The 144,179-nt window shown below is 35.2% G+C and overlaps 1 protein-coding gene across 5 annotated transcripts; it reads right to left on the bottom strand.

Annotated features, from left to right (window-relative positions):
* Window positions 1-36,385: 36,385 nt before the first annotated feature.
* Window positions 36,386-114,229, bottom strand: LOC149538298 (BTB/POZ domain-containing protein). 5 transcript variants are annotated; one of them, XR_016356031.1, is made up of 14 exons: window positions 113,443-114,229; window positions 86,675-86,992; window positions 86,010-86,240; window positions 85,559-85,636; window positions 85,309-85,470; window positions 84,879-85,091; window positions 84,701-84,748; window positions 84,525-84,583; window positions 84,200-84,383; window positions 83,926-84,000; window positions 83,762-83,842; window positions 45,416-47,747; window positions 36,984-37,052; window positions 36,386-36,882 (listed from the first exon to the last, which is right to left on the bottom strand). XR_016356031.1 is itself a non-coding variant. In XM_089799678.1 (13 exons), exons 1-13 carry the CDS (start codon window positions 114,211-114,213, stop codon window positions 36,854-36,856), a joined length of 2,379 nt encoding a protein of 792 aa, XP_089655804.1. In that variant the 5' UTR covers window positions 114,214-114,229; the 3' UTR covers window positions 36,386-36,853. The 5 variants fall into 5 exon arrangements, 3 of the variants coding, with proteins under 3 accessions (XP_089655804.1, XP_089655802.1, XP_089655803.1); XR_016356032.1 differs by lacking the exon at window positions 85,559-85,636; XM_089799678.1 differs by lacking the exon at window positions 45,416-47,747 and having other exon boundaries at window positions 36,984-37,113.
* Window positions 114,230-144,179: the final 29,950 nt, after the last annotated feature.

The raw sequence follows: 144,179 nt of genomic DNA, 5'->3' as shown, positions 1-144,179 counted from the left end.
ACAAAAATGGCTCACTTTGTCCCCTACAGGAGAATCCATGATGCATCTCAGATTCCAAAACTCTTCATCAAAGAAATAGTGATAATTCATGGACTCCCTATGACAATATTGACTGATAGGGACACCAAATTCATCAGACATTTTTCGAGAACCTTATGGAAGAAAATTGGCACACATTTGGCCTATTCATCAATTTACCACCCTTAGACTGATGTCCAAATTGAGGTAGTGAATAGTTCTTTAGGATATCTACTTAGTTGCCTAAAAAAAAAATATTGTATGGTTTGGGATCAAGTAATCAATCAGGCTTAATATACATATAATGACTTTGATAATACGTCAACAGGGAGGACACCTTTTGAGGTAGTATATGGGTTTCATCCAAGGGGACCCATGGAACTAAGGGATTTACAAGATATGATATCAAGAAGTGTCATGGGGGAGGCACTTGTAGAATTGATGAAGACACTCCATGATCAAGTAAAGGATCACTTGGAAAAGTCAGTAACCAAGTATAAAGATAGGGAAGATCAAAGGAAGAAAGAGATTCATTTAAAAATTGGTGACCTAGTGATGGCATTTCTAAACAAAGACAAGCAACCTAAAGGTCCAGGAAACAAACTACAAATGAAAAGGATTAGTCCTCACAAAATTTTACATAAATATGGAAAGAATGCATATGATCTATAACTACCATAGGGGATAGGTATATCACCTATTTCAATGTAGTAGACCACAAATTGTACACAGGGAATAACAATAGCATGAGCCCCAGTAGCAATAACAGGGCAGATTTTGAAGTAGAATGGGTGAAGGACCTACCACCCAACAAGCCATTATAGTTAAAGTATATACTAGACACTAAGATAGTCAAGAAGACAAGAAACAAAACCTACAAGGGGTACCTGGTGAAGTGGCAAGGCTTATAACCTGAGGCAGAAGCAATCTGGAGGATAGAGGAAGATATTGTGAGCATGGCACCACTCTTTAGCACCTAGCAACTCAAGGGACTTGAGTTTATCAAGCTATGGGAGTATAGTGCAGGGGCCCAAGGTCCTAAACAAGGTGATCAAATACAAATTTTGGATAGATTAGGTGGTTAATAAGTGTCCAAGTTGACACAAGGAAATAAGTCAATCTCAAGCATCCCTAGAATGTAGTTAGGAAAATTTCATGCATATTGTAATAAGGTATATGGGTAAGTTAGAGGTTAGAAAATGCTATGAGTTGACCAAAAATATTCAATTCTATGTTTTTAAGAGTTCTTTCATGTTTTGGTAGGCAATTTGAGACATTCGTTTGGAAATAGTGAAAAGTTGTAAAAAGTTGTCATACAATAAAAATTGTTGATGAGCAAATTTTCTTGTGAAATTGGGAAGTCAATAGTCAAAGTCATATTTTGATTGAGAAAGAAGGAATGAATATGTAATTTCAAGAGGCTTTTCCTATAAATAAATGTTCTTCAACCTAGGAAAGGGTTGGAGTTGATTTGTATGGATTTTGAATCAATAAAGCAAGTTTTGGTGGAAAAAAGATGTGCACACAACAAGTATAGTTTTGAGATTTCATTGTAGTATTATAGTGTGTACATGTGTTTATGGTAAAAATTTGTGTTTTTGATTCTTTATAAAGATATTAATTAGTTTTTTTTTGAAAAGGATTAGTTTGAAGTTGATTTGATTTATTTTGTGTCTGTTGGTTACCCTAATCTATGCTTAGAGTTTTAATTGTAATGGAGTCTCCTTCCTAATCCCCAAGGTGGAAATCCCTATTTTTTGTTTTACAGAAGGGTTATAATATGGAGATGATTTTTTTACTTCCTTTTTTACCACCACCCACCTGCTTGGAGTATTCTGACAGCATTTGTGCTAAGCATCTTCATGTCCTTAGTGTGCAGATAGTCAAAGATCATGTTGTAGAACAAATAAGGGAGGTCATGGATGCTTGAGGTTTCAAATATGATAATGTGGAAGGATGCCCTAGGTTTTGGTAGATATATTTTTGGTGTGGGTTTTCTATTTAATGGTATGTTAGCTCAAATAGTGGTGTTAGTCCTAATTAGCCCTAAACTAGGGCTCGAGGGTTAAGGGGTAAGGAGAGTCAACCCAGAACCCATCTTGTGGAGTTTGTTAGGATTTCATATGTCATAGATATTATATAATTTTTTTGGTGATTTATTTGGAATTTTTGGGAGTTTAATTGGTTGGATAGGGCAACCAAGAAAGAGCTCCTATTAGGCCTCCTAGAGCAACTTGCATTTTTGGCTTAGAAGGAAACCCAAAACCTATTAGATGGTTCTAAAACTTAGTTAAATGATGGAAAAGAGTACAAAAATGTGTAGTATAGTCTGAGATCCTGGAGGGTGCAAGGGAGTGAGGTGTGGAGAAGATTTGGTTTCCTTTTTGAAGGCTTGAGGATACTTTGAAGATAGAGATGGTATTGGGATGTGAAGTGGGAATGTTGAGGAAGCCATTCACCACCACTCTAGTGTGAGAAAGTCCTAAGGAAGGGTTTAGGAATTGGTTGAACTTAGAAGAAGTTCAAGGAAGGATATTGGGGATAACCTAGTGATTGACACCCATTGCTGCATCACTTAAGTCCTTGAAACCTTTCCCACAAGCACCAAATACTTTGGTACCAATTTTTAGAAATATAGAGTGTAAATAAGAGGGGAGGGGTGAATGAGTTTCCACAAAAATAATTCCATGCCCCTATAATTCAATTCAAACTTTCCATTGATCATGCAATAGTTTCCAACTTGGTTAACAAAGGAATATTACTATCACTTGGTTAACAAAGCAATCTTATGATTATTAAATTGTTTTTATATTTTAGTAACTTAGTTGTAGAAACATAAAGCATAAGAAAATAACATGAACACTGATGATGCCAAGATTTAACATGGAAACAAAATTTGGTAAAACCACCATGCAACAAGTTACTATTGCAATTCTTTAGAATAACTAAGAGGGGAGTGAATCAGTTATTCAAGGTTCAGATGTACAAATAAAACTTTTCAATTCTTAGTAGACCCATATCCATAAAAGTTTAACATGCATGCATCCATTAGATCATACAATACTTAAACTTTTTAGGTTACTTTCCTAGGTCAAAACAACTTTGTAGGAATGTAAACATGAAACACCATAAGAACATTCACACAATTTGACACAAGAATTTTACGTGGAAACCCAATTTTGGAAAAAACACCAGTAACATGCCACTAATTCTCTCTCTTCTAAATTGATGCCCTATGAAAGGCCAACCTTGTTAAAGGTTACAATACACACTATTAAATATGACCTAGTTAAAGGATTTTAATCACCTTGTTAGGAGTGAGCCTTGTTAGATAACTCTAGAACATTGCATTAGAATGTCACCCGATTAAAGGATTTACATATGACTGTTAGGTCAACCTTAATCCAAAGTATTTTATCCACACTGATATAGTTATTAGAAAGTAACAGTAGGACTTGATCTGATAAAAACTTACAACTCAATTGTAGATTATAGATCTCTATTTCAATCCTCCATTTTGCTTGGCATTTGTACTCTTTAGCTCTAATAGCTTATTCACCCTTTAATCAATCATCCCTTAAGCCTTCTTGATTTGTATGCCAACTGCAGTCTCTTCTATTAGGCCACTAGATGAAGCAATACCCTAGACTCCTTGTCTTCCTTAGGTTCTCACACATGACAACCTTTTCTTCTAACTAGCTATCTCTATAAATAGAGAATATTGATCTTATTCTACTTAACCACAATCATCCATTTTAGAGTTAGGTAGGATTAGGTAGGATTCAATGGATCAATCCACTTTTCCATTTGGTTCCTTTAGAAACTTCCTCTATAGTCTTCCTTGAATTTGCCTCAAAATTATTTACCTTGAATTCTGCACCACCAGCTCATCATAGTTATCTTCCACACGCTTCACATAATTCAATAAATCAAATTAGTTAGCTCAAATTTGTCAAATCTTCAATTTAACATTATTTGCTATCACTTGACATCTATACTATTATGTCACTCAGCCAACATTAGTTCACTCAGAAAACACTAAATTTTATTGATGCTCGGCACCAACTAAACTTTACTTGGCATATACTAACATTCACTCAACTTGCACTAATTTTCATTTTTGCTCAGCATTTCTTGATTTTTACTTGACTTCTACTGATTTCTGCTTGACTTACACTAACTGCTCAGCATGGCTTGGGAGACACTTTTCTTACTTGATCTTCTTCCAATCTTAACTTGAATAATCCTTCATTTCATACTTTAAGTAGATAAACAATACACTATAGTATCAATGTCTTGGTCTTAGTGCTTCTTTTACATACTAAATAACTCAACCTTTCTCTAGGTTCTCTTGTTATCTCCTCTTTTCAAATCCTCTTCATCAATCAACTAAATAATAGCTTTCAGACCAAAATGCAATTGTCTCACTAGCAGGTAGCAGGTTTGACATTATTGAAAAATAAATTATCATTCTATTACAAGTTCTTCACTCCAAAAGAATCTCATATCAACAGTTACAATATTTTTTACTCTTCTGAAGTGGGCCCTATTAGGATCCAAACATGTTAAATGTTACAAAACATATTGTTAATTATGACCTTGTTAGAGGATTCAAATCACCCTGTTAGGAGTGTCCTAGTTAGAGGTCTTCAAAAACTTCAATCTTTAAATGTCACCTTGTTAGAGGATTTACAATATGATTGTTAAGTCAACTCTATTAAGGGATTTGTTTACTATTACAATGGTTAGAAGGTAATAGCAATTTGACCTGATTTATGAAGAAACTATCTTTGCACATTTATGTCTTTATTCTGGTATGATCTTTGGATCCTTACTAATCATATGTTCTTTTCAGCTTATCTTTCATAGTTTTCCATTCTACCTTTTCCTTCACTCACATATACATCTTATTTCATATTCCACTTCTGCTTTCTATCCTCACAAGTTTACCTTTCTTATATATCACAAGATTGGACAAGTCAGTTGGCTAGCCTTCCAAATAATCAATAAACATCTAAATAGTTGGCCTCAATCAGTTAATTATTAGACAAATTCTTTATGTTGTCACTTGGTCAATACTAGGATTGAACACTCAGTTAACATTGCGAGTCCTTTGATGCTTGGCCACTTGGTTAATATTGCAAGCAAGCTACTCTTCATTAACCAACTACTCAATTAATACTAGAAGTTCTTCATTACCTAACTACTTGGTTGATACTTAGAAATAAAAGGTTAATACTATAAACTCTTCGTTTCTCAATTAATACTAACATTTTTGTAACATCAATGACAACATACAATTGAAGAATTGTTTCCAACAACTTCTATGTCACTAGTTTGCAACATGTCTTCACCAAAATATTTGTAACTCTCTTAGATTGACACATAGAACTCTATGACCATAGACATAGTGTCTACACCCACTTTGAAAAATAAATTCATGCTCACCTTCTCAAGAATGCTATATACCATTTGTTATTTCCTTCTCAATATCATGTAACACAAAATCATAATTTTTCTAACTCATTACAGAAACATATAAAAACATATGTCGATATCAATGACAAAACTTGTAAGTCTAAACTTCATATAGAAATAATTAAAGTAAACAAAAATAAAAATAAACAATATATCCAATATCCAACATATCTAGCAATCTCCTTCATAATCCAACATTCACCCCCTTTGGCATTAATGGCACTATATGTGTGAAAAATCATCAATCATAAAGTAGCATCTCAATACAAATTTCTAAATATTCTCAATAGTTATCCCCCATTGAGATAGCTCTCCTCCATTAGTAAATTATTCCATCAAATGGAGATTTTTCACATGTTCTCTCTCCCTTTGACATCAATGGTAAGGAGTACCAAATAATACCAAAATCTAAAACAATCTCTCTTACTGACAATTCCTCTTATCGCATATGCTTCTTAGATCATAAATCAGGTTTCTACCCAAAGGCAAATCAAATGCCACAAAAATATACAAGGTTATGTGATCACCAAATTTTCTTCCCTTAAACAAATCCAAAGAGCACTTCAGATTAGCTCTAACCACAAAAATTACTCTCCTAAGGAGAAGACATTTAGACTTGTGATAATGCTCTGATAACCTTTGGACTAATGAGTTCCTACATCATTAGCTCTGACAAGGCAAGGTTGTTACCTCAGGTATACCTCTAATAAATTCAAACATTTCTTTAGGTAAAGGCTTAGTAAAAATAATTACTATATGCTCCTTTATGCTTACATATTTCAACTTTACTTCTTTCTATGTGAATGTTTCTCACAGAAAGTAATACTTGATTGATATATGCTGATTTTTTTAATGCAATACTAGATTCTTTGACATGTTAATTATACTTTTATTATCACAATGGATAAAATTAGGCTTATCGATTATAATACCAATAGCATTCAACATTTACTTCATCCATATCAGATGAGTGAAATTAATTATAGAAGCAACATAGTATGATTTGGCAATAGACTAAAATATGCAACATTCCTTCTTGATTAACCAAGAAATTGACTTCCTTCCAAGAAAGAAGGGTCCTCCACTTGTACTCTTCTTTTCATCCAGAATCTATCCCCAATCATACTCAATAAAAGAATACAAATTAAATTCATCATATCTATCATACCAAAACCCATAATCTAACATTCCTTTCAAATATTTAAAGATTTTATTCATAGCTTCCAAATGAGTCCCTTTAAATTCTACTTGAAATGTTGCAAAAATTTCAATAGCATTAGATATATTTGGTCTTGTATGAGTTAGATATTGCACTCCACCAACCATTGATCTATATTGTGTCTTAAATATATACAGTGAGTCATCAGTAGAAGATAGTTTGCAACCTATAACCATAGGTGTTCCTATTGGCCTACAATTCTCCATTCCAAAATAAATCAATAAATCCTTATGTAGTTTGAGATATAAAGATTCTATCCTTATTCTAAATGATTTGAAAACCTAGGAAACACTCATTTCTCCTATCATTGGCATTTCAAATTTACCTATTATCTCATTAAAAAAATTGTTACTCATTCCATCATTTACACTAAATATGATATCATCAACAAAAACTCAAGGTACCATTAGAGTTAGTCCGTAAGTATAAAAAATTGTCTACATTATGCTTCTTAAAACTAAGATGTTAAAAATACCTATGCAATCTAGCAAACCAAGCCATATGTGATTGTTTCAATCCATACAATATTTTCTTTGATTTGTATACCATGTCTTCTTGATCACCCAATGGAGAACCATTTGGTTGTTCAATGTTAACTTTATTTTCAAGCTTTCCATTCAAGAGTGTAGATTTAACACCCATTTTGATAAATTTTAAAGCCCTTATGAGTTGTATAAGCAAAAAATAATTTGATTACTTCAAGTTTATCCACTATTGGAATGCTTAGGAAAGGCAGGATGTGTTAGAATAAATAATTATTTATTTATTATTTATTCTATTTACTTAAGCTTACTTAGGTTAATGTATTTATTTAATATTTAGTATTTAATAGTTGTAGTGGTTAGTTGTTGACAACATGGGAGTTTGTTTCCTTCTAGCATGTTCCACCTTTTTGTGGAAGTGTGCTTAGTTGTCAACCTTATCTTTTACCTCCTTCCAGCTTGTTCTACAAGCTTCCATGAGGCCTTTATATTTGGTCTTTCTCTCATTGTAAATTCATCCATTTAGATAGCAATTTCATTTTCCTATTGTGAAATATTTTCTCTTGCTTTGTTTCCCTCAAGCTCTTGCTCCTTAGGTTTCTCTTAGGAAAGCTATTTGCACTACAGGTGATCTTGGCGACTGTAGATTTGGATTTCATCAACTCCTACAGGATGTTGTGAGGGGGGGTAAATTAGTAACCTTAAAAAAATTATGCTCATTCAAATATGATTAACCCTTAAACTTTCTCAACTCAATAGACACGCATATTCATGAATTCTATACATGAAATGAAAGTAAACATAACTAATCTACCTCATCATAAACATGTGAGCATAAACCATAACATCATAATATATTGTACAAATAATTTGGTCTCCTAAAAATCTTTGGTTAGAGGGAAAACTATGGTGGTGATGACACCCATGAATCCTCCACTACTGTAGCAAGAGGTTTCCTTGTTAGGGCTACAATGTTTGTCACTTCTCATGACATACATCGTTAGGAGTAATATAAAAAGATCTATAAGGATCTACCTATCTCAAGGATTTAGAAAAACATGTGCAATGTGTGTACTCAGTTAAGAGATTTACAAACAAGCTATTAGATCTACCTTGTTATAGAATTTATCTACTACAATGGTAAGAAAATAGAAGTAAACTTGATCTTATTAAGTGCAACTTACTGTATTTTATAGATCCCTCTTTTGATCAATACCTTATCACCTCTAGTGACACATGTATCAAATTCTTCCTTTGATGTCGCATGATACTCTTCTCTATAGTAGATTCAACTTTTGGGATGATGGAATTAACTAGCACACAAGAATGTACCAATACATAAACCCCTTTTGGGATGATGGAATTACTTGGGTTTTTTGCTTTCCCTGGGAGAAGGAATCGAATAGTGTGACTATGAATTAAAATTTCTTTTAAATATATGCATCTTAAATGTAAAAAAAGTAGAAAACTTAAAATTTAATGTAAATGAAACTAAAAGAAAATTTGTGCTATGGATCATATCCAAAATGGAACAACAAGGAAATGAGAGAACATGAAATTAGAATGACTTACCTAGATCAAAAGAGGCAAAGTAAAATGTAATTGAGATAGAAGAGACATATACCAACCAAATATGAAAATTTGAAAATTTCTAAATCAAGTTGAACTTAGGAACAAGATGACCTTGGGACCAAGTCGACCTAGAGGAATTAAAGTCAACCTAAGTGCAAAAAAAACTAAGATCTGGAATGTTATGTGCATGTTCTATAATTTTTGTTCCAAAAATTAACTTTGGGACCAAGAATACCTAGAAGCCAAAACAACTTTTTTTGAATCTTGAAACAAAATTCAAATCTAGAATCTTCATTGAAATTGGTACACAAATTTGTGATGAAAACCTACATGCAAGAAAAGGGTTCTCGTGTTTTTTGGGTTGGGGAGGACTTTCCTTGGTTAAGCTCTAGATTGAGGAATCAACCATGAAATGAAAATGCATGAAAATGTATTTAAAATAAGATAAATGAAAATATTCACCTTGCTTTCCAAAAATGCTTGAATGTAGGATATCTTCAACTATGCAATAAATCTATAAAATCCAACTCATAGACCCATGGATGTAAACATGCTCAATGTAAGAAGGATGAATGAAATGATTATGAAATTTAGATCTTCTCAATGGCCAACTCCACTATCAACAAGGAAGGAAGCCAGATCTTGAAGAGGAAATGCATAAAAGAGGGCCTCCAAGGAATCCTTGCTTGAACTCCTTGAATTCCAAAATGAATTCTTGCAAAGATGTAGATTGATAATGATCTTGATTTCTTGATGTGTTATTTTATTCTTACTCGTAGATTTCAAAATGAAAGGATAAAGCTTTTTATATACCCAATTCCAAATGCAAACTCAAATAGGGAATCAACAAGAACCAAGTAGGAAACTAAAAATTTGAATTAATTTATGAAATTCAAAAATTTTGTTACCTAGAGGGAAAATTTGACCTTAAATTAGTTCTTGTGAGACAAATTTTACTTGGTCTCGTGCCTAATCAAGTTCCAAATTCAGACTTATCTTGAATCAATAGGTAATGAAAACCCATCATTAATCAAGCATAAATTAAGAAAAGAGTTGAAATTGAGAATGAGTGCATCCACGGTCTAGGAGATCACCTAAGAGGAGTTAAAATTTCTTAAGATCCCCAAAGACGATGGGTTCTTCCATTTTAAAATAGTACAACAAGAAATTTCAAGGACTAGCCAATTGCAAGAACATAAAGACTTTCTTTCTATTATCCACGATGAAAATAGAGTGCAATATTCAAAAAACTAATATGCTATAGTCACATGGGAATTTCCATTACAATAGCATACAAGGAAAATCCATCATATGCATCATTAAAACTACTCCATACAACCCTATTTGTCTTCTTTGTTAGGATTAAACCACGGACAAAAAATAACAATTACATGCAAATATAACCAATAATAGAAAATAATAGATCACACAAAAAAGAACACAAGGCACCACGATTTAACGTGATTCACCCAATCCTTGGGCTACATCCACCAAACAGCCAGTCCAATATTATTATGATCCAGTGAATATAACCTGATTACAATTTGTAATCCCTTACAGCTCAATACCGCCGCAAGAACTAATTTTGCATCACAACATAATGAAAATACCTAAACCTAAACCCTTTTATACAAGTATTTTATGTCATTTTAGGGTTACAATATGTCGGCCATATATCGGCTACAACGTTGACCACGGCCCAAAAAAAAAATTTGGGAACCCCAAAGAATTTATGAAGTATGTATAGTACTTTCCTGATCAGTCACCACAATATAACAATCTCTCACTTGGGGATTGATTAGGCTCCACACTAAACAAAAATCTCCCACTTAGAGATTGATCCTATAGCAATACCACTACCACATGGGGCTCCCACTGGATCAAACCACCCTGGACTCTACTGTTCTTTTATTAATATTCAGTCTAGAAGACCAACTGAAGCTGAAGAGGAGTTCAGCTTCTCCCTTGTTACTACCTTTGTCAACATATCTATTGGATTGTCATTTGTATGTATCTTCTCTAGCTTTAACTGTCCATCCTCAAAAAAATAACTCAATGAAATGGTACCACAACTGTATGTGTTTGGTCTTTGAATGCAGAGTTGAATTCTTTGCAAGATGAATGGCACTCTAACTATTTGTGAATAAATAATTATCCTTTTGAGGATGTCCTAATTCTTGCAAGAAGAACTAAAACCATATCATCTCCTTGGTTCCCTCTGTAGCAACTACATACTCTACCTCTGTAGTGGATAAAGCATTAACCTTTTGTAACCTAGAAACCCAACTCACGGCTGCCCCACCAATAGTAAAGATGTAACTTGTAGTACTCCACCTGGTATCAATATCCCCTGCCAAATTTGAGTCAACATAGCCCTATAAATTAGTAGTAGAGCCTCCAAAGTGTAAACACTTATTAGATGTTCCTCTCAAATATCTAAGAATCCATTTGATAGCATTCTAATGCTCAATTCCTGGATGACTTATATACCTACTAATGACTCCCACTGCATGTGCAATATCTGGCCTAGTACATACCATAGCATACATCAAGCTTCCTATAGCTAAAGAATAGGGTACCTTGGAGATCTTATCCTCCTCTTCCTATTTCTTAGGACGCATCTCCTTAGTCAATTTCAAATTACTAGGTAAAGGTGTGCTGACAGCTTTAGCATTCTCCATAGAAAAACATTGCAACACGTTCTCAACATAATTAGTCTGAGATAGCGTCAATGTTCTATTTTTCCTATCTCTACAAATCTTCATACCAAGGATTTGTTTTGCTGCCCCCAAATCCTTCATAGAAAATGCACGTGCTAATTGGCTTTTTAGCCCCTTAATGTGATCCATGTTAGACCCAGCTGCAAGCATATCATCAACATATAAACATAAGATAATGTAGCTATCATCATCCAACCTTTTAAAGTAGACACAATGATCTGAACGACACCTACTGTAACCATGCTCATGCATAAAAATATCAAATTTCAGATAACATTGTCGAGGTGCTTGCTTCAAGCCATATAAACTTTTCTTCAATTTGCACACTAAGTTCTCCTTACCTTTGACCAAAAATCCTTGTGGCTGAGCCATATATATCTCTTCATCCAAATCACCATGAAGGAAGGTTTTTTTAACATATAGCTACTCTAAATGCAAATCTTCAGTAGCCACTAGACTTAAAATAGTACGGATAGAAGTCATTTTAACAACAGGAGAAAATATCTCATCAAAATCAATTCCCTTTTTCTATGCAAATCCTTTTACAACTAACCTAGCTTTAAATCTTTTCTTACATCCATCCTCTTCTTTTAGCCTATATACCCACTTATTCTATAAAGCCTTTTTACCTGTAGGCAACTTGCATAAATCCCATGTCTTATTCTTCAGCAAAGAGTCCATTTCATCTTTCATTGTAGACTCCCACTGAATCTTAGTATCCACATGCACAGCTTCATCATAACTTTCAAGTTCACTAACATCAATAAGTAAAATAGAATACAAAGAGGGAGAAAATATTTGTGGAGGTCTAATTTTCCTTGTTGACCATCTAACATACACTAGTGTGTGTGGTATTTGTTGTTGTGGTTGTTGCACATCATGAGGAATGGCTGCAACATCAGCTTTTAGAGTATCATCCAGCACTACATAATCATCTTCTTTCTTCTCATGTTGCTGCAATAGATCTTTGTACAACACTTTCTCATTGAATATGACATCCCTGTTTCTTACAATTTTATGATTTTCAAAATCCCAAATCCTATAACCAAACTCATTAATCCCATATCCAAAAAATACAAATTTCTTTGACTTAGCTTCTAGCTTGGTTATATTTTCAGAATCTATGTGAGCAAATGCTTCACAACTGAAGGTTTTGAGAAAAGAATAACTCACCTTCTTACCAGTCCATGCCTCCTCTAGAAATACCACAGCCCAAAGGAGTAGAGGGACCTCTATTAATCAAATATACAGTAGCATTGATAGCCTCTTCCCACATGTATAAGGGCAACCCAGCATGCAACATCATGCTCCTTGCACTCTCCATTATAGTCCTGTTCATGCATTCAACCACTCCATTTTCTTGTGGAGTCCTTGGAACATTTTTCTATCTACAAATACCATTAGTGGAGCAATAATCTTCAAATTCATGACTGAAATACTCACCACCATTATCAAATCTGAGACATTTTAATTTCTTACCAGTCTCATTTTCAACCAAGCATTTCCATTTCTTAAAAGTTTGAAATACATCAGATTTCTGTCTAAGGAAATAAACCCATACTTTTCTAGTTGCGTCATCAATAAATGTAACATAGTAATGAGAGCCACCAAGGGAAGATACCTGAGCCAGTCCCCATACATCAGTATGCACAAGCTCTAATTTCTCCCTTTTATTTTCCTTCCCAGTATTTGTAAATCTCACTCTCTTTTGTTTTCCATACACAACTTTCACAGAAATCCATAGTAACACATTTCAAACCTGGTAAAACTTTCTTTGAATGAAGTACTTTCATACCTTTCTCACTCATGTGCCCAAGTCTGTTGTGCCACAGCGTTGTATCAAAATCTGTAGCAGCTATTTGTTCTCCCTGCTGAAATGCAACAATTGTTCCTGAACATTAATTTTTCTCTGAAACAATTAAAGTAGAAGGAACAATATGACTTGTACAAAGATATAAGGTGCCTACTTTCACACCTTTTTCTACAACAAGGGAACCTTTTGAAACCTTCCAAATTTTATCATTAAAAGTAACTACACAACCTTCATCACCAAGTTGCCCTGCTAAAATTAAATTCTTACTCAGCCTTGGAACATGTCTTACCTCATGTAGTAGCCAATGATTCCCATTTTGCAACTTAATCTTAATTTTTCCCTTTCCAACAATCTGATAGGGTTCATTATCCCCCAAATAAACAAGCCCAAAATCCCCTTGGACATAATCAATGAAATAACCTCTATGAGGTGTAGCATGAAATGAAGCACCAGATACTAATACCCATGAATCATCAACACTTTCTAAAGATAGAAGCAAAGCATCCTCTTCAAATTTTTTGCTTACCACATTTTCCTCCTTGTCTCCATCTAATTTATCTCCTTCATTTTTCTTTCGATTCCAGCAATCTTTCTTTTTGTGCCCTGGTTTCTCGTAGTACCAGCAGTCATTCGATCCTCTCAATTGAGACATCCTCCCCTTTGACTTTCCTCTTGATTTCTCAGGATTTCCAGAATTACTTCCTCTCTTAGTCATTCTGCCCCTACTTTGTGCATTCAAAGAACTTCTTGATGTAGATGCACCTGAGGTTTTCCTACAAGTTTCCTCACTTAAAATAACACCAATCACATCATCATATTTTAGGGTACTAGATCTAGGAATAGAATTACTCACAACCATTACCAAGCCATTCCAGCTTTCAGGCAAAGAACACAAAATCAAGAGCGCCCTAATTTCTTCTTCAAAATTGATACCCACAGAAGATAACTGACTAGTAATAGTATTAAACTCATTTAAATGATTTGTAATAGATCCACCTTCTGCCATTTTCATATTAAATAAACTCTTCATGAGGAATACCTCGTTTGAAGTGGAGGGCTTTTCATATACTGTTGTTAGTTTTTTCATCAATTCTTATGTCATCTTTTCTTTTGTAATATTAAATGGCACCGATGGTGCTAAGCATAATCGAATGCTTCCAAGTGCCTTTCTATCCAAAAGATCCCATTCATCATTTGACATAGTTCCTTAATTCTTGTCTTTGCCTTCCAACAGCTTTCATAAATCCTTCTGATATAGATAGTCTTCCATTTGCATCTTCCATAACTGGAAGTTCTACCCATTAAACCTATCAACCCTCAACTTTCCCTCATCTGCCATTGCTCCCACTCAATCGTGAGACTTTCCTACAGAGGATAACTGAAAAAATAACTAGGCTCTGATACCACTTGTTATGATTAAACCACAGACAAAAAATAGCAATTACATGCAAATATAACCGATAACAAAAAATAATAGATCACACAGAAAAGAACACAAGGCACCAAGATTTAACGTGATTCACCCAATCCTTGGGCTACATCCACCAAACAACTAGTCCGATATTATTACGATCAAGTGAATACAACCTGATTACAATTCGCAATCCCTTACAACTCAATAGCACCTCAAGAACTAAGTTTGCATCACAACATAATGAAAATACCTAACCCTAAACCCTTTTATACAAGTATTTTATGTCATTTTAGGGTTACAACATGTTGGCCATATGTCGGCTACAACATCGACCATGGCCCAAAAAAAAAATTCCAAGGCGATGCCCTAAACCCCAAAGAATTTATGAAGTATGTATAGTACTTTCCTGATCAGTCACCACAATCTAACATTCTTTGTATTGGGAAGTTTAATTTCCCTATAAGGTTATGGAGGTCGACAACTTTTACATTATTAGTTTTTTACATTGGATTATGTTGAGAATATCCCCCAAAAAGCTTTTGAACCTCGTTAGATTTTTGAAAGGATTTTACATTTTCTACTAAAGTAGCACAATTTTTGAAGGTCACCTAATGAACTATGGACCTAATTGGCTATTATTGCTCCTCTTTGTAAACCTCTCAAAATTCTCTATAGCCTTTATAGTTATGGAGTTCCACTTGATCAAATTTTGACACCCCCTCCTCCAAAACCTTTGGGAACCTCTAAGGCCTTCAAAACTAAGTTCAAATATTTTTTCGTGCCACAAACCAAAACCAAAATTTCAATATCCTCAAAACTAGACTTGATCTTGCCACAAATGTGTATTGGAGGGCTTATATACCCAAAGTGAACTTGCAATGAATAAATTGGAACCGTCAACATTTAATAAATAAACAAAATTTTAAAAATTGTAAATTTTCCAAAAATAGTAAACCTGCACAAAGATAGCCTTTTATTAAAAAAATTAGGCAATATTTTTTGTTGATGCAAGATTGTTGTTACACCCTAAATGCTCTCGCATCATATTTTCAAATTTCTAGTGCCCTTTTATAAGGAGAACTTTTAATATTATGACTATATGTATTCAACCTCAAGAAATTTTCTAAACATTTGTCTATTTTGTTTCTTATCTTTGATTTCAAGAAACCCAAAGCAACAAAAATCATCTGATCCTCCACCGAACCCAATATCATATTTGGCATAAACCAAAAAGTTTGAGAAATTTTAATATTCAACCATGTGAAATTTTGTACTGATTTACAATCATTCAAAGCTTTGTAATGATCTATCTTGGTGCATGCTCTCCATTTTTTGATAGTGTTCCCTCATTGTTATTGCAAAATGGGTTGACTAATCTCTAAGAATGGTTTCCTTTAAAACTATCTCTATATTTTGTCTATTGAGTTGTATAGATATGCAAAATTGACCTATCAAAGTCACTAGCTTCGTGTAATAGTCAATTTCACTATTGAGTTTCCAAAATCAAGGAAATATAATAGATATGGCTTCAACTACATCAACATGATGCAATCATTTTCTAATATATAAGGAAACAAAATTGACAATTTTATTCACAGAAACAATTAAAAACTCAACAATATTTCTAAAAGAATCATTTGCAACACTTACTTTGTGTTTCTTAGGGTGTTATCATATTCTTTTATCTATGGAAAGGTAGTGTGTTGGTATCTCAAATCCATGTACACTAACACATAACTCCACATTTTTATCTATCTATAAAAAAAATGATTAGATTTTACAAATTTGTTAATTTTTGCCACCTAAAGAGGTCATTTATGAATGTTAAGATTGATAGAGATTGTTTAGGGCCATGCATGTAAGTTTACATATCTTAGCATATTTTCCACACTAAATATCTCTTTATTGGTACTTTCTACTAGAAGGTTCATGTCCTCTAGCATGGGGAGAAGACTTTCTAAAGTTAAGATAGTCTCTATATCACATAATCTACAAATTAAGTCAGGAGCTTTGTCTAATATGTTTATGCTTGTACATTTTTCCAATCAAGGGCTAGTATTTTAAATAAGTTGGTGTGTTGGTACATCCAAAGAGATTCTTATGATGTAAAGATCCTTAAGAAGTGTGTTCCCATTAGTTGTTCCATCAACAAAATTTTGAAATTTCAAAAATCATGTGTGACTTTGACATAAGTATGAGTAGATCTCTATAGCTAAATCATCAAAGTTTGTAACTAAATTGGGATGCTTGCTCACAATTTCAAAAGCTAGACTCATTTTGTGGCTCACGCGATGAATGGAAGTCATGTAGGGTGAACAAGAAGTTTGTAGCCTTATGCAAAGACCATTGTTGTGACCTTGCATTCTTTAATTTTGAGTTTGCTCCACACCAACTTTTTAGAAATAGTCAAGTCATTCATGCCCCACTATTCAATTAAATAACTCTTAACTAGTTGAAATAGAGTTTTTTGTTGTTGCAATCTCCTTAATTTTAGTAACACATAGTAGATAATATTGATGAACATGATTATGTATAGTATTAAAATTTGTGCATACGTAAGACACATTATCTATTGGCATAACTTCATCCAAGGATAATACAATAAAGTTGTACTCTCTTATTTTCTTCTTTATATCTTGTTTTTCAACCATAACAAAACAACTTTCTAATTCCCATATACTACTTACAAACCAATGACTATCAAGAAATTTGGGAACTTTCAAAAAGTGTATTAAATTTATAACACTTAAGTAATTTTTTATAGGATACCCTCTTTTAAAATATAAAAAAATAGCACTTGACATTTTTTTTTTCAGTTGTTCTATTGTCATTGCCTTTCCAAAAATAACTTTGATAGACCTCCAACTTCAACAACATTTTCTTATCTTTTAAAATGTGCAACATATTCTAATGAAATCTTAACATGTTGACAATGCTTCTTTTTTCCATCTTATCACTAGTTTTTTAATTCCATCTATGATTTTATTTTGTAGACTTTACTTTACTTATATGCTTTTCTATGGTGTCGAGTTTGATTTATAACCTCTTGTCCCTTTTATGTATAACTACAAATATTGCACCTTCATTCTAGTATAGGCTTTCATTTCTTTGGATTCTCCACCACTTCAATGAAAGAATAATTTGACACCCAATCAATTTGAAAGTTGATCAACATATCCCACTTTGACCCATTTTTTATTTGAATTTGTTTTTCCTCTTTTGTGCATCATCATCATCTATGTCATTCTTACCCAAGTTGATTATCTCATTTTTGTTATCCCCGGTATCTACTAGAATATCTTCAAAATTGTCATCTAAGATATCAGGTTCATCTTGTAATTTTGATGATGTACCTTCATCATTTTGGCCAAAAACATTGACAAAGTACAATGTTAAGGCTTTGAATTTTGTTGGCCTCTTGTGGCCTATACCACATTTACAAGTCTTGCTCATCTTCCTATTTGACATCTCCAATGAAATAAAGGCTACAAAAAATATCTACTTGTTTAAGAAGTAATAATAGAATATAAGATTCATCTCTCTCTATTCAATAAGAATGAACTTAAAAATTCAAATAGATCGAGATGAATAATATTATAACACTTCAAAAAAATGATCACTTACCTTTAGATTCTTAGTAGTAGAAATAGTAAATGACAATGTAGAAATGTCAATTGTTGTTCTTCATGCGAAACTTGGCTATTGATCTAAATTGAGAGCTCAAAATTGACCAATTGTGTAGAAATAAATATGACCTTTAATTGTAATTATACCAATCAATATTTGGCTAATTTAGCAAGAAGTTTAAATGATGTACAATTGTTTGGCAAATCCGACTTATTTCTAACATGTCTAATATAAATAAGGGTGAATAAAACCTTGACAAAACATAGACATTACAATTTTCTAGGCAATTATGGATCATCCATTGGGGCGGTCTTATAAAAGAAATGGAAAAGTCAAATCTCCCATAAAATTGAATATTAATAGTTTTGGTGAATATGATGTTGACTTAAGGCACACTACCAAAAAATGTTAGGAATAGAACTACTGATGACTAATTGACGAATATAGCTATCAAATAAAGCACACTTCCAAAATGCAAGTGAATATATTAAATAGACAATTTGGAAAACGCATATTCAATTGGTTAAATAGTCATATGGATATAATTAAATAATAAAAATGACGATGAATTCAATTACATTGGACCAAAAATGTATTGAGTTAGGGAAATCTAGCCAACTTGTTTGATCCCACTTATTCGTCAATTGGCAAATATTGACCACTAAAGTTTTTCTTAGAGTGTGATGACTACATTACAAGAATCATTTGAAATTCATGATAGTAATGATAAAAAATAGAGAGAAATGGATATTAAACCTACTGACAAAATCTTAGGGTCAGACAAATAAGAGTAGTCCATTAGTTGATTAAAGCAAATAATCGAGTGGACAATGGAAAATGGAAAATGGAAAATAATAGTTAGATAGCAATAAAATAGCCTGGTTAAAACAGTGTAAACCATAAATCAACTATTGCATTGTTGTATATAGAGACTCATGTAACAATGAGAAAGTATTTTGAATTAAAAGGCCAACAATCATGTGCCTTATTTGGAGGGGAGAAATAAATGCACAAAGAAAAAGATAATCATAGGTCTGAGGATTTGTGGATATTCTTTGCAATATATTATAGTGAACAACCCAATCAAAGAAGTTCAATTATCTTATATGTGTGAACTAATTATACATGATAGGGATGCCAAAATCCTAGTTTTCCTTTTCATACATGACACCCTAAATTTTAAAAATAGTAAGTCATCCAAAGGGTTTAAGATGAAACTTGACGAGGATTTGATTGCTCAAATGATTACTTCTTTCCATAAAATCAAAAGAGCTAAAGGATCAAGAATTTTATCAGCTAATTTATTTGACTAGAACATTAATTGTGAAGATTGCATCCCCCTAACGAATTTTAGTCTTTTTAAATATGGATATAACAATGAAAATTTAAATGTCCCAAACTCAAATATCTAGAATTAAAATCTAATAAAATTGGTTATTCCCAAATGTTCTACAAATGTACATTTAATTAGAGCAACCACCCAAGACTATAATTGTAATATGGGTCATTTTTTACACAAAATCAAAAAAATCATAAAAAGTAATAGATATAATTTGTGCAACTTTCAAATTAATCCTAATGCTATGCTACGAAATTATTTTAGGGATCTAAGAAGAGAATATGATAGATTAAAATGGGGATATAGGATGAGTGAATTGCCTAGTTTGAGGATTGAAAAAAAAGCAAAGAAAGATTAAAACTCGCCAAGAAAATGACCCTGTATTATGAAATGTTTGACAGTTATTTCATCAAAGTGTATTTTCTTTGTGTCAAGTTTTAGGCTTAAATCATGAATATGTGATACAAAATTATTTGGTAGCACTTGTTGTTGATGTATTATCTTATGAGAAAAATAATCCCTTTGGTTGTGTTGCGTATATGGAAGAGAATATACACACGTCCTTTAGTTAATATTAAGTGAATCGTGCAACGATACACTTTGGCTAACTTCTCTTTTGTTTCACATCATTCTTTATCATACTTTGAAAAATTGGAACTCACGGCTCAAGGCTAGGCTACACGAAGATGATAAAATCCACGAGTCCATTAATTGACTTATTCTAGGTATATAGACAGTATGAGATAATAAACTATGCAATTTCTAAAGAATACGTTGTCAATAAATGTTATTTTAATTGAGAGAACCTATGGATTGGAGGTTTTTTGCTAGAGTTAAAAGATGTTTGAGGCCCTAAGACCTTGTATCTAACAAATAAAAGCTCACAATTAGTGTGATTGGTTTCTTTACAAGGATATCACAAGTACCAAGGTTTTTGGTTTGCTAGTAGCATTCCTATGCTACCAATATTTGTTCCTTATTAAATTTAATGAGGCTCACTAGAGGATCACTTTTTATGTCTTTAACACTTGTTTTCTTAGTATTCCAAGTATCAAACAAATAAGAGCCAATCAATATTTACAAATATTGATCCACCTAGACCATTTGATCTAGAGTTCTTTATACATGACATAAAGACATCACACAAAATATTTGGCTTTATGAACCAATTTTATGAAATAGAGGACCTCAACAAAAATTGTCAGACAGAACTGGAAGTGACAAAAAAATGAGAAAATTAGACCAAGATCAAATTTCAAGAGGCAAAGAGAAGGAAGAAAGACCCATTATATACAAGATCATGGGATGAAATTTAGGATTTTTTTTCTGAGAATAAAAATGATATTGACAACCTACAAACATCATTTGGACAAATATCAAAATGCCTACAAGAAATCCTCTTGCACACCCAACTTCATCAGCTCCTTCTACAACACAACACCATTAACATCCATGTCACCTTTATCAACACCTGCACTGATTCCTGAGAGTCTCATAGTCATGTCTCCTTTATAAACATTATCCCTTTGGAAAGGAATTGTGATTGAATTTCTAGCAATTGAACTTTGAGGCTATCATAAGTGATTAAGATGTGAGTAACTTTTATCCTAAGGGGGAAACTATGGTTAAACCTCTTCCTATGGATGGAGAATTGAATAGTTACAAACAAGGGGGAGAACTTGGCAGTGATTCGAGGGAAGTGACTCTCTCACAATTTATAAATAATGATGATTTTACTTAGCTACAAAAATAAATGAGAATAAAGGAAGAAATGTGGTGAAACAAAAGGGAAGTTTCAAATGAAGTTTTAGAGAGGGTGTGCAAGGAAACGACTAACATGACTCATTAGAAGAGACTATAAATAGTCGTGAAGAATGATATGTTTTTGTAACGCCCCGCCAGAGAACCCAAAAGAAATTAACCTAAAGTTTCTTTAAGTTTTCAACCATTTTTTTAAAGTTAATAACTTAACAACATCAAATACAATATAGCGGAAGTATTAACATACACATAACAATCATCATAAACATATTACATCTCTTAGGGTTTTGTGACGTTGAATCACATTTAAGTTTAATTAATACTAAAACCAATATCTAACACATCCATATTAAAGACTAACTACAAGTGTAGAAAGGAGCCGGTTGGTGAATTGGACAAATGGAGGAGTAGGGAAAAAGTTTGGGAGCAGCTGGATCAAGGCAGGATTACCAGATACATTGCGAAACTGCATGGTTTTGATCAGGAGGTAACTAATAGTATGGTGGGTTCATGGAAGTACGACAGAGTTAAGGTGAATGGGGTTTCTTTCATGATCACTAAGGAGGTGATATCGACCATCTCTGAAATCCCGATTGAGGGTTTTAAATTTTTTAGGGACAAGAAGCTCTCGGCTAATGTTGTGCAGGATTTTGTGAAGGATACGGAGGAACTGAAAGCCCTGAAGAAGATTGACACGTACTATGTTCCTGATACCATGAAGAAACTGTGGAGGTATGTTCTGAGAGCTTTAATCAAGTACATTACTCTGGACCCTAGGTTTGATCGGGCTTGTACCCACCATTTTGTTCTTTTGAATCATTTTCGGCACAGCTGTAAAATTTCTTTTCCTTTTTACTTGTTTAACTTCCATGAGCAAGGTCGTGTTTAGCTTCAAAAAGAAGCCCACCGATAACCCCGCTTTGCATGGGGGGCTCATGCTGCTCATTTATGAGCACTTTAAGGCTCAGACTATAAGCTATGCCCCCCCTCAGATAAAGAATGTGCCCTCTGGAAGCTCTAGCTTCTCTTCAAACTCGGATGATATTCAGAGCTTTAGCTCTAAGGATGGCAGGATTTCTTTCGCTGATAAAATTGTCACCCTTCAGGTCAAGAATTCGCCTTCTTCCATTACCCCAAGTAGGAAAAGCCCTAGGGCTCATGGGCAGAAGCAACCTATGAAGGATGTGAAGGTTGACAACGATGATGAGGAGGATTTGGAGATGAAAGAGGAGGAAAAGGAGATGCAGGAGGAAAATAAGGAAGATCAAGGAGGGAAGAAACGCAAGAGGGAGGGTCTGGAGGATGAGAGATTGCAGCAAGAACGAGATATGTCTTCGCTGCCTCTTTCTCCTATCTATACTCAAACCCAACTAGAGGAGCAAAAAATGGGTTATGAGACTGAGGGTGGGGAGGTGCAGGTTAAAGATAGGAGGAAAGCTTGGAAAAACTTTAATGTTAGGACCTTGAAAATGGGCATTTTTAGAGAGGCCATGAACCTGCAGGTCCTTGTGGAAAACCAAGAAGAGGAGGGGCTTGAAGAACTTATTGACCCAACGATTGTGGCTATTTCAAATAATGCAAGGGAATATAGGTTGAACCTCATGAACAATGCCCGCAACAGTATGATTGATAACTTCAGATTAATCAAGTGGCTTTTCCATGTGTTGGAGGGGGTCAAAGAGCAGGTGGGTCATATGGAGGATAACAGGAATGGAGCAGAATCTGATAATAGAGATGGCAACGGTGAGAGGCTCAGCTTGGCGGAGAGAAGGATTAACAACCTCGAAATCTACAATCATAATCTGTCAAACCAGATGATTTCACTACTAAGCTCCATTAACAACAACATTATGTCTTTAACTGGCTGGATCAAAGATAGAGTTATGAAGGAAGAAGAGGAAGGAAAAGACAAGGAAAAAGCCAAACTAGAGGTTGACACTACAAAGGACAACATCAACAATGGTCAGGACCAAGAGGATCAAAGGGCGCACCAGCAAGAGGCTGAGGAGAACCAGATGGCCTATGAGGCTGCTTAGGCCATGCAAGACTCGGAGAGAAAGAACGAAGACTAATCCACTGCCTATTCTTTTGTGTCAATCTATTTTTTGGCTTTTTGTCAAGGCTTTTGCCTTTGTCATTTCTATGTTGTTTCTGTTCTTGGTCTTTTCTTTGATCTTTGTATTTAAGCTGGGCCTTGGGCTTATTATCAGCCTTGTTATTGTTTTAACTCTTGGGTTTCAGGGTCCCTATAAAACCTGTTTATCTAATCAAAAACTACAAGTACAAATTTCATTTCAACAATATACAATTATCTTGAATGTCACTTGGCAATAACCAAAATGCACAATCATCCACTATACAGGTCATAGGGTATGAAAGCCTGAAATAATATACATCATGAAATAGATTACGTCATCTTGTACGATCTATGAAATTAAATACAATACACTTAAGAGTATAACCCTCCATCATATAAATACAGAAACAAATAGAAAGTAACATCTGCATAAGTACGACAGTTAGATCTCAATGGTATAAGAAAATGCACTACCACCCGACCTCATGAAACCCAAAAAAGGTCTACTCCCATTGCGCTGAGGAGATAAACTCAAGTCCCAAACAGGATAACAAATTCAAAATTCAAAACCAACATCTAAGTTCAAGGAATCACCCGGAAGAAAACTATCTCAAAGGGTACCAAGACACAAGTATCAACTAAACCCAGAGGCAATACAGACACATAGGAAATCTACTATGCAAGTGAGCAAGTGTCATCACATGAGCCAACTCTAAGGTTACCACAATAGTCTTTTAATACTTTGGACCCCCTAGTGCCCCTATGCGGCATCAATATCCTTTTGTATAAACAAGACATACTAACAAGTCAGCTCTAAGGTTACCATGATAGTCTTTTAATATTGCAGACCCCCTAGTGACTTTATGTGGTACCAATATCTTATTAATTCATTTTAAATCCATTTAATAAAATGTTATCACTTATTAAAATAACCTACAATGGGTTACCTGCCAACCTCTTTAGGACCTCAGCCTCCATTGCAAGCCACTTCCCAACATGACATACAGATAACCTACCCTAAGTTTAGCAAAAGCAAAAGATCTCAAATGATCGTAAACCACACGTCAGTTCTTAAACAAGCAACTCGAACTCACTAAAATATTACTAATCATAATCACAGATTTCACCAATACGATCATACTAACAGGGTTGATCCAAAATCAAATATACATATACCAAATCCATGACATCTCATGACATCACCAAAATAAATCACAATATCACCTCAGTCCTATACAAGCAACTGGAAAGAAATCCAAAGATATCTGATCAAAGACTCAAAAGGTTATACCAAAAAAATCACAACATTCAATACTAGAAAGCAATAACAACCATCTGAACAAATTCCTCATAGAATACACGACACATCACCATGGTCAGGTATAAAAGATCATATACAAAGCATCATCATGACATCACAGACAAACTCCCAAGCCTCTAGTAAACATTCATCAACCCTGAAACCCAACATCAATAAACCACACATCGCATACAGTACAAACAATGTAACTTTCTCAATACATTAAGTTTTGGAAAACACACAAGTTTGATAAACAATCAAGGTTTCAGTTTTCATTTTCATTTTTTCAAAACACAAGGTTTGATATACAATTAGAGTTTCATTTTTTGTTGATTCAAAGTATCAAGATTTATAGGGTTTCAGCTTCCATTTCTCTTGTTGCCAGATTCACTAAGGTTTCCAAGTTCACTAGAATCTCAAACGGTTGAACAATTCAAATAGAGTTTAAACATTGTTTCATAGTTCAATTCATTATCACAATATAAGAGTTCAGTAAACATACACATAACAGTTTTCATCTTTTTAAAATGTTATACTTGTCAAGCTTTTTGAATGATCAAAAGATATAATCAATCTCCCAAAATAATAGAAATCATTTCAGTAAAGACATCATCAAGTAAAATTTGAGTTTACTTTAAAATAATTATTTCCCAAAATTTCAATTATCAATTTACTTTTCAAATCTATTTTAATACTCATAAGTCATTTCCATATCTAAATTTAAATCGTTAAATAAAATCCGAGTTTACTAAAGATAATTGTTTGTCCCAATTTACAATTCGCAATAAACTTGCACACATACATTTTACTAATAAATTAATTAAAACCTTTAATAAATATTATTAAAATTTAAATCGATAATCATAACATTATTAATAGATAATAATTATTTATTTAACAATCAAATAAATAATATTAATTTATTAATAAAATAATTATTAATCTTAATAATAAACAATATTATTATTATTAAATAACATTTAATATTTAATAATAATAAATTTTAATATATTTAAAACATATATTAATTTATAAAAAATTTAATCAATTTAAAAAAATACTTTTAAAAAAAACTATACATTAAAAAAAAACTATTTAAAAAATATATTTAAAACAAAATACGTTAAGGGCTCGCCGGCCTATTTATACTGCTGCCACAACAAAGTACTATTGCGTTAGTAGTACCCGTTGTCATACATCGCCGCCAGTGGTGGGAGATGGAAGGGAGAAACGGGGGTGGGGGGTGGTGGCCCCTGCCCACCCAAATTTTTTATTATATAATTTTTAAAAAAACAAAACAACCACCCCCCATGCAATTTTTAATATATTTAATAATATAATTACTTAATAATTATAAAATAATGTGTGTGTGTGTGTGTGTGTGTGTGTGTGTGTGTGTGTGTGTGTGTGTGTGTTCCAACACAAATCTTGTATAGAAACCCAGATCAAATAGTCAAAATCGATAAAAAAGACTTGGTTTTTATTTCAAAACCCACATCCCAATTTTTAATTCAGTCAAACAAAGGTTTCAAACTAAATCCATCCACAGATATTCTCAAGAAACAAAGAGCAATAATTTCAACACAAGGGTTTAAAATTTCCAATTTACATACAGATGATCTCAAAATGAAAAACAATAATATCACGAACAAAGGTTTCATATTCAATTCATAAATAAAGGTTTCTCAAATGAAGAATGATAAAATCACATACAAGAGTTTCAAACTCAATTCAATTCTAAAAACAAATTACAAACATGTAGAAGACAAAGAAAAAAAAGAACAAGCATCTACAGCACAAACCCACAAGATCCTACCTAGATCTTATGTTAAAACAATGAATGCACAAAACTCGCAAACAATTCCATTTCCTTTTGAAATCCTCTTTTATGAAATTGCTCCTCTAAATTCCCTAGTTCCTGCAAAATGATCTCTAGATCTCTGATAAAGAGTTCTCCCCTAAATGTGGGGCTCTGATTCTGCAATCATTATCTTTTGATATTTTATTCTCTTTTACATTTTCATGCACAAACTTTTAGATATTTAATTACAAAATATCTTTATTTAAATAATTAGTTTTCTCTCTTTAATTACTTTATTATATTTTAATTTCATGCATAAGCTTTATGCAATTTGATTAAAATAAACTTTATTAAATTTATGTTTTATCTCTCTAGTTAATTATGAGACGTAATAATAATATATTTATTAATTCAACTAATAATATTATTTAGAGTTTATTATTAAAATAAAACTCCTAAAAAATTATTATTAATTTAAATAAATATAAATATGTCTAAATTATAATTTTAATAAAATCTTTTAAATATAATTCTTTAATTTAATTAATTCCTCAATTAATTAAATATTGAATTTCTTTATAAAATTTTATTTAACTAAATCATTAAATTATCGTTTAATTTGATTTAATTATAACAGGAAATCACAACAAACCCACAAAACCAAATACAACAACTCAACGGAAAACAAAGAATAGAATCAAACTCCAAGGTCAAAGTCACGAATTCAGACAGGTGAAACTAACTTAGATACTTATCCTATTTTCTAGGACAATTGGCTTGGGTTAGGATTTGGACTCAAAAGTTATCTCCCCACTTATACCATTGAGATACTACAATAGGGTATACTCATCCTGGCAATTCAGGGAAGTCAATACCCAGTACCTACAATCTGCATAAAATCCACGCATGTACAAACATATATATTCTAAACTAAATAGGCAATGGTAGGGAGTTGTACATCATGTAGATCCTGACTAGCAAGTGACTACGACTCCCTCCTTCAACCACATCAAGAATGTCAATCATAAAGTAAAACAAACAAGTACACCATACACATGCAAGTATGGGGTAACCATAGAAACACATAAATAATCCAACTATCATCATGAAATAACTAAAATCGATGTATGAAGATACATATATCATAATAGAAATACTCTTAAAATAACTAAAATCACTATATGAGCATATATGTATCATCATCAAAATAAGCATAAACACATTAAATAACTAGTAACTCATCACATATAAACAATTGAGTATAAAACACATCTAATCAAATTTGGTTACCATGTACCAATAATCATAAAACACAATCAGATTATTGGCCTAAAAGAATCTATCAATACAAAAAGAAAAGTTAACTAGGGGTAGGCATTATAGTTTTTTTGGAAGGTTAGGATATTTCCTATGTTATTTCATTTGATACTAACATAAAGTAATCGTGAATGATCCCATGACCACAAATGCGGAGGCCCGAGACTTATACTTTGGATCAATATCCAACCAAGGGCATGGTGTCTTGGAAATTCGGTCTTCCTCAATATCAACAAGCCTAAGTGGTGAAAGACCCAAGTAAACAATTTGGCCACTTGAATTTCAGTATGCCCAATGATACCACTTAGTCAAAATAATCACATCTGACAATGTACTCTTCTATGCTATTAAATTTGTAATCAATAGGTTAGAGACGGATGTTGATGGGTTAACTAAATAAAATAGAAGGTTAAGGTTAAGAGAAGATCTTTCAGTTCTAACAACATTAATCTTAATCCCTCAACAAGTTGGACAAATTTCTATTGTGAAGGAAGAAACAAATTTGAGGTAGGAAATGGAAATGATAAAATGGCCTAGTAGAAAGTAAGAAAGCAAAAGAAGATATAAGGAAAGGAGAAAAGAAATTAAGAATTAATACGGTTGACTCTTTGCTTGATAAAAATTTAGAATCTCCCTTGAGAAATACAAAAAAGGCATGGGAAAGCTATAATTTAATAAAGGGGATATTCTAAGACCATGCGAAGAGTTAAATTCATTTGGATCAGGTAGAATATTATTTGTGACCTAAAAAATACTTTGATTATTATTTTTTGGGATAATGCGAATGTGAACAATGAGGCATTTCATATTATGTGTGATCTTTTTATTAGATACAAGCATTTATTGTATTTTCTTTATAGATACAAAGATTTGCACAATGACAACTAAATTGTATAAAATTTGCCACCAAACAAATTTGCTAGAGCGTAAAATTCATATGCACCAAATTCTAATTTTTTGTCTTTCCTTTTCACCTTCAACTTTTCCACTCTCTTGCCCAATCATGAAATTGCAAACATGATGCATTTTCCATATACAACTTATTGTAACATGACTTTTTATGTGTAGCACCCTCTATTTCACTTTCTTGCACATCATCTTTCCTTTAGTTGTTTAGCCACACTACACAAAATTGCATCTCTAGATCTACGAATTAGTTTTCAAAAGGGAAAAATGGTTGCCACATTTTAAAACCCATCTATAATTCAAAATACCCAACAATGCCCTCCAATTTAACCCTTTTGATGCAATGTACTTCTTCTCTAAGGTTTTCTTCCTTTGTTTCTTATTATTTGGCCTCTTGTTGTCCTATGTTACATTATCCCACCCTACAATAACAAATTGCATCCTCAAATCCAGATAAGTATTCCATCAATATAAAAGCTCCACATTTTCCTAACCCTATGTACAATCAAACCCACCTGATTACCCTTATGTATTGGAGGTTTCAACCCTATTAAACACTAAGAATCTCTTAACCCTATAAACCAACAAAAATATTGGTAGAGTTGTTGATTTCATACACATGCTTTTATTTTCACCACCTTTCATATTCCTCTTCAAGCCACTCTACCTTCAAGCCTAGCCAAACCATATCAAACACAATGTGAAAAATTCTCTATTATGGTGTTTACCTTTATGTTCTCATCTTAGGTTTTTTCTTCTTAGATTTTGTGATTTCTTACTTGTTGTTTTCCTCGCCCTTATACTCAATTAATTCAATTAACTAAATTTCATGTTAACTTGTTAGGACATCCATTGTCATGTGGTTACTTTGACAAGGTCAAACTTGAACATGAATAAAAAATATTGGTTATTATATACAGCATGTGTCCACTAGGTTCAAACTTGAAAATGTATTAAAAAGTAATATATGAGTGTTCATTTCCATTTCACCAATGCCTATCACCTCTTCTTTAATTTATTGGCCATTTCAAAATCAATAGGAATGGTGATTTGGAAAGAACAAGTAGGAATAGAACAATTATATCTACAAAAACAAACTTCAATAAAACTTCATCAATAGACAATGTTTATGAGCTAGATAATATGGACAATTGATAGTGATATCTATGAAAACTTATATAAGAATGTTCAAAAATGGTACCATAATTGTAACAAAAAGTCATCACCATCCATCCTCATGTAAGTTCTTATGATTATAATGCATTTGGATGTTATTGCTCATCCTACCAAACCTTTTCCACCTCCTTAATCATGTTGGTAGCTACAACATCTTCATTATCTAACATGTTGAACCAAGCTTAGAGATTCATCATTTATCCAACTATAACCTTGTGAAGCTCAACCCACCTTGAGCTACTGCTAGATAAGTGTTCTCAACTTAGACAAGTGACACTCAAGCCAATCATTTCAATCTAATAGTCCAATGGCCTCAATTTTCTAACCAATCATTTCAATCTAGTAGTCCAATGTCCTCAACTTTAATGACTCTAGCCAATCATTCAATTTAAGAGTTTCACTTTATTTTCGTATCTCTTCTATGATAAAACACATAGTTGAAAAACTCTCACTTAGCAACAACTCACCAAGCCCCAAAAAAATCAAAAAAAACTTGGCCAATTTTTCACAAACACTCGGGAACCTAAAAATTGTTAGCGTAGTTTTTTACTTTTCCTATTTTGATAGGTTTTTCCTACACTTTTAATAATCTCGCTTAGGTTAATAAAGCATGTCTTATTAGGTGAATGGTTGTGAGATGTCACCTTCCTACATATGAGCATCCATTAGCTATCTCGGGAAGATACTTTGTTATCTTTAGTCCAATAGATGGTTGCTCCTCATTGGTTGGTGTTGCCACCTCCTCCTTCTTCCTAGCCTATATAAGCATGCTACCTGACTTGTATTTGCATCTCTTGTTTTTGCATCCTCTTAATGCTATTTTGCTTCCAGCATTTGCATTACTCTCTTCGAGACTAACTCTATGATGCTATTTTGATTTTGTATCATTTGCATTCATAGTTTAGATATTTATTCTTTGCACTAATTTTTTGGATTATCAATCTTATCAGATTCTAACATGGTATCAAAGTTTTTCTATGTGCAAGAGTAGATTTTAGTTTTCTTATTTGAGAGATTCGAGGGGGGCTAATAAACTTTATTGTAGTTTTTTGGAAAACGAAGTATGCTCTTCTCTTGCATCTTTGGATGATCTTGAGAATCAGAAAAGTTTTGACAAAAACGATTTTTCTCTGGGGTTTCAATCTCAAATCTGACAACCAACTTGCATATTTGGAGTTTTCAATCAGTTTTGCAGGTTCCAGCATGCCATTGATGGACTTAGGAAGTTGATCCAGCATTTGCATGTCATATTCTGGTTGTTGGGGTCGTTTTTTGATTTTTGAAGCCATTTTTTATTGTGAAAGGCGTCTAATTTACACTACAACATCATCTTCTGTACATCAACAAGAAAAACGTTTTCTGGATTTTGTTCACAACTCCGAAAAACTATCTGGGTATCTTTTAGATTTTGCATGCAAGCTATATATTTTGCAGAATCAAGCATGAAAGGCTACAGCCATACCCCTCTCCGTTGGCAGTCGCAGATTTGAATGCAGTTTTCAAATGTCTCGTTCTTGCTCATACAGACTCCAATTTTGATGATTCTTTTTATGAACTTGGCTATTTTTTTATGCTCTATCCACTAGTGGAATTGTTTTTTGATTTTCATGCATGAATTTTTCAGAAATTGCAAATTCTCAGTCGTGACTATGCACAGTTCTCATTTTGAAAACTTCAGAGGATCATAACTTTCTCATACGACCTCATATCAAGGCGATTCTTTTTTTGAAAGTGCATAATTTTTTGAGTAGATCGCAGTGATGCTATTTGTTTCCTTAATTATTGTGCCCAAGTTTCACTTTTAGCATATGCTCTTCATGAGGGTTTGTAATGTATTGAAATCAAGACCACTAAGTATTTCTTTCTAGTGGTAGTTGTAAATGCACTAAAATAAAGTGCCAAATCATATTTCTTTGGGGGGGTTCTTTGATTGAGTAAAAAAAGGGGGGGCATTATCGTGGCTGGGTTCTCTTCTTTTTAGCATTTCTTCATCATGGATCAGACAAATATGCCCATCCTAACTCCATACAATTACTTTGAGTGAAAATCACGCATGACAATTCACTTAAGGAAAGCTAGATTAAATAGGATAACTATGGGACTTGAAACTGAACCTGCTAAAGATGAAAATAAGCCTAAGTGGTTTAACAAATGTGATGAGGCATATGGAACATTGTGTTTGTCTATTTCTCCTGACTTGCTATTTCACATTGAGTCTTTGGATACACTAAATGAAGTATGGACAAAGCTAGAAACACTATTTGGCACACAAGATTCAACGAGGCTTCATATGTTGGAAAATGAATTAATTAGTTTGAGTCCAGGCAATTTCAACACAATCCAATATTTCTTCACCAAATTGAAATCACTAAGGCTGCAGTTAAAACAATGTGGAATTGAAAAGAAAGATGAACAACTGATTCTTAGTATTCTCTCTAAGCTAAGTTCAAAATATTTTGTGTTTGTCTCTACCTTCTATGCTACTAAGGGTGCACTTGGTACTCAATTCACCATGCCATCTTTAGATGATTTTGCTGTCAATCTCACTCGAGAACAAGACAAGCTAATCCAGATGGGCACTCTTAAGTCCTTTAAGTCACATGCCTTAGCTGCCAACCAAGGCACAAAAGAACAACAAGGACAAAGTAGTAACAACAATAGTAAGGACAAGAAACAAAAGAATAGCGAGGATAAGGAGCAGATATCAATTTCTTCAAAAGCAACTATTGATACACCATCTTCCAAGGGCAATAAGCCTAAGAAAGAAAAGGTCAAATGTGCCTATTGTAAAAGACCCGGTCATGATGAACATAAATGTTTGCAGAAACAACTTGATCACTTGACATACATTCTTGAGAAGAATGATATCAGTGTTCCTGAGTCTATCAAACAAAGTTCAAATGAAGGGTCTAACAAAGAAAAAGAAAACAGCAAGGGTAAAGGAAAAGGCAAGGCCCTTTTTGCAGTTGCTTCCTCACCATCCACTTGGGTTCTTGATTCGGGTACTTCACACCACATGGCTTCATCTAAGGAAGAACTTGCATCCTTGGAGCCATGTACTATGCCTTCTATGTTGATAAGTGATAACATTCCTATTGAGGTGTGTGGGAGAGGGTCTATTGATGTGGGGGATGGCACATTCCATTATGTTCTTTGTGTACCCTCATTGTCAACTAATCTCCTATCAGTAGACCAAATCACTCACACAAGTTTAGGCAAGCGGGTTGAGTTCACTCTTGATTCAATGGAGATATGTGAGTTGCACAATGATTCTACAATTGCAGTTGGGAGAGTAGATCATCAGTCACGACTCTATATGTTTTCTCACCTTGTTCCTGATCCTCCTTTGACTGTTTTGCTCACTCACTCTAATGATGTGAGCGGATTATGGCATGAGCAGTTTGGCCATCTTAACTTCCACTACTTGCATCAGCTTAACCAGCAAAGCCAAAGCATGGTCACAGGGTTGCCTTCTACTTTGACATTGGAGTCACTTGGAATACATGATAGATCTTCTAATGGGTCAGATTCACTTGAGCAGTCTTCTACCTCCACTTTTGATGCAGAGAGTGATTTAGAGGACTCACCTCCTTCCTCTCCTAGTCATCATTCACAGGTTGATGATTATCCTCTAGATTCTCCATCTTTTGCTCCACTTTGGGCTAGACAGACCTTGCAGTTTGCAGGTGATTGGGTTGGGGATCCATCAGACACCAAGCAGACTCGTTCACAATTTCAGAATGCTCTACATATCTTCATTGCTACTGCCTCAAATCCACAGTCCTTTCATGAGGCTTCTAGTATTTCTGAGTTGGATACAGCTATGCAAGAAGAGTATAGTTCCTTGATGAGGAACCACACTTGGGATCTTGTCCCTTTTTCTAAGGGGGGAAAAATTGTTCAATGCAAGTGGATCTTCGGACAAAATTTGCAAGCTTTGCTAAGGGTATGGGATGCTTCATCTTTTGGAGGTGCCGCTTCCTCTCACTTGGAGTCCTAATTTTCTTTGGGGAGTCTCTTTTCTCTCTTTTGAGGAAATTTTATGTACATGGGTACCTCATCAGGCTTGACTTGTCGGGACCCATTTCTACATCCACCTAAGCTTTGCTTATGGGGGGGGTGTTAGTGTAATTTTTTACTTTTCTTATTTTGATAGATTTTTCCTACACTTTTAATAATCTCACTTAGGTTAATAAAGCATGTCTTATTAGGTGAATGGTTGTGAGGTGTCATCTTCTTACATATGAGCATCCATTAGCTATCTTGAAAAGATACTTTGCTATCTTTAGTCCAATAGATGGTTGCTCCTCATTAGTTGGTGTTGCCACCTCCTCCCTCTTCCTAGCCTATATAAGCATGCTACCTGGCTTGTATTTACATCTCTTGTTTTTGCATCCTCTTAATGCTATTTTGCTTCCAGCATTTGCATTACTCTCTTGGAGACTAACTCTATGATGCTGTTTTGATTTTGTATCATTTGCATTCATAGTTTAGATATTTATTATTTACACTAGTTTTCTGGATTATTAATCTTATCAGATTTTAACAAAAATCGCTTAAATTTAATTTAATTTTTTTTTTTTTGGCAAAATTCAATGAGAAGATGCATGCAATGAGTTCATTAAAGAGAATGCAAATGAAACAAGCAGAGTTTAAATATATAAAAATACATAGTGAGTACAAAATCACATTCTCATGTGGAATACTATGGCGGGAAGCAAAATAGTAAAAAGTTTGTGTCAAACAAGAAGTAAATACATCATTACAATCACATGTGCCTCTTCCCAAGTCTACTAGCATATTGTAACTCTCTATTTTATATAGTATATAGGCTTTTTGCCTTTTTTTTTTAACAAAATAATAATAATTTTTATTTTGTTTTAAAAATATAGTTTTCCTATAAAATTTGCATCGGCCATTTTTTTGCCAGCCAAGTCGCAACTAAATCTGGGAAAAACTCGGCAATTAGTGGAAACTCGCTGATTTTTCGACTATTATGCCAACTTTGATAACACAACTCCATTCAATGTTCCCAAACCATACAAATCTCCTACCCCAACACACAAAGAAATTAACAATTTGATGCTTGTGAAGGCATAAATGGTATTTGAATTTCACAAAATCTGTTGATCCAATTAACAAGAAATGGTCATTCGTGAAGACAATCCAGGCAGGCGGAACACTTGAAGTGGACTTCTTTAGCATAGTAGTCTTTATGTGTTTATGCTGTGTTTTCCCCTAAGTTGTTCTCTTTGTTCTATGTTTTTTCCTGGATTGCTTTGCACAATTCATGTTTTGCTCTATTGGCACAAGATGATAAAGTAAGCAGACACATCATACACATTCATATATTTATATAGAGTGTACGTATCATGTTTTGTAACAATAATTACATAAAACATTTTCCATTACTGACTATGGTCCACTCATGATGTTGTGGCTAATTAAGATCATAAAAGAGAATATGACAAGTTTCCTTTAAAACTTAGCGGCTGAGAACAGTGGTTTCATGTCACGAAGAAAAAAGATTGATAACGACTTTTCTTAGAGCCAAGTTGCTCTGTTGTACCCACAGAAGTATATCAGTGAAATGTACATTCTAGTTTCCTAATTTTCTTCGCTTTGCGATACATCATTGAAGGTCTAACTGTTATTATCATCCACCCTTGTCTCCATGCCATTTATCCTTCTCAGTGTCCACTTATGAAATACCATTACTGTAATTGTCATTAAATGTTGTGATCCTTCTTTCTCCTTGTTCTGCTGTTCACAAGTGTTATATCATACAGTGCCCTCAATAACTAAAAACCAGCAGATCAATTGAGCCGGTCTGCCACATGCTGGAAATGTAATAAATCACATTTACTTTTACCTCATGGAGCATACTACCATTTCTTAACCTTAGAAGCTACTGGAGCTCACAAAACAATGCCGACCAGTTCGGCAAACACCCCACAGTTCTTTCAAAGTAAGTTTCACTGCATTATTGCTTGCTTCCATCTCCCATACTTCATACAGATATGCAAAAACTATTCGTTTCAGATCTTCTCGAAGAGTGCAATGATGCTACCATAGGAGTAGTACCAAAATTTGGCTTCCAAAAATGGACAAAAGCCATTCATCAAAGATGTTTTACCTTACAATCATAAGTTATGTGATGACCCAAAGAGCCGGGCCACTGGCACATTACATCCCTCAGTCAGCAGCATCATTTCAGGTGCCAAATATTCTTTATTAACATGGCTACAGAACATATAATTCAATAGGTTTAAACTAGTGCAGCAATTTTTTTAAAAAGAACAGCACATGTTCCTAGATGCTCAAATCTTATTCTTGATGCTCAATGATAAAACTGTTGCACCCTATGCACCTGATAACCACCAATTTTTTTTTATTGCTGGAAAACATCTAAAAATAAAATTTACAGCAATAGAGATGCAGAATGTTCCCAATCATGGGTTGCAGCTAATGACCAAACAGAAGGAAGAGCAATGACCTGCCCAAGCTTTGGGCATCTCCATATTATTCTACACGGTGAAATCTGATTATAAATAGCATGAGAACCATTTGTCTACAAGTAGAATCAATGGCCTAGAGACTATAAGTCGGCTGGCAACATGATCAACGGGATGCAAACCCATGATCACTTGAAATAACCATATAATTCTAGATAGCAAATGCAGAGATTCCATGGGTTTGATGTAGATGTAGTAGGCCCTGTCAGTAGAACTCTGAAAAAACAGAAAGGAAGATAAGCATTGGCACCATGTATAGGCCATGATGCAAACTGCCTGGGCTTGCAAATTGTCTGATCATTTATATGTTCTCGCAAATCAGTCCAATGCTTCCCATCCAATGAACCCTATGGTAGAATGGCAAGACACAGAAACAGGGAATCATATATTTATTTGATACATCTATACATAATCAAAATCATGCAAATGTCCACTCCAGATGCAATACCTGCAAACTCCATGATCGAATGTAACTCATTGAGCCATCCTGTCTTAGTGTGTAGTAATTGCACATTAGCTGTATCAAAACAATACAGAATAAAAATCTCAAACACCTCATCCCATGAGAGCAAAAGAAACTGAAACAAGACCACCAAAAAAAATTATATACATTGCAACCTAATAAACTTACTGATAAAACCAGAAAAAAAACTCAGATTTTGGACTTGAAATGATCCTCTCATGTACTCTTAAGAATCCAGCAAAGAGTATAAAAGATGCTATTCTAACCACAAATTTTGCTGCTAATATGAGCATGCAAATTGAGAAAGCAATAACAAATGCAAGCAAATTTAAATCCCTTAAACCTAAGTGAAACAAATGACAATTACAGGTATGAGAAAAACTGTAACAAAAATTCTACCTGGGATTAAACCAATTATTTCAAAAATACTTTAATCCTTGCACTGTATAAGCATAAGCAAACAATGAATCAAAGGAACTCTCGTTTTAATCTACCACGAGCAAATTTTTGTATCATAATAGTACATTGAGTATTTCAAAATGGCAACTAAAATGGTCTGCAAAATACTTATGTAAAGAAACTAAAAGTTTTGGCATACCCATGCAAAGAAAGCATGTACAATCTAGAGACAAAATGGAATCCAAACCAACTATTGCAGATTGCTGCAGTTCCTAAACTACTGCTTGCACAAAAATTGTTACAGTTGCTCTAACATATTCAGATCAGTCTCTTGATTTCCAAAAATCAAATTCCGAATTCAAAAGCCTATCAATCTGAATTGACGTTTTGACATGAAGCTATAACCATCAGCAAAATACCAAAAGTGACAATAGCAACAACAGTAAAGTAAAATTGACACTGATGTGAAATTAGTTTGAGTCATTACCAAGAGACTCGTACTCTGACCTTTGGTACTCCTCTACTTGTTGGAAATGACTTGTACGTATGGTGGTCATCGTATGGGTGACTCTTCTGTACAGTGGTTGTTCAAGTCATCCAAAGAGTGTCTGAGGCTGAAGGGAGTGACCCGATGCCAAAGGGAGTGTCTAAGGCTGAAGGGAGTGTCCGAAGCTGGAGGGAGTGACCCGATGCAGGAGTGTCTGAGGCCAAAGGGAGTGACCTGAGGCCAAAGGGAGTGACCCGAGGCCGAAGGAGTGTCCAAAGCCAAAGGGTGCAACCTGAGCCTGAAGGGAGTGTCCAAGGCCGAAGCGAATGATTGTTAGGACCGTCCAGTAGAGTGATCATTGGATGGATGAGTGACCATTGGGACTGTCAATTGGAGAGTATCAAGGTTGCCAGTAACCATTTTGTTCTATGACAGTTAATATAACGAATTTTTGAGTGTATAAATGTCTGTGAGATTCATTAGGAATGGTAGGCTGTAATGGTGAAAGTCAGGTTTATTGTAACAAAATCTAAGCCTGTGGGCATGTCCAAGAATCTGTAGTTCATCGTATGTAATATTGATTACTGTAACACAAAGAAGTTGCTCAAGTTCTGTAGTGGTGGGTTTTTTCCCGAAAGAGTTTCCCACATTAAATTCGGTCTCCTTTGTTTATCTTGTGTGCATCGTATTTTCTATGTTCTTGTTTCTTCTGTGCATCTCAATGATAGAAAGTTGATTCAAACTCTTTATTGTTTCCCCTATAAATTGGCATTATGAAGGTGTTTCTGCATGAAGTTTTCCTAACAAGTGGTATCAGAGCTAGACCAATTTCTTGTTATCCTTGTTGGGTAAGGTTGGTCATTTGTGTCGATTTGGTTCCAATGGGAGTTTGGAAAGTGTTCATCTGAAAATTGAGATGGTGGATCTAGGAGAATAGACATTAAAAAGTTCAATGGCACAAACTTTGAGTTGTGGAAAAGTTGAAGATATATTAGTTGACTAGGATCTATGGATCACTATGTCTGGCAACAAGCCTACAAGCATGAAGCAAGAAGCAAGAAGATTGGGATCTGGCAGATCGAAAAAAGACCAAAGTTAAGTGTTGAAACTGCGGTGCAGCTGGTCATATCCAAAAGGATTGTAGAGAGAAGAAGAAGAAGAAAATGAAGAGTTCTTCCAATTCGAAGTCTTCTCAGAGTGAAGATGAAGATGCTAGCAATGTTGCTTTAACTAATCGATCATCTTATGATGACTAGTTAGAGTAATTCAATCTTCATGTGGAAGATGTTTGTCATAATGCCATGTGTCACTCGACACCACCATACAATGGGAGTTGTTGGCAGTGATGTCAATACCATGTGTAACTCGACACCACGTTTAGTGGGAGTTGTTGGTAGTGATGTAGTGAATAATCTTCATTAGTACTGCAGATGTTGAAGGTGTGAAATTTTGATGTTGCAAAAGGATCTTTTCACATTTGCTCAAGTATTGTTTGGAGATGTTAATCTCCATGTGAGTGAAGGTGTTGACATCTTGAGGACTCAACAGAGTCTTTGATAAAGGTGTAGATTATGGTATGTTCATTTGGAGCATGTTTTCTCTTTGGTGAGATGTTTTAGATCATGTTGTCATGTTTAAGTTCTTGGGGCCATGGTTGGAACTTTGACATGTTGATCCTGGTTTAGTTTCTTTATCTTGAGAATATTGATCATTTGTTGAATACCTTGTGATATTGCAATGTTGCATTTCGAATTGGCATGGATTGATCCGTTATAGGTGCTCATGAATACTTTAGAGACTGTGATGTTGTTGAATGGATTCATATCAAATTGACATTACCTATACAGTGGGAGCTTCTTAGTGTATATGTGGCAGATTAACTTTAAGGCATGAGATTGTATGTTACAAGTTGTATATGTTGTTGATTTTGATTTCGTGTTGTATACCTTGGCGGAATCAAAGTGAGAACAAATAAGTTTGAATGGCACACATAGGCCTTGTTGAGTAACTCAGCAAATGTCAGTATGTATGTTGTCAAGTGGGAGATTATTGGAAATGATTAGTACGTACGGTGGTCACCGTATGAGTGACTCTTCTGTACAATGGTTGTTCAGGTAATCCGAAGAGAGTGTTTGAGGCCAAAGGGAGTGACATGTTTCCAAAGGAAGAATCTAAAGTCAAAGGGAGGGACCCAAGGCTGAAGGGAGTGCCTAAGGCCAAAGGGAGTAACCCATTTTAAAAGGAAGTGTCTGAAGCCAAAGAGAGTGTCAAAGGCCGAAGAGGGTGACCCAATGCCAAAGGGAGTGATTTGATGTCAAAGTGACCTGAAGCTAAGAGAGTGACCCAAGATCAAAGGGAGTTTCCCAAGGCCGAAGGGAGTGACTTGAGACTGAAGGGAGTTTCCCAAGGCCAAAGGGAGTGTCTGAGGAAAAGGGAGTGACCCGATGCTGAAGGAGTGTCTGAAGCCAAAGGGAGTGACCCAAGTCTGAAGGGAGTGTCTGAGGCCGAAGGGAGTGAACATCAGGACCATCAATTGAAGGAGTGACCGCTGGATGGATGAGTGATCGTTGGGATTGTCAAGTGGAGAAGTGTCAAGGTTGCTAGTAACCGTTTTGTTCTTTGATAGTTAATATACCAAATTCCATAATGAATTGCTAAGTGTATAAATGTCTATGGGATTCATTAGGAATGGAAGGTTGTAATGGTGAAAGTCTGGTTGATTGTAACACAATGTGAGCATGTCCAAGAATTTGTAGTTCATTGTATGTAATATTGATTACTGTATTACAAAGAAGTCGCTCAGGTTCCTAGGTGGTGGGTTTTTTCCTGAAAGGGTTTCCCATGTTAAATTTGGTCTCCTTTGTTTATCTTGTGTGCATCATATTTTCTATGTCATTGTTTCTTTTGTGCATCTCAATGTCACAAAGTTGATTCAAACTCTTTATTGTTTCCCTTGTAAATTGGCATTAGGAAGGTGCTTCCACATATAGCTCTCCAAAGACTGTTGTCCCAAAAATGTGTCCACCTCAAAGACGCGTGGACATCTCCAAACATTGTCTTTTAAACAAAAGTCTTTGCATCATAATAAATCTCCTAGAAGTAAAGATTGAAAATTGAGAAACTTCCTATAGTGGTTTAAGAATCTTTAAAATGTTGATAAATGGCTTTAAAAAGTTAATAGAAGTAAAGGAATACACAAATAGAGTTGTAATTTTCTAAATTTTTACATTAATATTTACAATTTCCATGTAAGAAGAAAAATTTCTTATTGAATCTCAAAGAGGTGCCGATTTAAGACAGATGCAAAAGTTGCAGAACAAATTGGCACTAATATTTCCTTAGGAAATTCCAACTCAAGAAAAAATCACCAAAGCTCAACAAAAACTTGTGGGTTACAAATGAAAATACAGTCATGGATGGATAAGACTATTCAGCCCCAGAAAAGTTTCTCTGTCATTTAGAAGTTCAACTCTTGATTTTTAGCAGTAGAGACAGAAGAGTTTTGCATGAATTTGGGAATAGTTTGCAGGTATTTGAGTGCTCATTTCAACAATTATTTGGCTCTTAGCAGTATTTGCAGCGGAATGTAACTTGTGACCTATTTCCAGTATTTTTTGTTTGTGTTTCTATGCGCTCATTCTAAAATCTGAATGTTTATGCTAAAATGGAAGGGCTTTTCAATTCATTTTTTGTTCTACATTTTTTTGTCTCTTATGTTCTGTGATTTATCATTTTTTTATATACATTAATTGTGAACTTGGGCTCCACTCCTTTGTATTGAAAAATAAAAATTGCTGACAACAGTTAAGTATCAACCTTTCAGTAGGGGTGCCCTGAAAAATAACAAAATTCTGTCAATGATGAGAATTCTAAGAACTATTTCCACACACTGAAAAGTTCAGCTATTCTTGTGACTGACTTCTTGCCCAACAACTGATAACTATCGTATAGCAATAGAAAATTTGTTATGCAGAATGGAGGACTGTCGTGAAAAATCTGAAAATTTGTTGTGCGGCAACTAAGAATTTGTGTTACATATTTTCTATGTAACAACATAAAACCTTCTGACACAACAACTACAAACAACACTTCCATATAGCTATAACACAGATCCAATTTTCTTTTGTCTATTTAGCTTTATGCCTCCATACTAGATGTTTTGTGCTGACATGTGGATCCAGGAACACTTGATAACTAACCATGATATGGATGATTTGGATGGGGAAGCAGCGAAATGGAAAGAAGTGGCAGCATTTCAGAAGGGGGAAGGCAAGCTCTCAATGAGGGGTTTATCACAATCACAACATGCTTTTGTTGAGAATGACATTGTCCCTCAGCAAGAAGCTACAGCGTGACCTTTCATTTTGAGCTTTAGTTGTAGAAGAAATTTATAGAGTTTATGAGCATTTAAACAATATTTTCAACTTTTATTTACATGGAAACTTGAAGCTGATATGTATTGAACTTATTTTTCATCTATGATGTGTATTTAACCCTATTTTTTATCTATATACAAAGGAAATTAATAGTGTGCTCCCCGAATTCAGTATGCATCTTTTTCTAGATTGTTTTTACAAATGATGTATGTTTTTTAATGTTTGGAAAAGTTGCCAAATTTAACCCAAGTTTTTATCAAGACAGTTTTTTGTTTTTTTGAATATTTGGTTCAGCCAAGTTATTGTCAAGTTTGAGTTTTTCAACTATGATACGAAGAGAAACACTAATAAAGATTAGCATGTACATGCATTGAAATTGTCCCAATTGTTTGAAAATATAGTGATCTGTGAAGAACCCCATACCATATTTTTAAAATAACACCCTTTCCTCCTAGTTTCTATCTGCCATCTCCAAGTGATTATGGTTTAGAATAATTTAATTGTATCATTCCAATCAAATAACAATTTAATAAAACTTTGTTTTTGTTGATGTATATTTCAATATTTCTAAAAATGTAAAATTTGTAGTTTTACAGTTGATGCAGGAGCATCCTAGGCTTGGGCTTGTTGGCAATCCTACAAGATGGTGTGGTTTGGCTTTGGAGTTGAGGAACTCGGTCAAAGAAAGATGTGTGACTCAGTCAAAGGAGGTACTCGGTTATTGAAGGCACTCAACATGGACTAGGAGCTCAATGATGCTGGTTGCAGTGTTGACCAAGTAGCTCGGTCATTAAAGTGACTCGGTCACCAAAGGAGGAACTCAGGGTATAGTGTGGCTCAGTTTGCATTGGGAACTCGGCAGTAGTGTTTCCTGAGTTGGCTCAATCAATGAAGGGCTCGGTTATGCTCGAAAGAGTTGCTGATGCTCGGTGGTGGTTTTTGACACTCGGTCATGTCTTGGTCTCTGTGGTGCCCAAGTTGTCTATGGTGTGAGCCGACCTTGGCATTTAATGTTGTTATATGTATTTAATTTGTGTTGCAGCCGATGTTTGCAAGGGCATTTAATGTAAGGGTTTATTTTAATTTGTATTGGGCTAGGCGGACCTGTGGCTTAGTTGGGTATAAGTTGGGGTGTTTGTGGAGTCTTAAGTCATTATGAGAATCATCTAGCTTGGAGAAGAGGATGAAGTGGAAGAGCGAATTTTGAGAAAGGTAAGAGGTTGAGGCTTAGGATACAAAGAGATTACTTGGTGGGCTTGCGAGCACAAGTTGAGATCTTCCTTGGAGATTTCTACCAGAGCATGAATCTGGACTACTAAGTGTTGAGTTGGATCTTGAGGGATCTTGCAAAACTATTTTTGTTGTAATTGGTATTGTATTTGGCCGTAACCCGGAAGGCCTTACAGCCAAGCACATTGCATGTAAAAAAGTTGTTATATGATTAAAGTGTTGAGAATTGGTATCAGATCTTGCATTGTTGTTGCATTTCTGTTGGGTGGTTATTTGTAGGGATCCAAATTACCTCGAGTTGGGGTACCCTCGAATTCTCGCTGCATCAACAATGTACATAAGATGAAGATTAGATAAATTTATTAATGTCTAACAAAAGACCAACAAGGGTCTAAGGGACTGGAAAGTGTACAACAAGGCAAACATAGCAGAGGGAACACCTCCAATATGGCTTCTCAAATATGCTCTTCAAACTTGCCCTCATCTTTACCATTAAGATCTGGTCAAGTACCAATACCAAGGACAAGCTTACCAAGGCATCTATACTTGAAGATTGTTATATATTGCTTCCACAAGTTATAACTTTTGCTAGTGAACCACTGGCTGTCTTCCACCACAATGTTAAGTAATGGAGGTTTTCCTACTACAATATGAATGCATGGAAAATTAAAGCCTTCTTGTAACAAAAGAAACCCTAAGCATCCCAAATTTGGCCAAAGAAACACCAAAAAAAGGGAAAACCTAGTACAATCAGATCTAAAAATTGCCCAAAAACCCTAGGCACTCCCAAAAGGTTCTTAAAGTATAAAAAAATGTACCAAGAAAACCATCAATTTTTATTTTAAAAGGTGGAGAGAAACTTTAAAATCTGTTGTCATCCCAAAACTACTTGTCATGTGACTTTATGATGCAAAAAACAAAAAACAATGCTGATAATAGACACAATTTTGCAGAAATAAGATGCACAAACTCTGTTGATAGAACAACAGGATATTCAAACCAAAGAAAAGCAATGTTTCATGAGGTTTGGGGGCGTTTCCTGGGGGGATAAGGAAACACTTTTTGGGAACAAGAGTACTTGGGGCCTAAGTTTGGGAATGCAAGATGACGGCAGAGGGATGGCAGGGGAGTGGTGCTAACATAATGATAATACATATAATGTTACTATTAGCACTTGAAAAATTACTATTAATTTTAAAGAGATAAAGATGTATAACATAATAACTAGAGTCTAGTAGCAGTACTCAAATGACAAATGTCAAAATTGAAAAAATAATATCAAATACTAACATTGTAACAAAAATTTCTAGGATTGCTTTCCAAGTGTAGGTCTCCAAATTTAAGATGCTTAAGATTCAAAACTACATTAATATCGGTTGCAGAATTCAATAATAGTATCAAATGAGTTGTCTATGTAACATTCTTTTCTTTTAGTTTACAATGTTTTCAAGTCATTTCGTGCACCAAACCCTGAATTGTATGCCATGAAGATAGATCCAAAGAGACCACTCTAGAGGTATTATCTAGTGACAAACAACCATTGCAGTGAAAATTTGAAACTTGAACAACGCAAACCCTCAAAACCAATGTAACCCCACTATTGGGTTACATCGGGACGCATTTTTGGGGCGGTGGGGGGACAGTCAAGGGACGGCAACAAGGCAAGGACAGGGCAAGGATGGTTGTTGTATAGTATACATACAAAACTATAAATGCTTGTTATGAAATGGTGTTTCAGTATAACATACGAAATTAAAGAATACAGTGAAATTGCAACATGAGCTAGAACCATTAAACATTCAACATAGTAACATATTACATACCCAATAGTAACATTCAAAAATCAAAATTCAAATAGAAACTCAAGTACCCATCCTATGCAGCAACATGGTTGCACAATGGCAGAGGTGGGGGTAAGCAAGTACCTGATATGAGAACATCTCGGGGATGAGTACTTCAAGGTTTGGGTGGGGGTGCAAGTCCTCATGTTACACTGCTTAAAAAATATATATATTCTTTGACCTTTTGAAGTCTCTTTTAATATTTTATTATCTTTAAAAACAAATTAGAGTTATATTATCATATAGTTTATTTAAGGTTCTTTTGTCTTTTAATTTTTTTTTGAACTTTTTCAGAAGGAAATGTTTAGAAGTTTCTTTGATGTTGAGGGAACTTCAAGGTGTCTCAGAGACTTCCCAAAGTCCTCTTGAAAAAGAAATGTCTCTTGTTGCTCAAAATCAAGAGAAAATGTCCCTAGGTTGGCCAAGAAATGTGGCAGAGATGAAGGTGTGGCAAAGAGACACTTTGGAGGCATCTCACCATCCCTAAAAGTTAATAAATCCCTTTTTCAGAAACTCGATGATTTTTTTTTATTTAGTTCACAAGGGAAGGGGCACATCCCTATGGAACCCAAGAAAAAGAAACACAATTTTAACACAAAAAAACACTATGAATTTTAAAGAAAAATCAAAAGTGATTTCTTGCATCAAAAACCTTGACATTTGTGAAAAAATCGCCCAAATGAACCCAAAAAATAAAGTCATAGGAAGTCAGCGATTTTCTTGGTAAACCCACTAAATACTGATTATTTATATTAGTTCTCATAAAAAAAACTAATATTAAATAACCAGTGTAACAAGGGGACACGTCCCCCCCCCCCAAACTAGGCCGTCTCGGAGACAGGGACGTCCCCAAGGTGGGGGGACAGCGTCTCAATGTTTTGGGCGGCGCCACTTGGAGCTTCACCGCCACCAAAGACAGCGAGACATCTCCGAGATGGGGAGACGTCTCCAAGTGTGGGGGTGCGGGGGATGCCAAGGAGTCTCCTTCATTGCGGAGGGACGCCTGGACATATCTCGCAGCAAAAAAAAGAGACTTAAAAAATTAAAAAGTTTAATACATTTTCTTAATGTTTTTATTTTAACGTCATTGGAGTGTGCGGCCCATTCATTCCTCCTCCTTTGTTCAAAAGCCTTCTATTCTTCATTTTTATTCACATTTGCATTTGTCATTGTTTGCAACAGCAAGAAGAGTGAAGAGTGAAGATAAAGGTTTGTGCAAGAGTGAAGAAAGTGTTTGCAAGTGAAAAAGGAGAGCCTGGAAGCAAGAAGAAGAGGGTGGAGCTGAGTTTACCCAATCTTGTTGAAGGAGTTTTTCAAGCAAAAGGTAAGGTTTTTAACTTGTTTTTCTGATTTTCAAATGCATGTTTATGAATGTTAGAATTAAAAAATTTGTTCCTTTAAACAAGTATTATTATCTTTGTTCTGTATATATTTTTTTTAAAAAGGAGTACAAAACAAAAATTGACCTCCAGTAGTTCCATAGGATTTGGGCTATTCTGAGTTGATTTCAGTATGTAAGAAATAACAAAAAAAGTTTTTCTTTTTTTAAAAAAAATTAATAATAAACAATAAGCCTTTTTGTTCTTTGATCGTAACTTGTTTCATTTTGTTATAGTTATGATTATCATTTATTCATTGAATCATTTCTAAATTTAAATAATAGATTAAGATTCTTGATGTTTTACTTTTAAAGTTTATTTATTTTGCTTTATTAATTTTTTTTTTCATTTTGTGAAATGAAGTGTCAAAATGAGCTCCTACATTGATACTCATACTGATGATGAGATGGAATTTCATTCAGATAGTGGCAGTGAATCAGAATATGAACATGAGCTTGAGGTTAGGGCTGAGGATGATGATGACACTGTTGAGAGGGGTGAGCATGAGAGTGACATTGGGGTTGGGCCAAATCAAGGTGCCCAAACTAGTTCCACTTCCATGGGTACTGATTTTATACTATCTGGTACTCCATCTATTGATTGACCCTCCCCATCTTTGGCAAAGTGGACTAGGGGCAAGTTCGATCCAAAATCTCCTTTAAAACAATTTGCCACTAGAATAACAAGCGGAGCAGGAACAGGTGGCACAAAAAAATGGAGATGCAATATTTGTGGTGAAGTATGGTATGGTAGCATCACTAGAGTGAATGTACACTTCCTCTTTTGGACAGGTAAAGGTGTCTTACCATGCAAGTTTTTGACTAAATCCAAAAACTTGAAGTTTAGAATTGAATTCAACAAGCTTTGGGGAGTTCCAGAGGACTTGGGCCTTCCAATGCCTACTACCTTGGCTGGTAGGCAGCAGATTCAGACCATACAGGAGGTGCATGAGCAACAAATACAAGGGCAACAACACCGACGCATGTCTTCTTCCAGAGCACAACATAGAGCTTCATCTACTACATTGCTAGGGCAGCCTGTAACAAACGGATTTTCATATCTAAATTAAAGATGGTTTAAACTAAAACTCCCAACATTTATATAGATATCTAAATCCTTTTCACATGACATTAATTGCTTTTAACAATTAACAGAAAATAACTGAAATCACATTCAATTGAAATAACTAGATCAACAATTAACTATTCACTATTGTATTCATATTCAGCTGAAATAAATAGATTAATGATTAACTAGCATAACTGTATTCATAATCAACTGTAATAACTAGATTAATGATTAACTATTCATTATTGTATTCATGTTCAACTGAAATAAAGAGATTAACGATTAACTAGCATAACTGTATACAAGTAAAGTAAATGCTTAACAAGAAAAGAAGGAAAAGAACATACAAGTATCTTCGAAGGATCTTTAGTTGGTTGTGCAAGCCTCGGCTTTGGTGAGAGGAGAAGCATTGACATAGGCTTAACCTCCCAACCTCGGACCATAATTATCCCCACACATTCTATCAAATTAGAATGGCCCTCCCTACCTCGAGATCGGGCTTGGGATGTTCTTCAGTCCAGCCACCTGCACATCCTAGTGTTTTGAGTGTCCGCTCAATTATGAAACGGACATGCTTACATAACTGGCGCTACTAACATCAAGTGATCATTAGATGGAAAACATACCTATAAACTACCTTGGCCAAGGATTTCTGATTGAGTTCAACGACACGATCACCACCACTCGACTTGACAACAGGATTCATAACAGAAATGAGCATGAGCTATTAAATATATTTCATTTAAGGTATTCTTGTTTGATTTCTCTTTTGTTTCCTTGCAGATTTATTCCACCTCTTCACCATTTCAAGGCTATCGGCCAGTGAATCCCAAGTGCATTAAAATGATGAGCACTTTGCTCTTTTACACCTCTTCACCATATCATGGCTATATTGACGGTGAATCCCAGGTGTTTTGGAAAGGTTATGAGCAATCTGCTCTGAATCTCTTTTATCATAATTTGAGACAGCATAAGACTTGTTATTGTTATCAGTAACTTCATGAAGGTCTTTACACATTTTGAGACTCCTTTTAAAGAGATACTACTCAAATTCTTTTAAAGATGATTCTGGATATAATGAGAATAAAAGAAAAAACTCAATATAATTCTTAGGGAACAGTCAGCAAATTGCATAATATAATCACAGTCAGAGGAAAAGACTCCTAAGCTTAGTTGGCTGCAATAGAATATGCATTCAAAAACATAGAAAGGTAACTCATGACCTAATATGTATTCTCTGGGGAACTTGAAATCTGATCGGCTCCCTCTCGTTTCTTCAGCACTTAATCCTCAGTATCCTAGCCAGAAATACTTGCTCGACTAAGTTGAAAATCACACAAACTGAACAAGGTTTTAACAAAGGTAAATTGCAAATGTATCAATGGCAGATTGCAGACGTATCAAAGGTAATTGTAGACATTTCAATTGCAGATTGCAAATGTACCAATGGCAAGATGCAAACGTACAATGCAGGGTCGAATTGGTTAATGAGACAAGGGAAATCTGAAACGTAGCAAGGCAGGAAGAAGTTCGAGCACCAAGGAAAAAGGTGATCCCGTCTCTCCCTCAAATCTTCCATATATGGAGAGAGATCAAGACTCCTCGGCTTCCTTCAATTACAAAAGATTAAAGCCGATTCAAAATTCCAAGTATTAAATCAATTATGAAAAAAGAGGGAAAGAAAAATAAAATTAAAAGTTGAAAAGAAGAGTTGGAAGGATTATAATTTTCAATATTATAATATATACTCATATACATCCCTATAAGTATATCAATGGGGTGACATTGTTAAATTATGTTACTATAATTTATTGGGGTCATTTTATTTTTATATTTACATGTACGTAAGTATTTATTATAATAATATGATGAAGATCAATTAAAATTCTCTTAAGGTATGTTTTATATTTTAAATTAGATTATTTTATGTTGACTTAGATTATTTTCTTAATAGCTCATGCGGTCCCAAAAAATGTATCCTGTGATCAAGTTGTTGCATCCTTTTTAAGAAAGTTTAAAGTCATACCTGCCGATCCTGATGACTGAACTAAGTGAACATCTCATTCCAATGATCCCGTTTAGCAATGCTTCCCCCCTCTACCTCTTCTTCTGCAATCACCCATGAAAACACTTCCGCCATAATAATAATTCCATAATATTTTCATATAAACATAATAATTATTATTTTAAATCAAGCCACTACTAATCATCTAATAACAGTTAATGGTTAACGAAAATCTTCATTAACAGTTAATACAACGTATATAAACAACTACCTATTTCACATGATCATGAAAGAATAATTCATTAAATCCAATGGTTATGAACAAGTTTAAAATTAGGTCAAAATTTTGGGATGTAACATAGCCTCCGCACCTTCCTCTACTTATAGCTCTATAAGTGTAGCAGCAGCCCAAATGAGCAAGGGGAAACGCAGGGCATAGTCTAGTGACAACAACCCTATAGCAGAATTGTTTGCAATCCAAACGAGAGAGAAGTTAGATGCATGCATTGGGAGAATGTTATTTATCAATGGCGTTCCACTTCATATTGCTCGGTCTCCTTATTTTAAGGAGGCATTTCACAAAGTAGCGAAGGCGGGGTTACCATCATATGTGCCACAAGGTGAGCACAAATTGAGGACTAAAATCTTGGATGATGATTATGCCAAGATTAGTGAGTCTAGGGAGACCATGAGGGCTGTTTGGGAGGAATCGAGGTGCAACATTATCATGGATGGGTAGACAGACATTAGACACCGTCCACTCATCAATGTCATAGTCACATGTACAGAGGTCCCATTCTTTCTTAGGGCGATTGATTGTTCAGGGCATCGAAAAGATGTTGATTTTTAGTTTCAAATTCTTTGCGAAGCCACTGAGGAGATTGGGCCACAAAATGTGGTCCAAGTAGTGACAGATGCAGCTCATGTGTGCAAAGCTACAAGGAGGCTTATTCAAGCCACATATTGGCATATTTGGTGGACTCTTTGTTGTGTACATGCTATGAACAATGCTCTAAAGGACAAGGGGAAGATTAGCTAGATAAAGAGAGTGGTGAGTGATGGTAGAGATGTGCAGATGTATATCTGCAACCACCACACCTCACATGCACTATTTAGGAGCTTCGTCAAGAAGTTCTTGAAGCCAGTTGAGACACGATATGCATCCTATTTCATTCTCTTGGAGAGAATGCTTAAGTTGCAGAAGCCACTGCAACTAATGGTTATGACAAATGAATGGAATAGGTGGGATGGTTCCAAGTGAGAGCAAGGGATGAGGGTGAAGGATATAGTTAAGAGTGATGTATATTGGAGCGATGCAAAATACATTGTCTCTATTATTAGGCCAATCTTCGAGGTGATCAAGTATGGAGATGGGGATGTGCCTACACTTGGAGAGTTGTACGAGTGCATTGATTCTATGCTTGGGTAGATGAGGGCAGTTGTGCAAGAGGACCCCACATCAGCCTTCTACAATGATCACATTCAGCCTATTATTCAGCATAGATGGAACAAACTTAACACACCCTTACACATGGATGCAAATGCATTGAATCCGAGGTGGTACATGACTAGGCCTGGTAGAGTTACACCACTTCACGATGATGAGGTGATTTATATTATATAACACTTTAAGACTTAGATTCTTATCATTTTATAATTAAAATCATTTACATTACTAGCTCTTGATTCTTCTATTTGTTAATAATTTGTACTTTTTAAATTTTTTCAGGTGAAGGGTTCTTCAAGTGCATAGATAGGATGAATGACCTTGAGACAGCAGCTAAGGTTCGCATTGAGTGGACCAAATTTGCTACTCTTAGGGGTTACAATCAAGCGGAAAAGGCGGATATCAAGACTATGGCACAAGAGGATCCCATTTTGTGGTGGTCAGCTTATGGAGCGAAATCTACAAGCGAAATCTACAACCAATATACTAGCTATTCGTTTGTTGTCCCAAGTACTTAGTTTCTCAACTTTTAACTTTTCATTGTTTCAATGATCATTGTTCAACTTCTAATTCCCGAGTCTCACATTGGTCAATTATTTTTCATCTCAAGTTTCTAGTTCCTTAGCTTCTGAGAGGAATTGGTCTACATATAGCTTCATCCACTCTCTTAAGAGGAATAGACTTACCTCTCAAAGAGCAGAGAAGCTAGTGGTTGTACACAGTGTGTTGCATATCGATGACCGCAAGACAACCGTGTACAAGGAGAGTCCAGCATCACGATGGGATGTGGAGCCTGAGGAGCCATTGCAGATTGATGAGGAGAATGCTTTAGATCCAGCCACAGGACTAGTTGGTGTTCTCTTTTCGGCACTTGATCTTGGAGAGACTGATAGTTCTAGTGGTGATGAGTTTCAACTTCTAGCGTCCAGGGGATGATCATTGATCATTGATTTGGCATTTTGATTTGGACTCTTGGAGACTTGTAGTTTTTGTTTGCATTATATACTTATTTTAATATCATGGTTCATGGCATATGATACTTATTGTAATCATCTTTATGCCATGACTCATATGATCATTGATTACTATTAGATAGTAGAATCTAGATACTCATATTAATGATTTGAAAATTGATATATAGAGTCTAAAGTCTAGACTAATATTTTATTATTTGTTGATGTTCAATGTTCAATGTTCATTGTTTGTTTGTCATTTGATCATGAATCATGTTGTTCCAGTTGAAAACTTCAATGCAATGTTCAATGTTTAACTTTACATCTTTGTATCTTATATTGTTTAATCGTAGTACATATTTTCATAACTAGCATTTTAAGTACCATATGTATAGTATAAACACCCCTGCTCCCTCTGCCACCTCCCGTCCCCTGCCGTCGTCCCCTTGCCGTCTCCCCGCCATCCCCAATTCAAGACCCCTTTGTCCCCCCGTCTTCCCAGGGAGGTGTAACTACGTAAATAACTAATTATTAAAGTCATCAATAAATAATATTAATTATTTAATGTTAGCTTTTATAATATAAACTAATATTAAATTAATTAATTAAAAGATTTCGTGGAGTGTAGTTGCCAAAGAAGTTATTCACAAGAATTGTTTACAAGAAATTCTTCCTTTAAGGAAGCATGATGGCAAAGAAGCAAACAGGCTGAAATTTTATGAATGTTATTAAACTTTCTCGGAATTGGGACCAAGTAATCATTTTGCTAGTGAAAGCCCTCTTCTAATGGTTGGAGAGACAATTGACATTTGTTTCCCGCTAATGTTAATATTTGGCCATGAATACTCAATGAAATGAGCGTTGAAATATATATTGTGGATGCATTGCCTTTGAGGGGCCCCCAATCCATATGTTCTCATCTTTGCATTTGCGGTTAATTGATGGGGCTGAAATATTTGATTAAATATTTCTAAAGTGTTTGGTGGACGAGATATTACTCTAACATGGAGAAACAAGGATTATATTTGCCGTAGTTTCAAATTGATGAAATATTTTATGCAAGGTTCATATATGTGAACAAGAAGAGTGCATGCAATTGCTGTGGCAAATAATACATTGAAGCATATGTTTGATAATATAGTTCTGAGAATCGCCAAAATCACCGATTTAGCGATTCAATTCAAGCTTGATGATTTTTTTTGGAGTCATGAATCGGTTCAGCTGATTTGTTGCCAAGAATCACTTGAACCGCCAATTCATGTGATTCATGCCAAAAAATCCCTTGAATTGGCTCCATGAATCTACCAATGATGAAAAGAGGAGATAAACATAATTAAACTAAGAATCGTAGTAGAAATCAACAGAGTGAATCCAACGTAGCATGAATCCAACATAGGAGTGAAGGGACATCGAATGAAAAGAGGAGATAAACATAATTAAACTAAGAACCATAGTAGAAATCAATAACGTGAATCCAACGTAGTGTGAAATTAATGCTTTCCAAATAGGACCAATACATCAGTTTGTCAAACTACAGACCCATCAACAATTTGGTATGGGCAGTTCGACGTCAAAGGAATCAACGAACTAGCAGTCAGAGTCTCATACCAATGGAGCAATAGGCAAAGCAGATAGTGCAATAAGACATCTGTCCCAGCCAAACATCCACCACGTCAGCCTCATATACTCCCCTTCGCCATTCAATCATCATAATAACCTCAATCACAGAGGGAAGAACACAATCAACACTGCTTGAGTTGTCAGAATAGAGTCAGAGGGGTACACATTAACACCACATATATATTAAAACTATCACTTAGCATCATCGTATCTCTGCAATAGCTAAAAAAGTCACGCCTCTCACACATTTGAGTAAAATAGTAAATCCTTCATCTCCAGTAAGGAATAAAACTATCAATTTTCCACCCACCAAGGAAAGGATACAAAAAATCTACCCACAATGTCAGGATTTGACAACTAGGAGAGAGAAACATCCAAAGAATACGTACTGTTATACATGTGCAACAAATACAATTGGGATAATTATATCAGTGGTGTCATATAGAAGAACAGTGAGGCAACATAGTTTTGAATTCATATGGACCACTAAAACATTGGATATTCAATCAAATAACACTCTCCCATTCTTAGCAAATATAATACATCTGATAAATCCAATTATAGAAATCAAGCCTAGGACTAATATATTAGTAATATAAGTTATATTCAATAAAGGGTGCATGAAATAAGTTTTAAATTATTTAAATCTCTAAATTTAAAGGATTTTTTTTTTTTAATTTGCCAATTCATAGCCGATTCGATTCCGATTCATGGCCGATTCACGATTTGATTTGGCCTTGCTAATTCCAATTCTGGTTACTTTTATCTAATGATGGGTGTATATTATCCTGTGCTTTCATCATGGATGGTATGGTTAGCCGTGGGTTCTGAACTACCATGGAAGTCTCTGGTTCTTCATTGCTGTAGATTACTCTCTGTCACAAGTCTTGTTTTTATGGCATCTAATGGAAGAAGCCAATGGTTCTTCATTGGCTTTTGAATGGACTCGTTGAGGGGTACAAATCAAATATGCTGTCTATGAGCTAAAAACAAGTGACCATCATTACTCTGTGCTTGCTGTGGAGAACATAGCTGCTACATGTCCTCTTGTTGTTGCTGTGTACATTCTGAGTGTGATGTTCTGAACCTGGGCATTGGACCATTGAAGCCGCTAGCGTTTTGGACGGATATCTTCATCCAGGAGTGCTTACCATCAGTGTTGGGCACAAAATAATATAAATTGCTGTGCATTATCTGGACAAAGTCTTCATCACAGGAAGTTTCTGAGAATTCAGTGAGGTCAGAGATGGCTCATTACATGCTCACAAAATAAAAAATTTATTTCCAATTTTCAGCTTGATCACTTTGTGTACATGCTCCTGAGTATTTATATTGAAAATAATTAGACTGATGCAGTCTTATCAAGAGCAATACTCAGAGATTGTCTGCAAAATGATTTACTTCTGTTTTATCAGAGTTATATTGTTTGGAAAGCTGTTCAATGATTGTTAGAACCCTTGGTTGCATTATCTTTCAGTGAAAGAGTTTAGTTATCATGAACATTTCATTTAACAGCAGGATTTAGAAAATGCAAACAGTGATCTTTACGGAATAGATAGCTCTCACTTGCAAAGTCTTTTCTTCATATCTAAACATGATGCAAACATTTGAGCCACAGCACAGAATGACAACTGTTTGACAGAATGCAGTTAAGTATAGAATTATGTAAGTACAACTGTTTGACAAAATTACAAGAGTAAAAGTGAAGATTTGAACAAAATTCCTAGAGGGTATCTTACAGTGGTATCAGAGCTTAAGTTCCTACCAGCCTGAAGGAAAAATAATCTTTTAGATCAACTTGGGGCCAGAAAAAAAAAACCTTTGGTTGGTTAAAGCTCTTCAAGAAGCCAGCAACAAGCTTTGTAATCAACCAAAGAATGATGTTTGAGTATAGTGGAACATTCACCTTTACACTTTTTACATTCTGCTTTCATCGCTGTGAGGTTTTCCTTGAAGCAAGGCTGGTTGTTGATGCATTTAAATACTGGAATTAGAATGATGGTTACTTTATGCCATGTTCCCTATGATGATGACACCACGAAGAAGATGTTCTCGAGGGTTGACAGTTTTCAGGGTATTGATGATGTCAATGGCATTCATGCTTCAAGAAGGTTCGCTATACTGAAGATGTTTGAAGAAGTTAGAGTACGTAACCTCCTATTGCATTTAGGACTGCAAGATTTGATTAATAATACGTTTCATCATTTCTTGGTCGCAGTCAGGCAAGAAAATGAAAAAGAGGTTACTGCATCTATGCAGAATATTATGTTTTTAACTATTAATAAGAGTGAAACCATCTCTCAATCTATTTTATCATTGATATGGACTATTTTAGAACATGAATATGCAATTTCTCTGTTTGCATACATGTTGGTCTACAGTGTTTCAGTCAATGTGAAGGGAAGTTAAGCCTAAAACCTCTCTTGAAGAAAAGGGTTAAGATGAAAGATAATAATCCCTCTCATGATGAAGGTAGAAAAAATATTCCGGGAATTTGTAAAGAAATACAGGATCGGCTCATTATTTGTGATTCCAACGAGGATGAAGATGAAGCTTCACAAGTTTCCTGTATTACAGATCAATGCATTGATAAAACTGTAGACTCCAATCTCCCTAAGCTATCAAACAAAGGGTGCTCAAAATCTTTTGTAGGTGAACTTGAGATTAATATTGAAAAGTCTAGTAAAAGGATGAATTATGCTCATACAGCTGAGGATTATATGGTAACCAATAGCAAGACTATGCTATCAATTTTGATGAAGAGAGTATTCTAACAAATGAAAGTGAATCAGAAAATTTGTGTGATACTACTACTCAGTTTGATGAGAACAAATGAAGAAGTTTGGCTAGAAAAAATTTGAAGGAACAGCTAGTGCTCATGGAGGAGAAAATTGAATAGGTGTTATCAAGAATTGACAATACTCATAATTACATTCTAGTACTAATGTGGAATTCTCAAATGGGAGAAAGGCAGAAAGGATTTGCCAATGGAATTCCTAGCACACAGCTACAGATGATCAAAGTAGCATTAACAAACTAAATTCGATTACTTGTGATTGCTCAAAGACAGGGACTTTGCTATCAAGTTTGCCAAAAATAGAGAAACAACAGTTGTTGAACTGTATTTATAATTGAGTGTGGCTCATTTTCTTCATACCAATCAGAAAGGCTGACACTCTTCACCAAAGAAACAAGAAGATAATCTCAGGATTAAAGAAATGCAGATAATAGTTGAAGGCATTGAAGAAATACATTGAATAATAGTTACAATGTCCAACAAAGAATTCAATGCAACAAAGTGAAGAGGATGAAGAAACACAGATTAAAGAAATGCTTAAAGAATCTGTGGATGACGGTGACATGTCAACAATGGACAATGAACCCAAGGAATTCATGGGTTACCAGTGAACATGTGGAATGGACTCTCTTTTAGTGCGTGTGGGTGGAGAAAGATAAAACATGCCAAGATGATAGCTGCTCAAGGAAGGGAGAACTTGCAAATAACTAAGGAAAGGCATAGATACATGGGTTCTCAAACAAAACTAGAAATGATTGTTCAAATTGAGCTTTGTGATTGTCATAGTACATCAAAAATATACAACCAGATTTACATAATCAACACAGACAGGTATCTCCACAACCAGTGTTTGGGATTTTAGTGGATATGCGACAAGTAGCAAATTCCTATGAGTTTTCCAGAATTCCTTCTTAGAAGGATATGATGATTTCTAAGGATGACATAAGAAATTCAATTTCACCATACTTCGATTTGTTGAGTACAATTGGTTGCACGGATCAGTGTGATTTCTCTTACCATTTCAAGCTAGGGAGGATTGATGAAACACTCCTTGATGAAGCTTCGATGAATGATGCATCTCTCTTCATCTTGATGATTGCTACTGAAGATGATGTACAAATTTGGGACCCTAGGGTTTGCATGATTGGCAGAGTATTTCACAGCGAAGCAAATTTTAGATATATCAAAATGGCACAACGGAGTCTTGCTAAAGAACTCATGAGATAGATTTGAGATCCAATTGTCTTGGTATGGATGTCAGTTGATTCAGCATTCTGAAATTTGATTGCTTGAGCACAAGCAATCTTAGGATGGGAGGACTTGTAATGTTCACTAAATAATTATTAGATAAATAATAATATTAATTATTTATATTAGTTCTTGTTGTTAAATATTAACCATGATATTCATATTGGTCTGAGAACTGCAGACTGCACCTTAATCTTCTCCCATTATATCATAGAAAGCGTATATATGCACTGGACTTGACATTAGAATGAGCGGCGATCCTTGGCAGAATTTATATCTTGTACTAACTATAACAAATTGTTATGTTAGTTAAACATTGCATTATTTCCTTAAGGTGCCAATTTCTACAACTGGTGTTTGGGCCGACCTAGAGAGGGTCATCTCCCTTTAAGGGACATGCCCTTTGCTCTTGATATAAAGGGTAGGTTTTATTGTAGTTTGAGGACACACAATAAACAAAAGTCTACTCCCTCAAGCAATTATACCTATACGAATTTATTGCAGATATAAAACAAATTCAGATCAAAGTTAAAGGTGATAAATCCTCCTACCTTCTGAACATTAACAAGATCATCTTCAGCAATTCAAAGGATGATGATTTTTAGAACAAAATTTGCAAAAAATTTACTTGGTATCAGAGCTTTGGTAGTCGAACTTGGGCTCTGCAAATTAAGTAGTCAAACTTTATATATATATATATAGCATCATTCTCCTATCTTCAATAGCATACACAATCAGACCTGAGGACAGGTTTGATGGGAAAGAACATATTGATGCCAGAAAATTCAGAATCATAATGATTCTTGAAGAAAATGATGTAAAACAATTTGTTGAATCAGCATCCAGACAACCTACAGTTGAACCTCATAAATCCTTCTGGATTAAAGGAAATAGGATAGCTATTCAAATCATATTAGATGGAGTGAAAAATGATATTGTACCTATGCTAACAAAACATCAAATAACATTTGCTATGATGAATGCACTACTAAATGCATATGAGGTTAACAATGCAACTAGAGTTCTTGCACTAAAAAGGCAACTAAATCACATACAAATAAAAAAGGGAGAATCGATGAATTCTTACTTCCTAACGGTTGCCAACCTAAGAGATGAACTTGCAAATATAGAAACCATCATTAGTGACATGGAACTAACACTGATGGCTATAGATGGATTACCAGATTCATGGGAAACTTTCGCACAAGGAGTAAGTGTCAGAGATAAACTTCCCGACTTCAATAGACTTAAGGGAGATTGTCTTCAAGAAGAATCCAGAAAACTAAAGAAAGGAGGGAAATTCAAAACGGAAGATGAACTCCATGTTTTTAATAAAAACTCCTATAAAGGCAAGAAGAAACATTTCAAGAAGAAACGGGGAAATCAAAAGAATGACAAATCTAAGAAAAATCTATCCAAAATAAATTGCTTCAAATGTGAAAAGTTTGGACACTGCAGATCTAATTGCTCTGAGAATTCTAAACAACAAGTGAACTGTACAAATGTTACTAGGGAAGAAGATAACTACAATCCTAAGAATTGTGTATTGTATTCGTCACTATCAAATGAAGTCTCAAATAAAGCATGGGTGATTGATAGTGGATCATCTAGACATATTACAAGATACAACGAAGCACTAGACTCTATATCAGAAAAAATTAATGGCGAAGTTACCATCGGTGATAATTTAGCACATTCTGCCAAAGGAATTGGAAATTGCACCTTGAAATTAAAGTCAAGAAATTCTCTTATTCTCAAAGGAGTACTCTATGTACCAAGAATAAAAAGAAATCTAATCTCAGTCATAGCACTTAAAGATGATGGACATAATGTTGCATTCATGGACGGTAAAGTAATAACCTGGGCTAAGAACTGCTCAATTAAGAAAGCAAAATTGATTGGTCAGAGAAAAGGGTATTTGCATGAATTAAATTCAGAACCTAGTCGACCTATTCAAGCCTTAATTCATGAAATTGCAGACATAAATGAAATATGGCACAGAAGGTTAGGACATCTAAATTTCAAAACCTTATCAACTATGGAGAAGATGGTTACTGGTTTACCTAAACTAAATAAAGACCACTCAAGCATATGCAAAAGGTGCACTCTGGGTAAGAACACCAAAAGTCCATTTCATGATAGCACTAGAAAAACTTTACAATGTTTTGGAATAAATCCATTCAGATTTATGTGGACCTATGTTTGTTCCTTCTCTTGGAGGATCCTGGTACTATATTTTGTTCATAGATGACTTCTCTAAGAAAACTTGGACTTATTTCTTATGATGCAAAGAATCAGAACAAATCCTAAAGAGATTTAAAGAATTTAAAACATTAACTGAGAACTTATCAATGCATAAAATTAAAACTCTTAGAACTGATAATGGAGGGGAATACACCTCAGATTTGTTTAAAAGGTTTTGTAAAGAAACAAGAATTATAAGGGAATATAGTGTTCCTTATAACCTAGAACAAAACGGAGTAGTAGAAAGAGAGAATAGAACAATTATAGAAGCTGCTAGAGCTATGATATTTAATCAAAATCTAGAGTATTATCTTTGGGCAAAAGCCTTTTGTACTATTGTCTATATTCAAAATAGAAGCCCTCATTGCTACCTTAGAGATAAAACTCCTGAAGAAATCTTTACTAAGGTTAAACCCAATATAAGTCATCTTAGGATTTTTTAGTGCCCTGTATATATCCATGTTCCCAAAGAAAAGATAACTAAGTTAGAACCCTCTGGGAGGAAAGGCATTTTTGTAGGGTATAGTGAAACATCTATGCATATAGGATTTTCATACCTGGACAGAAAAATATTGAACTTAGTAGGGATGTAATTTTTGAAAAAGCTCTAGCATTCAAAAGAGCCCTAAGTTCTGAAGAACCCTCTCCTTTACCTAGTTCTGAAAGAAATACTAAGATTGAGTCTCAGAGGGAGAACATGGAAGAAATTGAAGATGAAATTCAAAGCCTTAATCTTGGAGAAACTAAAAATTCAAAGGAAAGACCACTTTGGGCCATTAAAACAGTCGAGGAAGCACAACACTTTGCTGCACCTTCTAGAACAATCAAAGAAAGCAAAAGACCCAAAAGATTTTCTAGTTATACAACAAACATGAATGATTTGTCTAAATCAGAACCAACCAATACTTCAAATGCTATTAAACATATAGCTTGGAAAAAAGCTATGATAGAAGAATACCAATCTATTATGAAGAATGATGTTTGGGAAATTGTTGCTAGACCTAAAGGAAAATTTGTTGTTTCTTCCAAGTGAATATTTAAAATAAAGCATGCTGCTAATGGTAGCATTGAAAAAATATAAAGCCAGATTTGTAGCTAGAGGATTCTCTCAGAAAGAAGGGATTGATTATGAAGCATGCTGCTAACGGTAGCATTGAAAAAATATAAAGCCAAATTTGTAGCTAGAGGATTCTCTCAAAAAAAAGGGATTCATTATGAAGAAACTTTTGCTCCCATTGCCAAATACACCTCTGTAAGAGCAATCCTAGCCATTGCAGCATTGAAGGGATGGAAAGTACATCAAATGGATGTAAAATAGCATTCCTAAATGGAAAGATTACAAAAGAAGTATATTTGGAGAAACCTAAAGGATTTGAAACTCATTGTTACATCCCAATTTTTGACCTAATTTAAATATAGCCTTGAGGTTCACATGAAGTCAGCTGACTGTTAAATTTGTTATAATTCTGCGAAATGGTAAGATGAGTAGTCGTTATAATTTCATGTGAAGATAACATGCGAGTTGATTATTTATTGCGCATGGAATTAAAAAAGCAGTTAGCCGTTATAATTATTTATGATTAAATAACTTGTTATGGTAATATGATTTAACTGTGGAGAATCTCCTTGTAGGAAGCACGTCGAAGGGGTGGAAGCATTGTCAGAAAAGAATTGGGCACAGGAGCATCACCATCACTGGGCAAATGGGTATGAATTGTTAATCACCATGGTTGAGGACCTAACGACTTGAACATCAAGATACAATCAATGGAACCGCATGAGCTATTAAATAAGCAATTTAAAACATAAAATAATTTAATTAATATATAATGTATACTTTAAAAGTTTTGATTGATCTTTCTCCATATTATTATAATATATACTTATGTACGTACACAGAGATAAATATAAAGTGACACCATAATATTATTTTCTTTATGATATAATGATCCCACCTCACAAACATATCTATGTGTACGTAGATAAATATAAACCATAATAATTTTGATTTTAAACCTTCAAATCTTCTTCCATCCTTTTATTATTTTTCTTTTTTGAAACCGATTTAACACTTGGCACATTTATTTGGCGTCCAAGAGCCAATACATTTCCTTTATGTTACGGCTTCTTGGAAGCCAAGGAGTCACGTTACCTTTTATTTAAGAAATCGGGAGTGAGGGAAAGACGTCTATTCTTTCAAATAACCGACTTCCTTTTATTAATTCACAATTTCCTTGCTCATTTTCGGCTACCATCTACAACCCAATACTTTGCAAATACCATCTGAATTTCTGCAAATTCCATTCGAAATCTCTATAGTTTATAGCAGCGCCTTTCTTGTTACAAGTCTACCGTATATTGTTCATCCTCACTGAAGTTGAGGTTTCATTTACACATTGTGGATACGCCTGGTAATCAATTTGAAGAAGATCTGATACACAAGCTAATAGCAAGACTCCAAACATTTTCAGAATTTATACTAGGTCATGGGGTTGATCATGTTCCAAATATTGTTGTAATTCCTTTAACAACTATTAATGCATTTCGATTTCCATAGCAATAAACTGCAAATTATACTCATTCATACTTAAATAACCTTAGGAAGTTCTTACTATAAATCATAGCAAAGTAACCAAGATATGGAATCATGAATTATTTTTGCCATTGGAAATCATAATTGAATAACCTTTATTTCTGCAAGTCTTAAAGAATATAATCTCTCAAATCACAGATTGTGAAATGCTAGAAGCATCTAATTGTCATGAATTAACATAACAGAGCCAATTGCTCTGAGATTCCAAACACCTAGGACTCACGGGTTGTGTAGTCATGGAAGGGTGAAGAGTTGAGAGAAAAGAATCTGCAATAACATGAAACAAAATCAAATGTGACATGACAATATTTATCATTTTTAAAAGGAATCATTTAATAGCTCATGCATGATCATGTTTATTGTATTCTCCTGCTGTCAAGTCGAGTGGTGTGATTTGATACCACTATGTTCAGTGGATGACAAGGTGCTCCATGTCTATTGCGAGTAGGTAGGGTCTTTCTCGTTAGAGATTGTGTGAGGATAAGTTATAGTCCGAGGTTGGGTGGTTAAACCCCTAACAATGTTTTCCCTCTCCACAAGATGTCGAACGTGCATCAGATAAAGATAAGTTATGCATTCAAACGTTTGTCAAAAACAGGTATTTTACTTTTATGATGTATATGCAAGTAGAAGGTAAGATTACTTGAGTTGTATCATCGTTATGGTTATTTCTTTAAATGAAAGTAACTCGTATCGTCAATATAATTGGCAACCAGTTAGAGCAATTGATCTTCTAATTGAACATGGAAAATATTTAGTTGCGAGAGATAGATTTATCTGATGGAGTGTTATTTCAATCTTTCATTTTTATGAATAATAAATATGAGCATATTTTCTAATCTTATGTTATTGCCACAGTTAGCAATGGGAAGAAAAGGAATGATACAGTGGTATCTAATGCCCTAAATGCTCCAATGGTAATTGATGCCCTAATTGATACAGTGGTATCTGACACCCCAAATGATATAGTGGTATCTAATACCCTAAATGATTTAATGGTAATTGATGCCCTAATTGATACAGTGGTATCTGATGCCCCAAATGATACAGTGGTACCTAATGCCCTAAATGATCCAATGGTAATTGATGTCCTAATTGATACAGCGGTATGTGATTCCCTAATTGATATAGTGGTATTTGATAGTAATCATTGTTTGATATTGATATAAGTGGTATTTAATGGTAATTGTCATTTGATTTTGATATAGTGGTATTGGATGGTAGTCATCTTTTGATCCTAAGTGATATTTATGGACTAACCTGGGTGTTTGCAAAAGCATCCCTAGATTGATTTCGGTTTCAAATACCATGGTATGTAAATTTTAATTTTCATAGTAAATTCATTGATGGTGTTTTCAATTCTTATTTATGAAATTTTGTTTAATTGTTTGTAACCGTTAACCTCATTCACATGAACGTAACTGATATAATAGTTTTCTTATGAAAATGAAGTAGTAATTGTATTTCTTTGATATGCTAGTTGTTAGTTAAGACTCAAGAAAAGTGTATGTTACACTCATGGTCCCAACGTTTTTGTTCGCAGGCTCAAGAAAGCTCTCTATGGGCTTAAGCAGGCTCCAAGGGCTTGGTATGAAAGAATTGATAAGTATCTTACTAGCTTAGGATTCTCCAAAAATGAAGCCAATCCAAATTTATATTATAAAAGGGATAAAAATGATATGGTAATTCTGATACTGGATGTTGATGATCTACTAATAATAGGTGATGATCATCTCATAGATCAATGCAAGAAAGACCTAATTAGAGAATTCGAGATGAAAGACTTGGGACTCCTTCATTACTTCCTAGGATTGAAAGTGTGGCAAAATTCTGATAGCATTATACTTAATCAAGGGAAGTATACATCAGATATTTTGAAGAGATTTGGAGTGTAGAATTGCAAGTCTATGTCTTCTCCAATGGAGACTAATCTAGATAAACTTAAAGAAGCAACAGCAAAATCACCTTCCATAGATTCTACTCTCTATAGACAGATGATTGGGTCCCTTATGTACTCGGTAAATACAAGACCTGATATTTTCTATGTTGTTAATGTCTTAAGTCAACTTATGTATGAGCCAAAGGGGATTCACCTAGTTGCAGTAAAACACATTGTGAGATACTTACAAGGCACTCTTAATCTTGGTCTCAAATATGAGAAAGTTGACTTAGATTTACATGGATTCACTGACCCAGATTGGGGTGGAAGTGTTAAAGACAGAAAAAGTACTTCAGGATGTTGTTTCAATTTAGGATCAGCAATGATATCTTAGATATGCAGAAAACAATCTTCAATAGCACAAAGCTCCACAGAAGCCAAATATATTGCAGCAGCGATGGCCTCTCGAGAAGCAGTTTGGTTGAGGAAGTTACTTGTGGGATTATTTAGTCAAGCCATGAATCCTACGATTATTCATTGTGATAATAAGAGTTCCATCAAGCTTTTGGTGAATCCAATTTTTCATGACAAGTCCAAGCATATCAAAATTCCTTGCCATTATGTAAGAGATATGGTAGAGAGGAATACTATAAAATTAGAATACATTTGCATTGCAAATCAGACAACAGACATTCTCACCAAACCTCTCTCTAGAGTGAAGATAGATCACTTCAGGAAAAGAGTTGGTATGGTTGAATTGTAATTCCATTTGTATTCTTTAAATTATTAATAAAATAATTTTATTTGTCAGACTATTGACTGTTATGGGCTCCACCATCTATATTCATTATTTAAGAGGTGACAATCTCTGAGGTAATGAATACTTGTATTAAAGACATTATGAAAGATGACGATCCCTCAGGTAATGTATTCAATAGTATAGAAATACTGTTAGATCTAGGTGAGTTCAAGATCATTTGTGACATAAGCATTTCCATGTCTATGAATCACAATTTGGATAAAGGAAAAATTTATTCTTCAGACTTTATCCTGTGTTCTAGTAGACCTTAACTCAAGATCAAGTTGTGATATAGGATTGCTAGTTCCTATGAATCACAACCTGGATAAATGAAGAACTTAATCGTTCTTCAAATTTTATCCTATGTACATGCAATACTAACATCACTAGTATAAAGTGATAGGTCATATCACAAGATGGTTATATGACTCAGTATCATATGTTATATGATACCATTTTTCTCAAAAGATTCAAATAGATATAGAGTAGCAATCTTGCTTATTCATTGTAATTGATGATGTTGATATGTTATCTCTCAGTATGATTATCAAGTTAAGAGGGAGTGTTAAATATTAACCATGATATTCATACTGGTCTGAGAAGTGCAGACCACACCTTAATCTTCTCCCGTTATATCATAGAAAGCATATATATACACTAGTCTTGGCATTAGAATGGGCGGCGATCCTTGGCAGAATTTATATCTTGTACTAACTATAACAAATTGTTATGTTAGTTAAACATTGTATTATTTCCTTAAGGTGTCAATTTCTACAAGTGGTGTTTGGACCAACCTAGAGAGGGTCACGTCCCTTTAAGGGACATGCCCTTTGGTCTTGATATAAAAGGTAGGTTTTATTGTAGTTTGAGGACACACAATAAATAGAAGTCTGCTCCCTCAAGCACTAATGCCTATATGAATTTATTGCAGATATAAAACAAATTCAAATCAGAGTTAAAGGTGATAACTCCTCCTACCTTCATAACATTAACAAGATCATCTTCACCAATTCAAAGGATATTATAAAAGTCTGAGTTTTAGAACAGAATTTGCAGAAACTTTACACTTGTAACATAAACTAGCCATACTTCGATTTGTTGAGTACGATTGGTTGCACAGATTAGTGTGATTTCTCTTACTATTTCAAGAAGCTTCGATGCTTCCCTCTTCAACTTGATGATTGCTGCTGAAGATGATATTCAGATTTGGGATCCTGGGTTTGCATGATTTACAGAGTATTTCACAGCGAAGTAACTTTTTGATATATCAAAATGGCACAACGGAGTCTTGCTAAAGAATTTGTGAGATTGATTTGGGATCCAGGTGTCTTGGTACAGACGTCAGTTCAGCATTCTGAAATTTGATTGCTTAAGGACAAGCAATCTTAGGATGGGAGGACTTGTAATGTTCCCTAAATAATTATTAAATAAATAATAATATTAACTATTTACATTAATTTTCACAACATGAACTAATATTAAATAAATAATTATTAAGATCCTCAATAAATAATACTAATTATTTAATGCTAGCTCTTAGAATATAATCTAATATTAAATAATTAATCAAAAGATTTTGTGGAGTATAGATACCAAAGAAATTATTCACGGGAATTGTTAACGGGAAATTATTCCTTTAAAAACACAGGATGGCAAAGAAGCAAACAGGCTGGAATTCTATGAATGTATTAAACTTTCTTGGAATTGGGACCAAGTAACCATTTTGCCAGTGAAAGACCTGGTCTAAGATCAAGATGGCCTTGGGTTTGCCCAAGGTCCAACTCTTGAATCCAAAACGAGGGCTTTTGTATCTACAACAAAATATATAAAATTTAAATGTAATACAAACGAGGGTCTTCTGAGGGTGAGGAGGCAGACGAAGCATGGATACATCTCCCTCTTCCTCATCATCAGATCCAAAGGCACGAGGAAGCTCAACCTATGGCCTATCAAGAAAGTTCAATTATTGGTGAGGAATTCCTAGCTGGAAATTTTTCAATATATGAGCCCATATATGATACAAAAAATAATTTGTTAGTGGAGCAAGTTCAGTTATTGATATCTTTTACTTATTTTACGTTATGAATAAAATGGAAAATTATAGATCACAATTTATTCATAAATTTATGGATTTCAATTGTTATTATCATTAATGTTGCATTAAATATAATATAATATATTTTATATAAAAAATCTATTTTAAAATGTAGCATATTTAGGTTTCTGTTTATCAATAATTATGAGTATAATTATTCTTGTACTTTATAGTTTTGATATTTTACCATTATATACACACAAATGTAGCCATACCCAAAGAAAAAAAGACATTATCATACCAAAACTGATAACTTGGTATTTTCTATGTTTTTGCCATTCAATAGTTGAAACTTACATTTTGGGCATATTTTGTTGTAATTCTTATATAATATGCATGCACACACACAGTGAAGGCATTTAAATTTTGTCAATTTGTTTGTCAGTTCTCATGGGAAATCTCAATTCAAGTATAATGTTGTGTCGTTTAAGCTTCTATAAAGTCTATGATGAACTCTTTATCAATATTCAAAATGGCCAAAAAAAAATGTTGCACTGGAAAGTCCCCATCCTTGAAACACAAAGGAGCATAAGCTTTCAAGCCTATCAATCTTTCAAAATGTGCCAAAATTTCTTACATCTTCCAATTTCTTAGCTATTTTGAGTATAAAAGCCATAGGTATCTCTGTACTGTGAAAATCTAGAAAATTTATTTTACCCCTTTTTCCCAATGTGTAAGTGCATGCAGTTTTCTCTATACAGTTAATATTCTTGAGCTTATACGAGTATAGATGAATATATCCACTATGTTATTATTTCACTTTTGCCATTATCACATATTGGCTCCATATAATTTACCTTTTGCACACATGCTTCCAACCTAACTTGCAGGAATTTCTTCATGAAAAGTCAATTCCCAAAGATTTCAAAACTGCAAATGCACCAGAAGCAAATTTTCAACTCCAAATACCTGCTCCCTTTACATTTCCCAGTAGAAAAATAAGCCAGAAACATATCAAATCATTGTTGGAATGCTTCCAAGAGTTTCCTGCAGTTTCAAACCCCAGCAAAACTCATGTTTTAGATGATCATCCTTAGTCGAATGTTGGTGTTTTACCAAAGTGCCTTCAATTCTTTTGTAGACATCAGTAAAAGCCTAAAAGGTATGTAATGAGCACTATGTCAATGGAAAGTGAGTAGGGAAGTCCAAATTAAGTATCCTATGGAGGGACAACATGGTTGTACTGAATTCCATGCAATTTCTATCCAATTTTATTCCATTATAGATATGTCATGGACCAGTAACCAGTTTCTAACAAGGTCAAATATTGAAAAAGCATCAAAATATCTTTAATTTCTAGATTTAGTTCTCGGCCCTCACATATCCCTAGGACTTATTTATAAGGGAACATGTACTACTTTGAAATATTGATATTGAAGGTCATCAAGAATATAACAACATGCTACTCATGTTTTGGGTTCATGCTGAGGGCATTTAACATCATTACAATTAATTTCAGAAATTTATAAAGTACGATTTAGAGGTCAACTCATGTGAAGAGTCAATTAAGAGTTACCATCAAAGGTTTACTTAGCATCTTTTGTGCTCCAAAGCCAAAAGACAACAACAGAGCCTGACGTATCCCATATTCTTTTTTGTAAGACATTTATAGCTTTATCAATTAAAGTCTGAAGACTAGCTTTAAACATTTAGCATTGTAATTATTTACGGAATTAAATAGATAAGTATATTTTTTTATTTATGGTTATGACACTTCCACGGTCTATATAAATGATCAATTTTTCTGATAGAAACCGTGTTGATTTATTGATAAGGAGAGGAGGACCCCTTTTCCTAGATCGCTGAAACATGACCCTACAATGCTTGATCTGGAGAAATAAAACACTTCTGATCTGCTTGTTGTGGCTAGAAATGCAGCCATTGATAATTTTAGAGTGTGGAAGTCTTTCTTCCATGAGATTAACCTCACTATTGGTGGTCTCAAAAGTAATTTGGAGACATTTATGGCCCAGGTTTGTTCCTTGTTGGAATAGGAAGGTGATAACATGGTAGCATCCCTCCCAAAAGCGGGCTATTGAGCTTATGAAAAAGGACTTCAAGGAGAAAACCATGAGGCTGGAAACAAATTATAAAACAATCAATGATAATCTGATAACCCTGGTCAACTTCAGCTGTAAGAGTGCTGCGAGCATTAAAATTAACAACTGAAAATTTTGAAAAGGCTCATGGGTCTAATTCTCTTTTCATTGATCTAGAAGCTGCTGATAAAGGAAAGCAGATATATCATGAAGAAGACAGGGAAACCAGCACCTGTACCAGAGTTCAGAGCAAGAAAATGGCTTAGCAGTCAATGCAAGAGGTGAAAGATATGAAGAAACTCTCGATGACCATTTCCCAACTAGAAAAGGAGGCAGCTGAAGTGTAACAACCAGTTTTTTTTTTCCGAGTCTAATTATAACATCTATCATAAACATAGAATACAGTTTTAACTTCGACTTCATAAGAAGGCAGTTACATCATTCATGTTCATGTGAAGAAGATTACCGTTAAAGTCAGTTAAACAAAATTTCTTAATTAAATACTTGAAATACTTTTTAATGAAATCACTTCAGAAATTGAAATCACATACCTCAGAAAAATTGAGACTGAAATTCATCTAAGTATGCTTCTGCAACCACCCTGGTTAGTCCACAAATATACTATAACAATTTCTCAAATCGACTGCTATCTAAAAAATCATTTGATGAATACCACTAAATACCAATATAACTTGAATTAGGGCATCACATGTCATCTTACCAATTAGGGCATCAATTACCATCGATTTATTTAGGGCTTTTGGTACTGCTTTACCACTTAGGGCTTCCGTGACCACGGATTCAATTTAGGGCTTCCACGACAACGGATTTTATCTAGGGTTTTCCGCTATGACGGATTCAAATTAGGGCTTCCGCAATCCACGGATTCAACTAGGGTTTTCAATACCATGGATTCAGTTAGGGCTTCTAATACCACCATATCAAATAAGGTTCCAGCGATCACACAAACAATTAGGGCTTCGGATTTCTTTCCTTACGATTGCTTATCTTTTCATAATAAAAAAGATAATACATGTTTCTGATAAACAATTGAATGCATAGCTTACTCTTGTCGGACTCATATCCGACATCTTGAGAGAGGTGAAACATTGTCAAGGGCTTTACCACCCAACCTCGGACCACAATATATCCCCACACGATCTCCAATGAGAAAGGCCCTCCCTACCTGGAATTTACAAGGAACATCTTACCATCCACTGGGCTTCGAGATATAAGCATGCCATATGAGTCGGCAGCAGGAGATCACCATATCAAGAATATGCATGAGCTATTAATTAATTCATGGTTAAAAAAAAATGAAATGTTATAATTGATTCTAGTTCATATTAATGATGATTCCTTTCTCATACCTCGTCACCCATCTTCTCAACTACACAGTCGGGTGAGTTCCAGGTATCCGAAATTCTCAGAACAGACATTTCTAACATTTATTCAAGAAGATTACAAATTACATACCATCATTATTTCACATTCTGTGACTATATTCTTTAAAGATCTCAAAATTGACAACATTCTTACTGAATGAATCATGCTTAAGCTATAGAAATGTTTTTATGTATCACTATATGAATACTGATATCCACCTCCTCACCCTATTCAAGCCTCCAAGCCGGTGATTCCCAGGTATAATTAGATTACAAGATCACAAAGACATTTTACAATTTCTTCACCACATATTGGCATCTCCGCCTGGTGAATTCCTTGGTTCTCTAATTTACTTATCTCAGTTATAAACACTAATTCAATTCAATCATGGAAGAAAAGCTATTCAAGAAGGTTTACAGCATTATTGCAAATTCTAATATGTATTGAAACAGACTCAAATTGGAATCGATTTATCTTGCAAGATTATACTGCATTGTGGAAGATGGCAGACGGCTTCAACTATTACATTACTATCAACAGTAAGGTTGTTTAAGTAATTCATTTGCACAGCTCGGGTTCTCTAAAACAAGAGGGAAATGATGCACAAAAATATGACAGAAACAAATTACTTATTTATTTGTTGTGGTTTAGATCCCACGCAGACTTAGCAATCATATTAAAGAAATAACTTATTTTGAACCTTACGTGACTTCTTTGTCACTGAAATCTAGAAGGTTGATGCTTGGATAAGTTGCCTATATTGCTCTGGGATTCACGCCTGGTATCCAAGATATGTGATGATGTCTCAAGGAAAATTAGAACAGGTGCTGATGGCTTGATAACACAACATAAAAATTGATGCTCAGGGGCTAACAACCCAACCATGACCAAAGAAATGGATGTCGAAGGCAAGGGGAATGAGATTGATTTGGCTTTTCCAGGTGGATTGCAAGCAGGGCCGACCTTTAACATCTACAAAACGTTATCATATATAATCTCAAGAAGCCAAAGAAGTGATTGCCGATATAGATGCAGGGTGCCGGAAAAAGATGATGCCAAGAATGATCAAAGGTTTACACAAATAATATTGTGCCGACCTTATGGCTACCCAGCGGTTACAAGATTATTCAAAATCAATTCGACTAAGGAAAAGAAAGAAAAGAAGATACAAGGTTCATTCGAATTCCCCAAAAATTTAAATGAATTAAAAACATAAATTCTATTAAACATGCCAACAATAATCTCTTAAAACAAGAAGAATAAAGAAGAGAATGGAATTCGAAAATTAAATTTTGAAGATTATAATAATACAATCATTATAATCCGTACATTACTATAAAATACAACTTTTAAATTATTAGATGATAATGGTGTCAAATCATGGTTATATTTAAATGAATATTTATAAACAATTATTAAAAATACTACGACAAAAGATAATTTAAAACCCTTTAAGATACGTGTTATATTTTAGCTCATTTATTTTATTTAAATTATTTATTTAAATAATTCATGCAATTCCACAGGTGTATCCTATCCATAATCACTAGATCCTTTATTCATCTGCCAGTAATGGTGATGCCCTGCCTAATTCTTTTCTGACAATGCTTCCACCCCTTCGACAAGCTCCCTGCAAAGAATTTCTCAGTAATTAAATTATTTAGTCATAAATAATTATAACAATTAACCTTTCATCTTAATTCCATGAATTCGCAATTAACGATCAATTAACATGTCATTTTCACCTAAAATCATAACAACCATCTTACCATTTCGCCAAATTATAACAAATTAAACTACCGACTTCATGTGAACCTCGACGTCTATATTTCAAGCTAGGTCAAAAATTGGGATGTAACATACCATTCCCCTTGAGGTTCATCGTCCTCGATGAACTAAAAATTGCAATGATCATTATAAAGGAGTATTTTAAAATTGAAATGTAACGTACCATTCCCCTTGTGATTCATCATCCTCGATAACCTCTACATTGTAGACACTAAAAGAATATTCCACATACAAGATATATATATATATATAACATTGTGATATCATTTCTTTTCTCAATTGGGTCAGAATGAAAATCATAATCGAACCTCAAGATCCATTTTTACTTGACAGTTTCCAGAAAGATACTTGTATGGTAACATAAAATTAAACACGCACTCACCTGAGTTCACTTTATTGTAACGATGGTCATCTCAGCATCGGTTGAGTTGATTCTGTTTCATATTCCTGTCATACTTATGTAGGCACTCACCATATCATTAGTTCAATTTCAATTTGATATCTTCATTTAAGAGAATTTTCAGGGTTCAAGGACTAAAAGTAAGATGAGCATTCAAAATTGAAATTCTTCAACTAGCAAGTTCTTGATCTTAATTTAAATATCTTATACATACCATTTGGCATAAGGCACTTATTACTCGGTAGATTGTCCTGGTAATCTTACAGATCACCTGAAATAATTATTAGATCCATGTTTTTCCATTTATGCAACCTTGGCCTCTTTGCCCGATATTTCAATAGAATAATCATTTCATGTTAGGATATCTCGAAACAATATACAACAGCTCAATAAGTAAAATCAACATTGCATGTGTATTATACATATATAACAATGTGCTCAAGGTTAAAAACATGATATACTATGCAAGCTCATCAAATCAAAATCATAAGCACCTAAAACAATTCATAAAATTCTCATGAGTATTCACATCATTCATCTATAAATACTTGGAAATTCATCTTTCCCATTTCTATGATTCAGACTTCCATGCCCATTTCATCAAAAAGTTCACATCTGTAAACAAACATTGATAGTTCCAACTCCTTACTAGAGCACATAATGATCTTTTTGTTTAACCAATATCAGAAAGAATCATGGTTCACAGTTTTGTTTTCATTTAGTTCAAATTCAAATTGGTAACAATTTATTTCAGGCAATAAATTTGGGTCGACAAACCCACTTATGATGGATTTAGATAACATTTTATCAAGATTTTAAACTGTGTTTGGATTGCGCAAGTCTAGGCATCAGGACCCTTTTAATCTTCCCATTCTCGACAAAGAATGGCCCTCCCACCAAGGATAATACATATGTAACATTTTGGTCCTGCCACTGAGTAATCAGGTGGGTTGAAGTCCCAACAGTTATTCGACAAAATAACTGAAGGATCAGGACAATCAACAAGATCGATTTTTCGGCAAATCTGCCTGATTCCACCTTGGCCAAGGATTTCAAAATTTGGGTCGTCAAACCCAATCTCCACCACTCAGCTTGCCAATCCTTTTTATCTTTTTTAATTGTTTATACATTTGCTCACTTTATATCATTTCAGCATTCCTGGCTATTCTGAATGATTTTCCAGTGTGTTTTCCCAATTTTGATTGCAATATCCAGATATCCAAAAATAAATCTTTTTCAACATTTACGTTTTCAGTTTCTTAGAAACAGTGCTGGACCCAAGGTTTCAGGGTTGAACCCAGTGCTCTGATACCATATGTAACAACCAATTTTTTTTTTTTCCGAGTCTAATTATAACATCTATCATAAACATAGAATACAGTTTTAACTTCGACTTCATAAGAAGGCAGTTACATCATTCATGTTCATGTGAAGAAGATTACCGTTAAAGTCAGTTAAACAAAATTTCTTAATTAAATACTTGAAATACTTTTTAATGAAATTACTTCAGAAATTGAAATCACATACCTCGGAAAAATTGAGACTGAAATTCATCTAAGTATGCTTCTGCAACCACCCTGGTTAGTCCACAAATATACTATAACAATTTCTCAAATCGACTACTATCTCAAAAATCATTTGATGAATACCACTAAATACCAATATAACTTGAATTAGGGCATCACATGTCATCTTACCAATTAGGGCATCAATTACCATCGGTTTATTTAGAGCTTCTGGTACTGCTTTACCACTTAGAGCTTCCGTAACCACGGATTCAATTTAAGGCTTCCACGACAACGGATTTTATCTAGGGTTTTCCGCGATGACGGATTCAAATTAGGGCTTCTGCAATCCACGGATTCAACTAGGGTTTTCAATACCATGGATTCAGTTAAGGCTTCTAATACCACCATATTAAATAAGGTTCCAGCTGTCACACAAACAATTAGGGCTTCGGATTTCTTTCCTTCCGATTGCTTATCTTTACATAATAAAAATGATAATACATGTTTCTAATAAAAAATTGAATGCATAGCTTACTTTTGTTGGACTCATATCCGACATCTTGAGAGAGGTGAAACATTGTCAGGGGCTTTACCACCCAACCTCGAACCACAATATATCCCCACACGATCTCCAATGAGAAAGGCCCTCCCTACCCGGAATTTACAGGGAACATCTTACCATCCACTTGTTGTGAGGTTTTCACACATCGCCCCAAAATCTTGGGGACCCCCTTTTTAATCGCCTTTAGGGCCAGTGGAGAAGGTTAGATGTATTTTTCACCCGGTTTCAACTTGATTTTCCAGAGCTATCAGTTCTATCCTTAGGCCGAATAAGTTCAAAATTGATTTCAACTTGGCAGGATAAGATTGTGAATTTTGTACTTAGACGATTTCTTTTGAAAATTTGGATTTAATTGTAAATTTGAATGATTTTCAAATAAGGAAATTTTTCGTTAGACTTAGGTTCTTGGAAAATCTTATTTTTTTGGTCAAATAGAATTTAATTTTGTAAGATGAAGTTAAATTGCAAAATCGATTTTTACTCTAGAGGCAATTTTATTTTTTTGTCATAAAATTTTAATTATTTAGCAAAATTGATTTAGAGGAAAATTGCAAAAATTGGCTTTAATAGATTAAATTTGCCTTGAAAGCTTTTGGTATTTAATGAAATTGGTAAATTAAAATTAAGAAATGGCTTTTAGTTAGCCAAAATTCAACTTCAAGGATGTATTAATTAGCAAACCCTCATTAAATAGAAATTTTTAGCATCCCCAAGGCACCCTTCAATTTCGTTTTGCAATTTGTGGTTAATTAGCAAATTAAAAGTGCAGTTTTCATTTTAAAAAATTAAAATTTTGGCAAAGTATTTAAAGTGGGCCACTAACTTAGCTTTAATTTTGGTTTTTTTGTCCTCTATAGGACCAAGTCGGCCAGCCTGGGAGGAAGGTGAAAGCTGCTATAAAAGGAGTCCCCTCCCATTTCATTTTCATCAATTCATTTGCTTCTCATGCTTGGGCGAATTTGAAGCAAGGGCAGATTTCCAGACTTGGGCGAAATTGGTGGAAGGCAGTTTTTTGGCGATTTTTGGGCAATTTCTCCATTGCCATTGTTGGGCGATTTGTCTAAGGGCCAGATTTTTTGCGTTTTTGGGGATTTTTGCTCCACTTTGTGGGCTGCGATTTGTGCCCTAGGTGGCAGATTTTACAGATTTTGCTCCTTTGCTTGGGCGAATTTTGTGGAAGGGCAGATTTTTTTCATGCTTGGGCGAATTTTGAGGGAGCCGAATTTTGTGGGAGCCGAATTTTGTGGGGGCCGAAATTTGTGGAAGACAAAATTCTGAGTTTTTAGAGGGGCTGCAATTTTTATATCAGATTTGGGCAATTTTGTTGGGAGAAGAGATACATATGAAAGTTTGATTTTTGCATAGAAGGCAAGTGTTGGATAAGCTTAGAGGCTTTGTTTTCTAATTTGCAAAGGGATTTGTAATTCTTTGATGTCATATCCCGAGTTCCGAAAAGTTGCTGTAAGATTATTAGTTAAGGTGAAAGTCATCATCTAGAGTTGCAAGGAGTGCTTAAGCTGACATCCATTCTTTCGCTCTTTTCTAAGAATTGCACTACTTGGTTCTTCTTGCCTTTTGGTCCACCACTCTACCATCCCGTAATAGGGCGACGAGCATGGAGGATGATAGTGCAAGTAAGAATCCCAAGCGGGCAAACGCTAAGAAAGACAAAGAGGATATGACGCCCAAAACTTCCTTCTTCTCGAAAATGAAGAAAATAACCGATACTAATATCGCTACAGTGGACATGATACGGATGAGGGACAGACTAAAGGAAGGACAATCCCCCTTGGCAAAGAGGATATACAAGAGCGGAATTGTACGTGCAGCAGCTTTTCCTCCTACTTTGCCTTGTCCGGAATTGATTATGGAGTGTGCATCCAGATTTGATCTAGACAGTAAATCCATCATTTTTGGCGAAGGGAAGAGAGTGTTGGCCAACATTGGCGAACAAGCAATTGAAGAGACATTTAATATTCCCCAGAGCAAGGGCATGACAGTTGTAATGGTGGATCAGGCGGCCAAATCATTTCAAGGTAACCAAGAGGCCTACTTCTCACATCTAAAGCGGAATTGGATACACGAAGGAAGGAAAGGAGTTAACAAATCAACAAGGCTTACAGTGGCAGATTTCAAGCCGGAATATGGCAATCTCATTGTTCTTCTCAGCCGGATCATGGGCCTAGCTCAAGCTATGCAATTCGAAAACTGGATGTACTTCTTCATTGATGAAATTGAAAAGGAAAAAGGAAAATTTGATTGGGCTAGGATCATAAGTGAAAATTTAGAGTTGCAACTTAGAACAGTTCAAAACCAAAGGCAATTCTACATGGGATCCTATCTGTTTTACTTAATTGCTAGATTGTATGAGAGTCTGGGACTTAGGGCCTTAGGAGAGATTGGTAATGGGCCGGGGCAATATTTGGTGCATGAATGCTATCCGCAGCTTCATTTGCACAATAACAAGGATTACAAGATGTTTTGCGATGCATTCGCCATGAAGACAGTAAGGGTATTACAAGGGGCGCCTGCTAAGAGACTTTCATCGGAAGCAGAAGCAAGGATTAAGAAGTTTGGGAGTTGGTTCATCCAATTCCCGCAATTCACATACATTAGAGTGGCAGGAAGTACAGTTTGTCCCAAGAGGCTTCCAAGATACCCGCCCGACAAGGTAGTTTTGATGGAATTGGCTAGGCAGCTTGAGCACTATGATAGAGTAATGAGGAATGAGGGGAAAACAGGCGTTTCCTTCTCAATTATAATTGGCAATGATAGTTGCCCAAATCGGGCCACCTTTGAGGCTGCGGAAAAGGAATTGGAGTGGTATCATCTAGGATGGTACAGAGCAAGGCAAGGATTCGACCCTGTTGGTCTTATCAAGGCATCTCATGGAAGCGAATTTAAACATGTTCCCACTATAGAGGACTTTTGGGCCAATGCAAAGGATGATTTTCACGTGAGAAAGCTAGCTTTCTCGAGATTGTCGGTGAACATGATGAGAGATATCAGATGGAGAGGCCTGGATATTCTCGATCAATTGGAGGATGATCGTAGTGTGTTGAGAGAAGACTATGAGACAGTAGTTGGAACAGAGTTGAATCCAGTGGATTGGGACGATCATCAGGATCCTTCCTTGGAGGCAGTCACAAGGACAGTAGATTTGCATACCGAGTCGTGGTATAATGCCAAGTTGAGAAAGCTACAAGGACAAAAGGTTCTCCTTACTTATGAGATGATGAAATCGAAGGAAGGTCTAGCAGAATCAATCGGACAGAAGGGTGAAGGAAGTGGCCAGCAATCGGAGACAGTTAGAAATAGCAAGAAGAGGGCTTTGGAGGTAGAGAAAAGCCAAGAACGTTCGGAACCTCCAGCCAAGAGACAGCGGGCAGCGCCGTCAAGAGAGAGTATAACTAAGGCTAGAAGCCAAGAGGTCAATTCGAGTGATAAAGGGGCCGCAGTGGAGGTGAGCTCTGATTCGGAATCAAGTGGCTACAGTGAAAGTACGAAGTACTCCCCTCTCTCGGAGAACCAGAAAGGAAATATGGCAGAAACTAGTAGAGAAGAAGATGGGCCGATTGATATTGAAGAGATAAGTCAGGCGTCTAAGGCCGTTGGTGATGCTTTGTTGGTCGAACCGAATCCGGATTTGGGGAGATGCACTGCACCACTATGGTTAAGGCAAATGCTTATGCCAAGAGGCGAGGTGGTAATGGCTCACGCAGTTGATGATATCCAAGGACTAATAGAAAAGGATGATAGCGAGAACCAAAAACAGATGGCAAATACGGTGGCAAGGGTAATCAGAAGCGACAGTGATGGTCACCGAAGGGTTCAGATTGCTATACCAACAGTCAATAAGGCAGCGGATGAGATTGCAGCCCAAGAGTACGAAATAGTAGAACATAATTTGGGAAGAAATACAGATGATATGGAATGTGAGGAGGTTCAGGAAGGCATAGCATCAATCAGAGAAAGATTGAGGAAGGCAAACGAAAAGATAGTAAAGTTGGAGGCCGAAAACAAATATTGGAGAGATTGCCAGCCAATCCAACAGTTGCATCAGGCAGCCCTTCCTCAAGACAGCGGGAGCAATTCAGAAGAGGTATCAGCTCAGTTACATGAAGTAAGGGGTTGGATCTATGATACAATCCAAGATGGGCGAAATTTCTTGCCCTCCTTCATCTCAACATTCCAGTCATTGGTGACTGTTAGAAACAAATTCAGATTATTTGAAGAGGAATGGAAGAATTTTCTTCCCATCAAGGATTTGGTTATTCCTAGGCTGCAAGCGTTCATTAGGTTACCGGAGGCATATTTGGAAAGAGCCCGGTTGGTTGATGAGAGAGGATTGAGCATAGTTGAATCTTGGTATGTCGCATTGACTACCAAATTTAGAACACTTGAAGAAATTCATGATGAGATTGCACAACACGGCCCAAGCGTCGACACTTCCATTTCGACCATGATGAGTGACGTTGGGGTGGCGCTTGATTTTGAGGGTATTAGAGAGGAGGATGTCAGTGAGACAGGATTTGGATCGAGATTGGATGAGTTAGGAAAGGCTGCCGTCAAAAGGAAGCATCTGAACACCCTTTCCTCACTCAATGCTTTTATTGGGTTTGCAAAGGAATATGAGAAGGATCACGAAAGGATACTACAAGCAACAAACAGCGTGGCAAAGTCAGCAGAACTCCGAGCGAAGCACACACCTTGTCCTCCTATGGAAGAAGTTAACGAAAGGCTAGCTAAGTTCATTGCCTTAGCTAAAAGAACAAAAGAAAAAGGAAGAATTATATTAGAAGATCATCTTATGTAAGCCCAAGTGGCAACTTTCTCTTTCTTCTAGAATAGGACAAGTGTTTGTTTCTGATTGGCCACCATTTTGGTGCCTTCTCATTGGTTGCCACTTTTGCACTTTTTTCATTGGTCCATTGATGAGGTGGCATCTTCTCATTGGCCGATGGGGTGGCAACCCTAATTAGGGTTTTTGGATCCAATCTGGATCGTCGATCTTGTTTTGATCTCTACCGTCCATTGTATTTTGGACCTCTATATAAGGCCATTGGCTCTCATTTGTAAAGAGAGGGGTTGGAGAAATTGTTGCGAAAATAATACCAAAGTGCTCTCTTTTTCATTGCATGTTGACTAAGAACATTGGGTGTTATTGCATGTTTTCTACTTCCACATAGTTAAATTTTCTTTTCAAGTTGAAGCAATTTCATTTCAAGTTGTTAGAGTAAGAGTAAAATAAAATGGATAGTTGCATGGTAGCTTTGGTAGATGTTTGATAGGGGTCAACACTAGGCCACTAGCATCCTAGCGGCTGGTTGGGAGGCTTTGTGTGGTGATCTAGTTTACTTTCCTTTGAAGCGTTGCATCTATGGAGGTAGGGCCGCTGGTTAGCCTTCATTAGATTCGATCCCCGTCCATCTGCTAACCTTCCATTCTTAGGAGTAGGAGTAGTTGAGTAGCCAAATTTCATGCTTAGAAGAGGTTAGTTAGAGAAGTAAACCAAAACATCGGCATTCTCACCTTCCATCGCCATTCACCCTACATTGCCATCATCGCGCCATCAACATCATCTAGCATTCACACCGAACCACCATCTCCATTTTCTCACCAAGATCCAAATTTTTCTCAAACAAGAAAACGTAAGGCCGCCTACGTGATTACCAGCAAATCACATTGATAAAACTGAGCGAGTATCCAACGGTGTAAGGAACATTGGAGTTATACTCATGTCTCATGAGAGATAACTTTTCAAGAGAGGAATTGTGTATTTGATATTCTGTATCAAGCATCCAATTACTAATATGTTATGTAGTGACACAAGACTCGCATCAACACCACTGGGCTTCGAGATATAAGCATGCCATACGACTTGGCAACAGGAGATCACCATATCAGGAATATGCATGAGCTATTAATTAATTCATGTCAAAAAAAAAATGAAATGTTATAACTAATTCTAGTTCATATTAATGATGATTCCTTTCTCATACCTCGTCACCCATCTTCTCAACTACACAGCCGAGTGAGTTCCAATATCCGGAATTCTCAGAACAGACGGTTCTAACATTTATTCAAGAAGATCACAAATTACATACCATCACTATTTCACATTCTGTGACTATATTCTTTAAAGATCCCAAAATTGACAACATTCTTACTGAATGAATCATGCTTAAGCTATAGAAATGTTGTTATGTATCACTATATGAATACTGATATCCACCTCTTCACCTCCTCACCCTATTCAAACCTCCAAGCCGGTGATTCCCAGGTATAATCAGATTACAAGATCACAAAGACATTTTACAATTTCTTCACCACATATTGGCATCTCTGCCTAGTGAATTCCTTGGTTCTCTAATTAACTTATCTCAGTTATAAACACTAATTCAATTTGATCATGGAAGAAAAGCTATTCAAGAAGGTTTACAGCGTTATTGCAAATTCTAATATGTATTGAAACAGACTCAAATTGGAATCGATTTATCTTGCAAGATTATACTGCATTATGGAAAAGATGGCAGACGGCTTCAACTATTACATTACTATCAACAGTAAGGTTGTTTAAGGAATTCATTTGCACAACTCGGGTTCTCTAAAACATGAGGGAAATGATGCACATAAATATGACAGAAACAAATTACTTATTTATTTGTTGTGGTTTAGATCCCACGCAGACTCAGAATCATATTAAAGAAATAACTTATTCCGAACCTTACGTGACTTCTTTGTCACTGAAATCTGGAAGGCTGATGCTTGGATAAGTTGCCTATATTGCTATGGGATTCACGCCTGGTATCCAAGATATGTGATGATGTCTCAAGGAAAATTAGAACAGGTGTTGATGGCTTGATAACACAACATAAAAATTGATGCTCAAGGGTTAACCCAACCATGACCAAAGAAATGGATGTCGAAGGCAAGGGGAATGAGATTGATTTGGCTTTTCCAGGCGGATTGCAAGCAGGGCCAACCTTTAACGTCTACAAAACGTTATCATATATAATCTCGAGAAGCCAAAGAAGTGATTGCCAATATAGATGCAGGGTGCCGAAAAAAGATGATGCCAAGAATGATCAAAGGTTTACACAAATAATATTGTGTCGACCTTACAGCTACCCAGCGGTTACAAGATTATTCAAAATCAATTCGGCTAAGGAAAAGAAAGAAAAGAAGATACAAGGTTCATTCAAATTCCCCAAAAATTTAAATGAATTAAAAACATAAATTCTATTAAACATGCCAACAATAATCTCTTAAAACAAGAATAATAAAGAAGAGAATGGAATTAGAAAATTAAATTTCGAAGATTATAATAATACAATCATTATAATCCGTACATTACTATAAAATACAACTTGTAAATTATTAGATGATAATGGTGTCAAATCATGGTTATATTTAAATGAATATTTATAAACAATTATTAAAAATACTACGACAAAAGATAATTTAAAACCCTTTAAGATACGTGTTATATTTTAGCTCATTTATTTTATTTTATTTATTTATTTAAATAACTCATGCAATTCCACGGTGTATCCTATCCATAATCGCTAGATCCTTTATTCGTCTACCAGTGATGGTGATGCCCTGCCTAATTCTTTTCTGACAATGCTTCCACCCCTTCGACAAGCTCCCTGCAAAGAATTTCTCAGTAATTAAATTATTTAATCATAAATAATTATAACAATTAACCTTTCATCTTAATTCCATGAATTCGCAATTAATGATCAATTAACATGTCATTTTCACCTGAAATCATAACAACCAACTATCTTACCATTTCGCCAGATTATAACAAATTAAACTGCCAACTGACTTCATGTGAACCTCGACGTCTATATTTCAAGCTAGGTCAAAAATTGGGATGTAACATGAAGCTTTAAAAAAATTGAATGAGTGTTCTATTGCACTGTTTTGTTTATTTTCCCTCTTGTTTGGCGGAGGATTCGCTGCCTGTTCTTTAATAGTTTCCTGATAGGATGCTGATGCACCTGGTTGTAAATAGGGTTTTGGGTCGCTTCAAAACCTGTTCGACCTCGAATCAAAAACATATCAGATTTCAATCCATCATTAGGAGAGGGAGAAACTTTTATAACTATATTTTTCATGTCCTTTGCTCCCTAATGTATATAATTTGAAAGCTCTATTTTTTTTAGATTTTGCAGGTTTTCTGTTAGCCTGGTTCCAATTACATCTTTCAGGCATCATGGAACTCCTGATCCAAAGGAATTTCTGTTTCAGAGACTGTACCCATATCCATATCCCATGCAACGTAATTTCCAACTAAAATGCTTCTCTCATGACTTATTTTTCCTCTGATGACAGAACCTCAACACACAATGAAAGAAGAAATAATGAGCAATGCCTGGTTAGCAATTAACATGAAATGTTATAACAATATACAGGACACAACAATTTAAAATTTTATTGAAATATATGTGTTGGTTAAAGAAACAAGTTGAGCGAAAAACAAAAATAGTATATCTATTGAAATATTCACTAAAACATTTCTTAAAAATACACTTGTGGAAGCTGTCTTGGCAACTGCTGACAGAGCCCAAATCTTCAATGAAATAGAGAGATGAAAAGAACAGTTGCAAACCTTGCGGCCATTCTCTAAGTCAACTCTCCACCATGCACACAACTTCCCATCTTTGAGTTGAGGTCCAGCAAATGATGTAGCCTACAAGGAAAGTTAGAAAAATTATCAACAAGGCTAATCCTTGAATAAATCTCTACACTTACTAATAAGAATGTCTGCAAAACCTGGTATTTTCTTGAAACTAGTGCTTTAGCATCAGTGAATCTTGACAGAGGGCTACTTGCAGTCACATAAATATTCTGCAAGATCAAAGGTTTTTATTTTTGTAAGGAATCTACTTTCAAATATCAGAACAACAGTTTATTTATCAAATGCACTGTAACTTTAGCACATTCTATTGTGTTTATCTGCTACAGTAGTCTCTCCAAATAAAATCTGGTCTCTAATATAGGAATTTTATAGCTTCAAAGTACACATTTATTATCTACCACATAATACCTGCATAACAACGGGATTCATCCATGTGTGTTTACCATATGAAGTACCAGCATAATAAATTACCCCATTATGATCACCATCACATATATACAAGAGCTCTTTAAAACTTGTTGGTCTGTGATGAAATCTCATACAACTACTCAGCCGGCTTTGCTTATTTGTCTCAAACACTTTTGATTGTTGCCTACATCCAGATGGTTTTGAGTTAAACTTCGTGAGAAAGGAAAGGTTATAAGCCCATGGAAACATCCAACAAAAGCATAAAATAGTCCATATAGATCAAAAGTAGTTCAGATAAATAAATTATTAAATTCTGATATCTTACTTTTGCTCATTTGTTACGTCAACTGCATCAAACTTAAGGTACAGAAGTGCTTCTGTTATCTGCTCAATTAAAAGCCATTAGCCATCACTAATATCTAACTTCATAAAGAACAATTTCAAAAGGTGAAAGTATAAAGCAGTTGCATGGAGAAATGTAGCTCAGCTCAGATCACTCACTAACTCCTGAAAAACTGGAATTTGCTTGCTCAGGTTGCTTTGCTCCAGCTGCACAACAGTTGAGAAAATCACATGCAACTACATGCTACTAGCTCCCCATAATTTTGAACAGCATCCATGTTGTGACAAATGAAGAAGTCCTCATAGGTTAGTTTTCACAAATATTAACAGTGTGTACCTTTTGAAGCAAACCAAGCGGCATTAAAGGGAAGCGAACTAGGGGGAGCAAAGCATTTAGAGGCTGTAACTTCTGTCCAAAAATAGTGGCAGAAGTGCACACCCCTAGATGCCCGTTTATTGTCTCCCAACCACAATAACTGTCTTCTTGTGATGCCCATGTTAGAACAGCATCCAGAACCCTTTCTTCGGATGTCACTACCAAATCAGGGTGCTGCAAAAGTCATAATAATCACAACTCAAAATGTTTATTATAGTTACCCATTTCTCCACATTCCAGACACTGAAAGCCTGAAAAATCACCCTTCCTGTGCTCACGTACGCCTGCTAAATATCAGGGTGGTACCGAGCACAAAGAAGAACCATTAGAAATACCATTTTGCAACACTAGAACACTCTACGGAAGCCATAAACGAGAAACAAAATCTTACCTGAATTATTCTCATAAATGAAGCCTCTCCTAACATCCTAAAACCTGTGCTAGCAGTAGTACAGTAATCAAAATGTTTGGAAAAATATTCTTCACAAGATTCTTCAAGTGGCCTGCATCCTTCCATTGAGTTAACTACCAGCAGAATTGGACATACTGAATCCTGCAAAGCACAAAACTCAAAATATAAGTGGTGTACCAAAGTAAAAATGCAGCAGCTCATCTGAATGGTTGCTGATTGTGTCCACAACTCTGAACTCAATTTTGCAATATGCAAAGTCAAACAACGGCTGTTGAAGAAGCTGCTTCCAGTAAGTACCACACCAACCCTGCAGGTAACGTATACAGCAACTTATGTCAATCACTAGTAACTCATGAGTGAGCCTAAGTCCAAATTACATCTACATAAGTAGGAAAACTCTCTTTTTTATTTTTGGATGTCAACGACCAGAACAACCTTGGCAGCTCAATCCTCACAGGAGGTATGTCTTGCAAAATCCTCATTCTCTGTGGCAAGTTTTGGGTATAGGAGATTTCCTTATTGCTTGCAGCCTTTTCGCTATCTCAAAGTCCAAATGAGGAGCTTTCATAATGAATAACTAACAAGACTAGGCATAATAGTACCAGTTTCACACAATAAAAGTTTAAACTACAACATCCTATGGTTTGAAATATGAAAAACTACTTGGAAAAGCAGACCACCTCTGATAGTGACTCCAGCAAATATTCACAGCACTCTTCTTGAAGTGGGTAAACCCCGAACTGATCTGCCAGCAATACAAGTGGGAGTAATATCGAACCCATGTCCTCTTTATCATCAAAGTCTAATCGCCCACTGTACATGAATTCCAACATAGCTATAAATGCTTCAGGGGAGACATCCCTTAAGCAGACTTCTGAGCAGTTGCTTTCAATCATCCCATTTGTGAACATCTGCCAAGGATAGGAACTTCAAAAGATCATTTCTCCTTCATATAAGAATATTATGCTCGAAACTGATTTAAAATTTTCAATCTAACAAGGCAATGATACAGCTACAAGTAGGCAGACTATAAAGGAAAACCAATTAGCTTGAAATGATGATACATACAATCAGTGCAAGGAAAAGACTAAAAACAAAGTAAACATTTTAGCATTGTATTAAACTGAAATTTGGTGTCCCCTCAGGACCATCTACAGAGAATCCATAAAGCATTTGGAAGTGTTTGAATAAAAGTGGCAACATATCTTAACTGACTCTCCAATGTGTAACATATATTTCTTTTGCACAATCCAGAACATACCAAAAACAGAAATATGCCAGATCAAATATAATATGTGCAGAAAACTAACATCAAAAGAGGAGATATACAGATTTGAAAATCAACCTTAGCAAAAGGAGCACTCCAAACACTCAAAAGAAGCTTGTGTGCTCGGGTAACAAGGCCATGGCCCTCTATATAAATATCGACATCACTGTGATCACCAGTTTGAAAGAAATATTTCAACTTCTGCACATCAATTGGTATGTCAGCTGAGAAAGCCATACAATTTCTCAAAAAGTTGAACACATTGGAGTGTAGGATTTCTAGTTTATGATCCTCCCTAAATGATGTATTCTTCATTTCTCGGCATTGAATGACCAAGGATTCAACACCAAACTCTTCACTCAGTTCGCTCAGTGCTCCTAGCTGTGACTCAGGAACCTGCATTATCAGATTAAAAAAATCATTACAAAAAGCCTGTGCCAAATTTATTATTCTTAACAACAAATATAAATTTGAAAAAGAAAAATATCATGATTGGAGCTCTATAGATGCCAAGCTCCATTCACACACCCTGTATTGACTTCTTCAACTCCTAAATAAAATTATTAATTTTCCCTCAACAGCATATAGTGATCAACCCTACAATATCACATCTGTGCTGCTACTACAACTAGGGAGAATGTGATAGAGCCACCATTGCCATATGCTCTTGGCTGAAGACCTCACTCACTCACTCCATTTGTACCCAATTAGCCCATACACAGTTATATCAATCAAAGATTATCATTACAATCCAGAACAGCGCACTTTGTCAACTTGCGAGAGTACTGATTCATTTAAGATATCTTAGCAGCCTACAAAACACAATTGATCACCTTTGCAACTATACCACACAACTTCGTCATTCACCACAGAAACATTTCTGGGTGATTTTTGGCTGCTTGGCTAATAGTTCATCATTAAAATTTATTTAATAATTGATAAATTACCATTGAAGACTACTCTTTTATGTGGCTTTGTTTTCCAAATTTTACAAAATTCACATTAATATTTTTTTTTTTTAAAAAAAACCTATAGGTCTAACTTGAGTGCTATCTTATAGCAACATACAGATCGTAATATTGTAAAAACAATGTCCCTTGATATTTTAACCAATATCGTTTGAAGCAGCTAAGTGGCAAAAATCAGGCTTGCAGATATTAGACTCCTGTCTGCTATTTTACCCTAATACATTGTAATGTATTATATTTATTGAAATTTCTGTTAAGTGTTTTCTTTCTCTTTGGTGGAATGAGCCAGTAGCTAAAATCAGAAAAGTAATGGAAACAACCAGAATGACAACTCAGGTCGAGCAATAATCAGGATTGCTACAGCTAGAATCACAAATTTGCTTTTAACCCAATATAATGAGGTCTTCAATCAAGAAATTACACTATTGTGGTGCCAGATGATTGATGCATGCTAATTAAAACCATGAAGTCTATGGCCAGCATCAACTGAGATCACCTAAATAAAAACAATGGAAGGTCTATTCCCCACACCAAATGAGTAATCTAAAATTAAGATTTATATAAGCCTATTGTGGTGCCAGATGATTGATGCATGCTAATTAAAACCATGAAGTCTATGGCCAGCATCAACTGAGATCACCTAAATAAAAACAATGGAAGGTCTATTCCCCACACCAAATGAGTAATCTAAAATTAAGATTTATATAAGCCTATCGCCAGCTCCACGAACAAATAAAGGACCAAGAAGCCTGTGGTCAGGAAACTCTATACTATTATCAAAACATGGTGGTGCACATAGTATAGAATAATTTCAAGAGACTTATGATAGAGTTTTCTGAAAATTTCTAGAAGATAGCTTATGCGCCTTTGGTTTTGTGACAATTATATTTGATGGGTGATGACTTGTTGTGCCTCTCTTTTTTTGTGAAAGGATACTTATCACATGTAGTATAGTAAGATATAACACAGAACAAATACTTTATTCATATACGCAATATGCACTCAATGCTTACAATTTGATTAAGATGATTACAATGATCCTGATGATGATCCAAAGTCCCTTCCAGATGGTGTACATATACTTTCCCGAAGGGGTGACTCAACCATCAGGCGCCCATTTTGGATACTATTCTACCCATCGGCTACAATATAGAATCTACCGACAACAAGCTTCTCCTGCTATTTTCCATTTTGAAAGAGGTTTGCATAAAGGTGACCCTCTCTGCCTTATCACTTTATCATTCTGGCAGCAGGGCTAGGCACATTTTTAAAAGTATCTCATGTCTTCTGGTTCTATCTTTGGCTTTCAAAGAGTGCAACGTTTAGATCCATTTTCTCACCTTCAGTTTGAGGATGACACTTGTTTGATGGAAAATGCCACTCTTGAGCAAGCTATGGCTCTTAGGCAAGTTTTTGATAAGTGTCTCGCCAACATTTGAGATAAATAAATCTTGGGTTTTCTTTTTCCATATTAACCCTCTTCTTCAAGATCAAATTGCTTAAGTTCTTCATTCCAAGATTGCTTTCACACCTTTCAAGTATTATTTGGGTGTCCCTATTTCTCCTGCTTGCAAAGGATAGAGGACTAGAATGTTATGTTGGATTCTATTCAATGTCATATCAATCATTGGAAGCATATATATCTCTCTTTGGCTGATTGAAGACTCACTCCTTACAAGTAATTCAAGCTCTTCCAGATTATAGATAATTGCTCTTGTAGCTCCAAAAGGCATCCTTCATGTTTGGATCGTAAGATGAGCCAGTTTCTTAAGGAAGGAAATTCAAATAAGAAGAAATAGCATTTGGCTCGTAGGGAAAAGATTGGCCAACTTCAATATAGAGATGGTTTAGGTATATGAGACCTTCCCTCCTCACTAATATAGCTCTTGCTTCTAAATTATATTGAAGATGGCATAAGAAGGAATATGCTTTATGGCGAAGAATTTTTCAGCTCAGCTAATTGCATCTTAACAACCACTTTTTCCATCCCTAGGATGCCAACACTTGTCCAATAGGGAGAACTTTAAATTCAGGTAGTACTTTAATTAGAGTCAGCCTCTTTTGGGCTGTAGGAAAGGGTGATTGTGCTATTTTCTGGGATAATGCTTGGGACCAGCAGAGCCCTCCTTTTGTGGAAATTCCTGATCTCAAACTAAAACATAAATGTGTTGAAGTTAGTTATTCTTTTTATTTTCACTATATGTCATACAAGATTGTGTAACAAAATTTAATATGGAAACTTAAAGATATTTGGTTTGGCCAGCAATCTCATTGACCAGCTAGCTCATATTTTAAATTCTTGAAAAGTTTCTATAGATAAACACTGAACATTCAAATTTCCTTGACTAACTGGTAATAAACCTCTTCTAGTTAATAACCTTGGAAGTTAAGAACTCCAGTGGAAGGGGACTTCCTAAAAAATAGAGCTGGAGCTGCCTGAGACTTTTTAGGAGTAGTTTAAAGCTGACAGTCTCATGAAATTCATAGTTCAGTTCAGCTTAAAAGTTTAAGCTCCAAAATTTAAGGAAATTGATGGTCCCATGAATGCATATCTTTTCCTCTATAATTTGTGCAATGATTAAGTCATTATTATTAAATAACATTTTCCTTCCAAAATTATTTTTAACAACAATCTAAACTTATATGTGTGACAAGTGGCAGCTAATATTCCTAAGCTGGTGGGGAAATTTCTAGCCCCACCCCATTTTAAACCCACCCAACTATACAAGCCTAAAAAGTAGGAGCTTATATTTTCTAGTATAAATTCCAAATAATCGTATTGAAATTTTCTTTTCTTCAGAAGACATCTTCCTCGAAAGTAGAACTTAAGCCCCCCCATGGGAACCCACCCTAAGATATGACAATGAGATTGGCATCCTAAATGTTGGCCTAAGGTGAGCGTTTTCATGTGGCTAGCAGCTCTTGAAAGATTTCTCATTTTGATAATCTCCAAAAGCATGCAATTGTTGTTCTGAACAGATGATCATGTGCCTTCAAGCTGAAGAGTCTAGATGACATCTTCTCTTGGATTACCCATTTACCACCGCAGATAATGGTGTAATTTAGTTGGCATTTCATAGAATAATTGAGTCTATCAATAAGTTTTTTGTCAATCAGCTGCATCCTTCTTTGAAAGTAAAAAACCTTAATCTATTGTATGATATTGGTCTTGGTCTAGATTACTAGAACATCTGGTGGGAACATAATCAACAAATTTTGAATGATACTTCCAAGAATGTAAGTCAAGTTTGGGGTAGAGTAATGGCTGATGTGAAAGAAACCTATCAAGTTTGGATTCAAGATTATCAAGAAAAATCTAGTTGGGAACTCAAACTTTTGAGGAGACTAGGTAATCAGTGTCTTCTCTTTCTGCTTCTCTCAACAATCATCATGATTCTCAAATTACTAGATGGGTTTGTTCTCCAGGCTTGGTTAAAATTAAAGACAATCCTAAAAATGTTGGCATGGGAGTTTTTGTCATGACCACAATGGCAAGGTTAAGTTATTGTTTGCCAAGCATCCAGTGTTGATTCCAATAACTTTGTTGAGGCTATGGTCATTTTCCATGCTCTTTAAGTTGCTAAACTAAAGCATTTCGCTCATATAATTACCGAATCTGACTCTAAAATTCTGGTTATCATTTTAAAAACAAGCTGCTACACCCTTAATATTGGTGTATATAGGGTTATGAATAGTCAACTTGTGGCTATCTTAATCCTTAATTAAGTCATGTTATCATTATTATAGTATTATTTAGGTAGGTAGGTTGGCCAAGGTGTTATGTAGGGTTGTGTCTATTCAACCTAAGCATAATTAGGTATATATAGGAGGTTGTGAGTCTTATTTCAAAATCATATTGTGAAGTGTGTTCTCATTGGAGATATTTGGAGGTTGCCCCCTCGAAGTGGCATATTACTCTCAATTATTATCAAGTATTTATATAATATTTCATATTATTTCTTCTATTGTGCAAGTTATTTCATTACAAGTGATATCAAAGAATGATCTTGGCACCATAGAGGCAAGATTTTTGCTCAACATTGGGGCGATTTTGGGAGGAGCATAACTTTCAGATTTTAGCAAATTTTTCAAAAAAATTTAAAGGGTTTTTTAAGACTATATTAAAGAAAATATAGTCCAAAATTCAAAAGAATTGGAGCAAATTTGAGCAATTTATTGCAGAATTACTATTTCTACACAATTTATTGAGATCTACATATCTCTCACATCCCGCCGAATTGGAGTATAACTTGTATTGGGTTTTTGAATACATAGTAGGGGAGTCTACATTCAAAGCTTGGAGAAATTGAACCAAAAATAAGCAAGTTATTACAATATTAGGAAAATTCGCTTTCAAGGCAGCAGATTTGCCAATTTTTTTGGATTTTTCCTAAGTAAGGGTATCTTGGCCCTAGTAAGTTACAGTAAAAAAGAAATAAAAAAACTAGAGAATTTATATTTCATTTGTGTGATTTATCTCAAAAATATTGATTTCCATCATGACAGGGCCTCCAACAAGAGGCAAAAAGAATGCTACCACACTAGGGAAATCTTCTGATCAAGATCGGGAAACAACAGAGGATAGTAATCCCAATGAGGAAATAAGTAAGTTCAAGGAAGAGGTTAAAGAGGGATATGTGTGACCTACGAGGAGATATATCAGATATACGAAGCATGTTAAGCACCTATATGAATGAAACAAGGAAGGAGTTGTCAAGCAATCAAGGTGAAACCTTCAAATCGACTAATAATGACACAAATTTTAATACTCCTGTGGGATCTAGGAATTTTTTTCCATAGGTGGATATGCACAAATTCGATGGCAAGGATCCTCTAACATGGATAAATCACATGAAGAATTTTTTTGAGGTACACCAAGCCCCATTTGGACAAAAGGTCACGATGGCTTCCTTATATCTAGAACCAGATCAATTCATTTGGTATCGTTGGCTTTGTACTCATAGGAGGAAAAAGGGTCTCACCGTATCATGGTCAATTTTTACAAAAGAACTCCAAGCACAATATAGCAATAGTGTGACAGAAAACTTCTTTAGCCAACTTGCTAAGCTTCAACAAACAAGATCAATTATGGATTATATTCAAAAATTCCAAAATCTATCCTTAAGAGTGGATACAATTACAGAGGAGAACTTGAATGATTTATTCTTGGGTGGTCTCAAGGATCACATTCAACATGAGGTACGCATGTTTAGTCCTAGCTCAGTAAATGAGTCTTTTATATTGGCACCCAAGGTAGAGGAGAAGTTCTTGATTCCTAGAAAGCAAGGGGCTAATGTGACGAGAAAAAGGTAATTCAACACCTTATCTTCTTCAACCTACTAGGTTGACTCCACAACAAATTGAGGAGAAAAGAGAAAAAAGATTGTGTTTCAATTGTGATAGCAAATACAGTCAAGGACATAAATGCAATGAAAAGAAATTGTTCTATATCGAAGGTCGAAGTGAGGAAGAAGAGGATGAGCCCATATCGAAGGAGGATAGGGAGTCAAGTGAGGAATCACATGGTTCTCAACCAATCATTCCTTTTCATGCACTTTCAGGTTTTAGTACACCACAAACTCTCAAGGTAGTGGGTTTCTTAAAGAAGCAGAAAGTAACGGTGTTGATCGACTCAAGTACTACTCAAAATTTCATCAACAAAAAGTTGGCAACTCTTCTAAATTGTTTTATATATCCAGCCCCAGAGTTTCAAGTTTTGATTGCAGATGGGGGCACATTTAGTTGTTCAGGGAAGTGTCATAACATCAAATTATCCATGGGAGATTATCAACTTGATACCCCAATGTATGCGATATCCATGGGTGCGACAAATATTGTTTTGGGAGTACAATGGCTTACTACATTGGGAACAATTGAGATGAACTTCCAAGAACTATTCATGCGATTTCAATCAAAAGGAAAGGTAGTGGAGCTAAGGGCATTGAAGGCAAAATCCCCACAGATGGTAAGCTCTCATCAAATGCAAAAGTTTCTTAAGAAAGGAGCAGATGGATTTGTGGCCCAGCTATGTTCATTAGAAGTTTGTCAATCTAATGCTCTTACTCATCCAGATTTACAAGCAATAATTGATCGTCACTCAGTGATTCTTGGAGATATGCCTAAAGGACTTCCTCCTAAGAGGGATCATGACCATGCCATACAACTAGTTCCAGGGAGCCAACCACCAAACATCAGCCCTTAAAGGTACCCACACATACAAAAATGTGAGATAAAAAACAAATTGTTGAGGAAATGCTAGAGGCAGGAATTATCAGGCATAGCCAAAGTGCTTACTACTCACCTGTTGTGATGGTGCATAAGAAGGATGAAACTTGGCACGTGTCCAGATTATAGAGTGTTCAACAAGTACACCATTAAAGATAACTTTCCTATTCCAGTCATCAATGATCTTCTAGATGAATTAAATAGAGCTATGTATTTTACCAAGTTAGATCTTAGATCGAGTTATCACCAAATTCGGATTAACAAGGAAGATATTTGCAAGGCAGCATTTCGAACTCCTGAGGGTCATTATGAATTTTTGGTGATGCCATTCAGTCTTGCCAATGCACCATCTACATTCCAAAGTGTGATGAATTACATTTTTAAGAAGTTCTGGAGAAAGTTTGTGTTAGTGTTTTTTAATGATATATTAATTTATAGCAAGACTTGATAAGAACATTTGCAACATGTAGATCAAGCATTACAATTACTTGAAGATCATCAACTCTATGCTAAGCCATCCAAGTGTGTTTTTGGTCTTAAGGAGGTGGAGTATTTGGGACACAGTGTTTCACATGAAGGAGTAAAGGTGGACCCTAACAAAATTAAGTCTATCATGGAATGGCCTATTCCAAAAACCATTAAGAAGCTGAGGGGTTTCTTGGGATTGACAGGGTACTATAGAAGATTTGTGAATAATTATGATCGTATAGCAGCACCCCTTACCACTCTATTGAAGAATGATTCTTTTCATTGGAATGAATCTGCGAATGTAGCATTTGAGCAATTGAAGAAGGCTATGTGTACAACTCCAATGCTTGCCACTCCGAACTTCACCAAGGAATTCATTGTGGAATGTGATACTTTTGGAAATGGGATAGAAGCAGTTCTCATGCAAGAAGGTCGACCAATTGCTTTTGAGAGTCATCAATTAAAAGGTAAAAATCAACTCAAACCTATTTATGAGAAGGAAATGCTAGCAATCCTTCATGCAGTTAAAAAATGGAGGCCTTATTTAATGGGTCAACACTTCAAGGTTAAGACAAATCATGATAGCCTAAAATATTTTTTGGAATAAAGACTATATTCAAAAGAACAACAAAAATGGGTCACTAAGATGTTGGGATATAACTTTGAAATTGTATACAAGAAAGGGCAGGAAAATATTGTAGCCGATGCACTTTCCAAGAAGGATGAAAAAAATGAAACCTTATTGTGTGCCCTTTCAATATTACAAGAAAATTGGGTCGTAGAAGCCAAAGAAGAGTGGAAAAAACGATGTTGCAACAAGTAATCTCATCCAGCAAATAAAAAGTGACCCTAGTAATTCAGATAAGTTCTATTTAAAGGGGGATATTCTTTGGTATAAAGAGCACTTGTATCTCTGCAAGAATTCCACTCTTAAACTCAAGATTCTCAAAGAACTACATGAGTCCCCAATTGGTGGTCATTCAGGATTTTTGAAGACATATCATCAGGTCAAGCAATTTTGGGGAAGGGCTAAAAGGTGATGTTCAAAAATTTGTGGCTGAATGTTTGGTTTGTCAAAGAAATAAGGGGGAAACAATTAAGACACCAGGTCTCTCACAGCCTTTATCTATTCCTAGCCAATGTTGGGAAGAGGTATCCATGGACTTCATTACAGGGCTTCCCAAATCTAAAGGTCATAATGTCATCATGGTAGTAGTTGATTGCCTCACTAAATATGCACATTTCATTGCATTATCACATCCTTTTACAACAAGTATAGTGGCAAAAGTTTTCTTGGAGAATATCCAAAAGCTACATGGTACACCTAAGGTTATTGTTAGTGATCATGATCCTATCTTTACTAGTCACTTTTGGAAAGATTTATTCTCATGTTTGGGTACTCAATTGGCTCATAGTTCTTCATATCATCCTCAATCAGATGGGCAAACTGAGGTTGTTAACAATTATTTTGGAAGGATATCTACATTATTTCACTTCAAAAAAAAAAATCTCAATGGGTAGATTGTCTACCTCTTGCAGAATGGTGGTACAATACTTCTTTTCATAGCTCATCAAAAATGTCTCCATTTTTGGCACTTCATGGATATCTTCCTCCTTCCATCACATCATCATTAAAGGTGTCACCAAGAGTTTAGGCCGTAGAGGACCACTTGCTTCATCGACAACAGGTACTTTCAGGACTCAAGGAGAATTTAGCTATGGCACATAATCAAATGAAACAACAAGCGGACCAACATTTCAGTGAAAGAAATTTTGAAGTTGGGGATTGGGTCTTCTTGAGATTGCAGCCTTATAAACAAATCTCAATGAAGCAACAAAAAAATAATAATAAGTTGTCTCCAAGATATTATGGACCATACCAAATCATGCAAAAGATTGGTAGTGTTGCCTACAAGCTTGAGTTACCACCAACAACAAAGATACATCCAATTTTTCATGTTTCTTGTTTGAAGAAGGTAATTGGGCAGAATATTTCTACTCAAACAGTACTACTAGAGCTTGATGAGGAAGGAAGAATAATTTTGGAACCGAAGTGCATTCTTCAAACACATACAAAGAAGTTGAGGAGTAGAACCCTCACTCAGTATGTCATCCAATGGAAAAACTTACTAGTTGAAGAGGCCACATGGGAGGATGAAGAGTTCATTCAAAAGAATCCACACTTGGTTAGCATTGAGGACAATGCTTCTTTCAAGAGAGGGGGAATGGTATGCCCTTAATATTGGTGTTATGAATAGTCAACTTGTGGCTATCTTAATCCTTAATTAAGTCATGTTATCATTATTATATTATTATTTAGGTAGGTAGGTAGGTTGGCCTAGGTGTTATGTAGGGTTGTGTCTATTCAACCTAAGCATAATTAGGTATATACAGGAGGTTGTGAGTCTTATTTCAAGATGTGAAGTGTGTTCTCATTGGAGATATTTGGAGGTTGCCCCCTCGAAGTGGCATATTACTCTCAGTTATTATCAAGTATTTATATAATATTTCATATTATTTCTTCTATTGTGCAAGTTATTTCATTACACAAGCCTTCCTCTCACTTCTAATACTAACAATTTAATGAATGTAAAAGAGCAATCAATGTCCTTATTCAAAATTTCAATGTTTAGAGGAGCAGAGCATTAGAAGGGAAGGATATGAAATTGCTGCCTTTTTAGCTAAATCGGCTTCAAATTGGAATAATATCAAGTTTGATACTATAATCAAGATTGCACTTGTTGGGATTCGAACAACACCTTTTGCAATTTTATGAACACTAACTATAATGCCTCTTTGGAATTTCATTCCTATTGGGGTGTGTCCTATTGGAATTACAGCGGATTGGGTGTCTTTCCTACCAACACTGTTATTCCTTATGTTATTTGGCTTTTCTTTTGGTTCACTTCTTTAAGCATAAGGTAAAAAATTACTTATTAAACAATTGAACATTGTCAAGGTCACAAGGTCCTATACCTTGTCTATGGAGTTTTAAAGATTCCTCCTATTGTATTGATTGTTTATTTTCAATCCGTCTAGATTTTCAAAAATGTTGGAATTGGTGTGCCAGGAGTCTTTAAAAGACTGACAAGACTTAGTTTGTTATCAGGCGTTTTAATATATTTTTTGCATTTATGTTAAAAATATGTTAAATATGAAAAGTAGTCACAAAAATCTTATGTGCAATATCAAGAAACCTTGTGAGATGGATTTGTTGACTCCACAGGACCCATGCTGGTTTGTTACCTGCCCTCAAAGACTTTGGGCTTAAGTCTATAATCTCATGGAGCAAGTCCACTTCCCTTGGAAATCTTGTGGCCATCCTCCTCCTTCATAATGGTGTATGACAAATCAAAAAACTTAAGACCTTATAATGGGCACCCCTGAATGTCCCAAAAAACTAAACCAAATTGCTGAAAGGAATTATGTCAAACAGTTTGCATTCAACCTCTTATTTCTCCGTTTAATGTTTTAAACCCCTTATAACTCCGGAAATCAAATGTTTATTTGTTTGTTGTGTTTTGTGCATGGAATTGGTATCATACAACATAAACAAGAAAGAAACTACAATAATATGCAAAGTGGAAATGAACTACTGCCAATTAAATGTTATTTTCAGAATTCATAAAGACAAATACATGGCAGATTTATCAACTCACTAATTACTTCAGCATTATTGACATAATACTCCAGCCCATGCTTTCGAACTTGCTGCTACAGTACTTTGTCTTTCAATCAGTCCACTACCTTCGTAATATCATCCCCTCAAAACGGCATAAGCGTCGGACAAGTAGTGAAGAAGATATGAGCAAAATACCAAATCTGCCTGTAGCTAGAAATGCAACTAAACTGCCTAATAACGAAGCCGATAACAAAGAATTCCAAAGGCCAAACCCCAAGGGAATGACGTCTAAAATGTTACAAGAGAGGATGAACGTCCTCAAATGCCAAGAACAGAGCTGCAACTCACACACCAATTTCTTCTCATATTCCACCTCCCTAATGAAGCCACAAATGCTTCCTTTTATTCTATTTCCAAGGGTCCGCTCAACTCATATGGGCAATGTGAGATAAAAGATGTGTAGTATATAAAACATATATTAAAATACCCCTTATGTCTCCCTTGGTTACACATCCCCATAAAATAAATATTAAAGTAACACTTTAATATTTTACAATTAAATTAGACGTTACTTTAGTAAAACTTCAGGCATTAAAATGTATTAGCAATCAGACTCCGAATAATGCGAGTGATAGCTCATCGGAAAGCTCTCACCAAGGAGTATCAAATCCAATCACCAAAATTGACCTGCACTGTGTCCTGTCGACTTACTAAAAATAGTAAGTATGCCTGAAACTGAGTAAATCAACTTCGACTTGGCCCAAACTGGAAATGACTAGGCCAAAACACTTCGGGATCCCATTAAACCCTTCGTTAGCCCTCGAGACCATGCAGAACAAGGCTAACGCACACACACTTGGTCAACTGCTAAAATGGGGACATTACAGTCCGCCCCCCTTGAAATTGCTTGTCCTCAAGCAATCTCAATCCAGCCTGCTGAATAACCTGCTCACTCTCCCATGTAGAATCTTCCTCCAGCAGGTCTCTCCATCTGACCAAATACTCCTTCACTATCCTATTTCTAAGCTTCCTCTCTCTGGTGTCCAGAATAGCCTCGGGTACTAACACAAGCTTCCCCTCCTCATCCAAAGGGGGTAAATCTGCAGAAGGAACTACACTCTGACCAATGGCTTTCTTAAGCCTAGACACATGAAACACATTGTGCACTCGATTGCCCACTGGAAGCTCAAGCTCATAGGCGACTTTGCCCACTTTGCGAATCACCCTGTAGGGACCATAAAAATCTAGGTTTCAACTTTTCAGCTCCGCTCTTCTTGAGTGATGATTGTCTATATGGCTGTAGCCTCAAGTAAACCATATCCCCTACCTCAAAGCTACGCTTTATTCGGTGCTGATCAGCATACAATTTCTGTTGATTCTGGGCCTGTTGTATATTCTCTTTGAGCAATTTCAGGATGTCCTGACTATCCTGCAATAAGTTTTTGGCTTTGGGGCACTCTACTGTCCCCCAAAACTAAATCCATGAAGCTAGGTGCTTCATAACCATAGAGTGCCATGAAAGGAGTCATCTTGATGGACATATGATAAGTGGTGTTATAACAATACTCTCCCATATGCAACCATCTGATCCAAGCCTTTTGTTGTGCAGTTACATAGTTCCTCAAATATCCTTCCACCCATTTATTCACAATCTCTGTTTGCCCATCTGTTTGTGGATGATAACTAGTGCTAAGTGTAAGATCTGTACCACACAACCTAAACAACTCTTGCCAAAAAACACTCATAAACTTACTATCCCGGTCGCTGACAATGAATCTGGGCAGCCCATGTAACCTGAATATCTCTCTAAAGAAAAGATCTACCACCTGTGCTGCTGTGTAAGTGGACGGAATAGCAAAGAAGTGAGCAAACTTCGTCAAGCGGTCCACCACCACATAGATGCAATCCCTTCCTTGCACTTGTGGTAAACCAGTGATGAAGTCCATCGAAATACTTTCCCATTTCCTATCAGGAATGGGCAAGGGCTGTAATAAATCTGCAGGAAATGTGTGCTCTCACTTATTCTGTTGACAAACCACACACTCCCTGACATACCTCTGAACATCATCCTTGAGCCCTTTCCATGAAAACCGCTCTCGGATCTGCCTGTAGGTCTTGAAGACCCCCGGATGTCCAGCTGTGGGTGCATCATGAAATCCCTTCAGTATCGCCTCTCTCAAATGTGATAACGGAATCAAATAAACCCTATCCTGAACTCTGATCAATCCATCTATCACCTCATAGCGATCATCCTGTATGGTACCTGAAATCAGTCCAGAAGCCCAAGCATCTCCGACATACTCTGCTATAATCCGATCTCTCCAATCTCTTGAAATCTCTGCCAAAGCACATAAGTGAGGTCTCCGAGATAAGGCATCAGCCACCACATTTTTCTTACCGTTGACAAACTCTATGTCAAAGTCATAAGCCTGCAATTTAGTCACCCATTTTTGTTGCCGGTCATTAAGATCACGCTGGCTCATGAAGTATTTAATACTGTTGTGATCAGTCTTGATCACAAAACGTCCACCTACCAAATATGATCGAAATTTGGCCAATGCATGCATTATGGCCAACATCTCCCAGTCATAGACAGAATAACTCTTCTCAACTCCCCGGAGCTTCCTACTCTCGAATGCAATGGGATGCTTCTCCTGCATCAATACTGCTCCAGTCCCATCACCTGATGCATCACAATGAAGCTCAAAAGGCTTCGTGAAATCCGGTAGAGCTAGAACTGGACATGAAGACATTACCTGCTTGAAATGCTCAAAACACCTCTGTGTTGCCCCTGTCCACACGAAGGCTCCTTTCCTGGTAAGATTTGTCAAGGGTGTAGCGATCTGTGAGAATCCCTTAACAAACCTCCTATAAAAACCACATAAACCAAAGAATCCCTTAAGCTGTGTAAGGTTTGTGGGAGTAGGCCACTCTACAATAGCTCTAATCTTTTCGGGATCAACTCGAACGCCATCTGCACTAATGATATGCCCAAGGTAAAGGAGCTCAGTCATGCCAAACTCACATTTAGTTTCCTTGGCATACAATGACTCTCCCTCCAAAATAGATAACACCTCCTCCAGATGATGTAAGTGCTCCTCTCAAGTCTTACTGAAGACCAAGATGTCATCAAAGAAGATCAAAACAAATCTCCTCAGCTGCCTCCTGAATACCTAGTTCATACAACTTTGAAATGTAGCGGGTGCATTGGTTAGACCAAATGGCATAACCATGAACTCAAAGTGGCCATAGTGACATCGGAAGGCTGTTTTCTCAATGTCCTTTGCTCTCATCCTGATCTGATGGTATCCGGATCGCAAATCAATTTTGGTGAAGAAGCATGCCCCATGCAACTCATCAATCAGCTCATCAATCCTAGGAATGGGATACCTGTTTTTAATTGTTTTCTTATTCAGTGCCCTGTAATCGATGCACATGCGCATCGTCCCATCTTTCTTCTTTACCAATACTACTGCTGAAGCAAAGGGGCTCTTATTGGGCCTGATATGCCCCATCTCCAACAAATCCTTAATCGCCTTCTCTATCTCATCCTTGTGTTTCTTAGGATGACGATAGGGAGTAATCATAATTGGTTTGGCTCCCTCCTCGAGCTCAATAACATGTTCCATCCCTCTGTCAGGAGGAACCCCATGAGGAATATCGCTAAATACTTTAGCGTGTCTATCAAGTATCTTCTAGATATCTGGCGGATGACTCTTTTCTTGTGGCTCTGGTGAAGTTGGCATAATGTAGCACTCTGCCACCCACTCTATGTCATCATGACGAAAAAGTCTCTGCATTCTCCTCAAGGACACTACTCTGCGACCTCCATCTGAAAGTCCTCTAAGTACCACAGTTCTGCCCTCATGCTGGAATCTCATCTCCAATTTCGCTAGGTTGAGTGTGAACTCAACTAGTGAAGCCATCCATGTCATGCCGAGGATGACATCATAATCTCCCATGTCCACAGCATAGAACTCATCCTCCAACTCGTAGCCATCTCCAAACCTGATATGAAGATTAGATATCTTCCGAGTGCATAATAATTTATCACCGTTAGCCACCATGACTCTAAACCCATCATGCTCCTCTGTCTGTAACCCTCTCCTGGCTACCAACTGTGCATCTATGAAGTTATGTGTAGCCCCAGTGTCAATAAGAGATATCACTTTCTGCCCCTGGATAGTACCCCTGACCTTGAATGTGATTGCCTTTTGGGCCCCTATCAAGCGTGCCAACGATCTATCATCCTTAGGAATGCTGCTCTCCTCTATAGTGTTACCCTCATCTGAATCGAAGTGTTGATCCTCCCCCTCTGACTCTGACTCTTCTACTGAAAAATACTCCATTTGATTTGCCTTAGCCTTGAGAGAACATTTATGAGATAAGTCCCAAGGCTCTCTACAATGGAAGCACAGCTTCTTCTTTCGAAGTTCATTCAAAGTTTCATTGTCTAGTCCTTTTGATCCTTCTTTGGGTTTGCTATACTCTTTTTGAAACGGTTTTTTGTCTTTGTACTTGCGGTAGGAAGAATCTATTGAATGGTTTTTTCCTTTGTATACCGAAGGGGCTAAATCTCGTGCCTTTTTAGTTGCTTCAACTAAGGTGAGTGGATCATGTCCCTTCACCCAACCTCGTAATGGATCAGCAAGACCATCACAAAATAACACCACCAATCTCCTAGGAGAGATATCAGTAACAAGTACAGACAAGCGCTGAAACTCAGCAATGTAAGCATCCACAGAACCTGACTGTTTTAACTGTGCTAGCTCCTTGAAATGTAACTCGGGATCCCTAGTATCAAATCTCTCAATCAGTGTTTCGGTGAATTCCTCATAGGATGTAATCTGATTATGCCCCAAAGTCACCATGCCATGATGCCACCATTCATGTGCAACGCCATCCAAGTGCATAGCCGCATACTTGATAGCCTCCTCCTCAGGCATAGGATTTAGCTGCAAGTATGTATCTACCTTCTGCACCCAAGCTCGTGCAGTCATCTTCCCTGAAGCATCATAATAAGGTAAAGAAAGTTTTTCAACTTTCTTTCTCAGCTCAAAGTTTTGATTCCTCCCTCCTGCTCTAGGCATGTGTCTCATCCTCAAGTCCATATAATCTTTGAGGGAAATATCCGCCTGAAACTCCGGTCCACTAGCCTCCCAATCCCTCCTGAACTGATCCTGTAACTCGGTAATTTGCAGTTCATTTACTGGTTGAACCGGATCTCTCGGTGGGAAAGTGGGTAGAAGAGGTCTCGAGCTCGCAGTCCGCGCTGGGCGTGCAACGTGTCTAAAGTTATCAGCCTCATTCCCATTGTTGTCGTGTCCATTATTACCATTAATGTTATTCTCAGGACCATTGTTGTTGCCTTGGCCTCCATGGTTATTGTTTCCCCCATTGTTATTGTTTCCCTCATTGTTATTGTTTCTGTTGTTGGCATCACCTGGATTAATATTGACACCCATCTGTCTAGCCATGAGCTGCAACATCATGTCCATTCGCCTATTCTGCTCCTGCTGCATACGCTGCCCCTGCTCTAATGTATCCAGTAATTGTCTGAACATTACCTCCCCCTGATCTGGACCGGCATTCCCGCCTCCGCCTAATCCTATATTCCTGTCATCTCGATCACCCATATTGTTGTCCTAATCAAAGAATATCTCCTCTGTGTCTATATGGTTGGATTCAATGTCCCCTGCACGGATGTACTAGACTGTTTGCTTTGCAAGTCTGAAATCCTATTTTGTCTTGCTCTGGTATCGTGGAAATTATAAGGCCCTTGTCACATGCTCAAACATAAATGCTTAGCCTGTGTTTTTTATTTATTTCTGATTTTTGTGTTTTGACATTTCGTCAAACACTTTTCCCTCTATCTGGCTGTTCCAAATTCCCTATAAGACCTCCACAGGATGGCAGGACTAATAGCTCTGATACCACTGTAATGGGCACCCCTGAATGTCCCAAAAAACTAAACCAAATTGCTGAAAGGAATTATGTCAAACAGTATGCATTCAACCTCTTATTTCTCCGTTTAATGTTTTAAACCCCTTATAACTCCGAAAATCAAATGTTTATTTGTTTGTTGTGTTTTGTGCATGGAATTGGTATCATACAACATAAACAAGAAAGAAACTACAATAATATGCAAAGTGGAAATGAACTGCTGCCAATTAAATGTTATTTTCAGAATTCATAAAGACAAATACATGGCAGATTTATCAACTCACTAATTACTTCAGCATTATTGACATAATACTCCAGCCCATGCTTTCGAACTTGCTACTACAGTACTTTGTCTTTCAATCAGTCCACTACCTTCGTAATATCATTCCCTCAAAACGGCATAAGCGTCGGACAAGTAGTGAAAAAGATATGAGCAAAATACCAAATCTGTCTGTAGCTGGAAATGCAACTAAACTCCTGATAACAAAGCCGATAACAAAGAATTCCAAAGGCCAAATCCCAAGGGAATGACGTCTAGAATGTTACAAGAGAGGATGAACGTCCTCAAATGCCAAGAACGGAGCTGCAACTCACACACCAATTTCTTCTCATATTCCACCTCCCTAAAGAAGCCATAAATGCTTCCTTTTATTCTATTTCCAAGGGTCCGCTCAACTCATATGGGCAATGTGGGATAAAAGACGTGTAGTATATAAAACATATATTAAAATACCCCTTATGTCTCCCTTGGTTACACATCCTCATAAAATAAATATTAAAGTAACACTTTAATATTTTACAATTAAATTAGACGTTACTTTAGTAAAACTTTAGGCATTAAAATGTATTAGCAATCGGACTTCGAATAATGCGAGTGATAGCTCATCGAAAAGCTCTCACCGAGGAGTATCAAATCCAATCACCAAAATTGACCTGCACTGCGACTTACTAAAAATAGTAAGTATGCCTGTAACTGAGTAAATCAACTTCATTTTGGCCCAAACTGGAAATGACTAGGCCAAAACACTCCAGGATCCCATTAAACCCTTCGTTAGCCCTCAGGACCATGTAGAACAAGGCTTACGCACACACACTTGGTCAACTGCTAAAATGGGGACATTACAGACCTCGTCCCTTACAACACACAACAGCCCTACTAGAAAACAATAGCAATAGAATGTGTTGTTTTTGGCATAACACTCATCCACCTTCATAGGAAATGTTGATGGTATTATTCAAAGATGGTTCTATGGAGTAGAGCATTAAAAGATAGTATAATTCAAGAGAAAAAATAATTCTTTTCGATTTAAGATTGAGAGTTGTCAAGTTGTCCCCTGACAATAACCAAAGGAAGAATGTGACATCCCATGCTTTTGCAAGGCATCCAGGGGACATTTCCCCTTTACTGGTGACAATGGGGACCGATAAAGAGATGTATCCCCCACATTTCTATATCCTAGAAATGTGATGATTTGGGGAGGCAAGAAGAGGAGGGGTACTACATCCACATGGAACACTACCAAAAACACAAATGTTAAAAAAAACTGGTGAGAATAACCTGTAGCAATAGAGATGAAACTATTTGATTACAAACATTAAATCTCCATACTCACGCCAATTAAAATGACCTGAGTTTGGTACTAATTGAAGGTACATAAACTCTGAAAACAAGAATCCTATGGCCATGAGTCCAGGACTAATCGAAAACTCAAAATCAAAATTCAAGGGCTAGCAATAATTGGATGACCCAATCCAAAGAATAGCTAGAATGGAATAGCCAAAACCAATTCAAATGACCCAACTATAAAAGTCATTACTAAGCCTATGGCTAGTACCCAATGAAATGATCCAAATTCCAATCTGAAGAATCCTATCTCCAACAATAGTTAAGGGTGCCCAAGGAGTTCATATTCAACATTAACTCAAATGACCTATATTCAATAATAGCATAAAGCCCATGGCAAGTAAAAGTTGTAACGATCCAAAGTAAAGAAAATCAGTAGGCCTATAGCAAGTACAAATTATGATGATCTGAATTCTAAAAGCCATTCATAACAACCAATATCAATGGAATAACCCAATTTCCAAAAGTTAAAAAGAGCCCCATAGCCACAACCAATTAAACTCAACCAAAATAATAAAGCAAAAAAGTAGGAAATGGTTGTAACCAACATCAAATGAAATAGCCCAAATCCCTAGAAGATCTCAAAAGGTCAAAGTGGCCCAAATTAAATAACATCAACAAACTATTAATCCAATGGATAGCAAAAAATTAAAGGTATCAATTACTAAAGAAAAAGATAACAAGAATAAAATGGAAAGCAACAATAGAAAGAGCCCCAAACCCAAAACATGTAAAGTAGCCTTGATTAGAAACAACAAAAATATACAAAGAAACCAACACTCATTTTCAGCAGATGTATATATAATGAAGAAGATAATGGCTGGTATTAGCTAAAATGGCCCTAGTCAAAGAAACCATTAATGGTTATTGTCAATATCAATTGAAATGATCTAAATGTCCAAGAACAACCACCCTATTGTAACCAGTTGAAATAACCCAAATCCAACAATCCATTAATTTTATAGCCATAGCTAATTGAAATGTATGAAATTCTATATTGCTAAGTTCTATAGCCTATAGTTATTCTTCTTGAACCTAAAACACCACAATAAATAAACATAGTATAATCTTCACTAACAATTACAAACCAGTAACCTTGCTTATAAACTAAAAAATAAATTGAATTTTTAAATTGAGTGTTCATTAGTTATACTTTCCTTACAAATTCGTACCGCAATAAATATCTAGCCATAGCTAAATGAAATGTATGAAATTCTATATTGCTAAGTTCTATAGCCTATAGTTATTCTTCTTGAACCTAAAACAGTCGGTCCAAGTTTTGATAAAGCGCAATACGATGATTGTTGGTGTGTCCTGATTTTTACACGTGCAATAATACAAGGACTAAACAGCAATGTAGGAAGATGTCTATCCCTCCCCCATAAGATGCATCTCAAGGCAGGGGGTGTATCTCCAAGTATTTCAAGTTCTTAAAAATGATCAAGCATAAATGGCAGTCCAATAACAATATGTTAAACCCAGCATATGTTAACTCCTCGCACTTTACTTCATTCGTGATCGAAATGCCTCATTATTCTCATAAAATCTCTTGTGCGTCACCAAGATTTCAAACAAAGTCTGCCACAAAATCTATGCAGCGCCTTTTTGTGCAAAACATTTCATTTCCAGCTATTTTCGTGAACTTAAAATCTCCCACGTGTCACCAAGAAGTCAACCACAAAGTGTCTGCCATCTCTTTCTACACAAAAATTTCTATCTCCAGCTAAAAACTATGCCTTTGTCCCTTCAGTTGTCAAGTCATGAACAAATTGCTGCCAGAAGGAACAAATGCCTATTTTTGCCTCCAAGATTGAATCTTCATATGAATGAGATTTCTTTATTTTCACTGCCTTTACTCAAAGTTGGCACTTCCTTGCTTTTCTATAGATAACTCTTTTCCATTCCTTATTAAAGATCAATGTTTGTTTTTAAAATAGCAATAGCATCAATTCAAATTTGTGACCAAAACAAAACTTCTAAGCTCCTAAAAACCCATGCTTTATACAACCATTGCTAAAAATGTAATGATCCCATCTTTTGGCCTTCACGTTCCCAAAGTCTAAGTGGAGGATAAGAAAAAATTAAATTAATTTCTTATAAAGTCATTCAATTAAAATTAAAAAGTGACTTCGTATTTAATTAATTTAATTATTAATTACAAGGGAGCAGCTTCTAGGGTATGTATTAATTATTGGAAGGACGAAAGCCTCTCGTGATTTAATTAATTATTGTCAGGGAGGAATTTCTAGGGTATGCATTAATTATTGGAAGGAGGAAGATTCTAGCTCTTGCAATTAATTAATGTTTTAGTTCCTTCCAGAAGGATGAAGAAAAGGATAAATAGGGTTGAAAGTCTCATTGTTGAGCATGGGATTATTATATCGGATGATTATGACTTGCATTTGATAAGAGCTTGGATGTGTAAATCACACTCCTTTTTTGGCAATAGAGGACGTTCATTCTCTGTTGTAACATTCTAGACATCATTCCCTTAAGGTTTGGCCTTTGGAATACATCTCTTTGTACTTGATTGCAGCATTTTTAGAATTAATATAATTTCAGCAGTTGATTCAGCTTTAGGGCATTCCTGGGTGTCCATTACAGTGGTATCAGAGCTGTTTCGAGGGTATCCATTACAGTGGTATCAGAGCTATAAGTCCTGCCATCCTGTGGAGATCATATAGATAGCCGGATAAAGATGTATATTAGTCCAGATCAAGATGTGATGTTTAGACAGTTATTGGGTACATTAGAGAAGGGGCAACGTATGCAACAGGAGCAGAATAGGCGAATGGATATGATGTTGCAACTTATGGCTAGAAAGATGGGCATCAACATTGACGATTTGTATGTTGCTCCAGAGCAAAAGGTAGTTGATTCCTCAGGTGGGATCAAGACATGTATAGAGTCAGCCAGTTATGATGTTGGTGATATGGGTGTTTCAGTGGAATCAGTAGAAACATGTGCGCAAAGTCAGGAAACCACATATGAAGCTTTGTCGGGAGATGGTGCTGTAGTAATAGTGGGATTAGGAGAACATGAGGATACTATCATATCAACAGCCACTTCTGTGTCAGTTGAACCATCCAATGGGGAGTTTAATGGTATAAATGCAGTGGTTGATGTATTTTCGAATGAAGCCACACATGTTGATGATTATGAGTTTTCATCAACTACAAATTCGGTTCAGTTTTCTGTTGTAGCAGTTAATGTTGTTCCTATGTCCATATATTTCGATGCAGCAACACCTATTGTTGATATAGTTAGCATGAGTACATATGGTTCACCTGCAGTTACATCTTTTTCAATGCATGATGGTGATAATATGCATTCCAGTCCAATATATATTATTATGTGGATGGATACAGGGAAGAAGACTTTTCATAGATCTTCTATGGAGTTGCCTTATGGTGACATTCTGACTTCATCAGCACAAGTTTTGAATGCTAGGCTACAGGGGTTAGTCTTGATGATGTGGGTTTGCATTTGGTTTAACTTCCATATGGATATCACATATTGGGATCCAAGTGGAGGTTGGAATTCATTATGTTACTTAATTGCTTGAGGACAAGCAATTTCAAGGAGGGTGGATTTGTAATGATCCCATCTTTTGGCCTTCACGTTCCCAAAGTCTAAGTGGAGGATAAGAAAAAATTAAATTAATTTCTTATAAAGTCATTCAATTAAAATTAAAAAGTGACTTTGTATTTAATTAATTTAATTATTAATTACAAGGGAGTAGCTTCTAGGGTATGTATTAATTATTGGAAGGACGAAAGCCTCTCGTGATTTAATTAATTATTGTCAGGGAGGAATTTCTAGGGTATGCATTAATTATTGGAAGAAGGAAGCTTCTAGCTCTTGCAATTAATTAATGTTTTAGTTCCTTCCAGAAGGATGAAGAAAAGGATAAATAGGGCTGAAAGTCTCATTGTTGAGCATGGGATTATTGTATCGGATGATTATGACTTGCATTTGATAAGAGCTTGGATGTGTGAATCACACTCCTTTTTTGGCAATAGAGGACGTTCATTCTCTGTTGTAACATTCTAGACGTCATTCCCTTAAGGTTTGGCCTTTGGAATACATCTCTTTGTACTTGATTGCAGCATTTTTAGAATTAATATAATTTCAGCAGTTGATTCAGCTTTTGGGCATTCCTGGGTGTCCATTACAGTGGTATCAGAGCTGTTTCGAGGGTATCCATTACAGTGGTATCAGAAACAGCTCTGATACCCTCGAAACAGCTCTGATACCACTGTAATGGACACCCAAGAATGCCCAAAAGCTGAATCAACTGCTGAAATTATATTAATTCTAAAAATGCTGCAATCAAGTACAAAGAGATGTATTCCAAAGGCCAAACCTTAAGGGAATGACGTCTAGAATGTTACAACAGAGAATGAACGTCCTCTATTGCCAAAAAAGGAGTGTGATTCACACATCCAAGCTCTTATCAAATGCAAGTCATAATCATCCGATACAATAATCCCATGCTCAACAATGAGACTTTCAGCCCTATTTATCCTTTTCTTCATCCTTCTGGAAGGAACTAAAACATTAATTAATTGCAAGAGCTAGAAGCTTCCTCCTTCCAATAATTAATGCATAACCTAGAAATTCCTCCCTAACAATAATTAATTAAATCACGAGAGGCTCTCGTCCTTCCAATAATTAATACATACCCTAGAAGCTACTCCCTTGTAATTAATAATTAAATTAATTAAATTCAAAGTCACTTTTTAATTTTAATTGAATGACTTTATAAGAAATTAATTTAATTTTTTCTTATCCTCCACTTAGACTTTGGGAACGTGAAGGCCAAAAGATGGGATCATTACAAATCCGCGCTCCTTGAAATTGCTTGTCCTCAAGCAATTAAGTAACATAATGAACTCCAACCTCCACCTGGATCCCAATATGTGATATCCATATGGAAGTTAAACCAAATGCAAACCCACATCATCAAGACTAACCCCTGTAGCCTAGCATTCAAAACTTGTGCTGATGAAGTCAGAATGTCACCATAAGGCAACTCCATAGAAGATCTATGAAACGTCTTCTTCCCTGTATCTATCCACATAATATATATTGGACTGGAATGCATATTATCACCATCATGCATTGAAAAAGATGTAACTGCAGGTGAACCATATGTACTCATGCTAACTATATCAACAATAGGTGTTGCTGCATCGAAATATATGGACATAGGAACAACATTAACTGCTACAACAGAAAACTGAACCGAATTTGTAGTTGATGAAAACTCATAATCATCAACATGTGTGGCTTCATTCGAAAATACATCAACCACTGCATTTATACCATTAAACTCCCCATTGGATGGTTCAACTGACACAGAAGTGGCTGTTGATATGATAGTATCCTCATGTTCTCCTAATCCCACTATTACTACAACACCATCTCCCAACAAAGATTCATATGTGGTTTCCTGACTTTGCGCACATGTTTCTACTGATTCCGCTGAAACACCCATATCACCAACATCATAACTGGCTGGCTCTATACATGTCTTGATCCCACTTGAGGAATCAACTACCTTTTGCTCTGGAGCAACATACAAATCGTCAATGTCGATGCCCATCTTTCTAGCCATAAGTTGCAACATCATATCCATTCGCCTATTCTGCTCCTGTTGCATACGTTGCCCCTTCTCTAATGTACCCAATAACTGTCTAAACATCACATCTTGATCTGGACTAATATACATCTTTATCCGGCTATCTATATGATCTCCACAGGATGGCAGGACTTATAGCTCTGATACCACTGTAATGGATACCCTCGAAACAGCTCTGATACCACTGTAATGGACACCCAGGAATGCCCAAAAGCTGAATCAACTGCTGAAATTATATTAATTCTAAAAATGCTGCAATCAAGTACAAAGAGATGTATTCCAAAGGCCAAACCTTAAGGGAATGACGTCTAGAATGTTACAACAGAGAATGAACGTCCTCTATTGCCAAAAAAGGAGTGTGATTCACACATCCAAGCTCTTATCAAATGCAAGTCATAATCATCTGATACAATAATCTCATGCTCAACAATGAGACTTTCAGCCCTATTTATCCTTTTTTTCATCCTTCTAGAAGGAACTAAAACATTAATTAATTGCAAGAGCTAGAAGCTTCCTCCTTCCAATAATTAATGCATACCCTAGAAATTCCTCCCTGACAATAATTAATTAAATCACGAGAGGCTTTCGTCCTTCCAATAATTAATACATACCCTAGAAGCTGCTCCCTTGTAATTAATAATTAAATTAATTAAATACAAAGTCACTTTTTAATTTTAATTGAATGACTTTATAAGAAATTAATTTAATTTTTTCTTATCCTCCACTTAGACTTTGGGAACGTGAAGGCCAAAAGATGGGATCATTACAAAAAATTTACAGTTTTCAATCTAGCCTGCAGTAGTTTCTCTTTGCACCACTAGAGGAAGTTTTACAGTTAAAGACTGAGAAAGATACCAAACAGCTGGACTCAATTAACATCATATTTGATCTATAATTTATCTCTCTAATCCCAAGTATAAAATTCAGTATAGATTTGTTTGTATTAATTCTAGTTCAAGATTGATCCTGTTTTCTGTGTTTGTTGAAAGAGATTCTAGATTTTTAAAAATCTAGTTTTACTATTTCGGAACTGTTTCAAAGTTGTTCAGATTAGGGGAGAAACAATTTACTTTTGCTTTAAAGCATCTTCAAAATACTAGTGAAAAGCTTCTCCCTCTATGCTTCAAAGCTATTTTAAAACTACAAGCTTCAACATTGTCACAAAAAGAGGACGGTGAGGATCTAAAACAAAAAGAAGTCTCTTGCAGCTTGCATTCTTTGATTGAAGAGAAGTCGATCCCAAAATTCCTTCTCCCTTCTTTGTCTTTTGTTTGTTGATTGTTGAATGAACCAATTCAGAAACCTGTTGCTAGCATCAATTAATAAATTCCAAATTATCAAGCCCGTCATCAGTACCGATTGAAATGAACCAACTTCCAAGAAGAAAAGCAAGAAGATTACAGCCAGCGCCGAAAACATAAAAGTAAAACGTGGACACAAAGACTAAAGTGATAAGATAAAATAAAACCACCGAGCTCAGGGCCATTGCAAACGAAATGAACCAATTTAAACAAAGAAGAATAATACGAAGCAAATGGAAATACAATATTGCAATGGCCCAGATGCAAAACATGTTAATATAAGGGCATAAAACAAAAGAAAAAAACTTAAACCTATACTTTTGTTCAGCTAGATAGAGCGGTGGTCAAGCAACAAACGAAATGACTGTAATACAATGAAATCATATGGTTGGTATTAATTTTCATATGATCCGAATTCCAAAACCAAGAACCCCCTGGCTAGTTCAAAATCCATTGACCTTATAGACGACAAAAATTCAAAACCCCACTGCACCTATGGCTAGATGAAGTGAAATAATTATAATTCTGTAAACAAGATTCATTTTCCGAGCAGTACAAAATTAGAAAACCATTGCAATAGCCCAGACGCGTTAGGAAAGAAACAATTGCAATGGCCCCCAGAAACAAAGCAAATAGATACAAGGAGGCAGAACTAGGAATCAAAACAAAAGAAAATTAAACCTATGCTTTTGCTCGGCTAGTATACATACACAGAACAGGGCGGAGGCCAGCTCAAACAAAATGACCCAAATACAACGAAACCGTTGTTTGGTACTAATTGATATGATCCAAATTTCAAGACCAAGAATCCAATGATCAGTTCAAAAAATCATTAAACTTGTGGCCAGTAGCAATTAAGATTATAGAAGATCAAAACCCCGTTAAACGAGAATCATTTTCCCAACGGCTCAAATTTTATAAACCTTTAAGCCTGTGATTATAGCAATTTTAATGCCTGGACGGGCTGGTCCAATCGAAAAAACTGAATTCGACAATACCTTAAAAACAAAACAGAAACTGAAAAATAAGCAAAGCAAGAAAAGACACATACCTGTGTTCGCCCAGTGTACAAATACTGAAGCAAGGCATGTAGAGTTGGATACTCCACATGAGGCAATCTAATGACCCCTTCCACCATGACAAGCCCACCACAACTGAAGGCCAATACCAGCTTGTGTGCAGGCACAATCCTCCCTTCAGGTCCCACCATTATTCTCAAATCTGCCAATTCCCAACTCTCCAGAAACCGCCCGAATCCCTCCTCCTCTCCCAATTCTTCCTGTTTAGACCTAAAGTCGGGTGAGGGCAGCACCCTAATATTTCTATACCCAACGTGCTTGTCCCAGCTACTAAGTCCCACATATTGCACCTTAAACTTGCGCTGCTTATCTTGCCATTGAAACATCACATTGTACCCAGGATCCCCACCTTTACCAATAGTAATCAAACCATCGTAGATACTGATCCAATAGCTTTCGAACCCCGAGGTAGAACAAAGGCCTAATCCCACCTCATCCACAACACTAACACCATCAACTTCTATCTTCAACCGCCTGTTTCGATGGCTCCCGAGAACAATTGTGTAATTGGGAGCGTTATCACGCCTGTAATGGTAGTGTTTACCGCCAGCCTGCTCCTTGAAAACCAGTGTTATGTCGTTGTCTGCGTAGGCCTCAAAGACTATACAACCCCTCCCTGCCTCCCTGAATTTGAGCTCATCTTCCAACAGCCACTGGCACGAAAAGGGAGGCACAATCACCAGCCAGTTGAAGCTCTCCATGTTATTTCTCTGCTGCTCCTGCAATTCCCCAAGAACAACCATGATGCATACACACTGTAAATCACGCTGCTCCTGATGAATATAATATATTTATCTGCTGGAGAAGACACGATTTTCAATTGGGTATGAATTGAATAAGGCCCTTATGTTGTTGCCGATTAGGATTGAGAGAATAAGTTGATTGCGCTCGCTGACCTACATACCTACATACATACAATCTGATGCACAAGATGTGATTTTGAATTGATTATTCAATTGCATCAAATCTTTTTGTTGTTGATAAGGATGACAAATCAAGCTGTGGCCGTTGATGTCTACACTGAGTGCATAACCATTATGGCCTATTCATGGTATTTAAATCTAGTGTCGCAGAAGCTTATTCTTTCAAATGGGTATCAATTGAATCGGATATTTTAGCTTTGTTGATAACGATGAAAGCAAGTACAAACGCTGCTCCCGATCCTAATTCGGATGCTGATTCTGTCACTCTCCACCCACAAACACTTATCTACATAAATATCCGTCTTCTAGTTACGTTTAGGATTCCCACAAAACAAAAATGGTAACGAATCTTTTAATGGGGCTGCTTCTAGGATTCCCAAATAGAAGAAAATGAATTTGATAAAACCAATGTATGGATTGATTGATTATTGTTCTCCAAAAATTAGTTAGGTTGATAGAAATATATATACAAATGGCTTTATAAACATTATAAAATGCGTAGTTTTTTTAATGTAAAATGTATATTAAGAAGTATATATGTTATTTTTATTTTGTAGTCTTCATTTCATTTATTCTAAAAGTTTTTGCAAGTGAGCTTCTTCTTTTTTATATTAGCACAGTCTACAAGTTATTTTGTATCTTTGTGTACCTCTTAAAGGAAAACATCAGTTGAATGTGGAGGTTGCTTAGTGGCTTGACCATTGACATGGTTGTAAAAGTCATACCCTCTCTCTTAACCTTGCCAATGTTGATTGTTGCCTTGTGTAGTGTCAGGCCTTGGGACTTTGTATTGTTATAGCCCATGTCATTGCTTTGGTATTTATCCTCAGTTGTCTAGTGACATAGGAACTACCAACAAAACTACGAGACCATTTTCATTCCATGGAGGGGCATGGTAATTTGAAATATCGCTAAAACATACATTGGAATGTTGAGCACGTTGTAATGAGTTCTATAAACAATTAGAGTTATTTCACCAAGAGACTTATTGACGAGGCTTGTTGATGTCCATATGTTTATTGTTAACATTATGCACCAGTCTTTACAAAGTAAGATCTACTTCTCAAGTTGTTCTTCACTTGTTGCATTCTCTATTGTGCTCCTTATACTTGTCACAATGCTTATTGCTATTGCGCAATTTAATAGTTTTAACATCTTTCTATTATGTAGCTTCACTACATCATTAGTAGAAAATAGGTGCATTGAGTTGTCAAATTCTTCATTTTCCACTAATGTTATTTGTTTATTTGTGTGTGTCATCAAGAATTGCAAGTCATCTTCTCTTAGCTTCACTTCTCGTATGTTCTCTAATATACAAGGGAATTGTGCCTATCTTGTACTTTTGTTATCTTGTCGAAACATTATCTTTAAGGTGACTATTGTCGTGAAGTATTCCCATAATATTCTGATGTAGGAGCATCTTGCATGGAAAAAAAAATTTAAAATGAAAAAAAAAAAAAAAAAACTGGAGGAGAGAGAAAATGATAAAATTTAGAGGAAAAATAAAAATAAAAATAAAAAAAGGAAAAAGGAGAAAAAAGGAATTTCTATTTTTGAGGTGCATAGGTGGCGTAAATAGAAAATCAAATAAGAATGGTTGTCATTCCATTTATCGAGGTGTGTAGGTGGAATTCTAGAAGTTTGTGGACACTTTATCAAAGCATGCATTTAATATTTGTTGGGTTAGTGGTAGTGCTTAGTTTTATTTGGGTGGGAATTAAATATTTGTTGAAAGGTAGTTGTATTTACCTTTTATCCCACATTTGTTGTGTTTGTAATGTCTTGGGTTGGAAGTGCCTATTTAAGCAAGGCATATGAGCATTTCTAATCAAGCTTCAAGGTGTGATCTCTTCTTAGTAGAAGCTTGGAGAGAAGGAGGAAGTAGAGGAGCGAGTTTTCCTGAGTCTGTGGATAGAGCACCAAATGAGAGGCAGTTTACAGTAGGATTATGGTGGAGTTGCCAGTTTGTGAGAAGAGTTAGTGGTTGTGGTTTAGAAACAAAGAGGTTGCTTGGTGGCTTGCGAACACAAGTTGAGATCTTGAAGGTTTCTACCAAAGTGTGGATTTGGACTAGCTAATGTTTGGGTTGGATCTTGAGGGATCTTACAGAATTGTTATTGTAATTGCTTTGTATTTGGTCGTAACCAGGAAGGCCTTACAACCTGGCACATTGCATGTAACAATTATTTTATGAATAAAGAGTTGTGATTTGATATCAGATCGTGTATTGTTATTGTGTTTTCATTGTGTGGTTATTTGTTGGGGGCTAGGACATCTCCTTTGGGGATTCTCCTATCTCACTATGTCAGATGGTATTAGAGCAAAGGTTGTTCCTGAGTGTGTAGACAGATCGCCGAAGTTGAGGCAGTTTGCACTAGGACTTGGGTTGGAGATGTTGATCCGAGTTGATCTTGATCTGGTGGTGGATTTTCTTTCTGGAGTCCTAGATCTCTTAGTTGCGAGGTGGCAGATCATGGTTCTGACTTGTAATTATAGAGGGTTTCCAGATGGATTGATGGATGTGAAGATGGAAGATTGATCTTGTTGAGGCATGATCGCAGAGAGTTTATGGATTGCAAATCTGTGGTCCTAGACTTGTGATGTGGTTCCTAATTGTCCATGTGAGGTGGCAGGTTTCGATCTAACTTGCAAACAATTTGGTTTTATCACAAGGAACATGGGAAGGATTTTTTGTAGAGGGTTTACGAAGATCTTAGAAGATGGCTCTGAGAGGATTCGACCCTGAGATGATTGTGAATCTCCGTGATGTGGTGGAGAGGAGGTTTTTTGAGATGTTTGCTCAGTTTGAAGCTAGCTTGGTTGATCGAGTTAAGGATGGAGTGAAGAAGGAATTCCATAGATGTTTGTGGAGTTGGAGCCCATCGATCCGAAAGAGAATTGTTTGGTCAATTAAGAGACTTGTTCCTAAGAGAAGTTGGCATGACAAGGTCGAGGTGGAAGAGGTTGATTTTGTTGATCAGTTTGTGGAGCCTAATACAGAACCTACAAAGCAATTGGAGGTTGTTGCTGAAGATATTCCTAACCTTGTTGATGTTGGGATGGAGATTGTGGAGCACTCGGTCATGGATGATCTAGTTGTTGTTGGTGATGATTTGTATGTTGCAGAGCATCTTGTTGTGAGCAAAGAGATTGCCGGTGTTGTGAGTTTGACATATGTTGCTAAGGAGTTACATATTGTTGTTGATATGTAGTTTGTTGTTGCTGATGTGGATTCACTAGTTGCTGATGTGAGTGAGGGTTTGTCGATGAAGCATTATGTTCAATTTGTTCCTGGGAGTGAGCATGTTGATTGGATGGTTAATATTCTAGTGTTTGACAGAGTGATGCATATGTGGATGATGGGCAGATTGGTTTTCTTGTCCCTGTTGAGGTGGAAACCTTTAGTGAATATGAAGATGGTTGTAGATCTTTCTTTTGGCATCAAAGTGTGGGACACACTTTTTTTTTCTACCTAGGGAGTTTGATGCATGAGCATCTTGCATGGGAAAATTTTTAATTAAAAAAAATGAAAAAAAAAAACTAGAGGAGAGAGAAAGTGATGAAAATTAGAGGAAAAATAAAAGAAGGAAAAAGGAGAAAAAAGAAATTTATATTTTTGAGGTGCATAGGTGGCATAAATAGAATATTAAATTAAAATGGTTGTCATTCCATTTATCGAGGTGTGTACGTGGAATTCTAGAAGTTTGTGGACACTTTTATCAAATCATGCATTTAATATTTGTTGGGCCATGTGGTGGTGTTCAGTTGTATTTGGGTGGAAATTAAATATTTGTTGAAAGGTAGTTGTATTTACCTTTTATCCCACATTGGCTGTATTTATAATGTCTTGGGTTGGAAGTGCCTATTTAAGCAAGGCATATGAGCATTTCTAATCAAGCTTCAAGGTGTGATCTCTTCTTAGTAGAAGCTTGAAGAGAAGGAGGAAGTAGAGGAGCGAGTTTTCTTGAGTCTGTGGATAGAGCACCAAATGAGAGGCAGTTTACAGTAGGATTATGGAGTTGACAGTTTGTGAGAAGAGTTAGTGGTTTTGGTTTAGAAACAAGGAGTTTTCTTGGTGGCTTGCAAGCACAAGTTGAGATCTTGGACGTTTCTACCAGAGTGTGGATCTAGACTAGCTAGTGTTTGGGTTGGATCTTGAGGGATCTTGCAGAATTGTTATTGTAACTGCTTTATATTTGGCTATAACCAAGAAGCCTTACAGCCCGACACATTGCATGTAACAATTATTTTATGAATAAAGAGTTGTGATTTGATATCAGATAATGCATTGTTATTATGTTTCCACTATGTGGTTATTTGCTAGGGACTAGGACATCTCCTTTGGGGATTCTCCTGTCTTTCACTGCATCATATTCTAGTAGTTGTTTGTGTTCTGTAGGTAGGTTTATCCATCACATGTGGTAATTTTGTGAGGTCATTAACAAGAATTATTTGGGCTCCTCCAAAGTACATGTGGTGAAAGTGAGGAAATGTTTGTCTTAATATGCTATATGTGTTTAATAGTAGCTTTGACCCTATGAAGTTGAGTTTGTTGATTAAGATGTATTTTCCATCCTTTAATTCTTCTTGAAATTTTTGTCAAATTAATTAGATATTTCCTAATTAACTCTAGTTGTTTAAGCTAAACTTTAGACATATAATAATTAATTCTTTTATTAATTATTTTAGATGCAACCTAGGTTAGACCTTTTTAGGATTTTGATCTCCTTTATAAGGATGATCTCTCATTATAAACATGCATTTGAGATTAATTCTTTGTTGATAATAGAAATCTCTTTTTTGCTCATCAAGAATGTCTCATCTATGGATTTGACAATTCTTGCCTCCATAATTTTTGCTTCTATCTTTCTATGACAGGTGTTTGCATGTAGGTTTTTCTTGGCAGCTATGACGTTGATCTTTTGTCAACTTCAACATGTTATCAGAGCTCCAGATCTTCACACCCCTATTTTGTTCATGAGAAATTTGGCATTAGTTTTCGTATTTGTGGCTTTTAGAGGATTTTGTATTGGATTTATGGGGGACCTATTTTCGGAGCACTTTGAACAAAAACGGACATCACTGTTTGGACAATATTGAAATCTAAGGCAAAAACCCCCATTTCTATATAAATATGTCTCGTTTGGACAATATTGAAATCCAAGGCAAAAAAAATTGCACCCAAGTCATTTTGATCTAGGCACATAAATCGAGGCAATGATATTTTTGATGTTTTTTGTCAAATATTTTATTGCAAATTCCTCTTTTACAAAAATGGTGATTTTGTGAGAAACATTTGTTTTTGCCTTTTGTACTTGTGGTACCTATATGGATAAAGATGCCCTACTCGCTTTTTTTTTCAGACCCACTCAAGCAAAAAATTTGTTTTGTTACGGTATGCAGGCTTGTACTAGTCAAAGGCATTGTGTGATTGGGTGTTGCATGGTACTTAGACACGAGCAAAGGTGAAGGTAGTTTTTGAAATCTGCTCAATGTTTTTCTTTGCAAATTGCATCCATCTCTTCTTAAGATGTCAATCCCAAGTCCTTGGAGTTGTGTTTCTTCATGGCCTTGCACCTTTCTTCTCACCACATCGATCACATTGAATAAGCTTTTTTTGGTGATCTTGCGACACTTCCTGTTCTTTTTGGCATGTTGAGTGCCCATGTGGGTGGTTTATCCATGGTTCCCAACATTTTTGGCTCCAATCTTAGTTTATAAATTATTCCCTTAAGGGGGGTGTTTGTAGTTGGTTCTTGAAATTTGTGGTAAGCGCAAGGTAAAAGAGAGTAGGGGGCTCCTTGGATGTCACATGTCGGTAGTGCCTAGTCTTTGGTACCCATTTTAGGTGGGAATGTTGTCATGGATCGCAGTTTCTAATTGGTTTATGATGAACTTTTCTAAAGTCAATTTTGGCATCCCTCAACCTTTGGGACACCTTGGTGTTTCTTTGCCTTGATTCTGGTGATTGCCTTCCCTTGACTGTGCTTGGATGCTAGTTATGGCCTTGTTTAGTGCCTTGATTTAGGTGATTCGTCCCCCTTTAACTCTCTGCTTCATGGCTTGTTCCTGACACCATGTTAGTGGACTACTTGCGGCTTAACCTCCAAGTGCCACCAAATTTTTTAATCCATGTGCTTTCTTCTAGAATCTAATGTTTTTGGGGGTACCCTTTTTCATATATTTTCATAAGGGAGACTATTGTATTGACTCTCAAACTTGGAGCAGTCAGTTTGAGTGGAGACAAAGACTAGGTAGAGGAGGTTTCGTGGTAGCCACGGTGCACATTAGCATCAAAAACTTGCATCAATGCCTTTTTTGGAGAAATCATCTACTTGATCTGCATTTTTTTATGGAGGAAGAATTTGGTTTTGGGCCCCACCTCTTGTGATCTATCTACATCATGTGGCCTTTCTCCAAACTACCCTATGTGACTTGTTGGAGGATTTGATCAGGGGACCTACTGGAGCATGGCAGGGAACTCCAAGTTAATCAAATCCTGAGCGGGTGGAGAATAAAGAAGATTTGGAGCCACTATTTCTACATACTCATTTACATGTAGTGAGCAGGTCTACCAATGATCAATGTATGCGTGATTGGTGTGACATTGGTTTTTTTTCTTTTTCTAATCATTGGTTTATTAATTACATGGCCTTTTGCCATTATTCATTGGATTTTTTTGATGGATTTTTCCAATCATGTGGCAGGCATGTTTGGAGCCTTTTCTACCAATACATGATTGGATTATTTAAATAAAAAAAACTCAAGTAACCACTGCTTTAGATGATTTTTCTTCTCTAAACTCTTCTCAAACTCATTGTTGACCTATGATGCTCACTCACGCCATGTCCTGCGGGCCCCACACTCTCAGATCTGGATCCTACCCTTTGTATCCTTGTTGGCGGTCTATGGTGGATTGATGAATTTTTTTGGACCCACCACCTATTCATGCTTTTTAGCCACCAGTGTTTAATCCGACACCGACCCTTTGTCTGGCTCTTGTTTCTGGCGGTTGGACTTTTTCTCAATAAGGGTATTTTTTTGGCATTTTTTCCCTCAACATTCATTTAACTATCAAATTAGGGCTCATCCACACCACATCAACATTGCATCACCACTTCCTTTCACCTCCTCTACCTCTGTTTGGACCTACTTTCACATTATTTCTCATATCTTGGGCATACAGACTCCATTTTTTGCAAACGATATATCGTCAAAAAGCTAGTTCTGAGCCCATCACAGTGGTACAATTAGTTTCCAGTGTTGATGCTTTTTTGATAGCTTTTTCTACTGTCAAAGTTAGGATTTCATTTTTGCACTCTGGGGGACATATCTTGAGCATTCGATCTCTGATTGGAAAGGTCTTTCTAAGCTCTTTCTAGTGATGCTGGTTATTTTTCTAGATTCTACTTTAGGAACATTCTATTTAGTCTTCTGCATTTTAGCATTCTAGTATATATCATGGTTATTTTAGGTTTGGGGGATCAATTTTTTCGCTTCAGATGATTTTTCATGACTTCTACTATCTATTTTATTAGTCTTATGTCTCTTATGGTCTATTTAGACATCATTTGTATGCATTCTTGCAAACTCACTAAGATAAAGTGCTATACTACATCTGTATTTTCATTTCACTTGTTTGCCTTGTTTTTCGTTCTAATTCAAGCAATTTCATATGAGGATACTCATGCAAATTATTGTATTATTGGGATTCACCATATCTTGTGCCTTATTGTACATGCACTACTATGATATAGTGCCATGCGAGGTTGATGTTTTGCCTCTTTTTTTCATCTTCCTTTGTCAAGTGAGTGTCCCTTCCATGTGAACACAAACCTCATGAAGTGTCTAAGATTGATCACCTTAGTCACATATATGTACTCTATTGTGCATCTTGATCATGGTTCCTTGACATGCAGTACTTTTGGCCCACTTTTCCAATTACTTGTCACCTCACCCTTGTCTACATTTGGGGGAACGGGGGGGGGGGGAGGGGGAGGGGGGGTTCTTCTTTTATTTCTCATGCTTCCTTGGTTTGATTGATCAACTCTTCAAGCTTTGGTGTTTCATGTCATCTGTATCTTCGAGTTTAGTCGTTTGCCTTTGTGTGCCTCCTGATTCGATGCAAATTATAGTCTTCTCTACCTAGCCAAGTTCTGTTTTAGTGGAGGTTCTTAAGATCAATAGTTACTTTTGAAAAAGCTTTACAACTACTACATGCTTTAGTGATGTTCTTCATGATCATGTGTTCCTATCTTATGGGATATTCCCTAGTTTGGAGGCTTCTTTAGTCCTTCACTAGTTTATTTCAACATGTTTTCCATCTCTTTTTGGAGTAGGATTTTTCCCATGTGGTTTTCTCTATTTCTCCTCTTTTCAAAGATTTAGTTGTAGTTGGGTACCTCATCAGGCCTTGTTTGTCGGGACCCAATTCCACTTTCAATAGTAGTTTCTAGGTTTTTAGCTACTCCCTAAGTTAATCTTAAGGGGGGGTGTTAGAGTAATTAGATATTTCCTAATTAACTCTAGTTGCTTAAGCTAAACTTTAGGCATCTAATAATTAATTCTTTTATTAATTATTTTTGATGCAACCTAGGTTAGACCTTTTTAGGGTTTCAGTCTCCTTTATAAGGATGATCTCTCATTGTAAATATACAAATGAGATTAATTCATTGTTGATAATAACAATCTCTTTTTTGCTCATCAATAATGTCTCATCTATGGATCTAACAATTCCTACCTCCCCATAGAATAGTAGGGATAGAATTATTACTTTAATAGTAGGGGCCAACAATAATTGTCTTAGAATAGTAGGGCCCCTACAATTCTACAACCCCTATGACTGAATAAAATTAGATAACAATAATATGCCTATAAAATGGTAGGGGGGGTGACCCTAAAATTCTATGAAGAACCGCCCTCCATAGAATAATAGGCATATTTTCCCTTTAAAAATCTATGGGCAAGGGATACAGGTTTAAAACCTAATATAGCTTTTACTTCTCTCTTTCTATGATAGGTGTTTGCATGCAGGTTTTTCTTAGGAGTTATGAGGTTGATCTTTCATCAACTTCAAAAATTTTATCAACACCTTCCCTTGCAATGTTTGTATTTATTTTATGGGAATCCTGAGAATTGAGTGTATTGTTGATGCATGTAAGTTGAATGTGGACATCCCTGTAGGTTCTACTGTGAGAATTTCATTTGCTCTTATGGAAAATTCATTGTCTATGTTAGAGTAATAAGGTGTTTTCTTATAAACAAAATCATTTTGATTTAATCATATCATTCTCTATGTTAGAGTAATAAGGTGTTTTCTTATAAACAAAATCATTTTGATTTAATCATTAAGTCACATATTATCTCTAGTTTACTTAAGCTAAACTTTACACATCTAATAATTAATTATTTTATTAATTATTATAATGCGACCTAGGTTAGTTACCTTTTAGGGTTTTGATTTCCTTTTAGAAGGATTGATCTCTCTTTGTAATTCAAGTTGATTCAATATACTTTTGATTTAATTGCTATGTCTCATCTTTCATGGATATCTAAATTCAACCCTCTATAACTTCATTGTTCTCTTTCTATGATAGGTGTTTACATGCAAGTGATTCTTCAGAGTTGTGAGTTGAGATTTCCTCAACTTTAACAATCTAGTGCATTCCTTATGTGAGTTATTAAGTAATGCTTTCCTAAGTTTGTTGCTCCTTGTATGATCATGTGTAGTGGTTGGGTAATGGGACATTTATTGTGATATGTAATTATTTTAAGTGTGACTTGTTTCTCTACCGACATTTCATACCTTGGAGTTTCAAAGTCAGACAAAATGCATCCACCTTTGATTTCTTTGTATTTATGAAGTGGTGCAATCTCATGAAAGTGCTAAGGTATTGCATTTTAATCTCATTTGTTATTTTGATCAAACTCACTCTTACCAAGAACATCAAGGTCATCTATTACCTTGTTAGTTGAAGGTCCCATTTGTGAAGACAACTTCCATTCATTCTTCTCTTCGATTTCCCCCTTGTTAATATCACTACTAGTCTCTTGCTCTTCTAAGGTTGATTCCTTCTGAGGGATGTGATTGATGTTTCATAATTGATAACTGTCTTCATTTAGCTTCCTCCAATTTACAATTATTGAATACTATGTAAGACCTATCTCATTCTTTATGTCGTAAAAGTGCTTACAAATAATAACAACTCACTCCATTAGAATATTTTGAATTTATTGGAGTCCTCATAAGGAATGGAAAATATCTCTGGGAAAACATTGATGATGGCTTTATATTTTCTCTTTTTTCCACATCCATTTCTTTCAATTTTTAGCACAAGTGTAAGATCTTACAGATTCTAGTAGGGATATTTTCTCTATTTTTTAGGGTATCTGAATATATGTTTGCATGTAGGTAGATTGCAATTGTCGTTTTATCTAGTTTCTTTGATATTTGTTGGAAAACCTTACATCCAACATGCACAATTAAGAAAAGATGATTACAAAAAATGATTGGTAGTTTTTGAAGCATGTGACATGCTTTATATGCCCCTATATCATGCTTCATAACTATTTCCACAATGAATTTTTAACCTATTGTGAGGGTCGGTCTATCTGATTCCTATGATGTTGTTATTCTTGTTAATATATGTGTGCAAGTATCAAACCTTCTGTTTGCATTTGATGTGTATTTCGTAATGTATTTGAGAACAAGGGCTCATATTGAGGTAAGTGGATGATAATCTATATTGGCTCTCCATACTGATAGCATGTTTGGGTTGTGTATGTTGAGCTTGTCATCATTTCTTGCAGATGCATATGTTTTAACCATGTCTCCTTCATAGAAAAGTGTGGAAGTTTTTGCTTTTTCCATGGAGATTTGTATTGCCACTATATTTCCCCCTTCTTTTGCAAGAATTCTCCCCTTTTTTTATTTGGTGTGTTGTTGGACATTATTAAAAATGTTCTCATAGTCTTCAGGATTCATAGCATATATCTCATTTGTACTTAACAAGCATGGTTCATCCCACGGAGAGCAATAAATCAAGTTTTCTTTGTTTTGAATTGCAAGGGTTCTCCATTCACATTCATTCAAGCCTCTTTCTATGCTAAGATCCATTTAAGATTTTTGTTGAAGATATAATGCCATTGACTTGAGACATCCTACATTCATTTCTAGATTCATTTGGAGCACCTATACTTGTGGATTCAAGGATTCGAATCCTCCACAAGGATTTCAACATAAACAAGGTGAATAGTTCCATTTACTCTGTTTATACATATTGCAATTTCAATTACATTTCAAGGTTGATTTTAAACTGGGGTTTAACCAACACAAACCCCCCATCCAAACAACAAAAATTATTTTTCTTGCAAGTACAGGTATAAGTCAACGAATTGAAGTTCAGATTTGGATACCCTTTTCGGCAAACTTTTGAGATCCACAAACATAATTTACATCAAAGTTGTTCAGGTCAGAGACAACCTTCAGTGAGGGGTAAGATTGTGCCCCACTATCTAGGTCAAAAAGTTGACCTAACCTTAGAAAAATAAAAGTTTTTAGGGTTTTCTCTATCTCAGCATTTCCAATTTGGAGCGGGTTACAGAATTCCTCGAAACTGTACAAAGACATTAGAAATCAACATTTTCTAGTTTTTCCCTACTTTGAGGTTAGTATTTTTCTTCTATTCATTCAATATTTCAAGTACATACTTTCTATAGTAGATTATAGGATTTCCTCCTTTCTTCATATTCTTCATTGTTTGATTCGTTGGTACATTGATCACTTCTTTGTGATCAATCCATTTGGATCTTTCATTTTGGGAATTTGGGTTAAGGATAGGTTCTATATTCCCCCTCTTACATCATATATCATACCACCCCACACATTCACATATTTTTACCCTATTCATTTTGGTCAACCTGACACACTTACCCTCTTTTCTTTTGTGGAATTAGATACCCTATTGTGTTTTGTGGTGTTAGATTTCCTTTTATATTATCTTATTGATGTTAGATTTATCTTTTATGTTAAATCTTGCATACTAATTAGATTTCTTGCATCTATATTTCAAAAATACAAAAAATTGCAAACTCTCTTTCAAAATACAAAAATATTCACGCTTTATGTTTTTTTAGTTTAGTTCATTTGCATTGCATTGGTTTATGAGCTTTACTACTTCCAGTCCTACTTATAATATTTTGGTTAGATGAATTCATAGACTTATAGGTTCCTTTGATCCTAAGTCTTCTTCTCCTTTTCTTAGGATCCCAGATGATAATTTGATTAATCATGATTTTAGTCTTATTATGGAGCAAAACTCTTCTCACTCATCTCATGTTGAGGATGATGCTTTAAGAGTTCCTGCTGAACATGTCTAAAAACTTTCAACCAAACTTGATAAAATGGGTAATTGGCTCATGCAAGAAAACCATATTCAAGATTCTATTCAAGCTATAGAGGCTTTAAAGAAAGTTCTTCATGATACTGATTACGATGTTAACTTCTTGTGTGGCATTACTCACCTTGTGCATTCAAATGTTAAATATTTAGCTCAAGAAGCTCAGATTTAGGGTTGGTTTCTCTTGTCACTAGTGTAGAACCTACTTTTGTTCCTTCACCTAATATTCCTACCTATTCTCCTTCTTTGGTGACTGTGATGGTTCCCTCTATTCCTATGAGTGTTCCTCTTGTATCCCTTCCTACGTCACAACCTTCTTATCATAATGCTCCTTTTACTTATTCTAATCCTCTACCAATAGTAGTTCCAAGTGTTCCTCCATTTGTTTCTTCCATTCTTGCAACTTCATGTCTTCTATTCCTCTAGTCTCATATACTTTTTCCAGCATTTCTAATGTATCTATTCCTCCTATTTCTTCTAATGATCCAACAATTATCAATTCTCAAATTGTGTCATCTTTACAACAACAACTTGCATCCTTGACTCAAAATAAGTTTAGTATTCCTACATGTGACATGGGAAGTCCTTTGTCTCCTAATATCATTCATACTCTCATTCCTCAACAAGCCGATATGCCTCATCTTGAGAATTACAATGGTAAGGGAGACCATGTTCATCATGTTAAAACATTTCAAATCCTTTGTAATGATTATGCTCATGACCATAGGATTTTAGCCAAGTTGTTTGCTATAACCTTTCGTGACAAGGCCTTACAACGGTTTTGTTCCTTGCCTCCTTATTCTATTGATTCATTTTCACAACTTGCCAATGTTTTTATTCAATAATTTCAAAACAACATTGGCCTACAAGTGTCTTTTACTAATTTGATGCATTGTAAACAAAATACTAAGAAAAAAATTGACTGAATTTATTGGTAGATTTAAGCATTTACTTGCTCAGATTTCGTATCATGTTTTTGATATTGATATTCAATGTATGTTTATTTCAAATTTGCAAAAGGATGTTAGAGATAAGATTTTTCTTAGTGAATTTACCTCTTTTAATAACTTTGTGCAACGCTTCATCATTATCAATTAAAAGTGAGTGAATTTGAGAGCAACACTCCAATGGCTCCTATTCCTATTGATGAAAGTGATGTTACTCCTAATTCTAACAAATCTCAAAAATTCAACAACCATGTCAAGCTAAACAAACAAGCAAATGCAATTGCTGATCAAGTTGTTGTGGCATCTCACAATGCCACTTCTACATCCACTACTTTTTGATTAAATCATACGTTTACTCCTCTTTCTGAATATTTACATTTCATTATGAATAGGTTGTTAATTGCTAATATTACTACTTTACCTCCTATTTGACCTCTTTTACCTACTATGATTGCATCTAAATCCTCTGATCCTAAGGTTTTTTGTTAATATTATCGTCAAAATAGTCAATATACTGAGAAATGCTATTCTTTAAAACATAAGGTTCAAGATTTAATTGACTCTAATGCCTTATCTATTGATGATCTTTATGGTAGTGGGAACAAATCTATTTCTCCTCCTAATCAAAATCTTCAAATCTATATGAATCCTTTACCTATACATGATACTAATACCATTGCTCAACCATCTTCTATGGATATTGTGTATGATGCAAAGATGGATGATTTTAATCATATTGTTATTCAAGTGGAGCATGTTGTTCAATATGTATCTCCACCTCAGTCTAAACCTCAACTTCAATCTCAAGTTTCATCTCAACCAAAACCAAAACCTAAGCCTAGATTGAAGACTCAACCTAAATCTCGACAACAATCTAAGAATAAACGACCTTGGGAACTTTTGAGACTATTAAAGCTCCTAATGGTCCCCTTTATATTTATGCTAGGATTTCTCAAGTACCTACTCGTGATTGTCTTGTTGATCCTACATCCTTAGTCAATGTTATTATTGAAGAAATGTTTTTATGAAAACTTGCAACGTGATTCTTGTGATACATTTGATGTGTGGATTCAAACTTTTAAGGGTTTTCTTTATCCATCATTTGGTTCTATTAATTTACAGATTGAACTTTGTGGTAAAATTGTGAACACTAACTTTGTTGTTGTTCCTACTTCTAATCAATTTTAAGTTCAACTTGGTTTGTGCTACCCTTGACTTATTTTGGCCTTCATTACTTTATTCATGTCCTTCTCGACATGATCATCTTTTTTGTTCATATCAAGTCTATAAGCATCGTAAGATTCTTGAGTTAAGCTTACCTCCCATTGATCTTAATCATGGTCTTTAGCCGACACCTTCCATACCTCCTTTATCTATGACTTCTACATTTGTTAATCAAGATCCTACTATTGCTTGTCTATCTACTGATAATCCTATTAATCCTCCTATGGAACCTCTGAAGGATCTAGTAATTGATCCTCTTAGTTCTCAACACATTTCAAACAAGACAAAATGTAATCAATCTACTAATGAACGTCATAAGAAGCATCATGCTCAAGCTAAAGCTCTTAATTCTATTCTTCAAAAACCTTTACCTTCTTCAAATAAACCTATGCACGATGTGTTAGAAGAAGTTATTGCTAATAATGATGTTATGATGCATTATTATAATGATTCCATTTTGATTAATCTAGATGAAGAAGATACTCTTGATGATACTGATGATGTTAATGATGAATATGAAACTATTGACATTGACATTGATTTACCTAATATGTTTTCCTCACAATTGACGCTTACACCTAGTATAGAACATTGTGATTCTCAAGAGGATCCTTGTTTGGAATTGAATATCATTCCTATGGTGTTTGATATAGTTCCTCTTGCGAGCTACCCACCTTCCCTAAATGATATAGAATGAGATAGGGAGAGTAGGTGACATGCTTGATTGGCTTGTCCTTTATGATAGCCTTTTGTGTGTTTGTATGTTGTATTGTGCTTCTCTCATGATGTGTTTGCTAAATGTTTTTAGATTCTTTTATACGACCCTTGTTGCTTTGTTGATGCAAGGTGATAAAGGAATCAAACCTGTTATACTATTCCTCTATATGTATCTCAATTCTTTCATATGTTATTTTATGTTATGTTGTACATGTGATATTGTTCGTAAAGGTTTCCTTGTGTAATCTGCTTGGATTTGTGATTTGGTAACACTAATTCTTTTTGGTCTCCAGGTCATGGTCTGAAAATATTCTTCTTTGTATCTCTTATGTGATATTTCCTCCTTTGTGAAATTAGTTCTACTTTCTTTGGGGAATAATGTCAATTCATTTGCAATAATACACACACACACACACACACACACACACACACACACACACACATACATACATATGTATGTATGTATGTATGTATGTATACACACACACATAAACCCTATAGCAGGTAGATCCCTTCTGTGTTCTTTGTATGTTTATGTGGTATTTCCCTTGATTTTTCTTCATTTGGGGGCATTTCATAGTGGAAACATAATTTGGAATTGTTTATGTTTCCATTAAAGACATTGCTCCTATTAAAGTGTTAGTAATGACTTTAATGTGGGGGCATACACTTTGCTCACCTATTTCACATGCACCTTTTCGACACACATATTATTTTTCAAGATACCTTTTCTCCCTTTTTGCATTAGTGAAAAATCCTTAAAGCATGGATTTATATTTTAGATTTCTTGATCCCTCTAGTTTCAAATTTTTTGATCCCTTAAGGTTGAAGGTGTCCTTAAGATTGGATCTCTTTTTCTTTTTGGTTTTACTCGTATGGAATAGAATATTCTTGAGGGTGAATCCTTGATGGTTTGACTAGTGAGTAGCCACATTCACTAGGCGGTATCTTTCCAGTTGTGTTGTTTCCTTGTGTGCTTCACAATGGGACATAAGTTCTCATTAGGAGAGATAATCACACTCTCTCTTTCTCTTTTTCTAGAGATTTCTCTCTTATTTTGATCTTGGAGTTGACAAAGACTTGAGTCCTTGGGGGCTTAAGGATCCTTTTGTCCCTTTGGTTTTAATAAGATTATCTTTTCATTATGATCTCCTTTACCAAAAGTTTGCATCAAGTTCATACTCTTACTAAAGTGGGGGCTTAATGTATCATCTTAAAATGGAAGCACTTCCATGATAAGAGTGTTTATCCCTTGCAGTAAGTGGTCTAGAGTCATGTCAAACACCTTGAATAGGTCTTTGCATGTATCTAGTTGTTTTCCTCTTGTTCTTCTTTTCTCCCCTATTTCTAGCCTCTTTCTGATAACTTTCTCTAAGAAATTGAAGACTTTGACTTTCTAGGTCAATGATGACCTGATGGGTCAAGGTCAACCTTGACCCTGACCTAGGTCAAGGATGACCTTAACTTTGACCTAGGGTAGAGTCAACCTTGACCTTGACCCTAGGTCCAAATTTCAATTTCTAAAGGTTTCAAGATGTTGGGCTTTGAAAAGTTTCATTTTCTCGCTTTAGGGTTGGTTGTTTTGGATTTCAGAATGGTATACTCTTAAATTAAGTTTAATCTAGGTCTATTTCTAGGGGTTAAGGTTAATTGGGATTTAATTCTCCAATGTCGGCCTCTCTAGAAGTTTGTGCCCTAAATCACTATATAAGGAAGCCTTCCTCTCTCATTTGAGAGATCCATTTTTTATTCATACAATCAAAGATATATTGGACGATCCATTATCAATCATTCAAGCATTCAAGATCGAATTCATTAGGGAGATCCATTGTTAGCCATTGAAAAATTCAGTCTCTATGGAGCCCTCTTGTTGAAGATTTCTCCATTCACATTCATTCAAGCCTCTTCCTATTCTAAGATCCATTCAAGATTGGTGTTGAAGATCTAATGTCATTGATTTGAGACATCCTACATTCATTTGGAGCACCTATACTTGTGGATTCAAGGATTTGAATCCTCCACAAGGATTTAAACATAAGCAAGGTGAATAGTTCCATTTACTTTGTTTATACATATTGCAATTTCAATTACATTTCAAGGTTGATTCCAAATTGTGGTTTGACCAAGGCAAAACCCCCATCCAAATAACATAAACCATTTTTCTTGTAGGTATAGGTACAAGACAATGAATTGAAGTTAAGATTTGGATACCCTTTTTGGTAAACTTCTGAGATCTATGAACAAAATTTTCGTCAGAGTTGTTCAAGTCAGGGAAGACCTTCAATGAGGGGTTAGATTGTGCCCTACTATCTGGGTCAAAGTTGACTTGACCTCAAAAAGACAAAAGTTTTCTGGGTTTTCTCTCTCTTGACATTTCTAGTCTGGAGCAGGTTGAAGAATTCCCCGAAACTGTGCATAGATATAAAAAATAAACATTTTCCAAATTTTCCCTACTTTGAGGCTAGCATTTGTCTTCTATTAATTTAAGATTTCAAGTACTTACTTTCTATAGTAGATTATAGGATTTCCTCATTTCTTCATATTCTCCATCGTGTGATTCATTGGTACATTGATCACTTCTTTGTGATCAATCCATTTGGATCTTTCCTTTTGGGAATTTGGGTTAAGGATAGGTTCTATATTCCCCCTCTTATGTCATATATCATACCACCCCACACATTCACATATTTTTATCCTATTCAATATCTATTGCAAATGAAGCCAAATAAATATACGATCATGTGCAGTTCTTATATGTTTCCACTCATAATGTACCAATAGTCTTTTGCACTAAGGAGTTTTTCAATCATGTCTTCATGGAAGATTGTGACTTTTGTGAAGATATAGTGTTGTGATGTAAGGGTTGTTAATTATGTTTCCAAGTTGTTTCTTACTTGATTGCATATCAACAACTCATCTCTAGTGAAAAAGCATTGTAAATCAAGCCACTTTGAGTATGTTACACTCAATGTGAAGATTGGTGTGGGTTACCTAGTAGTTTATTATTTTTGTTAGCTCTAATTGATGTGTGTTCTAGTAAGGTCTTGTGCTTCTGATTGTTGATCCACATTGCACGAGTTCTTTACAAGTGATGCATTCAAGAGGTTAGTAAGGTGTACAAAGATTTTGAATTGTAACTAATGTGCTTTCCTTTGCATTCATGTTGATGAATATGGCTACGAGACTCTAACTATGATGTTGCATCATAAGATTATAGATGAAATATTAGAATCTTTGATTTCTTCCAAAGCTCTTGTCATGATGCTATTAGCATGAATGTTAATGGTATTCCTATGGGGGAGTATCCTAACAATGTTGGAGACATGATTCAGAGCTTGTGTGTTGCATTCATGACAAAAAAAAATCATTGATGTCAACATACTAGTTATTCTATGAAGACAAGCAAATCAACATACAGAGTTTGGCTTTGCACAATTCAAGGAATGAAGATCAACTTATGCTTACTTATGATAACATTCTACAAAGTGCCTAGATTCTATAGGTAGAGTGCATACAAAAATATGAAGACTGGATAGAGTTGTGATTATTTTAGTGAAGGCAATATTTAGATAGAGTTTTTGGAAAGTGAGTATTGTTGCTTGGATTGTATCTCCTAACAGAGATGGAATTTGGTCAAGTAGACTTGGATAGAGATAGAAGACATGTTGAAGTTGATGTGGTTAATAATGCACATTTAGATAATCAGTGCATGAAGAGTTATGAAGATTGTGAGCCTATATATTGCTTATAACTATGAAATTATGTAATATTGTAATGTTAGGTGTAAATGTAATATCTTTATTTGGTCCTATATAATTATTGTAAATTGAGAAAGCCTCATGATCGATTCAATAGCTTACTCTAGGACTTGGTGCAAAGGAAGGATGATTTCCTTGGCTATACTCATCTAATGCAAATATTGTGTAATTAGAGAGATATTATATTGTGTGAGCTTACATGCAAATATCTTTTGGATCAAAGAAATGATTGGTGCAGTTGAGGCATGATGATCTTACAAGGAACTACATTTGGCAAAGAAGTTGTTGTTGGACAGTGTTGATGTAAAATTATAATTTTCAATGAGGATAGTACTGAAGCTATTTGGATAGTGGCTCCTTTAGTCTTCCTAAACAACTCCTAATAGGATAGACACAAATCCTAATATGGTTGGAATCTCCTAACAAGGATTTAAATTCTCCTAACAAGGACTGATATGTGTTGAAGTGTTTCATTGACTCCTAATAGGGTCCATCCTTTCACAAGGAACTTTTATATTAGTACATCATCTTGTGGCTACCATCCCCACCAGGGTTTTCCATTTGATCAAGGATTTCCCTAACTAATAGATTTGGTGTTATTGTTATGGTTAACTTTTTGTGGTTGTTGCATCTATTGTTTACATGGTTTGGAATTAATAAGTATATTGAGAGTTATTTTAATTGCATAATTGATTCATCTCCCACTCTTAGCTATCTTGGTGAAATTTACTTTCTAATAGATTCTACATGAGATGTAATGTGAATTCATGCATTTTCACCTCCCATAGTTCTAGTTGTAATGGTTGTATATATCCATTCGGGAAGAGAGTGGGAAATTTTGTATCAAGAAAGCCTTTTGTACTGTACTCATTTATTAGAGATATTTCTATTTCAAGTCAGTGATACGATATACATTGTTGTTAAGTTTGAGTGTTTTCTTAATTATTTATAGCTTGTGAAATTTTTTGGCACTTTTGATACAATTCATGATGTGGTAGATGTTCTCTTTTCATTTGGGTCCTTATCATATTCCTCTTTGTTACATGGAGATATCATGCCCTCTTATGATTCAATTCTTGTGAGCATGTTTGAGATGTGTGTTCTTGCTTTAGGAAACTTGGCTAAGCTAGTTGCATCTATCATTGCATCACTATAATATGGGTTGTGTCTTACTTTGCACAATAGTGCATCTTTGGCATGGCTCCTACTTATGTAATAGTTATAATAATGGCCTTATATATGCATAATTCAAACTATGAAGACATACAACACATGTATTCTTCATAGGAGAATCTCTATAATTTTGTAAATATCTTTTGCAAAGCTTATTGTGTGTCCTCTATATTTACACTAACCCAAAAAATTTTGATTCACCTGTACACACTAGATTTACTTTTGAATGAGCATTTCTTCCACCTGGATTAGTCTTTTCATCACAACAAGTTTCTCTCCTAGGTTTATATTATTTAGAAATGAGAATCAATATATACCATTTTTTAACACATCTTCTATAAGTTTGAGTGGAGTTTACTAGCTGAACAAGCATGCTCGGGTAACATTCTTTACATTTAATGCAAACCTTTAAGTCACATAGTGCATCAATTCTTGTTGAAACTTCTTTTTTGTTGCTATGTGCTTAGTTCTCCTATTTTATTTTCTAATGATTTTTCTAGTTGCTCTTGTTGACCTTCTCTTATAGATCCACTAATGCACAACATCTATTCTTGTATAGTTGTATACAATTTATGTTATGTATGGTAACTTTGGCTATCTATGTGCAATGTTATAATTGTTGTGTCTATGCTTTGTTTGGGACATCTTGTTTCTAACTTGGCTTTCTAATGTGCCTACAAACTTCTATACCATCTTAATGATGTGTATAGTAATCTCAACTTCTTCTTTGATTCTCCTATTGTGCAAGTTTACATAACTAAGTGTTTGGATCACACTCTTCATTGCCACTATCCATTCACTACACCATATAAACATTAAGAAATTATGTATGTTTTATGTAAGAATTTATTTTTATGTTATATTCACACAAGGTACAAATTTATATAGTGGGGCCCTAAATGTTAAAAGAAAATTATTAGGTATGCAAGTATATTTTCCATGGATTTGAACAAAAACTTACAATTGTATTCCCTTTTTGAGACATTATTGTACATAAATTCTTGTATCAATTACTTTATTTCAACACTAGATGTATATGTATGATACATTTATGAACATGCAAATATTTATTAGACACATCTATTACTCGTATGGTCTAATGAAGGATTATTGTTTTATCAATCCTCCTTATTGTAGATGGTAATTCTACACATGCCACAAATTTGAACATGCCTACAATTATATTATTGTTTTTTTCTCTAACTCATTGATAGGTGTGAATTTTTTACTTTTTTGTGAAGAAATAGAAAGATTGTCATTACAAGTTGTGATCTTGGATTTAATATCTAAGTAGATTTCATATCAATTATTCCAACTTGATGCAAACTCTATTTGTAGCTTTTATTGTCCCTCTTGATAATGTTATACTTGTCCAACATGGATCTTTTGGTAATGAGTGTTGAAAACTTTATTGAAATAGGTAACTTGTGTTTCACAACCTTCTTTATCTATTATGTTGAAACTGAATACTTGGCCAAGTCCGCATTGGCCTCTATATTGGTGAAGTTCCCTCTTCATTGTTACACAATCTTTGATGGTCCATCTTGGTTGGAATGGTTTCAAGATGCTTTATGGGTGTGATTGCTGATAATTTTTCTACCCTACTTTGAAAAGTCTACAAACCAAGTACAATTTTTTGGGATTTTGAGGGCATTAGTATTTTGGGTTTACATGATATACCGACCATGGCAAAGACAACATTTCTATCTTCTTTAGTCAGGCTTTCTAGCTTCATTCCAATTGGGACAAACTCACCAATGATTGTATGTTGTGAGTCTACAATCTCACAATCATCGATAATATATCTATATAATTGTTGCATATCCAAATATTAGTTTTATTTAATCAAATTCTTAAGTAGGTATCATAGAAAAGATTCTCAAATATGTCAAATTAAAACATCATGTGCACCTTAATTTACTCCTTTTTGAGGAATGTGCTTTTTCAAGTGAATTATTGTTCCAACATCAATTTTTCTTGATGTTATATAGTCATTATATTGCATAAACAATGATGTTTTAGATTAAGGTAAAAAAAGGGACTTGAAACCTAGAGTAAAGCAAGAAACACAAAAAATTAGGTTTTACTTTTACAAGGACCTAAAATCACAAGTTTAAACCAAACATACCTAGGTTTTACAATGATCTAGAACCTATAGTTTTAAACAAAAAGTTGGAAAATAAAAACAGAACCAACAACACCACACAGACTAGCAACCAACACAACAATGACCATGACCAACACCTATAATAGTTCCTTGATGCTCTTCTCCACCTCCTTGCCAACTTCAATAGTAGCTTCCATAATATGAATCTTGGCAGAAATAGAAACCTCAAGAGCATCAACAATATTTTTCCTCATACTCTGCTTCGTTCTCTTGCTAGGTCCTCTTGGAATTTCAAAATAAGCAACTCTCAATTAATAACCATAGTAGAGAGCAACCTTGTGGAGATTTGAATCTTGGTTGTAGCCACTACAGGCAAGAAGCCCCACCATTTCAACAAAGGCACAAGCCATAAGCAATGATGTTGTTTTCTTGTTCTTTCCATTAGATACATCTTTGTTGTAGTGTTAACTCTATTTTTTCCCACTTCCAAAGTCTCAAATAGTTACTATTGGTACAGTGGGTTGCAATATAGTTTCTATTTTATAATTAAGTTGATTGCATAATGAGTCAAGTTAGAAAACATGATGCCAGGTCCTGCTCATTTTCACAAATCATTGTAATCATCAATAAGAGTTTCTTATTTCTGCCTTCTGTTTAATAATTATTTATGGCTAGGGCTTAGTAATGTACATGTAAAATATAGAATATACTTATATATTGTGCAAGTTTAGATTGCATTTCTTGAATACACCCACTATCCTCTTCAACATTTTTGAACTCATGTCATGGAAGCTTGGGAAATATTTGCATGTGATTTTAGTTTTTACTTTCAATACTATAACATTAGACAACTATGAAACATCGAATAAATTTCCCTTAATTGACAGGTATGATTATTTTAGGATGAAATAGACAAAAATCAAACAAAGAGTTCTTTTTTTTTTCACTTTCTCATATCATTGCACATTTTGTTTTCTCACAACGTTGCACATGACAAATTTATGCATCTTCCTTATTCTAAAAGTGAATGAGTATACCATAAGACAAATGAATTTGACATTTTTTCTACTTTTATATATATTAACATATGTATAATTATTTAGTTTTAGTTTGCGAAATTAGATTGACCGTAGGTTTAACAATCAAAACTTTGGCTTTTAAGAAATATATATTTTTATTATATTTTATTTTTTGAAAAAAAACATATTTAAATACTTTTAAACTTTTCCATTACACTCAATCTTTAATTGTGACATAGATTTATGGGACATAGATTTCAATTCTTTTTCTTAAAAAATTCAACTCACCTAATCAAAGCTAATCAATTTACTATGAACATATGAAATTTTGAGTAATTTAAATTATATTCAAGAAAACAACAATTGAAAAAATAGTAAATCATTTTAGGTTTTTTACATCAAAAAATGACAGTTGGTTCTTATATCCATAACTAGTATCTTTTTTTAAAACAAAACATCACCTGACTATTTGTCATCTATGAAAAGTTCCTATCCCAAACATCAATTCAAGAAAACAATAGTCGAAAAAATAGTAAATTAGTTTAGTTTATTTTACATAAAAAAAGGACGAGTGACTCTCATATCCATAGCTAGTATCATTTTTTTAATAACAAAATAACACGTGACTATTTGTCATCTATGGAAAGGTTGTATCTCAAACATCATTCAAAGCATTTTGTAATATACATCTCAATGTCGATACATTCCCCATATTGTAATACTTGTCATATCTTATTTCTCACTTTAGATTGTCATTTTATTCTAGCACCTCACATCCTATGTAGTATTCTTACATAGTTTCCTCAAACATTCCTATCCCATTGTCTTGGACACTTTTCATAGAACAATTTATCATGCTTACCTCTCTTATAATTTCTTGAGAATTTGTACTAATGTTTTTCACTAGATATTCAATATTATTTCATTGTGTTCCTAACCAATTTATAGAGGTGTAGTTGGCTCCAAGTGCTTCATTCCCATCAACCACTGGTGATGGTGTATTTGTGTCTAAAATGTCACTGAAATAGTTACAACATATTGTAGTAATATTTTATTTTCCATGTCCTAGGCCTCTTTAGTCATGTGTTTAAACCCTAGAAATACCTTTGCCATGTTTATTATGGATAGATGTGCACGATTTCCACCAAAATGGTATATTTTTAATGACAATTAAAAAATATAAAATATCAATGTGTGACATCAAAATATTAAATAATATGTAACAAACTAAATAATGTAAAATTAGGGTTTGGTTAAAAACAAATTGTCCAGTCACACATGAAGGTTAGGTTAGGGCTTAATTTTAGTCAGAGTTAGTAGTGTTAATATTTGAATTAATGGCTACTCTATAATATGAAAAAATATTTATATTTCTAATGTATTGCAATCTTATACTAACATTGTTTACATTCAATATCTTATCTTAATATTTTTAATTTTTATCTTTCATTCGAGGTGAAAATTTCAGCCAATAAGAATATTCAATACATATATGTTAAATTGTAAAATAGTCCCTTCTATGTTTACATTATTTGTTTTATATTGATCTCTAATAATCTTAATTTTGATTTTAGTATCATAATGTTGGATATGACACAGAATGATGGCATATAACATTTTTAAAATAGTCTTATAATAATTCTATCACTAATTTCCAACAACAAAGTACAAAATATAAATACGATGCTAGACCTAAGCATTTTAATGAAGATTATTTCCTACACAACTAAATACAAACCAAAAAATATTTAAGATTTTCTCTACACATCATTAAAAATAGTATTTTTAATTGTTTGTTTAGATAAATTGAATCAGATTTTAAACATAACAGATCTTATTTGTTTGCACCTATAGAACAAAAACCAATGATATATATGACAAGTGTCAGGACTTTGAGGGAAGGAAGGATAATTGATTTTGCATTGTTACAAGTAGTAATCTTTCCTTTATTGTATTTATTTAATTAGGATAAACCAAGGAACCCCTGATGGAATTTTTGTACTTTAGTATAAGTGTGAGGACATGTCATTTGTTTCTCCTATTGTCCATGTGTGAGAACATGTCATTTTTATAGTTCTTTTTATAAGGAAATTAGTTTATCCTTCTTAAGAAGATTTGGACACTTCACACACACTTATTTTGAATGGTGGCATTCATATAAATGGGAGTTACACATGAAACTCCTTCTTCATCTCGATTTAAGAGATACCTCTCTCTTATTCTAGATACACATGCATCACAATGATGAAATTGTAATGATCTCTCTCTCTCTCTCTCTCTCTCTCTCTCTCTCTCTCTCTCTCTCTCTCATTTTCCTAATTCATAATAATTCAAAAGGGTTTTTCCTTTCTTTTCCCCTTTCAAAATCTATATCTCCCTCTTTGGTTTCTTGGTGTTTTCTCTCTTAGAATTTGGTTATCTATTGGTAACAACTACTCACACTCGTGTTCTCTTGGATTCATTTATTTTTCTTTCTCTACTTTCATTTTCTATCATGGTATCAGAGCCCATTTAATAATCCTTGTTTGATCATAAGTGTTGAAGGTTTCCATTCTATTAGCTCACATTCTTGAGGAGCGAGAGATGAGCTCTAACACCATCTCTTTATGTGTTGTGATTTTTTTATTTTTTTTTTTGTGGGAGGGGAGGTTGGGTTTTGTCACCTTTTCCAAACTCTCTTCATCTTATTCTATTTATGGACTAACCCTCTTTGGATGGATTACCACTAGAGATCTTTTTAAATTTTATTTATTTATTTGTATACTTTTTGGTTGCATCATCTTGCAAATATAATTAGTTATACTTGTTTATTTCCTAATCTTCTTGATAGTTGATAATGGTTTGGATAATGCTCCATACCTTTCATCTGACTAAGTCTACACCTTGTTGGAAGGAGTTAATGGGAAACAATATAGTGGGGGGGAGGGGTGGGGGGTGGCGATGAATCAAAATCTTAAACTTTTACTTGCAGAAACAAATTACTAATTTCACACCTCATTCATCTCATGTCTTAGATCTAACATAAAAAATGTAATGTTCTACTAAAATTTAAAACATCCATGAAAAGTTTCAACACATAACACAAATAATTTGCTTACCCATAAACACTTTGATGTGAAGGTAAAATTGGGGTGCATATGAAACCCACAAATCTTCATAGTTGCAACAATAAAGTTAACCTTTTAGGGTTACAATGTTGATCATTATAGATGATCTACCCTTTGAGGGGTCTGCCCTCTTAAAAGCTTTAAGATTTTTAAGTCTTACCTTGTTAAAGGATTTTACACTTGCAATAAAGTAAGGACTCAGTTAGAAGATTCTAAATAGATATGCTAGGATCTCTCTGTTAAGAGATTTACCTTTATGCAATCTATTAAAACTGATTAAGTGCCAAACCCTTGATTTTATCTGAAAGTTGATTTCAGATCTCTCATCATACGATCACTTCACTCTCTTCTTCTGGTCCTAGGGTTAGAGCCCTTGTTAAATAGATAATCTTTGAAAGTTTTGGTTCATAATCAGTGGTTCATAATTCATCCCTTTTGTCACTTCCTTTCTAATTTTCTAATTGGTTGATCTACTTTCCTTAGGATCAATTCCTTCTGTAAAGATGTGTAACTCCATCTTAACTATCTCTACAATCATTAAATATTGTATAGAAATTGGCCAAAATGATTTACATTATGTGCTTATGTGATTACAAACTCATGACAAAAATTATTTTCTTGACATTTAAATGTTTTGACACTTGTTTGTAACTAACATTCATGTTGGCACTCAACTTCTACACACTTGATCTATTTTATTTAGTGGACAAAAAATGTCACATAGTTTACTCGGTCTCAACTATGTAAGCTCGACTTATATATTTTCTCGATCTCAATAGGTGTGCTTAGAAGTCTCTAACTTGCTTGACATGTAATGAAAAATAAACAAGTCCTTATATACTCGATCATTACAAGATGACTTGGTAATAGTGATGACCTTTCAACTTTGTCTAGTAAATGACTATGTGTTTGGACACCAATAGGAAACTTAGGCATATAGATCTACAGTCTTCTCCTTTGACAAAATACTTTGTCATGAATTATCATTCCATATAATAAAACTCCCTCTAAGAATAGAATTCAGACCTACAATCTAGATTTATTGATGTTGTTTCCTCTGATGAATCTATCATTGATTTTTGTGACACATCCTTAGTATATTTCCCCCATGTTATGTTATATTCTTATATTTCCCTCTTGTTTTTGTCACTTATGGATTGGGGTTTTCTAGGGCTATCTTATACATATAAAAAATATTCTCATGATTTGCCAAAATTTCTACTAAGCCTTTATTCTATTGCTCCTTCACTTTCTCCAAAACTTGAATTTGAATTTCTAGCTCGACAACTAGATCAATTAGGCTTTCAGTATGCGAGAAATGTGTGCCTTTCTTTATGATATTTTGTACTATAGACACTTACTTCTGAATAATATCCAATGTGGTAGCAATTGGAATTGAATTAATATCAGTTTGTTCCTCACGTCATTGTCTCGAGCTGTGAGCTTGGCTAGTCTTTGCTGACCAAATGTTAACTTATTATATAAGGGTGAGCTTGAACTTGCATTGTTTCCTAATGATACTATACAGGCCCTCATTTCAGTGTGTATTAAATCAATAGATCGTTGATTTTCCAATGTGAAGAACTCAACATCACAATGCTTCATATACAGAGAATGAATAGTTTTCAAAATTCCTTCTAACTATGTGACAAAATTAGAAAGCTCTACTTGTCTATTTATAAGTTCTCAAGAGCCTTTCTCCAAAACCTAGTGCTCAAATTTTCTCTTAGACCATTGCATCAATTTTTCATTGGTCTTAATATCTTCTTATTGAAACTTATCAATTATATACATTAACTTGTCCAAAATTTTATGTTTCTTATTCAAGTTAGTGGTTCCAAATGCATCAACAAAAATGTCTTTAACATTATTTAGTAACTATTTCTTTTTGTGCTCTCTCCTTAGTTGTTCTTTATTTTCATTGTGGCTTAACAAAGTTTGTAATTCCTTCATTTATTCCAATGTCAAGTTGTTTAATTCATACATGGATAAAGTGATTACCTCATCTAGACTTACTAACTCATCTATCATCTCTTCTAATTTAGCCATAATCTTAGATCATGGGGCTTTATCATGAGGTAGTGATATTTGCAATTGTTTACCCCTTTTAATCAATATAGATACCTACTATTCAAGTGTTCCAATCAATGGTTCTATTGGTTTGCACTTAGATAGTGTATAAGAGCCTATGTATCTTCTTGCTCTTTTAGTTTCTTATCCTCTTGTGCAGACTCTGCTCCCTTGACCTCATCTATCTTCACTTCAGTTTGAAATATAGGCATACAAGTAAATTGTATAAACACAATTATAGCCTTGCCTTGTTGCTCAACACTTGTATCATCAGTGACTGATGTAACCTCAAAATTATCAGTCTATGCACTATCAATCTTTAGATAATCAATAATTTATAACAAAATTGGATTGGTGCTAGGTAGAGATGTATCAGATCCAACATTTTTTAAATCTTCTTCTATTAACACATTCTTATCATGTGGTGATAAAATGTGAATGTCTTCAATGGTGACAACCTCTTATTGTTCACATCCTTCTACTAGTTGCTTGATTTCCTTAGCTAGTTTTGCAACTTTTGCTGCATCGCCCTCTTCTTCTTTGACTTCTCCATCTCTTATCCCTTCCTCCTCATCTCCTTGATTAATCGATGGATTAAGAAATTCAAATGTGTCTTTCCATATATTGATACTCTCTTTCTCAACTTTATGAGCTTTATTCAAAAAATAAATTGTATGCCCTTTCTTTTGGCATGAATTTCTTCACAAAATCCTTTAGGGCAATAGATATATGTGTCTTCCCTAAATCTAGCATTGTCTATGCTAAAGTGGTCTCACTAATTTGTCTCTCATTAGATAATCCCAACTTCTACTTAGCATCAACCTTATTATACAAATTTTTTGGAATGCCTTTTCCCAACTCTATAGGTCTAGTCTTAAATTGTATCATCACTTCTATCAAAGACTTTCAAGTTTTTCTTGATCTTCTTTATCCAAGGAATCAAAATTAATGTCTTTGAATCCTTTCAAGCTTGCTAGTTCAGTAATTTCTTAACATACCTTATCTAAAATTGTAGGAGGCGCTCTTCACACAATCTAAAATTTGCTTAGATTGTCAAACTTGGTCTCTTCATCATCTTCCTCCTCCTCTTCTATAACTAGTTTTCTCTTCGACTTCTTAGGAATGTTCTACTGAGGTGAATCGCCATGTTTCCTCTTTGCTTGACTTTCTTTTGATTTGAAAGTTGGGGGTTGGGTTTTCTTTGATCTTCTTGTTATTTTCCTTTTATGCTCCAAAGGTGTAGCAACCTTCTGCACACCTTTCCTA

The sequence above is a fragment of the Cupressus sempervirens genome, chromosome 9 (genome assembly GCF_028749045.1).
Source record: "Cupressus sempervirens isolate cs-2001-9-10 chromosome 9, ASM2874904v1, whole genome shotgun sequence".
In the NCBI taxonomy this organism is placed as follows: Eukaryota; Viridiplantae; Streptophyta; class Pinopsida; order Cupressales; family Cupressaceae; genus Cupressus; species Cupressus sempervirens.
The sequence above is the reverse complement of the archived record's forward strand: the minus strand, read 5'-3'. Positions and strand labels throughout refer to the sequence as shown.

Bases quoted from the DNA above. Each gene is read 5' to 3' on its own strand.
- LOC149538298 (XM_089799676.1), bottom strand. From the start codon at position 114,213: ATGGTTGTTCTTGGGGAATTGCAGGAGCAGCAGAGAAATAACATGGAG. The intron at 86,241-86,674 runs GTTGATTTTCAA...TATCCTTGGCAG, and splicing joins GGAGTGCTCCTTTTGCTAAG to ATGTTCACAAATGGGATGAT. The intron at 84,749-84,878 runs GTACACACTGTT...ACTGTTGTGCAG, and splicing joins CGCTTGGTTTGCTTCAAAAG to CTGGAGCAAAGCAACCTGAG.